The sequence below is a fragment of the Nelumbo lutea genome, chromosome 2 (genome assembly GCF_056320005.1).
Source record: "Nelumbo lutea isolate HS-2025 chromosome 2, American lotus-T2T, whole genome shotgun sequence".
In the NCBI taxonomy this organism is placed as follows: domain Eukaryota; kingdom Viridiplantae; phylum Streptophyta; class Magnoliopsida; order Proteales; family Nelumbonaceae; genus Nelumbo; species Nelumbo lutea.
Genome location: NC_142685.1, coordinates 94,694,199 through 94,838,377, shown reverse-complemented (window position 1 = coordinate 94,838,377; position 144,179 = coordinate 94,694,199). Strand labels below are relative to the sequence as shown.

At 39.2% G+C, this 144,179-nt stretch overlaps 1 protein-coding gene, 1 long non-coding RNA gene and 1 other non-coding gene across 3 annotated transcripts; 1 reads left to right on the top strand and 2 right to left on the bottom strand.

Moving 5' to 3' along the window:
- Positions 1 to 41,704: 41,704 nt before the first annotated feature.
- On the bottom strand, positions 41,705 to 93,745 carry LOC148872140 (uncharacterized). Its single transcript, XM_088970080.1, is given in 10 exon segments — positions 41,705 to 42,906; positions 49,046 to 49,231; positions 49,362 to 49,430; positions 49,433 to 50,324; positions 75,666 to 75,681; positions 76,219 to 77,156; positions 77,158 to 77,333; positions 77,336 to 77,419; positions 92,466 to 92,660; positions 92,770 to 93,745. Coding segments are annotated over 10 exon segments (4,734 nt in total).
- A 29,295-nt stretch (positions 93,746 to 123,040) lies between these two features.
- On the top strand, positions 123,041 to 123,113 carry TRNAR-CCU (transfer RNA arginine (anticodon CCU)). Its single transcript has one exon. It is a non-coding gene; the product is annotated as a tRNA-Arg (tRNA).
- A 10,083-nt stretch (positions 123,114 to 133,196) lies between these two features.
- LOC148872138 (uncharacterized) lies at positions 133,197 to 135,201 on the bottom strand. Its single transcript, XR_016108066.1, has 4 exons — positions 134,732 to 135,201; positions 134,535 to 134,636; positions 134,365 to 134,430; positions 133,197 to 134,237 (listed from the first exon to the last, which is right to left on the bottom strand). It is a non-coding gene; the product is annotated as an uncharacterized LOC148872138 (long non-coding RNA).
- Positions 135,202 to 144,179: the final 8,978 nt, after the last annotated feature.

Below are 144,179 nucleotides of genomic sequence, written 5' to 3'. Positions count from 1 at the left end.
GATTAATGCTAAGCCAGCGGCTCGGTGTGTCCGCTGCTTCAGAGCAATTTAAACCACCTTTTACCAGCCCTCTAAGGCGGTGGTCCTAATCTAGGGCAGCAGTTGATAAGGGAACGGATGGTTGATTGCCACCTTAGACCTAAGGCGGCGATCGTAAGGCCTAAGCTGATGGTTCTAGGACCGCCGGCTTTGACCGTTTTTCTTGTAGTGCCACAATGATCCATTACTAGAAAACAACTACAACAAAACTTACAGCAATCCAGTTTTTTTCCTTTTGTTTCATTGGGATACACAACAGGAGTAGCCCATCCCTCCACAACCCTCTAGTGGCACCAGGATCCCAAGTTTTTGCTAGAATAAGCCATGCAACCGCACCACCAACTGAGGCACCCATCAATTGGAACATGGTTTTTTCCTTTGTTCTTTTTTTATTGGTCCAATATTGAAAGAATGGTAGGATCCATCTAATGGACGCCATATTGGTTGCGGAATGGGTGGGCGAATTTCAAAATTTTTCCTACCTTCTCCCAACTGGGAATCATATTCCCTAAATTTAGAATACAATATTCAAGGATCCTACTTAAACCCTAATCAAACCAGATCTGTACCAAAAGACAAATGGGAGGAATATACCTGATCCGGAGAAGCACTATCTCCCAAAGTTGGTGTTCACGCCCAAAGAATGCTCCAAGATCCGTTCCTGCTGAAGATGACATAGCTGTGGATGGAACAGAACCAGTAGGGTGCGTCCTACACACTGGATCCTTCACAAGAATCCTCTGGAAGTACTAAACACTGAATCTTTTTCAGTCTTTCTTGCAAGACTGATGTCAAGAACAGATTTCTTGACTCTCTTTTCTGCAAAGATCTAATCTTGCAATGGGAGATGGCGGCGGCAGGAGGAGATCTCCAAAACCGAAAAAAGGCTGAACTGCTTTTTCCTTTTTCTGGAGAGTATGAGATCTGATCTCAATTCGCAGGAACCTTTCTTGTGATTTTTCTTGGTTCAAAATCTGCTGTAATTCTCTCTATCTTGGTTCGTTTTTCTCCTCCTTTTCTTTTTTTTTTTTAAGAAACCTCCCTATTAGGAGTTAGCCCAATCCAAATCAGTATTTGGATAGGGGATAATCTTAATCCTTTTTGCAGATAGAGTTAGCTCACTCCTGATCTTATCAGGAGGTTACCAGATTCAAATCTAATTTGAATTTGGTCTCTAAGAGTGGATAAGGCTAAAGGCCCAATCCTTTTACTAACTTTAATCTCAAATTCGCCCCATGGATGGGTGATCATATCAGCCCACCTCGAAATGGGCTTTTGGCCCATTAAGTGTTCAGTGTCTAATTACTTTCCAATCTATTGCCCAGTTGGGCTTCTTTGTATGGCGTGGGACCCAAGCATTGATCTACACACCAGCCACATGGGTTCGGCCCAGCCTTTAATACAAGGCCCAGCCGAATTCACTAAAAAGCTCAATGAACCCCTTGAGTCCATCATATGGACCCTATGGGCCCAACACTTACATTAAGTGGTCCCTGGGCCAAGCCATCTTATAAAAACCCAGGGACTGTGGGCAGGTGCAAGATTAGCCCATCAGGTATTATCCTAAATGGTCTTACACTTAACCTCTCAGCCCTTAATGATCAAGCACTGCCCGACAAGAGAGGACCTCTCCCTCGGCTGCAAGGAACAGTGCCGCACTCTCCTCTCACATGGATCCCGGGAATTAAAACCATTTGCAAACAATTTGAAACCGTACATATATATAAATATATTAATTTTGCAAAACAAAATTCCAACGATTGAAATTAACTGCCGGCAGTTTGGTTTCCATAAGAGAGAGTGCATTCCCGATCATTACCCTTTGTCCGACAAAGTGGCTGATCCTGTCACTATGATCACCCACTCAGATGAATTCTCAAACTGTCCCAACATACCCAGGTTTTGTTCCCCACTAAGGATCTCACTGATTGGTATATCAAAAACAACCTGATCTGACACCTAGTGAAGTGTCATAATCGAGTCTAGGGGTCAGGTGTAACTTTCCAGTTTTGCCCATCTATCTCCAAGGTCCAGGGCAAGACTAGAAATCTGGTCCGATTCAAGGATTCAAGTAATCCCATACTGCATGTGCCTCGGGTCTTACCCTGATGGCTGAGACAGGCCATCCCAACACTTGGTGGCACACCAGCATCAGCCTTGGCAGGATAAATCTCCCCAGACTTATCCAACGGCTGTGAACATTTAAAACTAACATGAATCTCTATAAATGTCCAGTTTTAGGGTTTTACATAGAATTAAACCAAACAACATGAATCAAACATGCACTTTATTTATTTCCACTAAATAACAAAAGTACATCAAATCAGATTGAAGCTAAGGGCATACATAAACTGTCTAACAGCTCCCACTTGCACTTAGGTCCAATCTGGTACAAGCCAGAGTCCCATACTTTCCACGTGTTTCTCAAACACCTTCTGTGTCAATGGCTTAGTCAATGGGTCTGCCACATTGTCCGCTGATGCTACTTTCTGAATTAGGATGTCCCCTCTTCCAATGATCTCCCGCAGTACATGGTACTTTCTCTCGATGTGCTTTGACTTCGAGTAAGCCCGAGGCTCTTTAGCCTGGGCGATCGCTCCATTGTTGTCACACAACAACAGGATGGGTGATGTGCTGGATGGAATCGCTCCCAATTCGTGTATGAACTTCTTCATCCACACGGCTTCCTTGGCAGCTTCACTTGCGGCAATATACTCGGCCTCGGTTGTGGAGTCTGCAGTGGACCCCTGTTTGCTGCTTTTCCAGCAAACAACACACGATCCTATCATGAAAACATACCCAGATGTAGACTTTCTATCATCTGGATCCGACTAGAAATTGGCATCGGTATACCCTAGAACTTGCAGTGAACTACCATCGAATACTAGACAAAACTCTTTTGTCCTTCGAAGGTATTTGAGTATGTTCTTCACAGCAGTCCAATGCTCCTGCCCTGGGTTTGCTTGGAATCTGCTTACCACACTCACCGCCTGAGCTATATCCAGGCGAGTGCACAGCATGGCATACATGATGCTCCCTACGGCTGAGGCATAGGGAACGTCTCTCATGCTCTCAATCTCCTTAGAAGTCTTGTGAGACATCTTCTTGGAGAGAGTGACTCCGTGCCTGAAAGGAACATTTCCTATCTTGGAGTTTTCCATGCTGTATCTTTTGACAATTTTGTCAATATAAGTAGCCTGGGATAATCCAATTATCCGCTTCGATCTATCTCTATAGAGTCGAAGACCCAGTATGTATGAAGCTTCTCCAAGATCTTTCATGGAGAACTGCTGTGATAGTCATACCTTGACCGAAGTCAACATTCCTACATCATTCCCAATGAGTAGGATATCGTCCACGTACAAGACCAAAAGGGTGATCTTATCCCCACTGGATTTCCTGTAAACACAGGGCTCATCCGGATTCTGCTCAAAGTCAAACGTTTTGACTGCAGAATCAAAACGGATGTTCCAACTCCTAGAAGCCTGCTTAAGTCCATATATGGATCTATTAAGTTTACATACCATGTGTTCCTGACCAGCAGTAATGAAGCCTTGTAGCTGCTGCATGTAGATATCTTCACTAAGATCTCCATTCAGGAATGCTGTTTTGACATCCATTTGCCCAATCTCGTAGTCATGGTACGCTGCTACAGCTAGCAGGATCCTAATGGATTTAAGCATGGCCACGGGCGAAAAAGTTTCCTCATAGTCGATGCCTTCTTTCTGAGTATACCCTTTCACCACCAAACGAGCTTTAAAGGTCTCAATCCTGCCATCGGGGCCCTTCTTCCTCTTGTAGATCCATTTGCAACCAATTGCTTTTACCCCAGAGGGCGGATCCACTAGAGTCCAAACTCCATTGGTCTCCATTGAGTCCATCTCAGCTCTCATGGCCTCCACCCACTTCTGGGAGTCTATGTCTAACATAGCTTCCGCGTAAGTCACGGGATCCTCTTCACTAGTCAAGGCTTCCACCAGGTAACTATCCTGTTCATAACCATATCGGACTGGTGGTCTGGATACCCGAGTGGTTCTTCTAGGTCGGTCATTACCTGGATTTTGTGGGACATCTCCCACTGCTCCTGAGCTCTCCTCATCAAGAACTATTTCCTGACGATGGGTGTCCAGGATGAAATCGGATTCTAAGAATCGGGCGTTTCGACTGCAGAACACTTTCTGCTCACTTGGGTCATAGAATAGATAACCCACCGAATCCTTTGGGTAGCCTATAAACAGGCAATGGCTGGTTTTAGATTCCAACTTGTCCGCACTTGTTCTTTTAACGTGTGCAGGACAACCCCAAATCTTCAAGTGTCTCACACTTGGCTTCCTTCCGGTCCAAAGTTCATATGGAGTTTTCGGAACTAATTTGGTTGGAACCCTATTCAGCACGTATGTAGCAGTCTCTAATGCGTATCCCCAAAAGGATGTGGGTAATTGTGAGCGTACGAGAAGCGACCGGACCATGTCCAACAAGGTCCTATTCCTCCTCTCTGAAACACCGTTGAGTTGAGGTGTAGCAGGAGGAGCTAGTTGTGACACTATCCCATTGGCCTTTAAATAGTCCCTGAATTCGTCAGAGAGATACTCGCCACCTCGATCTGATCGAAGGGCCTTAATTTCTCTCCCTAACTGTTTCTCGACTTCCTGTCTGAACTCTTTGAACTTTTCAAATGATTCAGACTTATGTCTCATTAGGTACACGTAACCATATCGTGAAAAATCATCTGTAAAGGTGATGAAGTACACGTGTTGATTCCATGTCCTAACACTCAGGGGACCACATACATCAGTATGTATCAGGTCAAGTGTGCCTTCAGATCTTTCAGGCTTACCGTCAAATGGCCACTTAGACATCTTACCTTGAAGGCAAGGTTCACAAGTGGGAAGATTTTCTACAGTTAGAAAATCCAAAGGACCATCCTTTACCAGCCTTGTGATTCGGTCAATACCGATATGGCCAAGTCGGTAATGCCAGAGGCACGTAGGACTTACTGTATCACGATTCCTTTTCTTGGGATTTTTGACTGATGTAGTTTCGGTTAAGTTAGTTTCCAGAGAAGGATGTAGAACATAGAGACCGTTCTCTAGTTCCCCGCATGCGATGAATTTATTATTCCGTTTAACAGTAATCATATTACTAAAATAAACAGTATATCCATCAGCACACAATTTTGAAACAGAAATTAAATTTCTTCTCAAGTTCTGTACATAAAGACAATCTTTAAGTACAAGTATTCATTCTTTAAAAACTAATTCTACGGTTCCTATTGCCGCAGCTGCAACACTTGCAGTTGTTCCCTAGAATAGTGTCAGTTCACCTTCACTCAACCTTCTGCTAACTTTGAACCCCTGCAGTGAGTTACACGCATGAGTTGAAGCCCCGGAGTCAACACACCAGGACACAGAAGTAACTAACATATTAGTTTCTATGACACAAGTTTCGATGTTACCTTTCTTAGATTCCTGGTAGGCAGGACAATTCCTCTTCCAGTGGCCGGTCTGCTTGCAGAAGTGACAGACATCAGATGCCTTGTTCTTCTTCTGCTTCTTAGGTTTGGCAACTTTCTTCTGAGGCTTCTTTGCCTTTCTCTTTTTCTTGCCCGATTTGTTAGCTTCAGCAAGCATAACCACAGGCTCATCCTTCTTAAGTAAATCCTCGGCTCTCTGCAACATATTGCTGAGTTCCTGGACGCTGACATTCAGCTTATTCATATTGTAGTTCATTGTGAACGCATTGAAGGAAGAGGGCAAAGAATTTAGGATGGCATCCACTTGCGTGCCAAGATCTAGCCCGGATCCAAGAGCTTCAAGTTCATTAATGTATTCCATCATGCGGAGACAATGGTCATGAACTTTCTGCCCTTTGGTCATCTGCGCGGTCATGAACAATTTCAGGACCTTCTGTCGAGTAGAACGGTTCTGCTCTTCATACATTGTTCTTAGACTGTCCAATATGTCCTTGGCTAGTTCGATCTGATCGAACTGCCTCTGTATTGAGTTGTCTAATGAGGCAATGACAAAGCAGCGGGCTAGGGAGTTCTTATCCTCCCAATCTTGGTAGTCCCTCCTACGGGCCTCAGAAGCCCTATCACCCGGACGTTCCGGGGCAGGATTTTTCACTACCTTGTCTAACTTTTCGGAAGTTAGGACCAGCATAAGATTTTTGTACCAGTCGGCATAGTTTGGGCCCTTAAGCTTGTTATCGTCTAGAAGCTTTGCAAATTGACCGTTTTCCATTTTCTGATAAAACAACAAAATCATTAGTCCACAACCTTAGTTTGATTCATGTTACCTACATAGATATGGCTTTTAATCTATGTTCCATTCCCATTTGTTCATCTCTGAGATTTCCCTCCTTTCTCAGTGACGGAGACGACGAAATGTCTCTGGAAATGTGGGAAATCACATGGGGTGCGTGAAGCCAACTGTTTCAGCTGCATAACCCCACCACCTTTCTGTGACGGATCATATCCACTCATCAAATGAGTTTCCCTTTGGCCTCTGTCAGACAAGGTTCAGAGCCATTTTCAGGTAAACCCTTCTGTCCAGTGAGTGCACACCCATCATATTCAGGTTACGCCAAGGTACCGTGAGAGAGTTCCCATTTTTTGGTGAAGCCCCTCCCACATCGGTCTATGACGCCCCTATCATCTTATGAAACACTCTAATAGATCCAACAGCAAATGGATAGCCCAATTTTATGGTGCGTTTCCTCATTACTGAAGGACCCATCATTGTGCTAATGACGGAAGGCCTTTAGAGAGTCCATCATATGGATCTCCCTATCACATGCATTCATATTTGCTGGAGGGAACAAAATTACGCCCTATTTTTAATTTAGGTCAAACCAGAGTGGCTCCCACTGACTTTCATAAAGTCAGATTTCTGGTGGGCCTTAATCGGCTAGGGGTTCCGTACGCATCCCTTTTCAGGGTTGTGGGGCCCACCAAGCAAGGAGGGGTCATCCAATGACCTTGAGGGACACCATGGCAATGATGTGCATTCAGCCATGGTGTGCGCAAGAGCCACTAACGAGTCTTCATGGGCCAAGTACTTATGGCCCATGGTCGCAGCACATCAAACATCCAAACATCATATGTAAAGGAGGAATTGATCCAATCAATTAACTGCTGTAAAGCCCATTGAATAGCCCATTTAAAATCTAAGTCATTAACAATTAATGTCTACTAGGTGTATGGGCTGAATCGCAGATAGCAGTTCGGCCCATACAACTCATCTCACAATAATGGACTTTTGCAGTTTTAACCCTTTAAAACTGGGCTTTACAGGTGGGCCGAATTAATCCCTGTAATTGAACATCAGATTTGGAACAATAAGTGTGAGGAATATGGACTGAAAAACAGTCCCTTTCGAACCCCAGATTCGGTCCAAACAGTTTTGGTCCAATCTAGTCCGAGAGGATCCAAAACTGATTTTCAATTCAAGAATTAATTCATGAAAGATCTGAAATTAATAATTTTGATTTCAAACAATCACAAATCAATCTATGGACTGTTCGCACCACCTGCAAAACAGAGGTTAATCACAAGGGTTGCAGTTTCACAAACTGCAAATCGCAGAATGCGATTTCTCCAACTGCAAATCTCCAGCGCCGCCATCTTCTTCCTTCTTCTTTAATCAAGAAAAATAACAGAAATCCTATTTCTATTAATTACATTCTTGATCAAATCCTATACATTCAGTCTAAAAATAAAAAAAAATTTATTTACAAATCGAATTAAATGAAATAAATAAATAGAAAGGAAAAAGGGTGCACAGACTATCTACGCCAAATCTGCACTGCGATCTCCAGGTTCGAACAGTCCATTAAATCAAAATAAATAAAGAACAATTCTAAATAAATTTTGGATTTAATAAAAATTAATTTCAGATCAATCGCCCTTAACAAGAAATAGTTTCTTGAAAAAGAAAATAATCTGCGCAAATCCTGAAAGAACACCTTCTATCCATCTACGCAGGGTCAGATCTGATTTTCTTTTGGTTCAAGATTAGGACCTGTGGCTCTAATACCACTGAAAGAATGGTAGGATCCATCTAATGGATGCCATATTGGTTGCGGAATGGGTGGGCGAATTTCAAAAATTTTCCTACCTTCTCCCAACTGGGAATCATATTCCCTAAATTTAGAATACAATATTCAAAGATCCTACTTGAACCCTAATCAAACCAGATCTATACCAAAAGACAAATGGGAGGAATATACCTGATCCGGAGAAGCACTATCTCCCAAAGTTGGTGTTCACACCCAAAGAATGCTCCAAGATCCGTTCCTACTGAAGATGACACAACTATGGATGGAACAGAACCAGCAGGGTGCATCCTACACACTGGATCCTTCACAAGAATCCTCTGGAAGTACTAAACACTGAATCTTTTTCAGTCTTTCTTGCAAGACTGATGTCAAGAACAGATTTCTTGACTCTCTTTTCTGCAAAGATCTAATCTTGCAATGGGAGATGGCGGCGGCAGGAGGAGATCTCCAAAACCGAAAAAAGGCTGAACTGCTTTTTCCTTTTTCTGGAGAGTATGAGATCTGATCTCAATTCGCAGGAACCTTTCTTGCGATTTTTCTTGGTTCGAAATCCGCTGTAATTCTCTCTATCTTGGTTCATTTTTCTCCTCCTTTTTTTTTTTTAAGAAACCTCCCTATTAGGAGTTATCCCAATCCAAATCAGTATTTGGATAGGGGATAATCTTAATCCTTTTTGCAGATAGAGTTAGCTCACTCCTGATCTTATCAGGAGGTTACCAGATTCAAATCTAATTTGAATTTGGTCTCTAAGAGTAGATAAGGCTAAAGGCCCAATCCTTTTACTAACTTTAATCTCAAATTCGTCCCATGGGTGGGTGATCATATCAGCCCACCTCGAAATGGGCTTTTGGCCCATTAAGTGTTCAGTGTCTAATTACTTTCCAATCTGCTGCCCAGTTGGGCTTCTTTGTATGGCGTGGGACCCAAGCATTGATCTACACACCAGCCACATGGGTTCGGCCCAGCCTTTAATACAAGGCCCAGCCGAATTCACTAAAAAGCTCAATGAACCCCTTGAGTCCATCATATGGACCCTATGGGCCCACCACTTACATTAAGTGGTCCCTGGGCCAAGCCATCTTATAAAAACCCAGGGACTGTGGGCAGGTGCAAGATTAGCCCATCAGGTATTATCCTAAATGGTCTTACACTTAACCTCTCAGCCCTTAATGATCAAGCACTGCCTGACAAGAGAGGACATCTCCCTCGGCTGCAAGGAACAGTGCCGCACTCTCCTCTCACATGGATCCCGGGAATTAAAACTATTTGCAAACAATTTGAAACCGTACATATATATATATAAATATATTAATTTTGCAAAACAAAATTCCAACGATTGAAATCAACTGCCAGGAGTTTGGTTTCCATAAGAGAGAGTGCATTCCCGATCATTACCCTTTGTCCAACAAAGTGGCTGATCCTGTCACTATGATCACCCACTCATATGAATTCTCAAACTGTCCCAACATACCCAGGTTTTGATCCCCGCTAAGGATCTCACTGATTGGTATATCAAAGACAACCTGATCCGACACCTAGTGAAGTGTCATAATCGAGTCTAGGTGTCAGGTGTAACTTTCCAGTTTTGCCCATCTATCTCCAAGGTCCAGGGCAAGACTGGAAATCTGGTCCGGTTCAAGGATTCAAGTAATCACATACTGCATGTGCCTCGGGTCTTACCCTGATGGCTGAGACAGGCCATCCCAACACTTGGTGGCACACCAGCATCAGCCTTGGCAGGATAAACCTCCCCAGACTTATCCAACGGCTGTGAACATTTAAAACTAACATGAATCTCTATAAATGTCCAGTTTTAGGGTTTTACACAGAATTAAACCAAACAACATGAATCAAACATGCACTTTATTTATTTCCACTAAATAACAAAAGTACATCAAATCAGATTGAAGCTAAGGGCATACATAAACTGTCTAACAAATATGTTGTAGTAGGAATTTATCGATCTCCCTATTGGAGGACAATTTGGATAGATGGGTTGATGAGGTTTGTCCACTAAACTGTAAGACAAGAATGATCAAAGTACCCAAGTGCTGATCCCGGGTGGGGCACTCCGATGTTTAAGTTAGCGACAAGAAAATTGAGAGCAAAGAGCTTGAAAGCAAGAAGTGGGTGATTTGCACAGTATGCGTGTACCTTGTGAAGGAGTACTGAGGTCCTTTTATAAGCGTAGGGGTCCGTGTTCCACGTCTAAGATACTCAAGAATGGCCAACCATATCGGTCTGTTATCCGCAAAGTGCGTCTTTACTTTCATGTTGGTGGTGATCCATATTTGAACTCCCCGAATAGTGCAGGAACCGGGAATACATGCATTGGGTGGGCAACGTGCCACCGCCCAACTTAGAACTGATAGGCGTGCCATTGATCCAGGTAAGATTGAAGTACCCCAAAAGTCCAGCTCACATATGGATCATCAGCTCGAGGCCCGAGGTGTGGGCTCAAGAAGAGACCCCTCGGTTCCCTACGGTAGCCAACACCGAACACGAGGCAAAGAAGAGGCAGTGAGGAAAATCCCTAAACCACCTCACCTTACCATTTGGAGTAAGATTGAAGTACCTGACAATATTGAGGCTGGTAGTATGAATGATGCACCACCAAACAAGCAGCTGCGACAACGATGCAATACTCGTCGTTCATCTATAAGGAATGATCCACCAACAAAGCTCAACCATCCAGCGGATCAAGGTTGAGAAAGAGAGGAGGTGAGCTCAGTGGCCACAAGAACAGTGCCTGCTCTCTTGAGTCAGCCATCCCCTGTTACCTGAGCTCCTAGCGGCCCCAATGCTGAAAGATTTCAAGATACTGTCGCTAGACAAGTATGATGGGTCCTTTGATCCTAACGATCATGTAGACGCATTCTAGTCCCAGATGCATCTCGCTGGGGATGACGAGGCTTATATGTGCGTGGCTTTCTCCACTACATTCAGAAGAGTAGTTCGAACCTAGTATAGAAACCTTGCACCAGGTTCCATCAGAAGCTAGAAGTAGTTCGCAGACATGTTCACGACCCACTTCATCACCAATAAAAAGTGGCCGAAGTCATAGGAGAGCCTTTTGAACGTGGTGCAGAGGGAAGGAGAGTCAATTCGAAGCTACATCAAGCACTCTAATGAGACATGCCTATAGATACCGGACCTTGACCCGATAGTACATCTCACCGCAGCGCGAAAAGGAATACTCACAAAGAGTTCAAATGGCACGTCATGGCCAACAAGCCAAAGAACATCACCGAGTTCCTCAAGTTGGCCAATCAGTTTATTAGTATAGAAGAATAGATAAACTAGAAAACCGACAACCAGCCAGGAGAAAAGAGGAAGAGAGAAGAAGGAACGAGCAACAAAATAAAAAAAAAAAGAGCAAGTCCCCTAAGCAAAGAAGCAAGTCCTTGAGCTCGAGGGATAAGTCCCCCTCACGAAACTACAGGACGGGTCGGCGTTCCAGGACCCTGCCTGTGGAGAGAACCAACTATACTCCCCTGAACGCAAAGAGGGAAGATATCCTAATGGCCATCAAAGACTCCTCTATCGTTAGATGGCCACCCAGGCTACGGGGGGACCCGATGACCAGGAATCCGAATGTCTATTGTCACTTTCATAAGGACCACGATCACAGCATGGAAAACTGTAGAAACCTCCGCGATGAGATCGAGGAACTAATCCACCATGGGTACTTGAAGAAGTACATTTTGCATGAGGAAAAAGGATAGGGGGACCGACAGTGTGGTCGGAAAAAAGATGTCGTAGAAAGCAGCAGACAGAACGAGTAGCCACCTTGGCAATTACCAGAGGTGAGGCCAGTCCGTGGTGTGATCAATATGATCACTGGCGGGTCCATCGTTGCAGGCTGCACATCGGCAGCAAGAAGGACATTGGTCCATGAATTGGAGAACGAAGGTACAAACCCGCCAAAGCGACCTCGGCTCAAAGAGCCTATCTACTCCGCCGAAGACAACGCGCGCGGGATTTAGTATCCGCATGATGATGCCTTAGTCGTGAAACACAGAATCAACGATTACGAAGTAAAGCGGATCCTAGTGGACTCGGGCAGCTCAGCAGATATCCTCTTCAAGGAGACCTTCGATAAGCTGCAGTTACAACGGAGTGACCTAAAGTCAACAGACACACCCTTGGTAGGGTTTAACGGAGAAGAGGTCAAGCCCCTTGGTTGGGTTACAGTACCAGTGGAAGCAGACACATGGCCGAACGTCGTACGATTCGAGCACACTTTCCTGATAGTCAAGACTCCATCCCCTACAATGCAATCATAGGTCGTCCTATCACATATTCTACGTGCGATAGTGTCCACCTATTACTTAGCGATGAAGTTCCCAACTGATTACGGTGTGGGGTTCGTGCGAGGTTACCAGACCGAATCCCATAAATGTTATGTGGTCGTCCTAAAAGGAAAGACAAAACTGGCGGAGGATATTGAGCTCGAACAACCAGCGGAACATATAGAGGAGTGAGCTGCCCCGACAGAAGAAACGATCCACATACCAGCTTCTGAGACCGAGCCAACCAAAACTCTTCAGATCGGTGCCTTGATCAGCGAACCGCTCCAAACTCAACTAGTAAGTTTTTTACTTAAAAATTTAGATATTTTTACTTGGTCTGTGGAAAAGATGCTTGGAATTGATCTTAAAATAATAATTTACAAGCTTAATGTCGACCCTTTAGTCAGGATAATAAGACAAAAGAAACGCAACCTCACATCGGAACGATGAAGGGTAGTCAATGAGGAGGTCGGGAAGATCATCGCGGCAGACTTCATTAGGGAAGTCCATTACCCGAGCTGGGTTGCCAACCCGGTTCTGTTGAAGGCCAATGGCAAGTGGCGCATGTGTGTCGACTACACCAACCTAAATAGAGCCTGCCCGAAAGACTGCTTCCCACTGCCCAAGATTGACCGCCTAGTAGACGTGACCTTGGGCCACGAGTTGTTGAGTTTTCTAGACATCTAGTCCGGTTACAACCAGATTAGAATGGACCCTGCTAAATAGGACAAGATTGCATTTGTAATTGAGCTTGGGCTATACTGTTATAAGGTTATGCCCTTTGGACTGAAAAACATTGGGGCAACATTCCAATTCCTTGTAAATAAGGTTTTTGAACAATTAATTGGCAATAAAATTGAGTGTTACATTGATGACATGGTCGTGAAGACCCAATTTTTGAACTCTTTATTAAATGATTTAAATGATGTCTTTCAAGTCTTAAGGAAGTATAATATGAAATTAAACCCGAACAAGTGTATCTTCGGGGTCACGTCGGGTAAATTTCTAGGTTATATAGTGATCCGACGCGGCATCGAAGCCAACCCCAAAAATATTAAGGCTAATCTAGATATGAAACCACCTTAAAAAATAAAGGAAATCCAGAGATTGACTGGTCGAGTAGCATCCCTGAGCCAGTTCATGTCTAAATTGGTGGGTCGATGCCTGCCCTTTTTTAAGGCAATAAAAAAGAACGAGCACTTTGAATGGACTGAGGAGTGTCAACTTGCGTTTGACAAACTGAAAAAATATTTAAGTACTGCTCCAGTTCTAACCCGACCTGAAGAAGGAGATGAGTTAAAGTTGTACCTCGCTATGAGCGATGAGGCAGTCAGCTCGGTACTGATCAGAGAAGTAGACCAGGTCCAATGACCCATTTACTATGTTAGTAATCTTTTGTAAGATGCCGAAACCAGGTAACCTGAGATCGAGAAACTACCGTACGCATTGATCATAGTAGCCTAGAAACTACTCCCGTACTTCCAGGCCCACACTATTGTCGTTCTCACCAACAGACCTCTGAGGTAGATTTTGCTCAAGCCTGAGGTGTTTGGAAGATTAACAAAATGGTCCATCGAACTGAGCAAATACGACATCCGGTTTGAGCCCCGCCCAGTGATCAAAGCCCAAGTCTTGGTGGGTTTCATCACAGAATGCATGTTTAGCATGCCGACCCCAGAATTAACTGAGCCTGCCAATATGTCGGAGGAATTGACCAGTGCGGCACCGGTCCCTGCCAGGGTTGGGCCAACATGGGACGATGAGCCCTGGATCCTCCATGTAGATGGCTCATTGAATCTGCGAGGAAGTGGTGCCAAACTGATACTGTACGGGCCAAGCAAGGTGAAGTTGGAGTACGCCCTCCGGTTCAGATGAGAAGCGTCGAACAACGAGGCACTAATCACTGGACTCAACCTAGCAAAGGAGATGGGAGCCAAACACCTCATCATATGCAGCGATTCCCAGTTGGTGGTTAACCAAGTTAACGGTGCTTATGAGGCTCGAGGCTAGACCATGGCAGCATACCTATCCAAAGTCGGAGCGATTCTGTCGAACTTCCACTCTTGCTTCCACAGGTAGATATCGAGATCCAAGAATGCTGAGGCCGATGCATTATCTCGATTGGCCAGTACCAGCGAAACCATGAAGCAAACAGTATATATCGAAGACCTACCTCACACTAGCATTCTTGGGGGGGTAGAAGAGGTCGCTCCCGTGTAAGTAGCAGAATTGAGTTGGATCGACCCGCTCATCAATTATCTACTCCACGAGACCCTACCAGTAGAATGCAATGCAGCTCGGAGGGTAGAGCGACAGTCAACCCGATACGTTTTGATCGATGAGCGACTATATAGGAGATCCTTAATGCTCCCCTACCTACGTTGCTTGTAGCCTTCAGAAGAGGATCAAGTACTGCGCGACATCTACGAGGAACTCTGCGCAGGACACCTGGGGGCAGGGCACTTTCCTAGAAGGCACTGAGGCAAGGATATTACTGGCCTACCATGAAGGCAGATGCCCTTGAGCTCATCAAGAAGTGCAACAACTACCAAAGTCATGCCAACATCCCCCGACTACCTACTACCGATCTAAAATACCTCACCAGCCCGTGGTCTTTTGCTTAATGGAGGATAGACATCCTCGGACCTTTCCCCCCAGCAACCGGGCAGAGGAGGTTCCTGGTCGTGGCAGTAGATTACTTCACGAAGTGGGTGAAGGTCGAGCCCTTGGTAACCATCATAGCCCGCAATGTACATAACTTCTTCTGGAAAAACATAGTGTGCCGTTTTGGACTACCTCGTGTGTTGATATCCGATAACGAGAAGAAGTTCGAAGATATTAAATTCTAGAACTGGTGTGCCAAGATGGGAATCTAGCAAAGTTTCACCTCAGTAGCACACCCGCAAGCGAACGGACAAGCTGAAGTAACAAACAGTGCGATCCTCCGCGGACTGAAAGCTCGCCTGACCCGAGCTAAGAGATTATGGATGGATGAGTTGCCCATGTCCTTTGGGCATACCGAACCACCATCAAGACCGCCATGGGCGAAACACCCTTCAACCTCATGTTTGGTAAAGAGGCAGTAATCCCAGCAGAGATCGGAGTGCCAATGTTGCGACTCGAGGCTTACAACAGGGAAGCAAATGATGACGAGCCCGGTTCAGGAAGTGACTTTTTTGAGTCGGCAACCTGGTCCTTCGCAAGGTAATGGTACCTGAGCTCGGCGTGTGAAAGCTCGGTCCAAATTGGGAAGGTCCTTAGTGGGTGAGATGGGTGTTCGGAGAAGGAACTCATGAGCTCGAGACCGTGGAAGGAAAACAGGTACCTCGAGCTTGGAATAGTGATAACCAAAGAAGATAGTACTTGTAAATCTCAATACAAACAAAAAATGGCAAAGTCCTTAGATCACCGAGCTGGTCCTATGGACAACGAACTGGAGAGAGGACCTTAAGTCACTCCCAGAAGCCTAAGGGCTATAGTGCCGAGCTGATAAAAGACCTCAGCACCATGTGAAACCCAATTGCCTCTTTAGCATGGGCAAGATCAATGATAAGGAGAGTGGACCGCGAGACTCTCCAAGAGCCTAAGGTCTAAGGTGCTGAGCTGATAAATGACCTCGGCACCACATAAGGGCTAAGGTACAGGCAGGTTGGGCATGTATACCCTACAGTGTCTGCCCACCCCGGCATACAATAATGATTGTTCCTATTTGAGTTCGAGAATAACCTTGAGTTCGGGAGTGATCTATCCTTAGAAAAATTTTGATCCTATATGGTCTAGCTCACGAGTTCGGGTGAAATCTACACTTAAAAAAATTTTGTACATAAGGAGCTTTGCAAAATACTTGTATTCCATTGATAAAACGCTTCAAGTACATAGTATAAAAAAAGAGAAAAGAGAGAGAGAACAAGATTACAGCTACTTAGCCAAGCTCGGGGGCTCAGACATCAAATATTTACAAAGGGGGGGTCCAAGAAAAGAGGCATCAATCACTTCCGGGCTCCTCATCCCCAACAGAGGCTTCAACAGGCAGATCTATCTCCATGCAGTCCTCGACAGCATCGACCTCCTCTCCCTCTCCCACCGTCTCGTCAACGAGTAGGTCATTGTCGCTCTCCGCCTCGGAGTCCGGTTCCTTGGTGGCTTCAACGACCATCTCCTTGGTAATCTTGGACGTGGTGATGGCACTGAGGTCGAGATGGGGAAATTCACGTCGGGTCAACCACCAACTGAGCTTAAACCCCTTGCGATAGCCTGCTTTCCCAACCTCGACCAACCTCTCTCGGAGCTCCACCAAAGACTTATACTCCTCAACCGTCATGACCTTGGCCTCTTCTATCACCTGAAGCAGGAATTCAGTCTGCTCCTTCACATGAGCCTCGAGATTCTCATTCTCTCTCTTCAGTGTCGCCTTGCACTCCTCGAGCTGCTTTTTCTCCACCTCAAACTCCTTTTTCTTCATTATCAACAGAGTTAGTAGCTCCTTCTTAGCCTACATGTCTTTTTTCAACTAGTTGATCTCGTTGCGAGCTAAGTTGAGCACGGAGTGAGCACTCTAGGAGGATTCTTCAGCTTCGAGAGCTCGCTTTAAATTCACCTCGGACTAGTAGGCCAAGGTGTGGATAGAGGAGTTCACCTACCAAAAGAAGAAAACAAGCATAAGTATGGATAAAATTCTAAGTACGTAGCAATCTGAAAGTTAAATGCGTACCTCCATATAGTGCGTAGCCACTCGGGCCCCGAGCTAAGCAACCGACAAGTTAGCCCAGTGAGCGACCTCCTCTGTAAACACCACTTCCTTGCTCTTGAGAAGGCCATACTTTGGAGTCGTAATACTCCGGACTGAGGTGTCGCTGCCTGAAGTAGTAGCGACCATTGGTACGAGTTGAGGCTCTGTAGACGTGGTCTCCTCGGGCACGCGGGTGGAGTGGCCTTGCTTGGGCCCTCCTCAACTAAGTGGATCATAGGAGGATGTTTGGCGGCAGGTGAGTGCTTGGGGGCAAAGGTGGCGATGTCAAAAGTGGTGGTCTCAGTGTGGAGACGAGCTTTCTTGGAGGCCCTCTTATTTTTTACCTTCTTCATACTTCTGAAGAGCTCATCGGCGGGAATGTCGTCCATGACAGCTGTAACAAGTGATGAGCCAAGTTAGATATGACATCGAAGTAAAACAAACAGGAAAAGGTACAACAGTTAGTGACCTACCAGGAGGGCTTAGACCAACTTGTATGAGCTTCTCCTCGGTCATGAAGTTTACGAACTTCAGGTCGAGCTTTGCCCAAGATTGGACCTCCTCCCTTGTCTTTGGGTACAGTCTGACACCGGGGTCTTGGATGGCAGCCCTCTAGTGAGTTGGGAGAAGCCATCCCTTGGTGTTACGGACCACGAAGTAGCATATCTTCCAAGTCGGGACCTTGTTGGGGAGCTCATGCAACAACTTGTACCCGGGACGAGGAGACATATAGTAACTTCGCCTGTGCTTCCTTGTCTTTGGGTATAGTCTGACACCGGGGTCTTGGATGGCAGCCCTCTAGTGAGTTGGGAGAAGCCACCCCTTGGTGTTACGGACCACGAAGTAGCATATCTTCCAAGTCGGGACCTTGTTGGGGAGCTCATGCAACAACTTGTACCCGGGACGAGGAGACATATAGTAACTTCGCCTGTGCTCAGGTAAAACACAGGACTAGTTCTTTTTTATGGAAATGATCGAAGAGAAGATGTCAGTTGTAATCGTGGAAAAGGGCAATGGTACCTATGATGTTACGGATGGAGTTCGGGTGTAGTTGGTCTATGGCGATGTCAAAGAACTTGATGATTTCGATTATGAGAGGATGGAATGGAAGACGCAGCCCGGCTACGAGCTGCTCCTCAAAGATCACGATCTCGTCATGACCGTGGTCCCAAGGGAAAGTTATTTACTCACATTTGAGATGGGTATCATTTACCCGGATAAGTGGTATCTAGGAAAATAAACTTTCCTTGGTCCCCATATAAATCTAAACAAAGAACATGAGATTCTTGGTCAATGGAAACCAAAATTCCATTGGCCAACATTCCCCCTCTCAAAATCCATAAAAAGAACGCCCTCCAAATGCATTACATTGGTGGGAGACACAATTCCAAAATCTCCTTAGAAGATAAAAGACGTGCATTCATATTTGATCAAATTATAAATTAATCGGATTCAGATCACTTTTTAATAGGATTAAATTAGAATTCAAATTAAGACAATCAAATACTAAAAGGCTAAAACACTAGCAAATCTGACAATGTTTTCTTTGCGGCCCAGTAAACTTGAGGCCTAGGTTTTTCTATCCTTCTTCCTTCTTAATATTATATTGTACACATGAATGGGGAATTAGGGGTTTACATGTAGCCCGCTGGCCATACTACAAATAGGCTGCAGTTCCATGGTTTTTGATCCAAAGTCTCTGTATTTGGAGTGATGCAAAATGATCAGAGAGAGATCTACTTCCTCCTTTCTCTTTTCACATATAACCCCCCTAATTCATCTTATTCCTTCTCTGACCCCCCTAATGTTTATTTGTCAAATTACACATACCAAGTCAATAATATATTAGAAAAAGAATGCTAATAGTCAGCTTTAACCAACTAGGAATCCATGTGTGAATTAATAGCTAAAAGATTATTCTTTTAAGAAATTATTCATATCTTAAATATATCAAAACTAAAATATGGATCATACGACTAAATGGTATAAAACACACCTATGGTGAAACAATAATGTGGGTATAGATAAGTAGAGAGAGGACATACAACACAAATGCAATACTTTTTGAATACAACAAATGAAGTTGAATATTTTTAATATCTATATCCTAGTAAAGATGACTACACGGACGGATTATGTAGTAGTGGTTGTTCATCAACTTGTGTTTTGAAACTGTTTTCCATACTTTTGCATCCTGTTGAAGTTGAACCTATATCCCAAAGGCCCACTGGTTTATCTATGATGCACTCCACCTCTTGATTGTTTCGTTCAACATGAGAATATCCTTCGGACCTCTTCAATCCCTCGAGCTCTAATGCAACTTCTTTCATTATTGGCCTTTCCTTTCCATTTAAATTCAAGCATCTCTTTGCAATGTTGGCAACCTTTTGGAGTTCATACTCTCTCTACCATCTTTTAAGACTTGAGCATCAAGAATTTCACAAAGATGGTTCTCCTTTATTGCGGAAATAAAATAAGTCATATTGTTTTTCCCTTCTAATGGTCTACTAAAAGAATTTGGCTTCTCCCCTATTAGGAGCTCAACAAGAACAACCCCAAAGCTATAAACATCACTTTTGTCCGTGAGTTGACTTGACTGAAAATATTCAGGGTCCAAATATCCAAAGGTCCCTTGTACCATAGTGGTTAAGTGAGTCTTGTCAATTGCAATGGATCTTGAAGTCCCAAAATCAGATACCTTAGCCCCACCTTTGTCATCTAAAAGGATGTTTGAAGACTTTATGTTTGTGGTAAATTGGTATGGAAGTTACTGAATGTAAGTAAGCAATTGCTCCTGCAACTTCTGTGAAAATTCTTAAACGATTGCCCCATGTTAATAAGAAATCCTCATTTTAATAATGAATGTTGTAGAAAAGAGTTCCACCAGAGATGAATTCATAAGCTAGTAGAGGAATTTCTGTCTCTAAACAACAACCCAACAATTTAACTACATTCCTATGGTTGATTTGAGAAAGTATGACAACCTCATTGATGAATTGCTCAAGTTGACTTTCATCCACTATCTTGAATTTCTTGATTGCCACAATTCTTCCATCTGATAGAATACCTTTATAAACTGTACCTTGTTCTAATAACAAGCCACCACTTCTTTTATAGAAATTTTCTTTGCGTTTCTTTATTTGTCTTTTCTTTAAAACATGGTACAACCAATAACTAGCTAGAAGTAACACCATACCTAAACATACACCTGCATGATTCATGGAAGTTAATTACTTACGAATAACATAATAAATTAGAGGAAACCAACAAATAGAAGATTTTAATGCAACAAATCCCATGTGTTAACTATGTTTAAAAGTCTTTGATCACACGTGCCTCATGTATGTGTGCAACTGTGCAGAACTAAGAATCTTGTTTATTAAAGCTTAAGTGGTTCTATAATGTATAAAGGTAATATCAAGAGGTGACTTTTCTTGAAGACCCTTACTACATAACAAAACAAGTTTCAATTTGTGGAAGCCTAATAAGCAAATTTTATTCATAAATGCTCATATTACAATTAGATCATGGAAAATAAATGGTAAGAAAAGTGTAAATACAACATCATAGATTAGACTAATCATGCTAAGCAAAAGAGGTAATCAAGAATCCCGGAGAAAACAACTTAAGAATCCTTTGTAAGTGGTGAAAAAGTCATAAGATGCCAAAAGGAAGGCTGCCACCAATAAAAAGCAAATTGACAAGTGCAACTCCCTCACTACACATCAACAGTTTAGATAGGGTATTATTCACTAGATTGATCATAGCATATTTGTTATTTATATTTCTAATGCATGTAGGTAGTTTATATATTTGCTTCTTGTTTCTTAATAAAGGCATGTTAAAACAATTAATTTTCTAGTTACTAAGTCTTTTTCCTGATTTTTTGTTGAATGAGATGAAATAAACTCAAAATAACTTTATTTACCATGATGTTTGGAAGGTGGAAGGATTAACTGAATGCGATGGTTGTTCAATGAGCTATGGAACTGATGATAATTTCCATGCCAATAATAAAATACATGAGTCCTGCACCTCTCACAGTGGGGCCTATGAATTTATTATTAGCATGGAATATTATCATTTGTTCCATAACCAATGGAACAACCATTGCAATTCAACTAGTCGGAGTTAGTTTGGAAGGATGCCTATGTCATTTACAGTCACTTATTGAGATGGTTTACTTAAACACACCCTATAGCTACATTGTGACAGAGAGAATTAGGTCCTCGTAAAGGAGGTTTATATCAACTTTAGGCACTGAATCTTTCTTTCACTATGGTTAGAAAATGTTGGCATTACTATTTGGCATAAATGAATAGGCCATCCTAGCCATTATATGACATCTCTTGTGCTTTCTAAGTCTTAGCTACTAGTTTCAAATAAGTTATTTAGTTCACTATTGGAAAATTCATCTATAGATGTGGCCATAACTGCCTTTAAAAGCTTAGAAAATGCCTTTAAAGGTTATACGTGGCGACCAAGTAAGTGCCTCTAAAAGCCCTATCGCTAAATGTTTTAGAGGTGCTTGGTTGAGCATCTAAATTGGACTTTTAGAGGCACATACAATTGCCTCTATTGCACTAACGCTAAAAGTCTTGTATAGGGGCAGTTAGAAGTGTTCTAAAAATTCAATTTAGAAGGTGCATTTGAAAGCCTCTAAAGGATTTTGCGGAAATTTTATGTGCCTCTAAAAGAAATCTAAGAAAAGTAAAAATCTGTATGCTTTAATATTTAAAGGCACTTTTGGCCGCCTCTAAAAAGGTTCCAAATTTTTTTAAAAAGTGCAATGACATCACTCAAACCCGATAACCAGACATCACTCATAATGTTATGTTTTATGAGAATGGATTTCCTCTGCAACAATGTTTTAAGACTTGGACTACATCAGACACTGGGACCATTAAACCCAGGAACCAGACATCACTCCAACTTTTTAGAACCCTTGGGTTTTAAATTTTTGAAAAACTGGTAAAACTAATGTCGGGTTTTGATGATTCAACCAGTTTTAAAAATCCATCCAGGTTGGTTAATGTTTTGAAACTTAAAGTGTAAGTCCCAATGTTCAAACTCGTAACTCGTCATTTAGTTATGTTAGCTTATTATTACCATCCCACCCATGCATAAGACATGTTATGTTTTACAAAAAGTTTTAAATATATTAAATATGTGAGTTATGGTCAAACCGTTTAACCCACAATTAATCTGAGAAGCATTCCGGTTTTGTGTCAAGTCCGAGCCTTAAAACATTACTTTGCAATGCCTATTGAGCCCAAGGAAAAGTCTTCAATGCAATTACAACATATTTGTGCACCTTCTATTGTATTTCCTTACTCTTAAACTCAAATTAATGGTGATACTTGCACCTTTCAACCAGCAACTATTGGATCATTTTCTCCTGATATTACTTCTACATATGATATTACCAGTCCTGCTTCATCATCTTCAAATGGGCCAACTCATTGTGCTCTTTCATTCCCTTCTTATCTTATTGAGAAATGGTCCAAGCATGGGATGTTTAGACCCAACCCTTGCTATGCTATGACGCATTTAATATGGATTTGATGTTGAACCCACAAGCTACACTTGAGCTCAAAAGGATCGTCATTGGGTGCTAGCTATGGCCAGGAATACAAAACCTTCCTTCTCAATGACACTAGGACTTTTTTTCCACCATCCCAAACAAAAGTATAGTCAGAAGCTGATGGGTCTACAAAGCATGCTTGGTGGCAAAGGGGTACACTCAGGTAGCTAGTCTAGATTTTGAGGAAACCTTTGGTCATGTTGTAAAGCTTACAACAACAGTGAGAATTGTTCTTTTTTTGGTTGTCTATTTTCAATGTCTTATTAATCAACTAAATGTTAGCAATGCTTTCTTACACAGGGTTTCGAATGAAGAAGATACCCATCATCTTGATTATATTTGCCATCTAAACAAATCTCCCTATGGCCTTAAGAGTTAAGCAGAAACCCAGGGTCTGGTTGTCTCAAAGATTATTTATTATTTATGGGTTTTCAATAATTGAGAGATGACTCTAGTCTATTTGTTTTACAATCTAGATCCAACACTGCTATTTTCCTTGTTTATGTTGATGATATCTTTTTCATTGGCTCTAGTGTTTGTTCCATCATATCGCAGCACTGAATTTGTTCTTTGTGGCATGGGACCGGCCCATTACTTTATGGGTGTTGAACTACATCATGATCAATCTAGGCTCTTTTCGTCTCAACAAAGGTATAACAAAAGTCTTCTTGTGAGGGTCAGTGTGCAAGATGCCAAGCCCATGCTCGCTTGGTGGTCATTTTGGTAAAACCATTTTCCTAACCTCTCTCTCTCTCTATATATATATAAAAGCTTCAATATGTTACTATGACTAAACCTAACCTCTCCTTAATCTTCAGTCTCCTTCCCCTTCTCTCTCCTTAGAGGCATCCTCAAATGCTGATTGGTCTAGCTGCTGCCCTATTGATTAGAAGTCACAAGATGGCTACTACATTTTTCTTAGATCTAATTAACCTGATCTCCTAGAGATCACATAAACAAAGAATTGAATCCGAGTCAACTATCGAGTTCGAATACCGAACTCTCGTTGTTGCCTCCAGTGACTTGATATGGGTTGAAATGTTGCTCAAGGAACTTGGTTATCGTCCCTCAAGGTCAAGCACACCAATCCTATTGTGTACAATTGAAGTACTACGACCTTATTGTGGTCCCCATCCAACATGCACGTACCAAATACTTTACGGCAATACATGTATCCAGAATCATGTCCAAGGTTTACAATAATTTTGGTTGTTCTATTTTATATTTTAAGTTTAAATATGTATGTTAGGCCATGTTTGGGAGTGCTTATATAAGTGTTTACTGAATAGGTGCTTAAAAACAAGTATTTATTCAAATGAGTATTTATTTGTATTTGGCATTCAATTTTTTTTAAGTGTTTATAAGCATTTATTTCGTATTGTGCATTTGGTAGTCTTTTTCTCCAATAAGCACTTAAATAAGCACTTGTGGCTATTTTGTCCTTAATTTTGAAATAATTTTATGAAAATAAGCACTTAATTTTATGAAAAGTACTTTTTACATGAAAGCACTTTTATGAAAAGTACTTTTACACAAAAGAACTTTTATAAAAGCATTTCTATGGAAGTGCCTTTATAAAAGCACATTTACGGAAGTACTTTTATAAAATTCAACTATGGATAATTTTATAAATAGTATTTAAAATTCCACTAGGGAAATTGAATAAGTATTTATTGTATAAGCACTCAAAAAAACTGGAAATTTGGGCTTAAAACATAAGCCCTTATTTTTAAATTAAGCAATTCTTTCGAGCTTATTTCCAAAACACCAATAAATGCTTGATGGTAAAGTCTCGGCCCAAATAAACACTCCCAAGAGTGGCCTTAAATTCATTCAAAAATGTGAGGCCTTTGAATTCCAAAAATGCATTGGACAATCATGACGAGGTGCTTTGTATTCTAAAATTGCCCCTCACAAGTTCTTGTATCACTTGCACTCTATGCTTTTCTAGAACAAGTTATATTGAGGGGGATGTTTGGAACCGTGGCCATTTTTCAAAAAAACGGTGTTACATTGGATCCACATAGGCGTTTCAACAAACGCCCATGTATCTCATTGTTTGGTCCAGCCGATTACTAAAAAATCGGGCATGCTTCAAAAATCGGAATCCCACATGCATCTGTGAACCGTTTCCCCCAACGGTTGACTGATGTGTATCCTATGTGGTGCTTACCTTTCAGCACATACATGAAAAACAATACTTACCAAACAGCATAGTGTTGCTCACTGCCTATGTGGCAAAAGCGCTTTTTGTGAAGAACAGGTCTTGGAAGCATGAGCGTTTTTTCTTGAAAATCGGTCCCAAAAACTCTCACGCTTACAAACACCATGGATATCATTCCTACGTGAAAACATAAAAGGGTTCGAGAGAAAAAAGTTATTATAAATGGGCTTATTGCCGATAAAGGCAACTTTTCATCCCTGAATATCAATAAAAGTAATAATTTTTATATAATAATTAGAATAGGATAACTTTTCTAATAAAATATCAAATAAGGGCATTGTCAGAGATAAGGTTGTTCATAAGAAGATCCAACCCGACCAAACCGACCAACCCGGACTAACCCAACCCAAGTCGGCTAGGTTTTCTTCAGCACCGGTCGGTTTCGGGTTGTAAAAAATCATAAACCGATGGTTTGGCTCGGTTTCGGTTTTCATATGTGAAAACCGAAACCGACCCGAACCGAACTGACTTAGTAGTTAGTAGTTACAACCTACTTAGTTCCTACTTAACTAAGTTGTCTCTATCCTAGTTACAACCTAATTTAATTTCTAGTCTTGTAGTTAGGAATGACATTAATGGCAAGTATTGTAAGACAATTTGACAAGAAATTTTTTTGGAAAAGTTTAAAGAAAAGAATCAAAGGATCCTAGTTTTTATGGTCTTTTACACCAAATAGGCAACCAATTACAATTAGAATTAGGTGTCATTTTTTATTTAGATTAGAAGGTTTTTTGAAATATACAAATTTCAGTCTTCTTTCTCTAATACAGTTTGACTTTCTATTTTCTTGATAACTTTTATTCTAACTTGGTCCGCCCCCCTATTAGTTTCAGTCTTCTTTCTCTAATAGAATTAGGTGTCCTTTTTTACATCAAATTTCAGTCTTCTTTCTCCAATCTACCAATTTATTACCATGTTGAACTTAGAGCCGAAATTGACCCAAACCGACCCAATCTGACTCAAACCGACCAGGTGGGTTTTGCTTAACACAGGGTCGATTTCGATTTCAATTTCAAGTAACCCGACCAGGTCGGGTCGATTGGAAAAATCTCAGTAAACCGACCCAACCCGACCCGTGAACAGCCCTAGTCAGAGATGAAACCCTTTGTATATCTCTAGGCTGTTTACTGCTGCTTGTTATATTTGTTTTTTTTTTTTTTAATTTAAGCAAAGTTGCATCGTCTTCTTTTGTTTTTTCTCTCCCCAAACCTCTCTGTATCTCTCCATTGAAGCCCTCACTTTATCCTTCTCCTTCCAACGATCTTCACTAAATTCTCAATTTCTTTTCTCCGCAAAAAGTCAAATATCAAATAAACCAAGGTCACAATCCTGTGGGAATCAATCTACTCAATCCATATCAGAAATAAAAATCTCCCAAAGCCATTTTCCACGTTGTCATCCTGCCATTTCTTGTGTTAGGCTCTCAGCTTAGTATTGTTTCGATCGATGGAAAGGGGGTCTTTCTCAGACGATTCTCGCCTCAGGTTGCTAGTCCTCCAACAGGGATGGCCCTCGTGGAATATATCAAGAGATCAATCGGAGTAGTGTGAGCCTTCCGATGTAATATTGAAAATATAGGTCACTCTGCTCAAGCCTTCCAATGTAGGAGTAGTGAAATATGATTAGGACGGTCTTCATCTTTTTCATGCGATTTCCACTGCTGCAGTCAACTCTACTCGACCGGTGAACGAAATAGGGGACAGGGGAGATCGGTAAATGGTTGGAGAGGTCAACAACATAGAGGAACAATGGAATGAGGATGGAAAAATAAATAAATAAATAAAAGATGATGAAAACAGAGATATTCGCTGGTGATGAGAATGAAGAAAGTGGATAAAATATTCGCCACTAAGGAGTTGATGTTCTCGTCGAGAAGACGATGAACAGTGATCAAAATGGGGAGGGGAAAAGATAGGGAATGAGAGAGGGTAAGAGAGAAGAAGAAGGAGAAAATGAATGGGAGAAATGGAATCGTGGCAGAAAGTTCTCGTTGGGATTCCACCCCTGCGTCGAGTCGAGAGAAGGTAGAGGGTAGACGATGAACAAGGGATGACCAGGTGGTTTGGTTCGGCAAGAGAGAGAAAGGAGATCGTAGGAATGAAGAAGAAAAAAGAAAGAGAGAAAATGGGGAAGAGAGCTCAGGGGTGATAGTCGTCTCTATTCAGTGCCGTGATTGGGAAGAAAATGAACAGTGCATATTCAGTCTGATTTACAGAAAAAAAAAAGAGAAAAATGGTGTATATTTAGCCATGATCGCGAATGGATACATACATTGCCCTTATTTGATATATTTTTAAGAAAGACTATTCTGGTTATTATATAAATGTCTTACTTTTATCGATACTAGGGATGAAAAGTTAACTTTAGCTGTCGACTCCGTTTGTATCACCGGCTACCTTACCAATCACGAATAAATACGTTTTCTAGAAAGTTATATAACCAGCCACGCATAACGTGGCGAGCAGCAGACCTAAGTCGTTGGATTCAACGACAACAATTTGGTAGTCAAATCCATGATTTTTTTTGCCCCTTCCAAATCTCCATGGCTGCCACAGTTCAGCAGCTTCTGCTGTTGTTACTTCACAATCTGCCTAGATCTTAATTTTCTTCTTCGGTCACCCTCTGTGCCAAGTGGGCAAGAGCAGTTATAACCTCCAGGCATGTTTGTGCAAATCGCAGATGATGAACAGTCATTCATGGTTGAATTCAAGCATTCATTTATATCTGCGAACCATTTATTAGAAATTATTTGACTAGAATCAAAATTTTGTAAAGACTCTGTTTTTTAGGTAGAATTTGGAAAGACGCAAATTTGGTGAAGAATAATGAAATTAAATTATCGATATAATTATGTACCTTGACATCCGTGTTGAAGATAAAGGTTTTCTCGGTAGCCTTTCAAACATTTGCAGAGATATCCGAGACCGTTGGACGACTTGTAACAGTGGGTGTTTTCGCTATATGCATAAGTAGGGGAGTTTCTCATGGTAATGTTTTCGCAGCAGTCGTTCTCTATTGCCCAGTCGAGCATGGTTGGAACCATTCCTCCGTTTCTTCTATAGAAATCAAAGCCCGAGAGATCAGCTATGGAGAAGTTGTACCACTCCTTGTCAGCGATGAAAGAGTATGCGCATGGATTGAAATCCGATGATGAGTTGTCTAGAATCTCCAACGACCTTTCAACATTTTTTAGTTCCCTGGGGATGGTGGTTTGGGTCATTTGAAGGAGAAGTTCTGAGGTGCGTGTGAAGACACTATCTTTATAATGTTATTTGCCCCCGCTTAGTTTCATTGAATTTGTTGTTAACTTTGAATTGTGCCTCTTGATCACACCCGATCGAATCATGACTATTGATCTCATCAACGGTGATCAATACACCAAAACCAAAGCCACCCTTCGCGAATCATGCGAAGTGCAAGCAAAGTGCGTTTCTAAAGCGCCTCATTGCGTCGCATACACGCATGAGCATACATTGTGTAGTATTAAACCCCCATACTCTCCTCTACTATTTCTAAAGAGTGTAATTCAGCTCCTATTAAAATACTGAAAGAAAAATTTATAATTTTCCAATGTGGGATAAAGTTTAAAACTGGATTTTGTAAGAGAAAAACTAATTTTTCAATCAAGTGTATAGGTGCAATTTCTCATGTAATTGACCAATCAAACCCATTAAATTTAATCTCTTATGAGATTAAAATCCAACATGATCCAACCACGTTAAGATTGAGAACGTATTAGGCCTAACAAATAAGGAATGGTTGTAGCAATTGTAGTCCATGAATGAATAGACGTGCAGTTGGCCTTCTAATAATGATATTTCTTTTATTTCCATCATTCTATCAGCAGCCTCCTCATACAACCCGTCTTGGTCTGTCGCTTCCAAAATGTTCATATCAGCAGGGGCAAACAATAATTTGGGAGGGGTGAAAGTGTGGTTGCAGTTGCTGTAACAATTAGGGCCGTGTCCAAAGCCAAAGGGGTAGGGAACGGTGATGTTCCCACATTTTTCCGGGCAGTTAGCTTTTGCCTGCACCGACTTGGCTGATGATAATGATGCCGCAGTTGCTGGTTTCGCAAAAGAGGGTTGTCCCGCTTATAGTTAGAGGCTCCCTTGCGTGACAGAAGATGCAGGCATGCAGCTCCGTGTATAGACAGAGCTTGCTTTATTATGGAATCTTTATAGGACTTTATAGCAGGGGTGAACATTTCTTGCCTGCCCCGGCCCATAAATTTCTGGGCCAGGCTTGATCCCAACACTTCGGGCCTGGACTATATGATAAATGTGTTAATTATCTGAGATTTGAAGAAATTACTTACACATACTCTATAATTTTAAAACCTACTAACAAATACCTTGTAAGATGGCCCCATATAACACAAATGGGTCATCCATTAAGAAAATGTTAGAGCTGTTTCACATGTGCTTTAATTTTTTATAATCCCATTTTTACCACTCCTTTTGTCACCTCCCTCTCCTCTCTTCACCGTCATCTATTTCCTCCCAACAAACTGAGCCAAAGTGGCAATTCCCCTGCTCTTTTTCTCTCTCTTATTCTCCTTCTTCATTCTCCTCTCTCTCTCAACTTAACATTCAAAACAATGTTTATTGTGAAAGTATGGGACTATGGGTGCAAATCAACTTTCACTAATTTTTACAATGGAATCCTTTTTTTTTTATTTTATAAAAATTTTCATTAGCACACATTTCAAACTCAAATTTTGAAAGGAAGACTCCCCTCAATGACCTTAGTGGCAGTAGGGAGGAAAATAAGAAGAAAAGGGAGAAGAAGATGAGAAGGAGGAAGGAAGAGCCGCTGCTCTAGTTTGGTGGTGCTTGTAGTGGTGAAGAGAGGAAGGGAGAAACTATAGGGTATGTTTAAGTAGCTTTGTAATTTTATTTTATTTTCATAATATGGGTAAATTACAGATTACTACCCTGTACTTTGGGGTAGTGGCAGTTACTCCCAAATTGCAAAAAGATTTCCATAAACTTTTAGATTCTAAAAAGAGACTGTCTCTCTCTGTTAAATTAGACCATGGAAGAAATTAATTTATCAAAATACCCACTTAAAAAATTTCTATAGAATGGAAGTTGCAATAAAAAGAAAAAATAAAACAATAAACTTTTATGAAAACCTAGAATTGCAATTGTAGACATGTGAATTTTTAAGCCAAATAAATGGGCTTAATTTACATAACCTCTAAATACTATGGGCCTCCATGGGCCCAAGGCCCAAGACTACATAAATATGTCTTGATGGCCTAAGGATCCAAGTGTATCAAGTCCAATCTGGTCAATCTCCTATTGTAATAGGGTGGTCCCATTGGCAAAACCACTAACTCCTTCATAATGGTGCATGTATGGGAGTTAGCTCTAACCCAACACCCCACTCACATGGGATTGGTTAGCTAAGTGGGTTGAGGTGGCAGCCTTAACCCTTGGCTATAAATAGCGTTGCCTAGGAAGAAAGAGAGTTCGTTTTCCTTTTGAGAGAATTACACTGCAAGAAGCTCTCAGACACTAACACTGAAGATTGCAAACAACCACAAGCTCTTGCAACCTCCAACAATTATAAGATCCAAAGAGAAGAAAGAAGGGAAAAGCTTCTTCATTCTCTACAAACACTTGGATTCAAGCTCTCCAAAGAAGATCAGGCCACCACAAAATGGCCCTTCTTAGAGAAGCATCCTTCACAGCTGATCAAGTGCGAAGCTCGGAGTGAAGAAATCTACATCAAATCTCTCAAAGCACCAAAATCAAGGACATCTACATCAACACTTCAAGAAGCACAAGAAACACGCCAACGGCTATCGTCTTCACCAAATTCGACTGTTAATTAGAGGTTACCCACATCATCGAGCAAAAATTAAAGAGAGTTCATTTCCTTGCTTGTTTTCTTTATTACAAATTTATTTTTGTAATTTGTCTCCATATTTTGTGCTAATCAAATACACAAAATTTGTGTCAACAAATTTTTGGCACGCCCGGTAGGACGCTCTCTTCCTCTCATCTTTCGAGTCAACAACTGCAACAGTCATCCAATGGCTATCAAGAAGGCTACGACTTCCTTCCACAAGTCCTCTAATTCTTTCGGTTCTTCCTACAACCGTCCTGTCATACGTGCTATAGCGAAATCAAACAAAGCATAACTACCATCTCCAATGGAGCTTCCTACATGGAAAATCACCAAGGCAACTACTCTGTAGAAGGAAAGCCTCTTCAACTCTCCACACATTGATGTGAAAGGAAAGAAACACTTTCTCCCCAATGACCAATCTAGCACTGCATTGAGGACGGAGTCTCACTCCTCTCCGTCACACAACTCCTACTCTGCTTCTAGTGGCGTCATACCAATGATGATGACAGAAGCCGCGACGATGGAAGAACGACTCCAAAAGATGGCTGAAGCCATTGACAACCTCAAGAGCTCTAACATTGAGAAGGATCTCCAGATTGCCTTCCTAATGAACAAACTAGAGATACAAAACCGCCAAGCAGAGTCCAATCAAAGACCTTAGCAGCAACAAGAGGAGCATGATAGAGTCACAGTGTAGAACATGATGCAAGACACCACCCAAGTCTCTGCTGCTTCTCTAACGGGGCAACAACTCCAATACATGATCGCTGACACCATAAGGGCTCACTATGGACAGGATGCGCATGCTATTCGGCTACCAACCTCCTAATTTCCAGCAGTTCGATGGGAAGGGCAATCTGAAGCAACACATAGCCTACTTCATTGAGACTTGCAACAATGTGGGAACCTATGACGACCAAATGGTGAAGCAGTTTGTTCGGTCCCTCAATTCTACAGCATTTGATTGGTACATCGACCTCCAGCTAGCTCCATCGACAGTTGGGACCAGATTGAGAGAGAATTCCTCACTCGCTTCTACTATAGACGACGAACTGTTGGACTTCCATAACTCTCTACTACAAGGCAAAGAAAGGATGAGTCTGTCATTGACTACATCGAGCGGTGGAGGAACCTCGCCCTTTAATGCAAGGAACAAATCAGCCAATCCTTTGCATAGACACATGCGTCCAAGGGATGCATTGGGGACTACTCTACAGCCTCAAAGGGAACATGCCTACTACCTTCAAAGAGTTAGCTACTCGAGCTCATGACTTGAAAATCCAAATAGCCAAGCATGGGAACCCCAACTAAGTAATCCTCGTGAAAAGAATGATGGAAGGAAAGAAGTCAAGAAGGACCTTAGGACCTCTTCTAAAGGAAAGGAAGTTATGAACACTACCACTGCACTAGTTAATATCTCCAGCAAGAAGAAGAAGATGGAGATCAAAGTGAAATCTTTTGCAAATCAAGGACAAGAGAAGTCTAGGCCTAATCTAAAGGAACTAGAAGAGAAGGGGGGTATCCATTCCCTGACTTCAACGCTCCAGAAATGCTCAGCCAGCTACTCCAATCAAAGTTGATTGAGCTTCCACCGCCCAAGCAACCTGAAGAGCAAAGACGTGTGACTGACCCCAAGTATTGCTAGTATCATCGGATGATAAGTCATCCAACTGAAAAATGTTCTGTCTTGAAAGACAAAATACTTCATCTCGTAGAACAAGGAAAGATCGAGTTAGATCTTGGAGACAATTTTGTTTCTACTAATGTCACCATGGTGACCTTTGGGTCCTTTGACCAAGTACCATTGCAACCTTCCACAGGTTCTTTCTCCTCTGCTCAAGCTACAATGAATGTCCAGACCCCAAGGAAACCTGCACCCACAAAAGGGAAGTCAACACCACAGTACAACTCAAGGGATTCTCCTCAAATTATGGAGACTAGGGGCAAGGTAGCTGGACCCCCAATGACGTCTTTTCCTATGATATCCCTCCCACAGGGGGCAGTTCCTGTATAGTTTATTGTTGATCAAGAGGTGACCACGGTTTATGCCTATCTTGACATGCCAAGGTTTGGGTATCCTAACATCCCAACTCTCTATGAGCTAATGACTGATGACTTGGACTATTAGGTGAAGGGATGAGAGATCCATCGTATGGACGCCCAAATCTTGCGGAATAAGGTGGGCAAATTTAAAAAAAAAATTCTCTCCCTTTCAACTAGGAATCGCATTCCCTATTTAGAAAATCACATTTTCAATGATCAATCTTGAACCATAAACTGAACCAGATCTGAATAAGAACAGTAGGAGAGGATTATACCTGATACGGAGAAATAATATCTCCCAATGGAGGTGTTCACGCCCAAGGAAGGATCCAAAGACTGCTCCCACTGAAGATGGCGCAGTGCAGGATGGAGCAGAATTAGCAGTGTTCTTCTCCAAGAACCTAGTCCTTCGCAAGAATTAGCAGGATGGCGCGTGAGCACAGTTTCCTATCAGTCCTTTCACAAAGAACTGATATCAAGATCAAATCTTGACTTCTCCCACTCAGTTGGAGATTGAACAGGCGATGAAGGCGGCAAGAAGAAGGAGGCGGCAAGAAAGAATTCTGTAGGGTTGCTTAATTCTTCCTTCTGTGTTTTCAGCTCTCTAGAGGATGTGATAATATCTATGTAAAAGGCTGCCACCCCTCTCTTCTTTGTAACCCTAAAAGATCAGCTCCTAATCTCATTAGGAGTTGTTGATCCAAGTCATAATTGGATCAGCCAATCCTTTAGGTGATAAGGATAAATCCTTATCTTATCTGCAGATTGGATCAGCCTTCTCCTAATCTCATTAGGAGGTTCCTAGATCTGAATCACATCTAGATCTGGACTCTCTGAGTGGAAAGGGTTAAGACCCTATCCTATCTGCTGATCCATTCCCAGAATTCGCCCCATATTTAACTGCTTAAATTAGCCAAGTTCGAAATGGGCTTTAGGCCCAATAAGGTTATGTGCTCACTTAGCCTTCCTAACTGCTGCTCAGTTGGGCTTCCTTGTATGGCGTGGGACCCAAGAATTGATCTAGACATCAGCCACATGGGTTCAGCCCTGCCTTTGTTACAAGGCCTGGCCGAATACACTGTTATGGACAGTGCATCCCCTGAAACCCATCAGATGGGCAAGGGTGATCACTAATCGAATATGCAAATGATGGAATCGCTAGGACTTTTGGTCCACCTAACCAATGCAATGAATATTGATGGGTCCAATTATCCAAGACTAATTGTTATTCCCATAAGCTGAGATTTTTATAAATTTATTTAATATTCTCTCTCGAGATATACTAAACCTACGCCCATCAGGTAACCCTTCGATCTCTCGAGTAGAGCTCTCAAGATGGAAGTGCATTAAGTCCAAGAAAACCATTAAATTCAAATGAATCATGTATATATATCTCTATATACCATTCAATTCACACTATGAATTATTCTGTCAATTATGTGAATTTCTCTCTCAATTCATTCACATAACCCAAATCAATTAAGAGGTGGCCAAGCTCTTAATTGCATTAAGCACAATAATTCATAGACTATATAAAAATCACAATCTTGGATGAATCGAGAAGATAAAAATATATTCATTAACATGGTTAGGCTTTCCATAGCCCTAGCAAGAAACAAATCAGTTCATGATGGAAGAATTAAAACAAACAAAGGGGAAGAAAGAACTCTTGAATTCGCCCATGGTGCTGAGATTTCCTCTTCTTGAAGTTTCTTGAATTCTTGAACCTTTCTTGAACCCTTCTTGACTGATTGCTCCTTTCTTCTTGATTCAAATTAGAAGTTGAATGATTGAATGATTCAGTGATCAAGTGATACCTCAAGCTGGTCCACCCCCTCCTTCTTATAGATTAAAGGGGAGAGGGTGGTCTCCTACTTTCTCTTGAAGTTGATCTTTACAAGAAATAGAAAGTCCTATCCTAATTCTAATCCTATCTCTTTATCTCTTGAACTCAATCCCTTTTTTACTCTAAGATTACATCAAGAATTTAGATCTAGAAGGATTTTTCTTAGTTTCTTGTTCTTGGATTTGTAATAGACCTCCTCTGCGAATTGGGCTTCAGCCAGGCTTTTCTGCGAGTTGGGCTTCAGTTGCGAATTGGGCATTCCTACGAGATTGCCCCGACTTTAGGCCCGGATTTAACTTCGATGCAGGCCGAATCTGCGAAAGCCCAAAACATGAAAGTTGTGGCTTTTTCTCTTATCTTTTTAGTGGATCTTGAATCAGCCCATTCGGAGTTCGGAGACGCGAGTTAGGCCCAGATCACTGAACGATGTCGAAACTGTGAAAAATCATCCGATTTGTCTTTCTTTGCTCTTGATGCCTTCTTTCATACCCTGGACCAAAATACAAGAGATATGAGTCCAATTAGATGCTAATTTAGTATAAAAGAAGGAATAATTGGGGATAAAAATATGATAAATTCTACTCTCATCAACCATCCAGGCAATCGGTTCCATTTTATCCTAATCTCGGTCCCTGGCAAAAAATCGTTGAATTGGTCAATGACCCATTGACCCAGGCGGTCAAACCGTTGACCCGTTCAATGGCATTTGGTCATTTTTTTATTTTTTTATTTTTGTTGTTAGAATGGGCCATCTGTTTGAACCGAACATTTGAACCATCGACCCGAAAATTGGTGACCAAAATGGTTTCTGTTTTCAGGTTGAATGAGTCACATGCTCGAATGACATAACACATATGGTATTGCTTAATGGACCTCACACATTCAATTTTTTGCCTGTATTTTTTTTTGTTATAACGGGTCATCCATTTTTTTTTATTTTTTTAATTGGGAACCGTCCAGGCAACCAGTTCCGTTTTACCCCAATTTCGATCTTTGGCCAAAAACCATTGAATTAGTCAACGACCCATTGACCTGAGTGGTCAAATCATTAACTTGTTGACCTGTTCAATGGTTTTTGGCCTTTTTTTTATTTTATCAATTTTTGTTGTTAGAACGGGTCGTCTGTTCAAACCAAATGGTCGAACTATCAACCTGAAAACTAGTGGCCAGAACGATTCCATTTTTGGGTCGTATGAGTCACACGCTCGAATGACATAACACGTATAATACTGCTTAATGGGCCTCACACAATTTTTTGCCTATAATGTTTGTTGTCAGAATGGGTCATCCATTCGAACTGAACGATTGAACCATTGACCCGAAAACTAGAGGCCAGAGCGGTTTCGTAATTTTTTGTTGTTAGAACGAGCCATCCATTTGAACCAAATGGTCGAACCGTCAATCCAAAAACTAGTGGCCAAAATGGTTCCATTTTTGGGTCGTATGAATCACACGCTTGAATGACATATATAACACCTATGATAGTACTTAATGGACCTCACAAACTCAATTTTTTGCCTATAATTTTTATTGTCAAAACGGACTATCCATTCGAACCAGATGATCAAACCGTCGACCCAAAAACTGGTGGCCAGAACGGTTCCATAATTTTTTGCTTATAATTTTTGTTGTCAGAACGGGCCATCTGTTTGAACCGGATGATCGAACCATCGGTTGTCAGAACATTATTAACAACATTTATCAATAATAGTAAGTAACTATACTATTTAATTAAATAATCATTAATGATAGTTTTAATAATATTATTTAGTTATTTTTAATATAATAGTAAATATTAAATTTATGAATAGGATTTATTAATAATATTCATGAAATTAATAATTACCAAAATTAAATTAAATTAACAATATTTATCAGTAATAGTCAGTAATTATAATATTTTCTTAAATAGTCAATAAAAATACTTTTAATAACATTTTTAATTATTTTTAATATAACAATAATTACTAAATTTATTAATAGTATTTATTAATAACAATATTTGTAATTTTACATTAAAGTAAAATTAAAATAAATATCTATTTATTATCAATATTTATAATAACAGTAATTATTAATTATAATAACTAATTATATATTTATCAAATTACTGTAATAATCAGTAATTTATTAACTGTAATTTTTTAATGACAGTATTTATAATTTGAAAGTTAATATCTAGTTATTAACAATATTTATAATGACAGTAATTATTAACTATAATCACTAATTATATATTTATTAAATTACTGTAATAATCAGTAGATTCCATTAATTACTGTAATTACTGTAATAATCATTATTAACAATATTCCATTAATTACTAGGTTGTTCTCACGTAGGAATCTACTTGCAGGAGTAGATTTCATTTCCTGCACGGAGCACCCCTATCCTTTTAATAGATATATTAATATATCTTCCAAGTTCTAAGTGGCTGTCTAAGCATATGAACCAATTATTCAGTTTTGCTGGGCTTCTTCCGTTGACTTCACTCAACGACTTAGACTTCAATTTGACTCCTTGTCCATGCTAGAATTAATTTTAAATCTAATGTCTTATGGTTCTTAGGGTCTGAATTAGTTTTGACTTATGATGCTTTGAAATAGGATTATGTAGTTCGGGTCTACCTTGACCCGGCTTGGACGTAACGGAAGCTTCTCTAGCTACCATATGCCTCTAGTCAAGAGAAAACAGGAAGACAATTATGAAACAGCTAGCAAAGCTTGTCTTTATTCTTTCACCGACATGAATATCATGTGGGGAAAAACTTGTGAGTGAAGTTGGTTCATTTGAATGGGGAAAAACAGGGAGACAATTATTCACTTCATTTTTTTTCATCAAACTTGTGAGTGAAGTTGAGGAGATCAAGACAGTATACAATTCTAGGTCAATTCATGGAAACTGCATCATCAGTCATGACGTCTGAGTACCATGTTTCCACTATGATATAGAAAATATCAAAATGACTACCACTTGGCCAAGGAAAAGGATCGGAGCCATTCAATATCAAAATGACTACGTGTATCAGAGGCAAATAAGATGCTATTTATCAAAATTCATGGATGGATGGATTTTAATTTATCAAAACTCTTTTTATATCATATCTTTCTAATCATAGATTTTTCCAAAAACATATATAAAATTCTCAAATCTCAATGAAGCTATCAGTGGCTTTTCAAAGTCAAAATATGCAATGTAAATTAACTAGAGTCATCTTAGAAGTTTCCTTTTCTGCATCAACATTTAAAGTGGTGGAATTCAATTTGGTTCATATAAATGTTCACGTCAAAGGTTCGTCCATGTCACATTAAAATCTCACCGTAAATTAAAAACAGTGTGCTCCGTTTTAACTTGGAGACTGGCTCCAACTTGGTGAGATTCTATTTCTTCTTCATCTTAAATATGATTGTGGCTAATAAGATGGAATAAAATAGGAACTTAGGGAGTAAGAAAAAAGAAAAGGCACACCGGTGGTGACAAATGAGCTTACAAAAGAGAGGTGGCGTTTGGTAAGTTTTTGTGTATAGTTTTTTGGGCTTGGGCAAGTTCAGAAGACGGAAAATCAGTAAGATTAGAAGATGCGTGCATAGAAAGATCTGAAAAGATTAAAAACGTTAAATTTTGGGAATTTGGGTTGATTTGTGGATAAGGTTATAATTTGGGTGGGATCAGGTTAAACTCATGTTATAGGTGGGAGACACAACAGATACTAAGGAGGTGCATCCATATTTGATCAAATTATAAATTGATCGGATTCGGATCACTTTTAATAGGATTAAATTACAATTCAAATTAAGACAATCAGATACCTAAAAGGACAAAACACTAGCAAATCTGACAATGTTTTCTTTGGGGCCCAGTAAACTTGAGGCCTAGGTTTTTCTATCCTTCTTCCGACCCATGCGATATATAGAAAAATCTGAAAATTTTAATAATTTTATTTTTTATTTAATGTTGATTTATAAAACATAATTATTGTTAATTGAATATGAACAATGTTTTTAATAAATATAGTTTTATTAATAATTTATAGTAATTTTAATAATTTTTATTCTTTTTATTATTTTTAAATAATATTTTGATTAATTTTAGATAAACAAAAATAATTACAAAAGCTAACATTTTAATTAATTCCACTAATAATTAACAATTACATAGGAATGACAACGGGGTGAGTTCAAAGCAGGGCACTCCATCCCTTTCCCTACCCCATAGTCAAGACATTCTACCCCATCCCCACCCCGTCCCCAGGTAACCACTCCTCAATGTTTGGTGAGTTCAGGGGCAAGGCACACCACTCCTCATCAAGGATGGAGAATCCTCGAACTTCCATGCCCCGTCCCTAGTATTGGGTGGGTTCAAGTAGATGTGTAAATTGGGTCGTGCTGGGTCGGCATGATAGGACCCACATGTGGCCCGTAAAAAGTGCAAGTCGTATCGTGCTGACCCACGAGGCGTCTTGGCCCATGCCTCCCTCCTCTAGAATAATTTGGGGGGTCGGTTCGGCACAGCCCACGTCTCAAGCCCACACGGGCCCGTGTCGTGCCATGGGTCGGGCTGGTCCATGGGCTGGACCTTGGGCTAGGCCATGCCACACACCAAGCCAAGCTCAAGGTAAGGCACCCACTCCCCGTCCAAGGTTTTTAAAATTGGACCGGATAGGGAACCGCTATGGGGTCGAACAATCTATCTGTTCGATCCGAACGAATGACCCGCTCTAACAAAAAAATAAAAAATTAGAAAAATAAAAAAAAAGCCAAAAATTATTGCCCGGATTAACAGTTTGACCGTGCAAGTCAGCGGTTTGCTAACCAAATAAACGGTTTTTGGACAAAAGGCTATTTTGAGGTGAAACGGTGTCTAGTTCCCAATTTTTCCGATCTAACCATCTAGTTTGATCCAGTTTTGAAAACATTGTCCCCGTCAACCCAATATTCAATTTCATGATAGAAGTGATCAAAAGGATATATTGAGTATCAACCACATGGTAAATTTCTAAAAGTACACTAAATTGTCTTTAATATTCAAAAATGTAATTTTATGAAAATTTTGAAAAATTTATTGTACTTGTGTAATTTTGAAATTTATTTAAATTTCTATTAAATAATTTATTTTCTTTTTATATGGTTTACTTATAGAATTATACTAATTTATCTTATAATTTCTAATATAAACTAACCAATAATTTCCTTTTTCCAATATTATACTAATTTATCTTAATAATTTGTGTAATTATTTGTTCAAATTATAGTTTTCCATGTCACATAGTCATTTATCTTTAATACTTTTCAATAATTTGTAATGAAAATTACATAATTTTTCAAGGGTTTTCCAAAATCTATCAAATGTAATAAATTTTCCTAAAATTTCCAAAATATTCTAATAATTTTCAATAATTATTTAACGCATTTAAGTTAAACTTTCAAATAATTTATATCTTTTAATTTCAAATATGTTATTTTACGAAAATGTAGTTTTATGAAAATTTTTGAAAACTTTATTACATTTGTGTAGCTATGGGGATTTATTGAATTTTTTAAAATTGTTATTAAGTATATTTTTTATTTGGTAGTTTACTAACAAAATTACACTAATTTATCTTTTATTTTTCAATATAAATTAATGAATAATTTCATTTTCTAACATTATAATATTTTGATCCCCCATTTCTATTTGGTTATTAATTATAATAATAACAATAACTAAAATTTTGTCATGTTAAATATTTTGTTATTTAAATAATTAAATAATATGTAAAATATTTAAAAATTTTCATTATCTGAATTTTATTTATTTTAATGTTATTATGTAATATTAAATATTTTGTTATATTATTTAGCCATTTTTTAATATTTTTTATTTAAGAGTTTTAGGTATTAAAATATTTAAATAATGTTTTATTTTTAATGTTAAATTGTTATTATTTGAATAACATTTAAATTGAATAATTCATAAAACTATAATTTATATTGTTACTACATAATTTCATGATGAATTTTGTAAACATATAGAATTATCAATAATATGAATATTATTAAATCAATGAATTTTTTTGTATTTTGAATAAATATTTTAAATTTAGTATATAATTTTGTTATAACATTTAACTAGTTCTGAAATTTTTTAATTGAAACTTTCTTTACATAGATATAGATAAAAAGTGGGGGAGAGGATAAATCGGAATTAGAGATAGTTTAGGAGAGAATCTCGCTACTAAATTAGAGATAATTTATGAGATAAATAAGAGTTAGAGATAATTTAGGAGATAAATAGGAATTAGAGACAATTTAGGGGGAAGTGGTGCCAACATTAGAAATGCAAATCCCTCTTTCTTTATGGTTATTAGAAATAGTTAAGCATATGTGGTTTCCTTATTTGGTTTAATGGATAATTATGTGGAACTAAAAAAATAAAATATTCAAAAAAAACATAAAACTAGGAAGGGGGGTTTGAAGCAATGAGAGGGTTATTGACATGGCAGGACCAATTTATATATATAGATTGTACACATGAATGGGGAATCGGGGGTTTACATGTGGTTCGCTGGCCATACCATAAATAGGTTGTTGTTCCATGGTTTGGATCCAAAGTCTCTGTATTTGGAGTGGTGCAAAATGATCAGAGAGAGATCTACTTCCTCCTTTTTCTTTTCACATATAACCCCCTAATTCATCTTATTTCTTCTATGACCCCCCCTAAAGTTTATTTGTCAAATTACACATACCAAGTGAATAATACATTAGGAAAAGAATGCTAATAGTCACCTTTAACCAACTAGAAATCCATTAGCTTGGATGTGCAAATTAATTGCTAAAAGATTATTCTTTTAAGAAACTATTCATATCTCAAATATATCAAGAGTAAAATATGGATCATACAACTAAATGGTATAAAACACACCTATGGTGAAAGAATAAGGACATATGGGTATAGATAAGTAGAGAGAGGACATAAAACACAAATGCAATACTCTTTAGAATACAACAACTGAAGTCGAATATCTTTAATATCTATATCTTAGTAAAGATGACTATAGGGATGGATTATGCAATAGTGGTTGCTCATCAACTTGTATTTTGAAACTGATTTCCATACTTTTGCATCCTGTTGAAGTTGAACCTGTATCCCAAAGGCCCATAGGTTTATCTATGATGCATTCCACCTCTTGAATGTTTCGTTCAACATGAGAGTATCCTTCGGACCTCCTCAATCCCTCGAGCTCCAATGCAACTTCTTTCATTGTTGGCCTTTCCTTTCCATTTAAACTCAAGCATCTCTTTGCAATGTTGGCAACCTTTTGGAGTTCATACTCTCTACCATCTTTTAAGACTTGAGTATCAAGAATTTCAAAAATATGGTTCTCCATTATTGCAGAAATAAAATAAGTCACGATGTTTCTCCCTTCTAATGGTCTAGTAAAAGAAATTGGCTTCTCCCTTGTTAGGAGCTCCACAAGAACAACCCCAAAGCTATAAACATCACTTTTGTCCGTGAGTTGACTTGATTGAAAATATTCAGGATCCAAATATCCAAAGGTCCCTTGTACCATAGTGGTTAAGTGAGTCTTATCAATTGCAATTGATCTTGAAGTCCCAAAATCAGACACCTTAGCCCTACCTTTGTCATCTAAGAGGATGTTTGAAGATTTTATGTCTCTGTGGTAAATTGGTATTGAAGCTGCTGAATGTAAGTAAGCAATTGCTCCTACAACTTCTGTGGCAATTCTTAAGCGATTATCCCATGTTAATAAGAAATCCTCATTTTGATAATGAATATTGTAGAAAAGAGTTCCACCAGAGATGAATTCATAAACTAATAGAGGAATTTCTGTCTCTAAACAACAACCCAACAATTTAACCACATTCCTATGGTTGATTTGAGAAAGTATGACAACCTCATTGATGAATTGTTCAAGTTGACTTTCATCCTCTATCTTGGATTTCTTGATTGCCACAATTCTTCCATCTGATAACATACCTTTATAAACTGTACCTTGTCCCCCTTGACCAAGAATTCGATTTTCATTATATTGATCAGTTGCCTTTGCTAATTCATCTGCTGTAAAGACTTTTATTTTCTCGACATTGCCTTCTTTTGATGAAATTTGTTGTTCTAATAGCAAACCACCATTTCTTTTATAGAAAATTTCTTTTCGTTTCTGTATTTGTCTTTTCTTCAAAACATGGTACAACCAATAACTGAATGGAAGTAACACCATACCTAAACATACACCTGCATGATCCATGGAAGATAATTGGTTAAGAATAACATAATAAATAAGAGGAAACCAACAAATAGAAGATTTTTATGCAGCAATTCCCATGTGTTAACTTTGTTTAAAAGTCTTTGATCATGCACGCGTCATGTATGTGTGCAGATATAGAGTGGTGAGCTAAGAATCTTGTTTATTAAAGCTTAAGTGGTTCTATAACGTATAAAGTTAATATCAAGAGGCAACTTTTTCTTGAAGACCCTTGCTACATAAAGCCTAAAAAGCAAATTTCATTCATAAATGCTCATATTACAATTAGATCATTAAAAAGAAATAGTAAGAAAAGTGCTGATACAACATCATAAATTAGAGTAGTCTTGCTAAGAAAAAGAGGTAATCAAGAGCACTGAAAGAAAACAACTTAAGAATCCTTTGTAAATGATACAAAAGTCATAAGATTCCAAAAGGAAGGCATCTACCTCCAACAAAAAGCAATTTGACAAGTGCAACACCCTCACTATACATCAACTATTTAGATAGGGATATTATTCACTAGATCAATCATAGAATATTTGTTGTTTATATTTCTAATGCATGTGGGTAGTTTATATTTACTTCTTGTTTCATAAGAAAGGCATGTGAAAACAATTAATTGTATTCTCTACCTCCTAACACTCCTTCACATTTAAAATAATAACAGGGTGTTTGGAATGAGGAAGGATTAGCTGAATGTGATGGTTGTTCAATGAACTACTGATGATAATTTTCCATGCCAATAATAAAATACATGAATCCTACACCTCTCATAGTAGGGCCTATGAATTTATTTATTAGCATGGAATATCCCTATGTCATTCACATTCACTTATTAGATGGTCATTTACTTCACACCCTATAGTTACAATGTGATAGAGAATTAGGTCCTCGTTAAGGAGGTTTGTATCAATTGTAGGCCATTGAATCTTGCTTCCACTATGGTTAGAAAATGTGTTGGCATTACTATTTGGCAGAAATGGCTAGGCCATCCTATCCATCATATGACATCTCTTGTGCTTTCTAAGTCTTAGCTACTAGTTACAAATAAGTTCTCTATTTGTAGTTCATGCCCTCTTAGCATGAGTCATAACTTTCCATTCTCTTTTACTTGTTCACTTGAGTTACTGCACTTCAATGCTTAGGGACCTCTCTTCTTTATGTCATTATTGAAGGTTAGAGATATTACATTATTTTTGTGGATTTTTTACTAAGGATCAGTTTGCAAGGAGTACAAATGCAAATGTGTAGGGTGAAAAACCATATATTTTGTATTATTTTATATGTATTTGCATGGTATATATTTGTATTTCCTAAGTTCATTTGGATTTTTCCCAATGAAAAGCAAATCTTAATTGCCTAATCTTTTATTCAATTTAAAAAATCAAGTTGAAAATTTGTTAAACTAATGGTGGTACAAAGCATCAACCTTTACTTGGGCTCTTTCATTCAACTAATGATGTTGCTCAATCCGAGGTGATGCATGAACTAAGGAGAGCAACCAGATAGTCCTTGCCAACAGGGCAGTATCGAGCTACAAGGATGAGGTTGCGCTTCAAGACCTAGGATCAAGAAAGTAGAAGTCAGAGGCCCGAGGAGCTATCCTCGGGTAGATACTCCGATGCACAAGTCAGTAGGAGGTGGTAGATGGTCGGGCCGAGAAATAAGGGTGCTGGTCTAAGCTAAGTAGTAGTATGGGTGTCAGAAGTTGGGCCCCTTACCTTGAGCACGACTACCTTCTTATAGCTGCAGACCCATGTCCTGGTTGGATTGCACTCTTGGGGTTGTCAGGATGAGGTAAGCTGCCAAGGTATTCGAGATAGAGTCCTAATCCCCGGTGAGTTGTCTTCCTTACTCCTCTTTATTCGTAGTTATGCTTATCTGTGCCATGGGTAGATGACGTGGCTGGGGATAAGATGGGGGGCCTCAGTAATAGCATAGCTCGACCTAGACCGCGAAATGAGTGTGTGTTGCAGAGCTGACCGAGCTATGATAATGTGGCTGGGCTGACTGGGCGATGACTGGGAGGCCACGTGTCTATCTAGACCAACTCAGCTATGACCCAAACACCAGTCCCCCATTTCTGAAGTCGAGGCATGAGGTGTTCTTCCAAGGTTTAGCGCGGCAGGACTCCTTGTTCCTCAGCTGAGGAACTCCAAGTCGAAGTCTAGTTGAAGTCTAGTTGAGCGTCTGATCCACTTGATGTTCCTCGGTGTTTGCCATAATGTGAGGTCCATGCAATGTGGGCTGTGGCCGGGGAGTCCTTCAATCGTTGGTTGCAAAACTCCAAGAATTTTAACTTCGGAATCCGAACACCACTTCCTCAGTTCTGGAGCCGAGGAGGGGGAGTGCTCGACCGAAGTGTTGTGCGGTCGTGTAGCTCGGTAGGGCGCCGAGGTATCAAGATGTGCTTCAAGGTCTGTCTTCTTGGTGGAGCCGAGGAAGGGCTCTTCGTTCCTCAGCTGAAATGTCGCGTAGTCGCTTAGCTCATCCGGGTGTCGAGGAAGGACTTTCTGATTCCTGGTGGAAGTCGAGCTTCGGTGTGGAGGCCACTATGATGCTCGGCCATGGTGTGCTGAACTCCGATGTCGGGGGCTTAGCTCGATCGGGTGTCAAGGAAGGGCTTTCTGAAGCCGGTGGAGGCCGAGCTTCAGTGTTGAGGCCACTGTGATGCTCAGCTATGGTGTGTCAAGATCCGAAATCAGGGGCTTAGCTCGGCCCGTGAAAGAATGGTAGGGTCCATCTAATGGACGCCATAAAGGTTGCGGAATGGGTGGGCGAATTTCAAAAATTTTTCTACCTTCTCCCAACTGGGAATCATATTCCCTAAATTTAGAATACAATATTCAAGGATCCTACTTGAACCCTAATCAAACCAGATCTGTACCAAAAGACAAATGGGAGGAATATACTTGATCCGGAGAAGCACTATCTCCCAAAGTTGGTGTTCATGCCCAAAGAATGCTCCAAGATCCGTTCCTGCTGAAGATGACACAGCTGTGAATGGAACAGAACCAGCAGGGTGCGTCCTACACACTGGATCCTTCACAAGAATCCTCTGGAAGTACTAAACACTGAATCTTTTTCAGTCTTTCTTGCAAGACTGATGTCAAGAACAGATTTCTTGACTTTCTTTTCTGCAAAGATCTAATCTTGCAATGGCAGATGGCGGTGGCAGGAGGGGATCTCCAAAATGAAAAAGGCTGAACTGCTTTTTCTCTTTTTCTGGAGAGTATGAGATCTGATCTTAATTCGCAGGAACCTTTTTTGCGATTTTTCTTGGTTCGAAATCTGCTGTAATTCTCTCTATCTTGGTTCGTTTTTCTCCTCCTTTCTTCTTGATTAAGAAACCTCCTTATTAGGAGTTATCCCAATCCAAATCAGTATTTGGATAAGGGATAATCTTAATCCTTTCTGCAGATAGAGTTAGCTTACTCCTGATCTTATCAAGAGGTTACCAGATTCAAATCTAATTTGAATTTGGTCTCTAAGAGTGGATAAGGCTAAAGGCCCAATCCTTTTACTAACTTTAATCTCAAATTCGCCCCATGGATGGGTGATCATATCAGCCCACCTCGAAATGGGCTTTTGGCCCATTAAGTGTTCAGTGTCTAATTACTTTCCAATCTGCTGCCCAGTTGGGCTTCTTTGTATGGCGTGGGACCCAAGCATTGATCTACACACCAGCCACAAGGGTTCGGCCCAGCCTTTAATACAAGGCCCAGCCGAATTCACTGAAAAACTCAATGAACCCCTTGAGTCCATCATATGGACCCTATGGGCCCAACACTTACATTAAGTGGTCCCTGGGCCAAGCCATCTTATAAAAACCCAGGGACTGTGGGCAGGTGCAAGATTATCCCATCAGGTATTATCCTAAATGGTCTTACACTTAACCTCTCAGCCCTTAATGATCAAGCACTGCCCGACAAGAGAGGACCTCTCCCTCGGCTGCAAGGAACAGTGCCGCACTCTCCTCTCACATGGATCCCAGGAATTAAAACCATTTGCAAACAATTTGAAACCGTACATATATAAATATATTAATTTTGCAAAAACAAAATTCCAACGATTGAAATCAACTGCCGGCAGTTTGGTTTCCATAAGAGAGAGTGCATTCCCGATCATTACCCTTTGTCCGACAAAGTGGCTGATCCTGTCACTATGATCACCCACTCAGATGAATTCTCAAACTGTCCCAACATACCCAGGTTTTGATCCCCGCTAAGGATCTCACTGATTGGTATATCAAAGACAGCTTGATCCGACACCTAGTGAAGTGTCATAATCGAGTCTAGGGGTCAGGTGTAAGTTTCCAGTTTTGCCCATCTATCTCCAAGGTCCAGGGCAAGACTGGAAATCTGGTCCAGTTCAAGGATTCAAGTAATCCCATACTGCATGTGCCCCGGGTCTTACCCTGATGGCTGAGACAGGCCATCCCAACACTTGGTGGCACACCAACATCAGCCTTGGCAGGATAAATCTCCCCAGACTTATCCAACGGCTGTGAACATTTAAAACTAACATGAATCTCTATAAATGTCCAGTTTTAGGGTTTTACACAGAATTAAACCAAACAACATGAATCAAACATGCACTTTATTTATTTCCACTAAATAACAAAAGTACATCAAATCAGATTGAAGCTAAGGGCATACATAAACTGTCTAACAGCCCGGTGCCAAGGAAGGGCATTCTGATGCTAGTGGGAGGCCGAGCTTCAATTTTAAGGCCATTGTGATGCTTGGCCATGGTGTGCCGAGCTTCGAAGTTAGGGGCTTCACTCAATAAAAACTTTAGAAGATAATCATTAGAGGAGGTTTTGCCAAGTTAAAATAGGGTTATTTCAGTAACTTTGTATGTAAAATAATTTATAAAGGGTATAATGGGTATTTGGAAAAATTGGTGCATCAATCCAATGTTTTGTGTCTGGGAAGGTGATGGAAGGGAGGTTATTATCGAATTACTCAAAAATTCAAGGGAGGTATTCATTAAAATGAAACTATATGGGAGGTTTTTATGATTGTTAGAAACTTTAGGGGAGGTTTTTGTATTTTATCCTTGTTTGTTATACAAATTGTGTTCATATGGGCTATATGTAGCATATAATGTTATTTTTTATGAAAATTAATGTTTTTCCCTCTGCAACAATGTTTTAAGACCAAGACTAGATCAGACACTAGGACTATTAAACCCGAGAGTTAGACATCACTCCAACTTTTTAGAACCGCATGTCAAATTTTTGAAAACACCTTTATAAAGTCACCTTTACAAAAGCACTTTTATAAAATTCAACTAGGGATAATTTTATAAGTGGTATTTTAAAATTCAACTAGGAATAATTTTAGAAGAAAAAAATTGAATAAGTGGTTATTGTATAAACACCTAAAAAAGTGGAAATTTGGGCTTAAAACATAAACCCTTATTTTTAAATTAAACACTTATTTCCAATTTATTTCCCAAACACCAATAAATGCTTGATGGAAATCCCGACCCAAATAAACACTTAAATACTCCCAAACATGTCTTAAATTTATTCAAAAAATGTGACGCTTTTGAATTCAAAAAATGCAGCCGACAATCATGACCATGACCAGGTGCTTTGTATTCTAAAAATACCCGTCACAAATTCTTGTATCACTTGCGGTCTATGCTTTTCTAGAACAAGTTATAATGAGATCATTCCTACATGAAAATATAAAAAGGTTCGGGAGGAAAAGGTCAATTATAAATTGTTTGCAAATGATAAAAGTTATTTTAATAAAATGCAAAATTGAGTGTAGATTTTAATAAATATGTAAAGCTATAGGGGTGTGTTAAGTATTTTGATTATTTACTTTGCTACTAATTCATCAGAGCTCATCCCGATCATAGATCATCGGGTCCGGCCGTTTGTATCGCCGGCTACCTCATTAGAGCTCTTCCAAATCTCCATGGCTGCCACAGTTCAACAGCTTCTGCTGTTGTTACTTCACAATCTGCCTACATCTTAATTTTCTCTTGTCAATCCATATCGCTTGGGTTTTGACAAATAATGGAACTGACTACTGAGTTTGGGGAGAAATCCTGATGCTGATGAATGAATAAATAGCAATTATATGTTGTCGTGGATTTAAATTATATTACCTATGGAGAGTTGAATCACCAAATGTTTTGTCTTTGGAGGTGGAAGAGGGATGCAACCACGCCTATTTCTTCTTCCGTCACCCTCTGTGCCAAGTGGGCAAGAGCAGTTATAACCTCCAGGCATGTTTGTGCAAATCGCCGATGATAAACAGTCATTCATGGTTGAATACAAGCATTCATTTATATCTGCGAACCATATATTAGAAATTATTGGACTAGAATCAAAATTTTGTAAAGACTGTTTTTTAGGTAGAATTTGGAAAGAGGCAGATTTGGTAAAGAAGAATGAAATTAAATTATCGATATTATTATGTACCTTGACATCCGTGTTGAAGATAAGGGTTGCCTCGGTAGCCTTCCGAACATTTGCAGAGATATCCGAGACGTTGGACGACTTGTAACAGTGGGTGTTGTTGCCACATGCATAAGTAGTGGAGTTTCTCAACGTAATGTTTTCGCAGGAGTCGTTCTCTATTGCCCAGTCGAGCACGGTTGGAACCATTCCTCTGTTTCTTCTATAGAAATCAAAGCCCGAGAGATCAGCTATGGAGAAGTTGTACCACTCCTTGTCTGCGATAAAAGAGTATGCGCATGGGTTGAAACCTGATGATGAATTGTCAAAGTATTCCAGAGTTCCCCAAATATGCTTCAGTCCCTTGGGGATGGTGGTCTGGCAATAACCCATCCCTGGGTAACTCCCATTGAGCGTCTCTTCTATTCCTTCGCACTCGTTGGAGCATCCGTATTGAAACCGAAAGTTCCGATACCATAAGGTGCTATAATTTCTGGAATCAATGTAGGCTCGAGTATTGCAACCGATAGCTGTGAATATGTTGCGGGTGTCGGAATAAGTATAGGGCGTATTCCTCAAATACATTAGGATTGAGGACATATTAGGGCTAACAACTAACGAATGATTGTAGCAATTGTAGCCCATAAATGAATAGACGTGCAAGTGGCCTTTTAATAATGATATTTCTTTAACTTCCATCACTCTATCTTCCTCATCGTAGAACCTGTCTTGGTCTGTGTTTACGAGGATTAAAATATCTGGGGCAAATAATTTGGGAGGGGTGTAAGTGTGGCTGCAGGATAGTCGGAAGCCTTCTCTGTAACAGTTTGTGTTGTCTCCGAAGCCAAAAGGGTAGGGAACGGTGATGTTCCCACATTTATCTGGGCAGTTAGGCTTTGCCTCCACCGACTTGGCTGATGCTGACGATGAAAATGTCGCAGTTGCTGGGCAAAAAGAAGTCAACAGGAACAGGAGGAGTAGCACAACCTGCAGAACCATTGTTAAACAATTATGAGTAGCACAACCTGCAGTTGCTGGGCAAAAAGAAGACAACAGGCACCACATTTATCTTGGCTTCCTTGCTTGACAGAAGAGGATCAAATTGTGATTAAAAATTTTCTCATTCTTGTTTTCTTATGGAATCTTTATAAGACTTTATGGCAGGGATAATAATTTCTTGCTTGTCCCAGCCCATAAATTTCTGGGTCAGGCTTTGGGTGCATTTGGCATTCCTTATTTTAAGTACAGAAAAGGAGATGAACCCTTAAAATAAGAAATGTCAAATGCAGCCTTCATCCCAAAACTTCAGGCCTGGCTTATATGATATATGTGCTAATTACTTGTATATATACTCTATAATTTTAAAACCTACTAACAAATACCTTGTAAAATGGCCCCACATAATACAAATATGCCATCCATTAAGAAAACGTTAGAGCTGTTTCAAATGTCCTTTAATTTTTTCATAGTCCCATTTTTATCACTCATTTAGTCATTTTCTTGCCTTCCTCTTCTTTTTCATTGACCGAACCAAAGTGGTAACTACCATATTCTTTTCTTTCTCTCTCTTCATCTTCTCTTTATTCTTCTTGAGCTAGCCCCTCTCTCTCTCTCTCCCAACCTCTTCATATTCAAACAATGCTTATTACGAAACAAATGGGATTTATGGGTGCAAATCAACTTTGACTAATTTTTACAAGGGGCACACACTTAAACTAAGGTGGCATTTGATAAATTTGAAAATTCAGTTCTTAAAAGTTAAAAAGATATTAAATGTGTCTGAAATCTAAAAAGAGGCATAGTTGCTTTTCTACTTTTTAGAGGATCTGAATCCATAAGTTTGCTTGTATTGGATCAACCCTTTACCATCTGAAATTTACTGATTTTACTATTTACCCCTAAAACATACAATTTGGAAATGTTGAATTCAATTTACATTATCTCATAAAAAATAATTTTCAACCTCAAAATGATATTGAAACAATACAAATAAAAAATAATAAATTAATAATTACTAATTAATAAATGTAATAATTAAAATTAAAAAAAATAAATAATGATTATAAAAATATTAAAATAATTACTAATTTACACAAATAAAAATTAATAGTTGATAAAAATAATAAATAATTAATAAATAACACAAGTAAATTTAATAAAAAATATTAAAATAATTTATAATTATTAATTAATAAAAGCATTATTATTATTCACCGAACCACCACTGTTGCTTGTTGCAGCGGTGGTGGCGTTGGTGGGAAGACAGGGGAGGGAGAGAGACAGAGAGAGAAGACAGGGGGAGAGAGAGAAAACAAGAGCGAGAGAGAAGACAAGGGGAGAGAGAGAAGACATCGGCGGTGGCGGTGGTGGGAAGACAGGGGAGAGAGAGAGAGAGAGAGAGAGAAAGAGAGAGGCAGAGAGAAAGAGAGGTCGAATGTTTAGGTTTTTTGGGTTTGGTAGTATCAGGGGTAACTCGGGTCATTTACAAAAAATTGTAAGGATATTTTGGACATTGGACTGGCTCTGAAACTCATTTGAGAGTGTTAAGAGCTGGGCCAAGGTCTATGATTTTCAGATCTGAAAATCAGTTTTAGACCCACTTTAAGAGGTACAACCAAACAAGGGGTGAGGTTTGAGAAGTAGCATTTTCAGATTCAGACCTCTAAAAAGTGCAATCAAATGGCACCTAAGAGGGGAAATCCTTTTTTTTTGTGGAGGGGGGTTTATAAAAGTGAAAGTAGAACACCATTTCAAACACAAATTTTGAAAGGGTGACTCTGCTCAATGACCTTAGAAATGATTGGGGCAAAGGGATGAATAAAATAGAGAAGAAGAAGAGGAGGAGGAAGAGGAAGGGAAAGCCCCTGCTCTAGTTTGGTGGTGCTTGTGGCAATGGAGATGAGAAAAAGGGAGAAATAGTGCTACTCTCATTCAGTGGAGTATGGAGCAGTAGAGAAGATAGGATGGGAGAAAGAAAAAGAAAGAGAGAAGAAGAAAAAGAAGAAGAAGAAGAGACGATAGAACTCAACATTTTGAACAGGGCATATTTTGAAAATTTAATGAACAGTTAAGGGTAGTTATATCATTTACTTTTTATCTATTAAACATTTGGAAGATCAAGAAGTTATCTATCTATCTATCTATCTATCTATTTATACATATATATATATATATATATAAAATGGTTTCTGAAACTATAGATTATATTTAAGTACTTTTCTAATTTTATTTTATTTTTATGATAATATTAGATTTCAAATTACTACCTTGTACTTTGGGGGTAGTGACAGTTACCCCCATGAACTTTTAGATTCCAACAAAACCCTCCTCTCCATTAAGTTGAATCAAAGTTAACTTACCAAAATACCCACTTAAGAAACTTCTATTAAAATGGAAATTGCAGAAAAAAAAAAACAAGAAACTCCTATTGAAATCTAGAATTGCAACAAATGCAACAAACAATTAAATCAATTTAACCCGTAAGAAGTGGAAATTGAAAAGAATGTTAAAAGAATAATAGGAAAAGGGTAATTTGGTGATTTGGAAAAATCTAAAGTCACATGAGATTCTTTTTTTCAACCTTAACTGATGGAATTCTAATTACAGAGGGGGTCTTTGTTGGTAATTGCTCCATTGTGACTTAGATAACGAGGGTTCGAATCTTGAAACAACCTATATGGTTAGGCTGCATGCATCTGCCCCCTCCCCAAACCCTGCATTGTTGGGAGCCTCTTGCATTAGGCTGTCCTTATTATAATATAGGGAGAATGACAGTTCAGCCCAGGGTGAGAATTTTTAGGCCCAAAGTACAGTTGGGGTAGGTGACAGCTCGGAATTGATGCCAATTCACAGGCTGCATTAGTATATAGAGTGGGAATTTTTGACATTTTGAATGTTTATAACTCTGCAGTGGAATTTAGAAACCTGCATTAAGCATGTTCATACTTTTTCGTAATATTATATGTATAATTATTATGAAATGATATATATATTATATATTACAATTTTATATTTATACACATTATACATATTAAATATATTTAAAGGATTTTTGGACTGTAATTGATCCCCTTAGAAATCTAATTTGCAGCCCCCTCCTAGTCCATTAATAGACCCCCTATAAACCGCATCCTGCCTGTGAATTTGGCATCAATCCACAGGCAGGATTCAGTCCACCCCTAATCTACTAATAACTCCACCTAGGAGTGGACTGAATGGTAAAAACCCCTATATTTAAAGGCATAGGCCCAATTTTCTGCCCAGCCCATGATCACCCCTACTTTGGATTTTTCCAGTTGATGTGTCACTAACCGATGCCGATGAGTCTGGAGAACCCTAGCTCGACGAAATAGAACCTTGTGTCCAATTTGCATGGACCTTAACCGGGGGTTATATATTGAAGAGGAAAAATTAAAAACCTTGCGTAGAGTTCACTTTGAAACTGAGTTGTATATTTGAAAATAAAAAACTTGCATGGCCAAAGTTTGCTAATGGCAATCATCTCCCCAGAATTTTCTAGACATAGTTGCAACTAAACCCACTCTCCTAGAATTCTCTAGAAAGAGGCATCAAAATGACAAAAATGATCAAAAGATCCATGAAATTTCATTTGACCCACATATTTATTTTTTTAATTTTTCTCTTCTTATCAATTACTACTCCAAATCCATCCACTCTCTTTTCCAAAATTTTCTTTCCGCTCAGTTTGGAAAGAGTATAAATGTAAAGAAGTACAGTACAAATATATACAAAATAATACAAAATATAAAGTTGTACACTCTACATGTTTGTATTTGTACTCCTTCCAAATAAAGCCTTCATATCAATGGCTTAAATGTAAAATTGCAACTTTAAATTTTTATCTTTATAAAGTTTGATTTGTTTTCTTTTTTTCTTTCTATACAAGCCAACCTCAATAGTAATTGCATGAATATCTTGAATATTTTAGTGTCTCTTGTTAAAAGATTCCAATAGAAGAAATTTAATTACAACTGTAGCAAAAAATTCACAAGAAATTTCAGCAATGGTCCAAAACTTATGCGAAGGTTTCAACAAATTACCCAAAAAAATAACTGAATTGTAACTTGCAAGCAGTAAGAGATATCACCCAGCAATACTTTATTTTTGTCTATGTGAACTAATCTTAGTGTGAGACGTTAGATCACCCAGCAATACATCCAGCATTGGCAATGCTACAACGAGTCTGTGTGAAGTAGCTATTATGTGGAGAGAGCCTTGTGGGCTATACATTTTAGATCGGCTAATATGAAAAACGGAGGTGGAGTTTCATAAATTCTTGCTGAATAGATGTTATGAGAAATATGGACCCACATTAACTCTCCTTCATTAACAAGAGTATATTACAGTGTCTAGAATTTTCATTTTTTTTCTTTTTTTTTTTTTTTGCTGGAAATAGTGTCTAGAATTCTCATTTCCTTTTTCTTTCCCATCAAACTTGTGAGTGGGGTTGACGAGGTCAAGGCAGGATACAATCCCAGGTCCATGGAAGCTTTAGTCAATGCAAACCCTACTTACACCATGTGAACAGCTTGCAAATTTACATTGGAAATGTCTTCACATGAAATAAATTACATAAGTATGAAGATATTCCTAATATAAGGCTGTAAAAGATGTTCAAGGCCCTTGACGGAAGCCAAATTCCCTAAGTCCTACCAACAAATTTTTCCCACATCTCCACTCACGGGATTACAGCAGCACATTGGATAAATGATCCCTTACTAGGAAAACAACTACAACAAAACTTCACAGCGATACAGTATTTATTTGCATGGATATTTTCCTTTTGTTTCATAGGACTACACAACCAGAGTAGCTCATCCCTCCACAACTCTCTGGTGGCACCAGGATTCGATCCCAAGTTTTTGCTGGAATATGCCATCCAACGGACAATAACTGATCCACCAAACATGGTTCTTTCCTTAGTTCTTTTTCTATTGGTCAAATATTTTTAATATTTAAAATTCAAAGTTTCAAGTCAAGCCAACTCTAGACCCTATCATAAGTTCAGGACCTAGGCACCAATTTGGTCCAGACTCAAGCGCAACCAAAGCTAAATCCAATACAACTCAAGCTGGGCTCAGGCATTATACCCAAGGATTAGATCCGAGTCCAGTTCGAAAAATGAAAAATCCTAATTTTTTAGTCCAGGCCCAGCCAAGGGGAAAAAGTCCAAGTCCGTACAAAATTGCAGATTGGATTGGTTCAGGTTTAGATTGGACCCACCCAAATTTCACACCTAATACGCCAAGTGTTGGGGGCAGGAAGGGGGCTACAACCAGAGCAACACCCCCATTGAAAGTTCAGCTCACAAGCCCATAAGAGTGCGAGGTGACAAACATGGGGCATGGGCCTCAGGCTTCACTGGACAACTTTATACAATCTGAATGAGTTCCGCGGCCTTGTCGAAGAAAAGTAGAAATAACATTTCTAGCTAAGGCTCATTTTGGAAAGAACATATGTTAGAGATTGGAGCAAGGTTTGGACGTGGGTTGATTTGCAGATAGGGTTGCAATTTGGGTGGGATTAGGTTAAACATATGTTATAAATTTTAGGGTATCAAGAGTAAAATATGGATCATACAACTAAATGGTATAAAAGACACACCTATGGTAAAACAATAAGGAGATGAGGGTATAGATAAGCAAGAGAGGACATAGGAAATAAATGCAAAACTCTTTAGAATAGAACAACTGAAGTTGAATATTTTTAACATCTATATCTTAGTAAAGATGGCTAGAGGAATGGATTATAAAGTAGTGGTTGTTCATCAACTTGTTTTTTGAAATTGTTTTCCATACTTTTGCATCCTGTTGAAGTTGAACCTATATCTCAAAGGCCCATTGGTTTATCTATGATGCACTCCACCTCTTGAATGTTTGGTTCAACATGAGAATATCCTTCGGACCTCCTCAATCTATCGAGCTCCAACACAACTTCTTTCATTGTTGCCCTTTCCTTTCCATTTAAATTCAAGCATCTCTTTGCAATGTTGGTAACCTTTTGGAGTTCATACTCTCTACCATCTTTTAAGACCCGAGCATCAAGAATTTCTAAAAGATGGTTCTCCATTATTGCAAAAATAAAATTAAGTCACAATATTTTATTGAGATGGTCCTACTAAGCAAAACATAACAAAACATGTTTCAATTTTGTAGAAGCCTAATAAGCAAATTTTATTCACAAATGCTCATATTACAATTAGATCATGGAAAACAAATGGTAAGAAAAGTGTAAATACAACATCATAGATTAGACTAGTCCTACTAAACAAAAGAGGTAATCAAGAGCCTCAAAAGAAAACAACTTAAGAATCCTTTGTAAGTGGTGCAAAAGTCATAATTAAGATGCCAAAAGGAAGGCATCTGCCTCCAACAAAAAGAAGTTTGATAATTACAACTCCCTCACTACACATCAACAATTTAGAAAGGGGTATTATTCACTAGATTGATCATAGAATATTTGTTGTTTATATTTCTAATGCACATGGGTAGTTTATATATTTGCTTCTTGTTTCTTAAGAAAGGCATGTGAAAACAATTAATATATCTTCTACCTCCTAGCACTCCTTCACAATTGAAGTAATAATGGAAAAATATAGTGTTACCTACCTAGAGCTTTTCTAGTTCAATGACTAAGTTTTTTCCTGATTTTTTGTTGAATCAGATGAAATAAACTCAAAATAACTTTATTTACCAAGATGTTTGGAAGGTGGAAGGATTATCTGAATGCAATGGTTGTTCAATGAGCTGTGGAACTGATGATAATTTTCTATGCCAATAATAAAATACATAAGTCCTGCACCTCTCACATTGGGGCCTATGAATTTATTATTAGCATGGAATACTAGCATTGGTTCCACAGGCAACGGAACAACCATTGTGATTCATCTAATCCGAGTTAGTTTGGAAGGATGCCTATGTCATTCACATTCACTTAAACACACCCTATGGTTACAATGTGACTGAGAGAATTAGGTCCTCGTAAAGGAGGTTTATATCAAATGTAGGCCACTGAATCTTGCTTCCACTATGGTTAGAAAAATGTGTTGACATTACTATTTGGCAGAAATGGCTAGGCCGTCCTAACCATCATATGACATCTTTTGTGCTTTTTAAGTCTTAGGTGGCATTTGATAAATATGAAATTTCAGATCTGAAAAGTTAAAAAGATAATTTTTGTGTCTGAAATCTGAAAAGAAGTATATGTGCTTTTCTACTTTTTAGAAGTTCTAAATTCATATGTTTATTTGTATTGGATCAATCCTTTACCATCTGAATCCATAGGTGACATCTTTTTCATCATGTTCAAAAATCACTAGGGGTCTCAGGCTCAAGAGGGGTGGGGCCTGATTATATAGGGAAAATGGCCCATCCCTACTTAAAAGGTAAGGGGTGCAACTTGGGTGAGCTCAGTTTGGGTTCTTATCAAAATTTGAATGAATGCAACTTGAAGGCTCGAGCCCAAAGCTGTAAAATGCTAAGGACCCATTTGGTTTCTTGAAATAAGTGCCAAGAATCGGAATTAGAATGGCCCATTTCTATTTCAATTATTTATTTGGAAGGCAAGAGATTCCCATTCTAGAGTATGCCAACAAGTAAAGAACTCATTAAAAAAACCCAAACCCTAATTTTAATAAAATAATAAAATATTATTAAATTAATAATTAGATAATAATAATATAATAAAAATAAAATAGTAAAATAATAATAAACTATGAATAATATATTCATATAGTAGGAAAACTATTAGTACTATATATAATACAATATTACTAAATTAATAATAACAAACAAATATATTAATTATTAAATACAATAGTATCATAAAAAAGAATAAATAAAGTATTTATACAATATAATTAAAGTAATAATAAAATAAGAATATATTAATAATTAAAATAATACTAATCATATATTAGTAGAATATTAATAAAATAATATTAGTATAATACAATATTATTTAATAAATAATAAGCATAATAATAATTTTGTACAAATATTATATTAATATAATATAATTAAAGTAATAATCAAATACTAACATATTAATTATTAAATAATAGTGAATAAAATTTCAAATAATAAATTATTAATAAACTATAATAATAAAAATATTATTAAAGTCATAATAAAATAATAATATATTAATAAAATACTCATAAATTAATGATAAATTATAATATATTAATTATTAAATACTAATGAAGTAATAATAACAAAGTAATAATCAAATAATAATTATATATTCATAAAATATTAATAAAGTAATAATAAAATAATAAATAGATTAATATAAAATCCAAATTTTTTAATTGATTCCAATTCCAACTCCAAATGAAACAAACAACAACAATCGGTATATGATTCTAATTCCTGACCGAACCAAAGAAGCGTCTAGAATAAGTGATTTCAATTATGATCCCTAAGGATTCTTATTCTAATTTCAATTCTAATCTTGTCTACAAACCAAACGGACCTTACGTTGGGTCAACCCAAATACGTCCCTACTTAAAAGTAGCTCACTACTTAGACAAAGGGGTTACTATTTCTTCTTTACGCCCCAATACTTGTTTATTGCTGAATTTTATAATAGTGCGCCAGATGTGATAACCTTCATTGAAAATCAATGAGAACTAATGGCGAGGGAGAGGGAGATGGATACGAAGAGAGAGATGGAGAAGGAGATGGAGGAGATTGGTTAGTGGTGGTGTAGATGATGTTATCGAAGCTGTTGTTGTTGTTGTTGTTGTTGTTGTTGTCAGTGGTCTCTAAGTAAGTAGAAATTGCAGAGTTGAGATCCTAATTGTGGCTCTCCAGGAAGAAGACCGCCTTAACCCTCAAACCCGAAGTGATCTCAATAAACGTTTGCACCAATTATTTGTCCTCTCCTTCCTTCTCCATATTAGAGTTTTAGGCTTCTCTCTCTCCCCCCGTCTTTGTGTGTGGAAGATCTCTAACTCCTATTGGATCTACAACTCAATCACTATTCCACCGACTTCACCCTTGAAGAATTGCCCTATAAAACCCCGAGAACGAACCAAAGGAAGATCCATTATTCTGTTAAAAACTTTTATGTCTCCTCTGTTTGGAAAATGGGTCAATCATCAATTGGGCTTTATTTTAAAAATTTGTGAAATAATGAAGGGTAAATTTGATATTTTAGTTTTTAAAACTTGGGAGTACTTTAAGACAATAGTTTAACAGTAAAGGTGCAATTTTTTAATTAGCTAAACAATAAGGGTAATTTAAGAAAATTTCCCTTGTAAGAATTCCTAGAGGCTTGGTTATTTTTCAAGATGCAAAAGACATTACTAAAAACATTTGCCCAATGAAGTGATGAACTAGTAATACATCTGAGAGAGGTATGAATAGAAGTATTCACAATGTAGCAAAACTAGGACTTTATATTGAAAGATTGTCATTCATGGTAAGATTGATCAAGTGGGAAAATGTTGAAAATATGGTTTACAATATTTTAATCAAATTCAACTTTCAATTAAATAAATTCATTCTTTTGAAAATGGTAAGGTATAAGATTTATTAAGAAGAAAATGGACTATACCCTCTAAAAGACCAAAACTAGACTCTAAAGTTGACGCCCAATCCAAAACAAAAATAAATAGAGCAAGGCTCCATGCCCATGTAAATATCTAAGACTAGGCTGCACAATTAGGCCAATCACTCTGAACAAAATACCACATCCAAACAAACAATTCAGCTATCACTTTGAAACAAATTCATGCCTCAGTACTGGCATAGCTAGGATTTTTGTTCTAGTGGGCCATAATAACTTAAAGCATTGTAAATGTTAGAAAGGCTTTTTCTTTTTTACATTTTCAACCACCTAAGTTGTAGCTCATAGAGGCCTTTGTTCCCATTTTCAACCACCTAAGTTATATAAGTCATGAAATCATATCCAATAAAAATCTAGAAAGCCAAAAATAGTCTTACATTAGTAGGGACTAATGCAATGTACGAGCTTTGTGAAGTGAAAGCTAAAAAGTAGAAACACATAAGAGTAGACAGTTGTTTTATATTTTAACTTTTTAAATAATTAATAATTATTTATATTTCATATACTATTTTTAATAATTTTTTTGTAATGCAAAAATAACAATAATTAATTACAACTAGGGTTGTTCGTCAAACGATGAAAGTAACCAAATTGACCAACCCAACCCAACTTGGTCGGTTTTCTAGTATTTCTAGTTGACTTCGGCTTAGCAATTTCCCAACCCGACTACGTCATGTTAGTTTCGTTTTGGTCATTTGTGTATATATATATATAATTTGTTAGGAGCAAATTTTTTAAACTACCCCTACTATTTAGCTAATTAACAAACTATACCCTTACTATTTAACTATTGTCTTAAACCACCCCTAGTGTTTGTAACAATTGTCATTGTCATTAAATTGTAATGGAAATGATGAAATGTCCCTTTTTCCCTTGAACTCTTCCTCATTTAACTCAAAAAACCTATTTTTCATTCTCCCCCTCCTGCTCAAAGCACAACGGCAAACTAATAGAGATAGGCGGTAATGTGAATAACCCCCTCCACCTTCAGTCTCTCTCTCTCTCTCTCTCTCTCTCTCTCTCTCTCTCCCCTTCATAACCTTTGTTCTATCTCATTCCCTTCCCTTCCTTGTTTCATCATCGTCACTGCAACAAGTTGCAACAGTGGATTTAAACCCTGCAACAGCTCCTCCCCGTTTTGTTTTTTTATTATTCTTCCTTTCCCTCTCTTTCCCTCGATCACAATTTTCCTCTCCCTTTCATTCTTTCTCTATCCCTTCTCTTGTATCGTTAACACAATGAATTTGGATCTGGCAGTACTCCAATGCTACCTTCCACCCCGCAACTAACTCTGACATTGGTTTCACTTATATGAAAGTTGACGCTCTACTCTGTAATCTTTGCACATTAATTTACACCTCTATATTAGTTTGAATTGGTTATTATTCAAAAAATCTCGTACCCACTTGATTATTATTTGAAGTGTTAAGAATCATTTGTCGTTTGCCTCCTGTTCCACTACTTCATCAATGGAGAAGTCATCAAAGAGCCCCACTGCATCAGATATGGTAGCTTCCATGTACCAAGTGTTCAGTTTTATGGATTTGATTCCACTTAGCATATGTTGGGATTGTGTCTTATTTTACAACCACTAGATTAATTTTAATCTAACGATAGGTGAGGTCTCTCTTTAAATTAAAGAGGTTTTACATATAAAAACTTTCTTTTGTATGTAGGGTTAGGGCTTTTTTGGAGAGAATGTGTGAGAGAAAAACACAGACTGCTTTTGGTGTGAAAGTGAGTTTTTTCTCTTGTTTTTGTTTCTTGGGTTGACAGGAAAGGGAGAACGGGTGTACAAGGGTTAAGGGTTGGTTTGAGTTTCAAGCCACAAGATATTTGTAATGCTTCTCAGATTTATTTCATAGTGAATAACAGGTTTCATCTCTCCTGTGGACGTGGGCAGTATGGATGAACCACATAAATCTTTGTGTTCTTTATGGTGGTTGTTTTTACTTGTCTTTTCTTGGATTTTATCATTTTTTTTCTATTACATTTCTTGTGGTTGTTATTTCAAATACCTTGTGATTTTATATTGTGGGTGGTTGTTATGAGGCCTCAACAAAGTGGTATTAGAGCGCCTAAGTTAGTGTTTACAAGGTGTTTGCGAAATTTCTTGAGAGATAATGGCAGCAAAAGTTACAGGTCCTTAGTTTTAGATTGAGAGGTTTGATGGCAAAGGCAGTTTTACCCTATGTCAATTAAGGGTAAAGGATGTCCTTGTTCAATAACGCTTGGCTAGAGCATTGAAGGGAAAGGATGAGAAGCTATAAGACATGAAGGTTGCTGATTGGGAGGACATCAAGTCAAGGTGTGTTAATACAATTCTATTGTTATTGGGTCTTGGTTGATAACGTTATGTTTAATATTATGGAGGAAGATTCTGCACCGAAATTGTGGGATAAGCTGAAGAAGCTTTATTTGGGAAAAAACTTAACTACGAAGCTATATCTAAAGCAACAGTTGTACGGGTTAAAGATGGAAGAAGGTGGGAATCTCATGGAACACCTAAATGTGTTCAATAGTATCTTGGATCAACTAGGGAAAGTTAATGTCAAGGTGGAGGAAGAAAACATGGCCCTTTTGCTTCTTATCTCACTTTATGATTCATATGAAAACTTGGTGACAACATTGTTGTATGGGAAAGATACAATAAAAATAGAAGAAGTTACTACATCTCTTTTATCCAATGAGGTTAGGAGGAAGTCCAAGTATGAAAGCGGGCAAGACTTTGTGTTGGTTACGCTGGGAATAGATTGAAAATAAAGGTCGTTTGACAGGGGATCTCAAAAAAGCAGGTATAGATCCAGGACTAAGGAAAAGGACAAGATACAATGCTATAGATGCATGAAATTTGGTCACATGAAGAGAGATTTTCGTGCATGAAAAAGGAGTGGGGGTGAATCCGGAAGCATGGTAGTTGCATCTGATGATGATGGAAACGTTCTCATAGTCTCCGAAGGTATGTGCTATTTTTCTCCAAATGAGTGGGTTTTAGATTTTGGATGTTCTATGCATATTTTCTTTAGGAAGAAATATTTTGACACGTTCCAAGAGAGGAAGACATGTGTTGTCTCCTTAGGTGATGAATCTACGTGTAACATCATGAGTGTTGGGACAGTGAAAATCAAAATGTTCGATAGAGTGGTTCATACTTTGGGTGGTGTAACATATGTCTCAAAAATGTGTAGGAATCTAATATCACTTAGCCAGTTAGACTCTAAGGAATGCAAGGTTTTTGCTGCAGGTGGAGCTATAAAAATCACACATGGCGATATGGTCCTGATGAAAGAAGAAAAATGTAAGAGTTTGTATCATCTGGTTAAGAGTACAATAGTTCCCAAGACCTTGATGGGATGTTGGAAACGGAATGTGCAAGGTAGTGTAGCCACACGGAGGGTCTCTTTTGCAGATAAAGTGGAGACAAGTGCTGCAAGTTTCCAAGGTATAGATGATGGTGAGAGGAAGATTCCTATTGGAAGAGAGGAAGGATCGAGGTCATTCTTTGAAGTTAATTAGGATTGTTAGTGGTATTTTACAAAGCCAATTGAGGTTTGTAGTATTTGCAAATATGTGTTGGCACAAACAGTATATCTCTAATGTGGTTGAAAAATAAGCCAATGTGGAGATTGTTGGGATTGTGTCTTATTTTACAACTGTTGGATTAATTTTAATCTAACGGTTGTTGTGGTTCCTCTTTAAGTTAAAAAGGTTTTACATATAAAAGCTTTGTTTTGTATGTAGGGTTAGGGATTTCTTGAGGAGGTGTGAGAGAAAAATATAGAGTGCTCTTGGTGTGAGTGTTTTTTCTCTTATTTTTTGTTTCTCGGGTTGAGAGGAAAGGAGGAACAGGTGTACAAGGGTTAAGGGTTGTTTGAGTTGCAAGCCACAAGATATTTGTAATGCTTCTCAATTTTCTTTCATAGTGAATAATAGTAGGTTTCATCTCTCCCGTGGACGAAGACAGTAAGGCCGATCACCAAACCACGTAGATCATTGTGTTCTTTGTTGTACTTGTTTTTATTTGTCTTTGCTTGGATTTCATCATTTTTGTTGCTATTAGATTTCTCATGGTTGCTATTTCAAATACTTTGTGATTTTATACAGTGGATGGTTGTTGTGAGGCCCCAACAACATAATCGCCCAAATTTAGGTTGGATTTAGGCTCACTATCTCCAATTCAGTCAAGATCCCCCTTGATAGTTTCTAGTATTCATCTCAATGGCTAAACCTTTTGTTGTAGATGCAAGATTTATCCTATCCCTACGTTTAAAATTTGGAATGGCAGTTTTCGATGGTATGCTAGATGTAATAGAAACAATAAGGGATAAACTCGTTTTACTCAACCAGACAGCCCTCATTTCTTAGGGAAGAACTTGTCTTCATCCCTGTGTTGTTGGTGATGACTACTGTGAAGAAGAAGGTGTTAAGAGCTCGGTTCGCCGCTGTTGAAAGGAAGAAAGACAATGAAGAAGAAGAAGAAGAAGAAGGGAGTGGGATAGGGACGAAGGGTAAATTTGGGTTTAAAAAAAAAATTTGTCACATTTGTACGGTTTTGATGGAACACTAACAGATGCTAATGATAAGGGTAGAGCTAGTCAATTGTTAGAAATAGTAGTGATGGTTTATGACAACAATTAAATAGTAAGGGTACAATTTGTCAATTATCTAAACAATAGGGGTAGTTTAAGAATTTTGCCCTTTTTAATGTGGGAAAGTGGAAAAATTCTCATATTTCTTAGTCTAAAATATTTTATATTATAAATTAAAATTTTTTAATTTATTTTTTAATAATAGTATTATAATTTTAAATTTAAGTTTATTTTTTAAGTTTAAATCTTTTAAACCGACCTAAAGCAATACAAGTGTTCTCTACTTGTTGTTGACCCTCCTAGTTGAACTATCCAAATCGTAGCATGGCCCTAATTCCGCATTCGATTCAGTTGAAACCCGCCTTGTGTCAAAAACCAATTGACCTAGACAGTTCAACCATTGACCTATTCGACTCAGTCATCGGGTTGCAGGCAAGGAGTAAAATATCGACATGATATACACCGATACGGAAGCGTTTCAACCCTGGTTTCACAAGAAACAAATGACTCGACACTCACTATAAAAAAGAGGGGTGGCATTATTTGAACCTAGGTTGGTCAATGCCCAAGCACCAATTGTCTTTAACCACAAAGCCACTTCGTACTTCATGCCAAAAAGTGTAATAAATTAACTTTTATTCAAGTAATTGTCTACATGCAAACCGAAAAAACAACATATATTTATTATCAACAACTCCAACTACAAATTAAAAAGAACAATATTCAGAATTAGTATTTTGTAAATCAACGAATAAATAATTTATAAAATCCAAATATATATCAAAAAATGAATTTCAATTTCAAAAATTTATACAAATAAAGTTTTAATAATAGAATAATTATTTTTTAAAGTAATAATAGAATTATTATTTTAATACTTAAAAGTCTTAATTAATATTTTATAAATTCTTAATTCATATTTTAATTTTCTTAATTAATATTTTATAAATTCTTAATTAATATTTTAATTTTCATTAAATGATAATGCATTTATTATTTATAAATATTGTTTACAAAATATTTCAAAATATAATATAAATTAAATCTATCAAATCCATTATTCTAAATTTTTTTAAAAATATAATTTTTTAATTTTGAAACATTATAAAAATTAAATTTTAATAATGAAATAATTATTTTAGTAATTAAAATTTATGAATTTTCATAGATATGCTTCTACAAAATTTTCATAGATTTGGTATATTTTACATTAAGATTATATATTTTTATAAATTATAAATTTATATTTTAATTTAGATTTTATAATACCATATTTATTGTTTACAAAAGAAATATATTTTTTACCAAACATTTGAGAATTAATTATTTAGTTGAATTTTTTGTTAATGCTAAAAATAAAAATAGTAAAATAGAAAAAAATGATATAATAATTCAAATATAATAGTTGCATATGCTTTATGCCTTGCACTTTAGTAGATAATAAAATAATATTAGTTTTTTGCATGTATTAATTTGTAAAAGCCTATATAATTTGTGCCTTGGACTCTTGGTTGATGCATTATTAATAGAAATATATAATATCTATGTGTCCCACTATATTAATTATAATATATTTCTTCATATATATCATTTAAATATACAATTCTTATGTAATTATACATTATTTTCAGTTATTTTGACATTAAACTTAATGTTATTAATATACTTATGGAATTTGTATGCATTTCCTTAGCGTATCCATGCATTTTCATATTTTTTCTCCGTATCCTTGCGTTTCCCAAGCGTATCTATATTCATATATGTATCCAAGTTGTCTAATACAATACTCGATACCGATACTTTAATCCTTGGTTACAGTTTACACGTATTGTATGTGCAAACTTTCAGAGGCCATAAATTTGCACTTTAATCTACAATTGAGGTGATTTTCTTTTTTTTTATTTTAGGTAACTTCTTGAGATCTATGCATCCCAAGATGCCATGGGTGCATTATCCTATTATTTCACAAAAAAAAGCTCCCTTTTGGCTCAAATTGTAATTTTTAATATTTTTATAAATAAAAAATTATAAAATAAATAATAAAAATATAAATTAAATATAAAATAATACATATATTATATGTAAAATATAATTATACACTATTTATTGATAAATTTATGTTATTTTCACACACATATATACATATATACACATTTATATACATATATAAATATATAGTTATTTAAATATATAGAGTGTTAACATTGGACAATTTGACCCATTTGATGTGGACGATCGAACTGGTGACCCGTGACCCAAAGGAAAAAGTGGATCGCTTTTGTGTCTTAGCCTTTGGCCTCATCACCCTACCTCCCATTTCACTATGGCAACAAAGGTGGAAACTTCCCAAACATTAAATGTATAGGATAATTAAATTTATTAAATATCAATTTATTATGAAATTTTTATTAATTAATTATTTATAAATACATATATTTTTAAAAACTAATCTATATAGATAAATTAATAATTCTATCAAATAACTTTCAGAAAAATTAATATTTATTAATAATGATTTTAAAATCTTCATCTATATTTATTATATATTTCTATATAATATTAATGTTTGTTGTATTTCCAATAATTATTTATTGTATTTTTATGCATAATTTAAGTTATGATATTCTGTTAAGTTTATGATTGTTTAAATTTTTTAATAAAGTTAGATCGTTTTATTACGAATTAAGTATAATATTAATGGAATTAAATTTAAAAATTATTATTTTTTAAATTAAAAACAATAACTTATTTTGAAGTTTCTATTATGTTAATTGTTTTTAAATTGAAATTAAATTTTATCACTTAATAATTATAAATTTATTATAATTAATTATTAAATTTTATAATGACAACATGAAAGTATTATTTATAATTATAATAATATTTTTAAATAATTATTAAATTTTATTACTTTAGTTTTATTATAGATTAGGAGATGTTTTAGGAGGAAGTTTTAGGTGGGGAGGTAGTTTAAGGGAAATTTTAGGAGAGGAGATTATTTAGGTTATTGGTAAAGCATGAGAGAGTGAGAGATTTTAGGTAGTTTTTATGGGGAAAGGAGAATCTCTCATTGGTTGTTTCAAAAATGATATGGAATAAAAAAATACAAAATTCAAAACAAGAGAAAATTCCTAGATTGCTTTGTTTTAGTATGTGTGTGTGTGTAGAGAGAGAGAGAGAGAGTCTCTAAACCAGTTCAATCATTACAGAAATCCTCCTAAACAAGCTCTTTATATGCATAATCCAAAAGTCAATTAGTCAAAAGTCCAAATAAAATGCCTAAATTAATATTGAGGCCAATATGGGAAAGTTGACTAAAAAGTCTAAAATAATACATGAACTTTATGCCTTTTTTTCTTTTTTGAACTTCAGTAGGGTCAATTAACCCCACTCAAATACATGTAGCTTCACCCTACACCTCGTCCTATCCTAGAAAACAATCAGCTCATTCTAAACTAGAACTGAGCTCAAATAACAACATTCCTACCCCCCTGGTCCATTGGTATTAGCCTCTAGCACCATGCCTTCAACTCTTCATAAAGGTCCACCAACTTTCCTAATGCCTTTTAGGATGTATTTGGTTTAAAAGAAAAGGTAGAGAAAAGGTAAAGAAACCCCTCTATTGGTTTCCCTACCCTTTTCATTCAAACCAAACACAGCCTTAGTGTTTTAGTGACATGGAAACCCATAGGTATCATACTCTTAGAAGTTGTTGCAACCTTGCAATACTATCAAACAATAGACAACAATATGTGGTGATGAGTTTTATTATATTTTTTAAATAAAAGGATTCATTGTGCATCCCACCTAGATTATTCAACTTAATATAACCCTACATTAGGAATTTGAGAGAGAAAGAGAGATTTTTCTAATGAGACGGATTTTATTCTTTTAAAAATGAAAGAAAAAATTGTTATGTATCTTGTTTAGTAATGGCTCAAAGGGCTAAGATTTGGTTATTTTTGAAGTTTGGTGGGATAGATAACTTAAGTGGCTAGCTTGAATTTAATGTAAATATCAAACAGTGTATGCCCTTACCTCCAATTAGAATGTTGTATACTGAAATATATGAATGAACAAAATCAGTTCATCATTGTTTCATGATTGTGATTGGTATATTCCTATTTATTATCCTTAAACTAGACATTTATGACAAATGTTACTTTAGAATGTTTTTGCAATTGGATAAACTTAGGGAATTTACCTTGACAAAGTTGACATTGATGTACTACTGAAATGGTGGAGCAACTTATTTCAGTTGCTAGGGTTATACCCTATGTATAGTTAAGTGGGTGTTTATAAGAAATGCTAAATATTAACCAATTTTTTGTTCTGCATTTGACCTTGGAGATAAATGAGCAAAATTGAAAAGTTGCATTTAATCTCAAACTTGATAATGATATTACACTAGGTCTTTAATCAGGTTGTTTTTGATATGTTAACTAGTAAGATCTTTTTAAGGTTAAATACCTAGGCATATTGGAACAATTCAGAATACTTTCCGAGTGGGTGATCATTATGATGGGATCAATCCATTTGTTATACAAAAATAATGTCAGGGTTAACACTCTCTCTAATGAAAACCTAAAACTAGTAATTGTGGAATTCGATTGTTTTTTAAATCACTTTGCAAAATGTATTTATATTTATCATATATTGTTTTATGAAAAATGCTTTACAAAAGATTTTAATCCTAAGATCCATCTGAATAGAGAGTATGACATTGCATTTAATTGTCAGGAAAGAGGTCCTTCCTTGTAAGCAATGTTTGATCATTTATGATTGAGAGATTAAGAAAAAAAGAACATTGAAGGGATGAAAATTTATGGGTTTTTTATTATATTAATCCATTATCATTAGGCTTCATTGGGTGGCTGAAACCACGGATAACTTAGACATAAGTGTTGTTGGATCTATATTGGGCCCAATTATGTTGGCTTAAGGGTTCATTAAGTTTACTTAGTGAATTTGACTCATGCATATTCTAGCATGGGCCGAACCCATATGGACTGATATAGGACTTTTGTAGGTCCCATTCCATACATTATTCAAGCATAATAAGGCTTACAACAGTAATAATATTGAACCACTTATGTAAGGGACCTTAGACCATTAGCTAGTTTGTAGTGAGTCTGAGTATCGGATAGTCTTCATTACATTAGAATTGGAATATCTATAAAGGTTACAAGAAATAGAGATCAAATTAGACTAATGCACCTCTTCCTTGTACCTTTCTCTTTACTCCCTTGCTACCCAAAGACCCTAGTTCAACCTAGCCTTAAGAAGCTTGTTTTCTCTTGTGTTTTTCCTATAAAACATCATAAAATTAAAGTTGTTAAGAATTACATATATCCAAGCAAGTTGGAAAATGAATCAAATGAAACTAGTTACAAGATCTTTACATCAACTCTGCCATTTTCAGTTGGAAGGACAATTTGAACTTGCATTACTCTAGGAAATGTGTTTTGTGGTATCTCCATGTCAGCTATACCATTGGTTTAGTTTGAATTTAGATCAAGTTTGATTCAATGTAAGATTGATCCAATGATAATTTGATTTTCAAAATCTAGAGAATCCGACTCTTGAATTTTGGACTGAAAATAAAAAATTGAAATTCAGGCAACAAACCCTAGCTGGTTTGACCTACATATTGACGCAACAGTCTTCCAACAATAAATTCTATTTTGATTAGTCCTATATTAGGAATTAGATCAGTTCAGCTGGCCTTAGATGTCCCTTTGATAGTATATTAATATATGTTTGGCATCGATGTTGCAGTTGTTGATGTGTGGCTTGAAGCACCGTTTTCTGAGAAAATGGTGCCTTTTTTTTGTTTGGAACCATTGCTGCCAAGTAAGACATTTCCTGGAGCAACAGCCACTTTTTCTGTTTGGTACCAATGCTCTAGGAAATGTTTTCTGCACTGGTACCAATTATTCAGTGCCATATTAGTGCCACCTCACTGCCCTGTTGGCAGCAACGAGCTGTAGCTCCAGGAAAGCCCGGTTCCTGGAGTACCATTTTTCTGATGTGGCACTGATGTGGCACCGTTGACCCAGGAAACGACAACGATGCCAAACTGTCTTTTAGTAGTCCCCCCTCATCATCACTAAATTATGTCCATGCCCCAAACAATGTATCTTACCCGAGTAAAACGTGCAAAATTTAAAAATGCAAATGAATTTATGAATTTCTACCAAAATAAAAGCTATAAAATCCAAGAATACTATTGCAATTTTGATTTCCACCCAAACTTGGCAAACACTAGTTTAACGTCAAAACTCAAAACACTTGGAAGATTTATGGATTACGACATTGAATATTTCCAAACTATTATTTCAAATTTATTTAAAATTAGATATGTTATTTTAAATAGAAATTCATCCTTTGTATTAAAGGAAAAGAAAGCTTTTTCACAGATCTTGTACAAACAAGAATGCAAAATTTGCCATTTTGAAGAGCATAGATCTACCACAAACGCTTCCCACATCCTCACCTAGTGGACACTACAGCTCGAATTGGGTATATCTCCCTTCTCATTTGGATTACACAACTTCACAATGATCCCTTGCTGAAAAAAAAAAAAAAAAAAAATTACTACAACAAAACTTCACAGCGATCTAGTATTTATTTACACGGTTCTTTTCCTTTTGTTCCATTGGTCAACACAACGAGGGTCGCCTATCGCCCACCTCCATAATAATCTCCACAAGATTCGATCCCAAGTTTTCACTGGAATGAGCCAGCAACCACGAAACCAATAGGGATGACCATGGGCTGGGCTAAGCTGGGCCAGGGCCAGATTTTGCTTTGGTGATAAGGGCTTTATCCAAACCCTGGGCCCAGCCTGTTCTGCACCTTGGGCCTAGATTGCAATCCCAAGAGCAGCCTATCGCCCACCCCCATAATAATCTCCACAAGATTCGATCCCAAGTTTTCGATGGAATGAGCCAGCAACCACGAAACCACTAGGGATGATCATGGGCTGGGCTGAGCTGGGCCAGGGCCAGTTTTCGCATTGATAAGGGCTTTATCCAAACCCTGGGCCCAGTTTTGCACTTTGGGCCTAGATTGCAATCCCATGAGCAGCCTTAAATGGGCCCGGGCCAGGTTCACAGGCTTTCTAGGCCTAATGACTTTGGATCCAATGAATCTAATAACAGTTTAGTTAGCTGGAAATTTCCAAGTAATTTTGCTCACAAGATGAATGTGGATGGGGCTTGTCGTGGCAATCCTGATGAAGGAGGAGGTGGGGGTTTACTTAAAAACTCTTTTGGAACTCTCATATTTGCTTTTCACTGTTACTATTGTCAATCTACCTTTATTCAAGCAGAATTTTTAGCTCTGTATGATGGTCTAAGCCTTTGTTTGCAAAGAGGCTATAAAGAGATTAAGGTTGAAAGTGATAACAGGATAATTTTTAGCATTCTAATGGGTAAATTAGATTATCCTTGGAATTCTGTTTACATCTTGTGCAAGATTAAGAATTTAGTGCAGAGAATGAATATTAGGTGGACCCATATCTTAAGAGAGGGAATTTGGGTGGACCTGAGATGGTGAGGGAGAGCTATGTATGCTTGGGTTATGGGGCAAGGCGGGCTAAGTCCTCCCTTGTTATTACAAATTTTCCTTTTGAAAATGCTTAATAAAATTTAAGGTGATCGCCCCTCCACCTAGAGTAAAGTTTGGGGTTAAAAAAAAAAAAACAGTTTAGTTATTTAAAATTTTTAAATTAATTAACATATAATACATGAAAAGTATTGCACAAGTTTAAGTTTGGTTGGAATTAGCTAGAATTTGGGCCTATAGTGCAAAAAATAAGGCATTGACTACTCCCCATAGCCGGGATGGGCCCAAACTGGGCTTGAAGTGTTGTGTCCAAGCCAAGCCAAAAAATTTCTGGGCCCAAACCGGATTTGCACACAAAAACCTAGGCTTGGGTCTGGAAATTTGCAGGCTGGGCCAGGCCAAGAATGATCACTCGGCCATGATTCTTTCCTTGTTCTGTTTTTCATCGGTCAAATATATATTTAAAATTTAAAGTTTCAAGTCAAGCCAGCTCTAGGCCCAATCATAAGATCAGGACCTTAGGCTCCAATTTGGTCCAACCCTAGCTCAAAGCCAACTTTTCCAACTCAAGCCCAGTCTAAGCTAAATCCAAGACAGCTCAAGCTGGGCTTGGGCTTCATAGTCTAATATAAATCAACACAAAAAAATCGTTTACACACATATGTAATCGGGTCAGGCTTGAATTGGAAAAAAGTCGGGCCAGGTTTGAATTGACTAAGGGTTAGACTTGAATTAAGCCCAAAAAATTAAAAACCCAAACTTTTAGACCCAGATCCAGTCCAATGGTAAAAATCCAAGCCCGTGTACAATTATATACTGGATCGGTCCGGGCTTGGGTTGGGCCCAGCCAAACTGCACATCTAATATGCCAAAGAGTTGTAGCAGAAGGGTCCAATAATAATTTGACTACATCCAGATAATCACATTCATTGAAGATGCATTGAAAAGTTCAGCCTCGACATGTTTACATAATCTGAATAAGTTTGGCGGCCTTGGAATAAAATGTCTAAAAAATGTAGATATAATTAGGCTGTGTTTGGTTGCAATTCAAATAAATTTACACCGATACAAAATTATGGCAGTACAGATGATTTGAGTGTAAATTCCGACTTATTTTTGTTTCAAATTTTAGCTTATGTTGTTTGATTGTAGCATAAGCGAAGTAAATTAAGACATGAAACAGAATAAAATAAAACCCAAAATAAAATTAAATGAGAATTTGCATTTTTTTATTTGTACTCCCATTTATTTCTACTAGTGCAAATAAAAATGCACTGCAACCAAATACAGCCTAAGACTCAGTTTGGGAATAGTGTTAGGTATTTATAGACCTTGTATATATTTACACTGTACATTTTGTATATGCACTCTCTTTTGAATTGTCTAATGCTCATTTTGGTAAGAGTATAAATATAAATATGTATAGTATAAATACATATAAAATAATACAAAATACAAGGATTTGCACTCTACATATTTGTATTTATACTCCTTCCAAACTGAGACTAAGGCTCCGGTTGGAAAGAGTGTAAATACAAAAATGTACAATGCAAAGCCTTATATTTTGTACTTCTATATCTGTATTTGCACTGTACATGTTTGTCTTTGTATTCTTTCCAACCTTAATATAAAGCACAGTTTGGAAGAGGTACAAATTAATACAAATATGCAGAGTGCATAACCTTGTATTTTTGTATTATTTTCTATGTATTTGCATTGCATATATTTGTATTTATACTCCTTTCAAACTGAACCTAAGGCTGTGGTTGTTGCAGTGCAAATTTATTTACACTAGTATAAATACATGAGAGTGCAAATTAAAAATATGCAAATTCTCATTTTTATTTTGGGTTTTACTTTATTCTGCTTCATGTCTTGATTTACTTCATTTGTACTGTAATCAAATAAAATAAACTAAAATTTGAAATAAAAATACATTAAAAGTTACACTCAAATCATTTGCACTGTCATAGTTTTGCAGCAGTGTAAATTTATTTGCATTGCAACCAAACACAGCCTAAGTCTCAGTTTGAAAGGAGTATAAATACAAATATGTAGATTAAAAACATTGTATTTTATATTATTTTGTATGTATTTACAGGGTACATAATTTATATTTGTATTCTTTCCAAACAGAGACTAAAATGCAGTCTTAGCTTATCATAAAAGAGATTAAAATCTGGGTAAAGGCATTCAAATAAAAGTACTCTCGGTACTTGGATACAAATGTGAAGTCAGTGTCATCGATGAAAAGGTTTTTGTTAAAGGAGGGAGGTTCACGCATAGCGATTAGGGTTGCAATTTGGATACAAATGGGAGCCTGGTACTCTACCCAACTTGTACTCCTATTGAAGGGTTCCATATCTACAAAATTTCAAAATGCAAGGCCAGAAGTAAGTAACACCAAATGCATTACATTGGTTGGAGAAAACTCCAAAAGCTCCTAAGAAGGCACTATGTAGGTAGTATGCGATTTACACTAGGGCGACTTGTTCAACCAAATTATCATTATTATAAAGTGCTGATCACACGTTTTGTCTATACAGATAAGGTGCACATGATTATTTATCACAGTATTCAATCCACAGGTTGAGATATAGATTTGACCAATGATCTAAATTTCTAAATAAAAGAACACTTGGTCTAAGCTGGTGCAAAGAAAAGGGTGAGTATGGGTCGATTCGGTTCAGTTTCATGGCAGAGCTTATACAGGGTTGATTTCATATTTTTGGAACTAGAACCTATCATGTAAAAGTCGGTTTCAATGCCAGTTTTGATCTTGGTTGTTTTGGAGACGGTTCTAAGATCTACCCGTGGAACTTATTCTTTCTTTACTCCACCCCCGTTAATAAACACATGTTCATTAAAAACTTGACTGTCAATAAATATAATATGTAGTTTAAAACTTATATTATACACATTCAAATAGTAAAATGAAAACAAATGATTAAATAACTTAAGTAATTCAATGGCCTTTCTAAACATGACTGCTTGGGTTTAAATCTTTTTATCTTAGAAGTATTTTGTGGCTTATTTCAAGGCAAGTTTATTTCCAAGGCAATTTAATTACACCAAGATCAATTGATCGGGATGGTTTGGGTAGAGTAAACCCCTACACCTTGGAACCAGCCTAGATGGAGGCTAGTTCCAAAAATTTAGAACCAAACCCTACCCTGTAACAAATTGGGTATAGAGTTGATTCAAGGCCAATTTGAAGTTGATTCCATTCAATTCCAAATAGAATCTACCCATTTACTCACCCCGAAAAATCATGACGTTTTAGGTCAAAATTAATTTAGTTAATTGACCTAAAAAGATAATTATGTTTTGTCAATTATCATTAGGCAATATACAAAATGATACATCACTTTGCCCTCTCTGCACCAAAACATAGGGCTATAAAAAGATCTAGTAGAATCGAATATGGGTAGATTACACATTAGATTCGCCTGTATTTGAATATAAGTTGGATCTTATCTTTATTGATATATCAGATTTTAATCAAAATTTGGATTGTGTTTCGATGATGAATAGTATAAATAAGTCAAGTATATGGGGTGAATCCATAGTGAATCACTTTCAATAAGATTAAACTAGAATTCAAGTTAAGAAAAACAGATACCTAAAACACTAGCAAATCTGACAACGTTTTCCTTTTTAGTATTACATAGTACAAAATGAATGGAGAATCAACAGGGGTTGAAATAGATCAGAGCAGAGCAAGGTTTACATGTGGTCTTGTGGCCATACTACAAATAGCCCGCATTTCCATGGTTTGGATCCAAAGTCTCTGTATTTGGATTGATGCAGAATGATCAGAGAGGGATCTACTTTCTCCTTTTTTATTTTTCACATAAAACCTTCATAATTCATCTTATTCCTTCATGCCCCCTAAACTTTATTTGTCAACTTAATTATGCTAATAGTCAACTTTTTTTATTTTCCTTCAACCAAGTAGAAATCCATTAGCTATTTAGCAGGATTTGTGAATTAATAACTAAAATGTATAAAACACACTTATGGTGAAACAGTAAGGACATAAGCATGAGAGAGGACACACAACACAAATGCAATACTCGTTAGAATGCAACAACTAAAGTTTCTAATATCTATATCTTAGTAAATATGACTAGAGGGATGGATTCTGCAGTAATGGTTGTTCATCAACTTGTGTTTTGAAACTATTTTCTATACTTTTGCATCCTGTTGAAGTTGAACATGTATCCCAAAGGCCCATTGGTTTATCTATGATGCATTCTACCTCTTGAATGTTTCGTTCAACATGAGAATATCCTTCGGACCTCCTCAATCTCTCGATCTCCAATGCAACTTCTTTCATTGTTGGCCTTTCTTTTCCATTTAAACTCAAGCATATCTTTGCAATGTTGGCAACCTTTTGGAGTTCATGTTTTCTACCATCTTTCAAGACTTGAGCATCAAGAATTTCAAAAAGACGATTCTCCATTATTGCAGAAATGAAATATGTGACTATGCTTCTCCCTTCTAATGGTCTAGTGAAAGAAATTGGTTCCTCCCCGGTTAGGAGCTCCACAAGAACAACCCCAAAGCTATAAACATCACTCTTTTCTGTGAGTTGACTTGACTGAAAATACTCAGGATCCAAATATCCAAAGGTCCCTTGTACCATGGTGGTTAAGTGGGTTTTATCAATTGCAATTGATCTTGAAGTCCCAAAATCAGACACCTTAGCCCTACCTTTGTCATCCAAGAGGATGTTTGAAGACTTTATGTCTCTGTGGTAAATTGGTATGGAAGTTGCTGAGTGTAAGTAAGCAATTGCTCCTGCAACTTCTGTGGCAATTCTTAAGCGATTGTCCCATGTTAACAAGAAATCTTCACTTTGATAATGGATATTGTAGAAAAGTGTTCCACCAGAGATGAATTCATAAACCAGTAGAGGAACTTCTGTCTCTAAACAACAACCCAACAATTTAACCACATTCTTATGATTGATTTGAGAAAGTATGACAACCTCATTGATGAATTGCTCAAGTTGACTCTCGTCTACTATCTTGGATTTCTTGATAGCTACAATTCTTCCATCTGATTAGCATACCTTTATAAACTGTACCCTGTCCCCCTTGACCAAGAATTCGATTTTCATTATATTGATCAGTTGCCTTTGCTAATTCATCTACCGTAAAAACTTTTATTTTCTCAACATTGCCTTCTTTTGATGAAATTTGTTGTTCTAATAGCATGCCACCATTTCTTTTATAGAAAATTCTTTGCGTTTCTTTATTTGTCTTTTCTTCAAAACATGGTACAACCAATAACTAGCTAGAAGTAGCACCATACCTAAACCTATACCTGCATGATCCATGGAAATTAAGTAGTTATGGATAACATAAGTAAGAGGAAGCTAACAAATAGAAGATTTTAATGCAACAGAGCCTATGTATGAACTTTGTTTAAAAATCTCTGATCACACATACATCTTTGAACAAAAAATGTGCATAATGGCATGGCATGCATGCCATAAAAGTTTAGAGTGGTTGTATGATGTATAAAAGAAATATCAAGAAGCAACCTAAGCAATCAAACCATGTATAAAGGCCCTAGTTAGAGTCATTCATAAATGCTCATATTACAATCAAGTCATGAAAAATAAATAGTAAGAAACATGAAAAAAACAACACCATAAAATCAGACCTAAGCAAAAGGGGTAATCAAGAACACTTAGAGACAATGACTTGAGCATCCTCTATAGATCTATATCTATCTATATCTATACTACTATAAAAAGCACGAATGAGGCTTGAGATTTCTGAAATTTTTCTTGACTAAAATATCCCTCATTTTGAATTTGAACACCTTTTATTTTGGGGACAAAAATGCAACTTTAATACCATTATTCAGTTCATTCAATTCACTCTCATTAAATCTAATATTTATGGTAACAACTCCTATTTATTTTTAGAATTATCTAGACTAAAATAACCCTCATTTTGGATTTGGACATTCTTTATTTTGGGGGCAAAAAATATATTTTCAATACTACTACTCAGTTCATTCAATTCTCTCTCATTAAACTCTATATTTAAGGTATTAACTCCTATTCTCTGAATCATATATTTAAGGTATTTTTTATCATTACATTCTGTTACTTAAGTACATAAACAATTATTTTCATGTTATAAAAACCTATATTTTTAAAATCACCATAGAAATTAAATCCCTTTTTCCATCTAGGTGGCGGGTAAGTAGTTCAACCATCTAGGTCAAATGGGTCAACCCATGATGCCATAATTAAATAATAAAATTTAAAAATAAATAAATATACAAACAACATAAAAAAATAAAGAAAATCTGTACAAAATTTTGGGACACCACTATTATTATATATCATCATATTAAACATAAATATGATACATTTTTATAAATTAAAACTTTATTAAAATAGAAGAAAGGAAGTATTTTTAACAGAAATGCCCAAATCGAGTAGGCAAAAACCCAGGTCATACAATGGCAACCCAAAAAATAAATATGATAAATATGAAATTTAAAATCAATTTGTTAAAATAAATATGGAAATAGAATATAAAATTTAAAATCAATAAAAAATGAAACATTTTCTATTTAGGTGGTAGGTTTGTGGTTCAACCATTTGGATCAAATTGGTTAACCCATGGTGTCATAATTAAAAAATAAAATTTTTAAAATAAAGAAATACAAAAAGTTATAAAACATACAAAAAAAAATAATAGAACAATTTTGGGCACATGTCTACCATTATATATATGGCATATTAAAAATGAAGTGTAACAAATACGAATTGTTTTTATTAATGATAGAAGTGGAATACAAAAATTAGAACATTTGATGTCTAATTGGTTATCCCACTAACTACGTCAAATGGTTCAATTAAGTCACCATGTTGCTAGTCAAATAAAGGTCTTTTGCAAGGAAGTAAGTAGTTTGATGGTAAATGGAACCGGAATCATTGTCAAGTGATGGGTTAACCAAATTAAATAGTTGATTTGACCATGGGATAAAACCAATATTATAAAATTCAATTGCAATTGCATTTCCCTCCCCATTAAACAAGTTTAACTTCTGATGCCATAAAATAAATAATGAATACAAAATATAAAAAATTATAAAATTTGTAAAGAAAATTGAATATGTTCTTCATATCTATGAAAGGTATGATACCAAAAGAGTTTTAACCGATCATACTCCCAATGAATTTTAATGAATACCACTTGATTGATAGCATATGAAGGAACCTAAGATTAGCTCCAAAAGGGGAAAATGATAGAAAGTAGATTAAGATGGTTTAATTAGGTATGAGCAAATGGGTAGGTTCTACCTAGAACCGAATGAAAGCGATCTTGAACCAGTCTTAAATTGGCCCTACCCATTTTGTTATAGGGTAGGATCTGGTATCAAATTCTTGGAACCGGCCCCCACTTAGGTTAGTTCCAGGGTATAGGGGTTTATCCTACCTGAACTGACCTGATAAACTAGCCTTGGTTGAACTGACCTTGGAACTGAACTTGCCTTGAAATAAACCCCAAAATATTTTTAAGAATGTGAATATTTGAATCCATGCACTCATGGTTACAAAATCCATGGTCTCACTTGACCATCAAGTTACTTAAGTGATTTGATCATTTGTTTTCATTTTAATATTTGAATGCATATAATAAATAATGTAAAAGGTAATATTTACAAAATTTAAATTATAATGAAAATTTTTGAACCATTTATTAATACATTATGGTAATTTACATATTAAATTACTCAATTTGATCAATAAAGATAATATAAATTTTAAATTATATATTATGATTATTAAAAACCAAGTTTTTAAAGGACATGTTTATTTTTTTTTTAATGGGGAGAGTAAAGAAAGAATAGGTTCCATGGGTAAACCTTGGCACTAACCTCGGAACAGCCAAGGCTAGAGCCGACCCTAGAACCGACCTTCACAGGGTGGGTTCCAGTTTCAAAAACCTAGAATTGACCTCTATAGAGTAGGTTCAAGGTTCTTCCATGGAACTAAATTGAGTCACCCATGCTTACCCCTAAAGTTTGATCATTTACATGCAATACCATATATAACATCTATTTAAGAAAGTGATGAATTTAATGTTAAGGGGGCTAGAAGAGTCGAGGGAATTGAGAATGACCTATTTGGAAGTCCTAAAAAATTATATAAGTTCCCATACATTTAACAATGGGTATAGCATTTAAGAGAATTGAATGGTGAAAGAGGATTCATGTATCTAATCCCATATAGTTTGGACAAGGCTCTTAGATGATGATGATAACGACCTAATTCGTATCACTTTTATGATAAGAATTACACTATGCTTCGACTAATTATTTATTTTTTTTACATGAGCTCTAATAAGAAAATTTAAATTTTATCATATTTCCACATTCAACTTGTGTGCACATTTACTAGTGGTGCAAAAGGCAAAAGTCATAAGATGCCAAAAATGGGCATCTACCTCCAGTAAAGAGCAATTGAGCAAGTGCAACTCCCTCATTTCACATTCATTAGATTGACCATATAATATTGTCCATCCTATAATTTCATGTATTTATTAAAACCTACTTTCTAGTTTGCATATTACTAAGGCACCCTTATAATATGCAATTATACTTAATTGACATATCAGTAGGAATTGTTTGTATTTTGTATGTGGATATGGGCATGTGACCTCTTCAAATGAGTAGAAAATGTGAAACGGTATGGATCTAGGTTTTTTATTCCAAAAATACATCTAACAAACTCTCATACCACACACACTCAAATATTAAATTGAAGAAAAATGATCAAATCACTTAGTTGACTCAATGGTCAAGTGAGACCATGGTCTTTGTAACCATGAGTGGTTGCGTTCAAATCATCAAATTCTTAAAATATTTTTGGAATTTATTTCAAGGTAATTCCAATTTCAATATTGATTCTTCAGGTTGGTTTGGGTAGGATAAACCCCTAGACCTGAGTGGGGGTAGGTTCTAAGAATTTGGGTCCAAACCTTACCCGATAAGAGATTAGGTAGGGTTGGTTCAAGTAGGGGTGTACAAATTCAGATGGTAAACCAAAAACCGAACTAAACCAAACGAATAAGTTTGTTTGTTCGGTTAATTTGAGTATTGGTTCTGTTCGATTTTTATATTTTTAAAAAATTGGCTATTGGTTTTTGCTTGGTTTTGCTGAGATTTTCAACCAAACCGAACTAGTGCTTTTATTTGATAAAGTATACTAAATATTTAATGTTCCATTAAATGTTTAATGCTTATTAATTATTATCTTTCCCAATGACCAATTTGGCAATTCCCAATTGGGCTTTAGGCCCATTCTAACGTTTAATTAATAATAGTTAATTAAAACCTGGAGTAATTATTAATTGTTTGTTAGTAACAACCAATTTGGAAATTCCGCTTTGGGCCTATTCTAACTTTTAATTAATAATAGTTAATTAATTACAACTATTAGACTTTGAGGTCATTTTGACTTTTAATTAATAACACTTGTTAATTATTAAATATTCATTAATTGTTGAATGTTTACATTAATGTGGAATCAGGGTCCAAACGAGCCAAAACAAACTGGATTCAGTTATGGTCATTGCAATTCTATTGGAGAAAATGGTCAAACCAAATAGTCGGTTAGGTCCTTGGTTTTAATTGAACCGACCAATTGTACACCCCTAGGTTCAAGGGTGATTCGAGGTTGGTTCCATTCAATTCCGGATAGAACTTTTTCATTCACTCACCCCTAAGTAGGAGTGCTTTTCTTTTTTAAATATTCATGTGATCATTCCTAGACAAAAACATAAATAGTTCCTAACAGAAGTTCAATTAACTAAGTTAGTTGCATATTGTAAGGGTGTTTTAATGATATAGAAATTAGAGGGTAGGTTTTAAGAATACTATATGAAAAATATGGGGATGTTAAAAAAGTACAGGACATTTCTTTTATTGTTTGCTACTACTTCATCTCGAAGATGATTGACCTCCAACTCCCAAATGAAATTTTGGGGGTAGGCGACTTCACCCAGATCATAGGGTCATAATCCTCCAACCGGCCTAGGTTAGGCTGATTGCGATTGGTCCGGTTTTTCGTACATCAATGATCAATCAAATAAAAGAATTGTCTGAACTTCTGATTGGATATACGTTGTTCCTGGTCATGGGTAGTAGCCAGAGTGAATACAAGTATACAACGTGTGCTAGCGTGCTAGCTAGAGACTAAAGAAATACTCATGATGTAGGTGTGCCTCATGGCATCAACCAGATGGGATCCTGGCCTCACATCTCTAACTACCTCCAGCCACTCCATGGCAAGGTCAGCTATAAAAGGGGGTGCTCATCTCAAGGCAAAAGGATTTTGTTCTCACTTGCCCTCTTGCATTCAGAATCTCAAGAGAACTTTCCTTAGCTATTAAGGACTAAGCTCCGATCCCTTGTCTCAAGCCTGGTCCAACCTCTCTTTGTCACTTGGATAACTTGATTGTTGGAGTCTTAACCCCTAGGATAACACCCGTGGCCTCTGACGTTTATTCTTCTCTTGCTCACAAATCAGACCCATCAGTCTCGGGCACCAATAAAATCCCCTTGTTGCCCTTGGCAGCAACAATTGGTGTCGTTTGTGGAAAACGTTTTTTAAGACTTCCCTCTATAGAAAGAGTTTAATTTAATTAACTAAGCATCCGATATGGCCGATAAACGAGACCACACACACAATGCTCAAAACTTGGTCACTATGGACCAATTCAAGTTGGTCCTCGACAAACTAGACAACCTAGCCCAAAGACTTGATGAGATGGGGCATCTAAGAAGAGGCCACCCTGTTGGGAGCCAAGGGCAGTACAGTGGATGCTCCACTCATGCGCCACTGGTCCAGTACTTGATCGGCCTCGAAAAGGTTGACCCCTCAATGTCTAACAACAGTAGCCGACGGGCCAGCAAGCCCCCGCCGAAGACCTCTTGGCTCCCTATTCGAAGGGGTAATCTAGTAAGGTTCCACGACAATTGCCAAGACAACAACTGCCACCACCACCATGTAGAGAGCAATCGGAACGATGAAGGGCACTCTAGCCACTACAGTCCTCTCCTAAGGGCTAGAGGCCAATGCTATGCCTCTCCACCACTAGTGTCATATCTTCGCAATCTCCTCAACGATCATTGAGCTCGTAAGGCTCGGGATGTGCCGGCATCCAAGCACTCCAAAAATAGGGCCAACCCATTCTACGTGAGAAAGAACATGAACGAGGTCCAGGCGTCTATCGACCGATGCCTCGATAACCTCTAGGTGTAGATAGGCACCATCCAAGATCAAATCCGGTGGGTGAAGGAGGGTCAAGGTGATGTCTCTACCAGTCAGACCCCTCATCCACTCGGATGGACACCTTCACCGACTTCATTACCTTAAACTAGCTCCCGCCTCACTTCAAGGCTCCCACTTTGGAGACTTATGATGGGAGCACTGATCTAGACGACCACTTGGAGAGCTTCAGGGCACTCATGCTCTTCTATGGGTATTCTGATGCCCTGATGTGCCGAGCCTTCCAAACCACCTTCAAGGGAGTTGCGCACAGATGGTTCTCCACGCTCCCCCCTCAGTCCATCAACTTCTGGGACCAATTCGCCGTTCTCTTCCTCTCCCACTTTCTCAGCAACTAATGGTGCCAAAAGACCGTCATATCTCTTATGTCAATCAAGCAAAAGCGCGAAGCAAGTCTTCGGGCATACATTGACCGGTTCAAGCAGGAAGAGCTCGAAGTAAGGGATCTAGACCCCTCAGTCTCCATGCATGCGGCCATCAACAGCCTTCGGCCCGGACCCCTCAAATGGTCCATTTCCAAGACTCCATCCAAGAACAAGGCTGAGTTCTTAAAAAAAGCACAAAAGTACACGGCCGCCACGAAGGCCAAAGCCAGTGAGCGCCTCTAAAACCAGAGGCCAAGTCTGACCGAGGAGCCACGGACAAGAAAAGGAAAGACAGGGGAGGCCACGACCACGATCGCACCAACAAAGGTAGTGAAGTGGCCAGCAAACACATATACTAATGCAAGTTGGGAATGAGGAGTACATGAAGTGGCCAGCCAAGATTAAAAGTAATCCCAAAAGAAAAAACCCTAAGAAGTACTGCAAGTACCACTGTGGCATTGGCTACAATACTGAGGACTGCTATGAAATCCAGGATGAGATCGAGTCCCTCATTCGTCGCAGGCACCTAAAAGAGTATGTCAAAGACGACGCCAGCACCTCGTCCTCGCAACGCTAGCAGTGGGCTGGGCCCCAGGCCCATCACCCCTTGGCTGGAGTTGTTGATGTCATCGCTAGGGGATCAACCTAAGGCAGAGCATTGGCCTCGCCCCAAAAGTCAAATGCTCGGCAACTTAACATCCAAAGCCTAGAGCCTAAAAGATTGAGGCTGAAAGACGCCATCTCCTTCACCGACAATGATCTGCAAGGGATCTCACTGCCCCACGACGACGTGTTGGTAGTATCTATCACCATCGCCAACTATGTGGTGAGGAGAGTCCTCTTAGATAGCAGGTCCTTGGCTGATATCTTGTTCTACAACATGTATGATAAGATGCACCTGATGCCAGACCGGGTGCAGCATATGGACATGCCACTAGTTAGGTTCTCTGGAGAAGTCATCAAACCCAAGGGGGAGATAACCTTGCTAGTCACAATAAGGACCGAGCCTCGGTAGGTCACCCGAATAACTGAGCTCTTGGTCATGAAGATAGGCTCCCCATATAATGCCATAATAGGGAGGCGGCCGTCTCATCCTATCACCTAGCCATGAAGTTCCCTACTGAGCATGGCGTGGGAGTAGTCAAGGGGACCAACAAGTGGCTAGATAGTGCTATGCTACAGCGCTAAAAGGCGAGAATTGAGGAGCCTTACCGCTAGAAGGGGATCGACCTCAGGGATGAACCAACAAGTTAAGGTCGAGCCTAAGAAGACAACATGAGCTAGGCCGAGCCCACCATGAAAGCACCAATGTCAGCAAACTCCTTGGTCGAAGGCACCTTCATCCAAGCCTTCAGTCAAGCCACCAAAGGAGATGAGAAGCCTCGGCTCGCCTACACTCTGCACTCGAGTGGAAGACTAGTACTTCGCACCTAGAACGCTGAGGACATCTGAATGTATTGTCAATAAAGTAAATATGACTAGTGGAAACTTTGTGAATAAAGTATGCAAGTTCCTCTCACCTTGGCTTGAGTCACTTTAGTGTTAACGTTCTCGTCTCTTCCAATCACCAGGACCCCTCGGCCATAGCACACAACCTTAACCAAGGTTATACGCTTAGACTAGATGTCGGCCCTAGGCACACGACTCTTAGAGGGTCACATGCCTAGTCACCTTCTTTAGCTAAGGCGAAAGCTTGCGGGACCTCGGCTAAAGTTAATGAGCGGGCTTTGACAACAGCCTCAGCCACAGAGACCCTCCAAAGGAGTGAGTCTTTGTGTAAGCCAAAGAACTAACATCGACCCTCCACTTAACACAAAACATGATGCACAAACACACTAAATGAACAATGCTACCTCACCAAGGCAAAGGCACTCTACGACCTCGACTAAACACCATTCGTTGGGCCTCCACCACACATGAGTCCAGACTCTAAACCCTTAAGGAAGAATACACCAGGTAGGCTAAGGCAACCACCTCCCTTATTTCTCGCGAAGGAAGTGGGAACCGAGACCTCGACTATGAGAGTCGGCCTCGGCTTGACAACCTTGAGGAGGAATGCCTTCGTAAGTAGCTAAGCCAGGAGTTATGATTTCTTTTTCTTTTTTTCAAATTATGCCTCTTTGGGGGAGGCATTGACCCCTTGCATAAAAAGAAAGAAAAGGCACAAATTTGATGAAAACTCAAAGTATATTCATTGATCATTCCACTCTTTACAAAAAGAGGCCTCTAATCGGGGAGGTTGATTCCCTTACAAAAGGAATGACAAAAAAGATGCAAAAGGATGTCCAGTGGAAGCCTCACCCCTACGTGAATGCCTTCATTCAGCTTTGACATCAACGCACTCGTCATCGGCCGCCTCTTCCTGAGTAGGTTGCTCATCACCTTCCTAGCCCTCGGCTGGCCCCGTCACCTTGGCCGCTTGTTGGCTTGAAGGCTGCCCTAGCTGGTCAACGTCAAAGTCTAGGAGAAGCGCCAACACCTGAGCCTTGGAGTCCTCGATGCCCTCTACGTATGAAGCAACACCGAACCAGGCCATCTCATCCTTATAGGCCTCAGAGGCCTTATACTCCTCCACAGCTTGAACTGAGGCCACTTGTAGCTTCTGCTCCGCCTCCTAAAGCTTTTGCCCCACCTCGTCCAAGGAAATCCTTTCAGCCCTCAACTGCTCTCTCTTTGTTGTCACCTGGGCCTTGAGCTTCTTTCAATGATCGTGCTCCCTAGAGCCACCTCGAAAAAGGACTCTCGATTGGCCCGCTCCTCGGCTAGCTGACGCTTCAGCTATTTGTTCTCCTCTTGCGAGGTCCGGAGCTACTACAGTAGAACCTCTACTTTGTCACAAAGGCCAACAGTGTAGGAAGATGTTTGTAGAAACACAGAAAAAATCTCCATCAGCTAAAAAACAAAGTAAAAAGGAGCAAGCACTAAGTGTTAGACAGTGTATAGCTCCAATCAACTTGATGTCCATTATGACAATTATTGTGAATGAATAAAGTACATACTTGATTCATGTTATTGTGGTAATACCCTTAAACTGGACACATATGGGACTCGTGTTAGTTTACAATCTTCACAGTCATTGAATAGATCTGGGGAGATTTATCCTACCAAGGCTGACACTGATGTACTGCCAAGTTGGTTAGGGTGGCTTGTCTCAGCTGCTAGGGTGAAACCTGAGGCGCATGCAGTATGAGTTTTCTTGAAACCCTAAACCGGACTAAATTCCAGTATTGCCCTGTACCTTGGAAATACACAGGCAAAACTGGAATGTTACACCTCACCCCTAGACTCGATTATGGTACTGCACTAGGTACTGGATTGGGCTATCTTTGATATGCCAATCAGTGAGACCCTTAGCGGGGGTCAAAACCTGGGTATGTTGGGACAGTCTGAGAATTCACCTAAGTGGGTGATCATAGTGACAGGATCAGCCCCTTTGTCGGACAAAGTGAATGATCAGGGTAATGCACTCTCTCTGATGGAAACCTAAACTGTCGGCAGTGGATTTCAAATGTGTTTGAAATCTGGTTTTGCGAAATATATTTATATAGAGATATACTTATATATTATGGTTTCAAATTGTTTGCAAAAATGTTTTAATTCCTGGGATCCATATGAGTAGAGAGTGCAGCACTGTACCTTGCAACCAAAGGAGAGGTCCTCTTTTTTCGGGTAATGTTTGATCATTAAGGGCCGAGAGGTTAAGTGTAAGACCATTAAGGGTTATACCTGATGGGCTAATCTTGCATCTGCTCATAGTCCTTGGGCCTTCATAAGATGGCTGGACCCAAGGACCATTTAGTGTAAATATTGGGCCCATTAAGAGCCCATGGTGATGGACTTAGGGGGTCACTGTATTCAGTAGTGAATTTGGCCAAGCCTTGTAACAGAGGCTAAGCTGAACCCATGTGGCTGATGTGTAGGTCAATGATAGGGTCCCACGCCATACAAAGAGAGCCAAGCTAGATAGCATTAAAAGGAAGTGAGCCTAAAAGCTTAATGAGCCTATAGCCCATTTCGAATTGGGCTAATTTGATTAATTAAATAGGAGCAAATTTGGGTATGGATCAGCAGATAAGGATAAGAGGATAACTCTTATTCACTTAAAGAGTCAATATCCAAATAGAGATTTGGATCAAGAAACTTCTAATTTGATTAGGAATTGCTAATCTTGATCTGTAGATACGATAAGGGATTATCCTTATCACTTAAAGAGTTCAGATCCAAATAAAGATCTGGATCAAGAAACTCCTAATCAGATTAGGAGATCATCTCTTTAAGGCTATATATAAAGAGCAAGGTGGACCTGAAAATAGATATCATAGAAAACACAGTTTGACTACTTCTATCTTCAGTTCTTTCTCTCCCTGCTCTTGCCGCCCTACCCTATTCGATCTCCATTTTCATGGAACTAATGAAGATTAGATCTTGATATTGTTTCTTGTTAGAAGAAACAATTCTGAAGCTGTGCTCACTACCCCACTCGATTCTTGCTGAAGAATCAGAAGTTCTTGGTGAAGAATTACCTGTTGATCCTACCTCATCCTAAGCTGTGTCATCTTCATTGAAAAGAGGATTTGGTACACTCTTTGGGCATGAACACCTGCATTTGGAGGAGCATTTTTGCGTGGATTTCGTATCAGGTATACCTCTCTCTAATTTTGGTTTCAAATTTAGTCCGGTTTGGTTACAAGAACGAACCTTAAAAATGTAGCTTTCTAAACTAGGAATGCGATTCCCGGATGGGAGAAAATGAATTTTTAAAATTTCGCCCAACCTTCCCACAAGGTTCGGCCATCCATATGATGGATCTCCCACCCCTCCAGTGGTATCAGAGCCAGGTGCTTATCTTGAACCAAATTAGATCAGATCTAGATCTGCGCAAAAGGGCGGAAGGCATTCTATCGGATTTGCGCAATTAGTGTTTTTTCTGGGAATTGGTTCCCAAATTATGGGTGAATGATCTGGAAAATAAATCTTTATTGCTCTGTTATATTTATGGAATTGTTCTGTGAATGTTTCTGGAATATTTGGGCTACACGTGTGATGGAGATCGAAACATTCAGGTGCCAACATTTGCGCGCCCTACTATTTCTTTTCTATTCAATTTGGTCTGTAAATAATTTTTTTAATTTTTTAGACAAATTGTATAGGAATTCGATGTGATGTAATAATAGAAATATTTATTTTCATCTAGAGATTGTTGGAGTGCGCGGCAGAGGAGAAGAAGATTTCGTAGAAGGAAGTTCTAGGATTTGCAATTTTGAAGATTTCAATTCTGCAATCTATGATTAATTTTCTTTATAGGTTTGCAGGATGTCCAAGAAAATCACAGTGCAGCCCTCTGATTTCATTTTCTTGATAATTTTGATTATCTAAATTTAATTTATTTTTAAACCGTTATTCTTGAATTAAATCTTGAACTAGACACCAAAACTTGGGCCGATTTGTACCAGATTTGGTCCAAAGTGGTTGGACCAAATTGTTGGTTCGATGGGGTTGGTGTTTCTGACCCAAATTCGATTTCGGCCAGAGGGTTGATGGCCCACTTCAAGTTTTAATTCGCCCCCTGTAAAACACAATTTTAATATGTTAAAACTGCATTAGCCCTGATTCAGCTATATGAGTCGAATTGCTTTTTGCAGTACAACCCATGTACCTAGATAATGTTATGGGCTCTGTTGGGTTGATACTAATTTAACCTAATTAATTTAGGGTTTTACAGATATTTTAATTGATTGGATTAATTTGTTTCATGCATGTGATGTGTTGAATGCACATCATTGCCATGGTGTCCATGATATCATTGGATCATCTCCCTAATTGATGGGCCCCACATCAACTTTCTCCCCAAGAGGAACCGTGCGGAACCCTAGCTGTTTAGGGTCCGTTTAAATCTGACTTTGAGAAAGTCAGTGGAAGCCACTTTGATTTGACCTAAATCAGAACTAGGGCATAATATTTTGTTCCCTCCTATGAAATATAAGTGCATGTGATAGGGAGATTCATATGATGACTCTCTAAAGGCCTTCCATCATTAGCATGAAAATGTGTCATTTAATAATGAGGAGATGCACCATAAAATTGGGTTATCCATTTGCTGTTGGATCTGTTGGATTATTTCATTAGATGATAAGAGCGTCATAGACCGATGTGGGAGGTGCCTATCCTAAAATGGAAGACTCTCTCACGATACATTGACGTTCACGAATATGATGGGTAAGAACTTACTGGACAAAACGGTTTAACCTAAAATGGCAATGAACCTTGTTTGATAGAGGCAAAAGGGAAATCTCATAAGATGAGTGGATATGATCCTTCACAGAAGGTGGTGGGGCTATAAAGTTGAAACAATTGGCTCCATGCACTGTATGTGATTTCCCACATTACCAGAGACATAGTTCGTAGTCTCCGTCACTGAGATAGGAGGGAAATCTTAGAGATGAACAAATGGAAATAGAATATTGATTAAAAGCTATTTCTATGCAAATAACATGAATCAAATCAGGTTGTGGACTAATATTTGCTTTGCCTATTATCAGAAATGGCAAACGAACAATTCGCCAAACTGTAGGATGATAATAAGCTTCAAGGCCCAAATTACGCTAACTAGTTCCGTAACCTTATGCTACTTTTGACGTCCGAGAAATTGGACAAAGTTGCTAAGAACCCTGCTTTGGATCGTCCGGGTGATAGGGCTTCTAAGGCCCGTAGGAGGGAACATCAAGAATGGGAGGAGAAAAACTCTCTTGCCCAGTACTACATCATAGCCTCCTTAGACAACCAGAGACAGTGACAGTTCGATCAGATCGAAGTGTCCAAGGATATCTTGGATAGTCTAAGGACCATGTAAGAAGAGTAGAATCGTTCTACTTGTCGAAAGGTCCTAAAGCAGTTTATGACCGCACAAATGTCCAAGAACTAACTGGTTCATGACTATTATCTTAAGATGATGAGATATATTAATGAACTGGAGGCTCTTAGATATGGGATAGATCATGTCACCAAAGTTGATGCCATCCTGAATTCTTTGCTCCTTGCTTCAATCAGTTCATTATGAATTATAATATGAATAAACTAAATGTTAGCCTTCAGGAACTCAGCAATATGTTGTAGAGGGCTGAAGAACTGATAAAGAATGATGAGCCCATAGCCATTGTTGAAGGTGGCAAATCGGACAAGAAGAAGAGGAAGACAAAGAAAAAACCTCAGAAGAAAGTTAGCAAGGCAAAAAGGCAGAAGAAGGACAAAGCATCAGATGCTTGTCACCTTTGCAAGCAGACCGGCCACCGGAAGAGGAATTGTCCTCAATGCCTGGAGACCAAAAAACAAGGTAATTTCGAATCCTTTGTCATAGAGACCAATATGTTGGTCACTTCTGGTTGGTGGCCGAGGTCTCTAGGATCAAAAGCGAGAACTCAAGGATCGAGCGAATAGTGAGGACTCGCTCAACCAACGCCCCTATTTAAAGGAAAACGCACGACTCAGATTGCTTTGATCCAACGACCATGGAATTTCCGAACTGATAGCCTGAACCAATGTGTCACATGTGGTGTCAACCTCGGGGAGACGAAACAATGCCGAAGGAACAAGTCGGTCCGCCCATTGACTCCAGGTCAGGAGCAACCCAAACTAGATGACCCTTCGCGTCGTCTTGCACATGGCCACAATCGTTTGACACTGACACCCGTCCCGCACATGGATCTGCTCCAGATGACGACGGCACCAGTATGGGGCATGGCTGGCGAACGTGGACCCTTCACACCCGTGCCGGCCATGGTCCTACACTCTCGACCCATCGTGATCCTCTAATTAGGCGAGAAGCAAACAAGAAAGTAGTCGCCACATAGTCGCCAAGAAGAGTCCTCAATAGCCAAGGCCGACACCTCCACACAATTGCATGATACTCTCTTCGACTGAAGCCGAGGTCTTTGCTCAACATGCCATCCGATGCCTCAATGCAGCTACGTAGTACTCTCTTCGGCCAAGGTTGAGGTCTCTGCTTAATGCACTGCCCGACCTCGAGAGTGGGAGGCAAGTGATGTAGGTGCACTTGGTAGGCCCCGGATCACACCAGGTGGCATCAGCCAGATGGAATCGTAGCTGCACATCTCTAATTGCCTCCAACCACTCCATGGCAAGGTCAGCTATAAAGGGGGTGCTCATCTCAAGGTAAAAGGATCTTACTCTCACTTGCTCTTTTGCATTCAGAATTCCATGAAAAATTTCCTTAACTATTAAGAATTAAGCTCACAACCCTCGTCTCAAACCTAGTCCGAACCGTCTTTCTCACTTGGCTAACTTGACCGTTCGAATCTCCGCCCTGACATAAAACATAGGGCTTGTGACGCTTATTTTTCTCTGCCTCGGACACCAGCGAAATCCCCTCGGCCCCATCCTTCGCAGCAACAACACAGATTGTTGTTGTAGAAAAAAGTAAAAGAAAAGGGGAGGGCGTTAGATTCAACGACCACAATTGGCCTTCAACAGTCAACACCATGATTTTGTCGTGTTTTCCAAATCTCCATGGCTGCCTGAGTTGGTTCTGCCCTTGCTACTTATCAATCTCCGTGGATGATTTTGTTTTCAAAACCATTTTATCGCTTGGGTTTTTGTGGAAATTCTGTTTTCTAATGGATGCGGTATTGAAATAACACTTTCATGTTATCGGGAATGAAAATTTTATTACCTATGCAGACTTGAATCACTCGAAATTTTGTCTGTGAAGGTGGTGGAGGAGGAATAGGGATGCAACCACTCCCATTTCGTCTTCCGTCGCCCTCTGTACCAGATGGGCAAGAACAATTGTAACTCCCAGCCGTATTTGTGCAAATCGTTGATGGTAAGCAGTCATTCAAGGTAAGATCCGAGCATTCATTTATATCTGCAAACAATTTATGAAAAATTGGACTATTGGAGATCAAAATTTTAGAGAGACTCTGGTTTTCTGTCAGAGTTCAGGAAGGTGAAATTAAATATTAAGAATCAAGTACCTTGGCATCCATGTTGGAGATAAGGGTTGCCTTGGTAGCCATCCAAACATTTGCATAGATATCCAAGATCGTTAGGAGACTTATGACATCCGCTGTTGTTGCCACACGCGTAAGTAGTCGCGTTTCTCATTGTAACATTTTCGCAAGATTCATTTTCTATTGACCAGTCCATTACTGTTGGAACCCTTCCTCTGTTCTTGGTATAGAAATCAAAGCCAAAAAGATCAGCTACCGAAAAGTTGTACCACTCCTTGTCAGCCATGAAAGAGAATAAGCATGGATTGAAATCGGAGGAAGAGAAATTCTTGTTTACGGCCTCCAGAGTACAAGCAAAATACTTTAGTCCCCTGGTATTGGGGATGGTGGTCTGGCAATAACCCATCCCTGGATTGGTCCCTTCCAGAGTCTTGTTTTTTCCTTCACAAAAGCTGAAGCATCCGTGTTGAAACCGGAGGCCTCGATACCAGATGGTACTAGCAATGCCGGAAACAATGTAGGCTCGAGCGTCGCAACCGATGGCTGTGAATATATTATGGGTGTCGGAATAAGTGTAGGGCGTATCGCTCATATTCATGAGGAATGAGGTCGTGTTAGGGCTAACGATCGAGGAATTGTTGTAGCAACTGTAGCCCATAAATGAATAGACGCGCAGTTGGCCTTGCAATGATACTTCTTCAACTTCCACTATTTTATCAGTAGACCAATAATCGATTTCCTCCCCTTTTCTGTCTTCACGAATGGAAATACCTGGTGCAAACAATTTAGGAGGGGTGAAAGTGTGGTTGCAGATTAGTTGGAAGCCAAATTCTTCTCTGTAACAGCGCGGGTCGTCTCCCATGCCGAATGGGTAGGGAACGGTGATGTTCCCACATTTATCTGGGCAGCCGGGCTTTGCCAGCTCTGACATGACTGACGATGATGATGTTGTCGCAGTTGTTAGGCACAGGAGAAGGAGAAGCACAGCCTGCAAAGCCATTGTTAAGTTACTTTGAGAATGAGTTTCCATATGTGTATTGTTTATGTTATGTTAATTACTATATATGAGTAGAATATGAGCCGGCCGGGCTTCTTCCGTTGATTTCAACTCAACGACCTGCACTCCAATTTGAATCCTTCATGGAAGGGTCGTCCTTCACATATTTAATTATAGTTTAAAGTTTAAACCTAATGTCGTTGATGACTTTGACGGGCCGGAGGCGATCACGTAGTTACAGTGTGAATGAGGTTTGCCTTTTTCTTTTGGTATTTTGAAATTTTTTGGTCTTGACCAGCCTTAGAAGCTCAAGCTAAAGCGACAACAAGAAGATAATTATCAAACCGTAAAGCTTGTCGTTTGTTTTTTGAGCCTTGTATTGGGTTGGGATGAGAGGGTAAGGTTGTGTTTTGTTGTTGGGTAAGCTAAATGCTGCTCTATAGGTATGGTTTCAAGTGCCCAAAGCTATAAAGCTAAAAATCTGAATCTACAGCTACAATTTACGTTGACTGTAGTTAAAATTAAAAACTATAACTATGGACTTGGCTTGTCTATAGCTAAAATAAGAACCTATAGCCATGGAAAAAAAACATGAATCATAGCTACGGTTTTTAATATTTGTAGCTAAAATTATTGATATATGGTTAATGGCATTTTTTCCTATATCAAATACAAGCACAACATATTCCATTAATAATAAAAGATGAAACTTGAATGCAAAATTCCAATACAAGATTTTATAATGAAAAAATGAACTACATCTCAAGGTGTTTCAATACATCCATGTGTTTAAAATTTATTAGAAATTCAAGGTTCTTGAATACATGAAACTCAATCCCCCTCAAAAAAAAAAAAAAAAAAAACATAAACATAAACAAAAACTTGACGTGTAAAATTTGATCAAATTGGTGTTCAGCCGCACATGTGAAGTATCATCCCCTTTACCATGTTTAACTTATAAGAATATAATAGAAAATAAGTTAAAAATCACATTTTTAGAGATATAAAGTCATGTATGAAAATCTAATTATTAACTAAGCAATTAATATAAACTTACCAACTTCATTCCAAGCCTAATGTTTAAAAAAATTACAAGTACAAGGATTGAATATCAACCACAAATTATGCATTGAGCAATATAATGGTGTGGCAAGGTGTATTAATTTCTATTTTTCCAACAAATACTTAAAATCAAGTAGAGGACTTAAAAGCAAAGATCAATAATCTACAACTGGAGGTGGACTCTTTAAGTGCACAAATGAGTGAAATGCAAAAAGAAAATAAACAGTTGAGAGAGGAACTTCAAGAAGGAAATGATAAAGCATCTACAAAGATAAAGTGCTTAATGGATCAGGTCAATGATCTGAAACTAGAACTAGACTCTTTTCGATAAGCCCAGAAAATGAGTTAGACAATAAAAGTAGTCTATTCTGACGTGGGGCTTATTGTTCAGTGGTGAATTCATATCATCTGTAAAGTGTAAACGCATGAGCTCACTGATAACCAATACATGAAATAAAAAGAACCCTTGTGACTCATTGGTCCATAGAGGTAATGCAGAAACCATGCTCAACGATTTCTCAACACAACTGAAATTCTTTACAGACTCTCTATGGTTTCAAACTAAGAATAAAAACAACTTTAGGGAAAAAAACAGAAATTAACCCAATTTAAAGGTTGGCTATATTTATGAAAATGCCAGTAGATTCAATTACAGATAAGGAGAAATCAGTTCTCTCAACCCAATAATCCCATAAAATGGGTTAGGTATATATTGCCTACATCTAGCTCTAACCTAGAGTGCAGCTGGACTCATGGACACATTGAAGCTTTTAAGGCCCCGAAGATAATTTCTCCATTTCCTCTCAGGCTTCTGTTGTAGTCAAGACTGTTTAGGGTAAAAGTCCAAAATTGATTTTCCAGCTTATTTCTTCTTCAAGTACATCCATTGGCTTACTCTAGGGACTTCCCAAGTGAATCAAATTAATTTACCGTGCCAAGGTAGTAGGTCAGAAAATCCATGCTTAACAATGTCCTTGTTATGATCTATAATCCAACTCAAAAGCCTATTTGATGGAACTTGATTTGAATGTCACTGAGTAACAGGGGAAGACCCCAGATTACTTAATTACAAGGATAGAATGAAGAAGAAGCAGAGGAAGGAAAGAGAGAAGAAGAGCAATGAGGGGATAACCTAGATCTGATTCAATTATTCTTCAGCTAGTTATTAATACTCTCCCTTACAATACATGTCTCAAGATTTGGGCTTCTAACTAATTGAGGTGACATGGCTTCCAGGAATATACGAATCTGATTGGTGGGCTGAGGTGCCTGATTCATCCTTGGGATGCGGTTAAGTCCTTGGTAGCATGGGCTTGGGCTGAGTTCTTTGGGCCTGGATCAAACTGAGAGCTTTGGTTCCTATCACTATTCCAGTATATTTTTTTGCCTAACTGACTGGACCACATGTTTTAAGAAAGGGAAATAGAAGAGTAGCAGTTCTAAACTTAATTAGTATCTCTTACAATTAGTCACAATACCCTCTTGGTGAAAAGTACTGCATTGATGTAAAGAAAAAATATAGCAAAATATACAATTTTAGATGGTTGTCCTATCAGTCTTCATCATTGTTTTGATTCTATTTGCATTTTCCGAAAAGCAATGTTTTCTCTGTTTTAGTTGTTTATCTTTCTCAGATGCTTTAGTTTTTAATTCTGTGATGTCTATCTTTTGGTTTATAAGCATGCTAAGCAATAAGCACTTCTTTCTGTCCATTGAAGTCTTTTCTTTTATGAATTTTTCTTACTCATTGTGGACTATCTTTTGGTTTTAAGGAGCTGGAGAGTCAGGGAAGTCCACAATTTTTAAGCAGGTTTGGCATTACGTGCTTCCTTACCTATTCCTATTAGCTTCAATTTCTGTCTTGCATATATCAATATATTCTAACATTTGCTAATACTTGGTAATGACAGATAAAACTTTCATTTCAATCTGGCTTTGGGGGAGTTAAAGAGCTACATATCAGTCATCAATGCTAATGTGTATTAGACTATTAAAGTATGCATTATGTAATACTGAAAAGGGTGTGTTGGTTGTGTCCCTTTTGCAAAATATGAAAAATTCTTAGCATCATTTGTTGGAATAGATTGTAAAGCTTTTGCAATGAGATGAATGATGATCCTTAGTGTTGAATCTTATTGAAAATTTTTGGAAATTCCAACAGACATTGTATGGTGGGGCAAAAGAATTGCATTTATCTCAGTTCATACATCACACAATACTGGTTTAGAGTCTTTAAAAAGGAAATAAGAAATAATCAGTGGCAATTAGGTTCATATATATCTTGTGCTTTTCCTAGAACTTATTAGGTGAACTAACCAAATCATTCATAAATGGGTCCAACAAAATTGGTTTGGTTTGGTCTACAATAAATAAAAGGAAAAAACCAACAAAAGAAATCATGCAAAAAAAAGAGAATATGATCAACCAAGGCAATCAACTAGGACTCTAGCGGTCTTAAAGAAGACCGTAAGGCTTGCTAAGAATGTACCATGTGGGATGTGGCCAAATAATAACACGTCAATTATTTCACTCCAATATGGCTTGTGGTCTAGGGAATTGATCTAGAGTTGAAAATATAAGAAATGTGGGCCAATCTTGCTCAACATAGACCAAAGCCCAGCGTACTTTAAGTTGGGCTTGAGTTGCCACAAAAAGAGGAGAGACAGCTTTTTTTGGGTAAATTGCTGAACTCTCTCTTGAATTTGTGGTTGTGGGTGAAATTGCCTTCTAAGTTTAGTAATTGCAATTACTTCTCCTAAATTTTCTGACATAGTTGTGAGTAGACCCTTATGGTGGAATTTTCTAAAAAATGTATGAAAATGTTCAAAATATTCATGCAATTACTTTTAGCAAAAGTGTTTGTCTTCTAAATTTTTTCTTCATATTAACCACTATTCCAAACCTTTCCAATCTCTTTTTTGAAATTGACCTAGTTTCCAAAGTTTCCCTTCATATCAATCAATTCAATGGTAAAGCTGCAACTTTAAATTCTCTTTTTTTTTGTTGTTCATAAAGTTGAATTGTTTTTTCCATAGAAACCAGCCTTAATATTAACTGAATGGATATTTTGGACATTTTCATGCCTTTTTTTAAGAAGATTTTACTAGAAGGGGTCTACTTACAACTGTATTAAAAAGTTTGAGGTTTTAACAATTTATCCTTTAATTTCAGTTTAGAAGGAGTACAAATACAAATATGTACAGTGTAAATACATACAAAATAATACAAAATATGGCAAGGTTTTTAAAACCGACCCGGACAATGAACTGGTTAGGGGTTCGGTTCCTGGGTTGAATGATCCAACCATTCTCGCAAAAAAATAAAAAAAAAATAAAAAAGGTCAAAACCATTGAACGATTCAAATGGTTCAACTGCCCGGGTCAGCGGTTTGCTAACCAAATCAACAATTTTTTGCCACAATCCGGTTTTGGGGAAAAATGGAACCAGTCACTAGACCGGTTCCCAGTTTTTCCGGTCCAATCCGTACTGTACATGAGCCTGAATGGGTGTATTTAGAGTTTGAACTTTATGCCTTTTTATTCTTTTTTTAGAAATTTGGATTTAGAATTATTTTTACATGATTTAATTAGTAAAAAGGTTTCTTCAAAACACCTTTTAAATAGATTTACTATACCTAAGAAAGACACGATAGTATACAAGATCTATTGTATCGAAATTTTTAAATACTAGAACAAGATCAACATATGGAAATCATTTGTTCTCGAGTTTATGATTGCTTCGTATTGACTATTGATCATTTACAATATAAAGCTATGAGTTGATACTTGATACATATGACCATGTGATCCTCCCAAAGAGGCACACCCGCAAGGCCACAACACTTGAACACAAATATTGTATTCTACAAATAAAGGTATAAATATAAAGAAGGGGAAAAAATCTATATAATACCGATTCGACTCAGTGGGAACTTTTCAATGTTTCAGACTTCAGATACCCATTCAAGAATATGAAGTCATCAAAAGCCTCTAGTAAAACTGATACAAAATGGACCCATCTCGTATTTTTAAAATCTTGGGACCATGGACATAGGGTGATGAGGCAGGTAGAGCTTCACAGACGAGTCTATGACCATCCATGTTGTCATGAACTCGAGCTCGCAGCTGTCCTACTCTGATCTCGTTTCCATCTCTTCTGAAGTTTATTTCTTGTGGAAAACCTTGTATCTGTTGTGGAGCCTTGTCTCCGTTGTTCCGCATTTGAACGGAAGGAAGTAAGTCAGTTGGGAAAAAGTTGTACTGTAGGTTGGCCATCGATGCTCAGCTATATATGAAGAAGGCGAAAGCTGTAGACAATGTGAGAGAGAGAGAGAGGGAGAAGGAAGGATTTTTGATCTAGCTATGCTGTGATCTTAAGTGGGTGTGTACGTTCCGAGACTCTTTATATGAGCTGAGAGCAGAAAAAGACTGAAAAAGAAATTTTCATGTCTTGGGCTGCAAGCTGTTCCAATTTGACCACGTTTTGGGAGGATTAAAGAATGTATAGAAGCTTCAGAGAATATACCATATATATTCCCTTCATTGATTTTGATTGTGATTTGTGGGCTATCAGAAAATAGCTTATTTTCCACGTTTATACTTGGAAGTTGTGTTATGGAATGGAATAACTCCTGGTCCAGTTGTCCTTTTACCTCCCTGTTCATCAGCTACTAAACTTCCGCAGATTTGGAGCTCAATTTAGGAGCCGATAGATACATTAGAGGCGATGATTGATGGGAGTAATAGGTTCGGCAAGCAAATGCCAAGCTCAAATAACATGGTTTGACAATAGGATAGGCAGTTTTTCCTTCTTTCTTTTATTTTCTTTTGTCTTTTTCCTTCGGTTGGTCCGGCTTGACCGGTTGGTGGATGTGGGTCAAGAATGGCCGCCCACCATACAACCATACAAGTTATTGATGGACTCACACTCACCCCAATATCTTTGATTAATTTAATTAAAAAATAAGATAAATTATAGGGAGAATGACTGATCAATCTAAATCAGAACTTTGCAACATCACCGTACAGGGATGAATCCTGACCTTGAATTGAATTGATGTCAAAATCACTGGCGGTTTATAGGGAAGGGGGCTATTATTATTAGACTATGGGGTGTCATCCAGAATTCTGTGTAGAGTACTTAATTCTAAACACCGCTTTATTATGGGTCACTGACTTTTACAAAAGGAATTCGGATCTCTTGACCACAAGAATGCTACCCACGTCACTCACAACACATTATCCCCCTGAATTGGGAACATCTCTTTTAGTTTGAACTTTACTTTGCGAGAGAAGACCCTTGAACTTTCATCTTGCCACAAGTACCCCCTAGCTGTTAAGTGAGATCTTAGATGAGAGGGCATTAAATTACCAAAAATACCTATTTGAACTTTATTTTAATTTTTCTTAACCCCTAACTGAACCAAAAATATTTCCATTGTATTTGTGCCTCTATTGCTTCTTGCCAGAAAAATACTTCTACCGTCTCACCCATTACATATGCCTTTGCATATCGGTACTTAGATTAACATGGAAACAAGTTTTTTTTTTCAAATTTTGGCTTTTTTACTAAATTAAGTCAGGGTCCTAAAACACTTGTAAATAGGTGTATCGAGACCAAAAGATACGATACGATATGCCTGATACGGGGCATATCGTATCGATACTTTGAACCTTGATCAAAGAAGGAAAAAACTTCCAAAAGAATTGCTAGAGAAGAAAAGAATTTCAGTAGCATATTGCATTATAGTGAAAAACAAAAAAAGATTTCTCGCTTTTATGAATATAAGGAAGACACCACAATTGTCAAATTGCTATGAAGGTGCACTTCAATATTACTAATAATTAAGCACATGTGTTGCGTGCATTAATTTTTTCATATTAATTACTTGAATTTTAGAAATATCATAGTTAAGATAGAAATTAAAAATTAATAAAAGGAATAATATGATTAAAAATAAACTTAAATTCTTGTATCAAATATACAATTGTTTTTATTTCATATGATGAGACTATATAACATTAGAAATGTTCTAAAATGTCTTTGACAAAACTCTGTACTTTTTTCTTTTTTGTGTTCTATCCTTTTTTAAATATTTTTTATTCAATTATGACATCATGAATTTCTTTCAAAAGTTGGCTCATTGACCCACCATTTAGATAACAAAATAACTTTACTTTCATATCAATTTTAAATTATATATTTCATCAACATTATATAAATAATTTTTACTTATCACACTTAATTTTTGTTTGGCATAATTAATATATAATTCTTTATATATTCTTTTGATTATATTATATCTTATGTATAATATTTATTATCATTTCTAGGTTGATTTTTATTTTTGCATTCATCATTTATAAATACTTCTTACATTTCATACTTATTTTTGTTTAGTATAATGAATATACAATATTAGTGGCGTGCCCAATTCTTTTTATTATTTTGTATTATATATTTTATTTATTTTAATTTTTTATTATTTAATTATGACATTATTTATTAACACATTTGACCCTAAATTGTTGAATTGCTTATCCACCACCGAGAGGGAAGAAAATGGTTTTGTTTTCAAATTATTTTTCAAAATATTTATTTTTATATTATAAAAATTAATGTTGTGGATTTAATTAGTAGAATTTCATGATGAGAAAAATATATCTTAAATATAGGATTTAATAAAAGAATATACCTTAGATATGAGATTTAATGAGAGATAATAGGAAAATAGTTTTACTTTCAAATTCCAATTGGTTTTAAATTTTACATTCCATTTCCATCATTAATAAAAATATTTCTTATTTATCAATGTTTTCAACCTGTTGTTGACTTGGTTGATTGAACCGTTCAAACCGTCATTCTACCTTGATTCTGAGTTTGGTTTCATTAAAATTCCCGCTTTCGGTTAAAAGTTGTCTAACCCGGGTGGTTCAACCATTGACCCGTTCGACCTAGTACGCAGGTCTTAGGTTGCGCACTTTAATTATGTGCAAACTTTTGAAAGCCATAACTTTGTATCTCGATATTTGATTGGGGTTATCTTTTTTTTTTTAATAACTTTTCAAGATCTATAAGCCCCAAGGGCCTTAGGCAGCTTGCCTTGCTATTTTTGTGAAAAAAAACCATTTTTTGCCCCAAATTATATTTTTTAATATTTTTATAAATAAAAAATTAAAACTCAATTAAAAACATAAATAAATGTAGCATAATACATATATTATATGTAATTAATATGTGTAAAAGATAATTATACTATTTATTGATAAAATATGTATTTTTACACACTGAGCAGTTTGACTCGTTTGACCTTGATAGTCGAAACGATAACCTCCAGGTTGATTTTTAAAACATTGTTTATCATAATTATTATTGTTTAATATGTCAAATATATGATTTTAAAAACGTACCCAATTTTCTTTTGGTTTCTATATTTTTTCATTTTATTATTTAATTGTGTCAACATGAACTGGCTCATTTGATCCAAATAGTTTAATTTCTTACCACCACCTAGATGAAAACACTATTTTTTTTTCAGGTAGATTTTAAAAGTATTAGTTTTTATGTTATTGAAATTATTAATTTATTATGTATGGATTTAATTATAGAATTTAATGATGAGAAGAAACAAAAAAAAACATTAAATATATGATTCAATGAAGGTGAGTGCAAATTAATACTTTAAACATTGGATTTAATGTGAGAGAATTGAATGCATTGAATATCCTAAAATTACCTCTTTTCAACTCATTTAATATCAATAACCAATAACCATATTTGCCCTCATTTTGTATCAATAAATTTAAATATAAAGGGGTAAATTTTGTCCTCAAAAAATTCCAGAATTATTCTTGAGGCTATTCGTACTTTTTAAAGTAGTATAGATATTTATGAAACTTTAAAACATAAATCGATCAAATAAATAAGAAAAATGGTAGTTTGGAGTTTTAGAAAATTTTAAACAAACCAGTGTGAAACCTAATGGAATGAGGTATTTGTTGTAGGTGAATGTTGAAGGGGTCTTTCTCGCAAATAAAAGTTCAAAGGATAATTGTCACTGGCCCCATAGTACAAGGGGTCTTTCTAATTTACCCTGGAAAGAAACATTAAAAATTTCCCCTAAACTTTATCTTCCTCTCATATATTTTGCCAAAGCAAACACGACCTAATGGGTCTAAAAGGTAACCCACCAAGAGTTAAGAAACATAACCAAGTATGATTTTATTTATTTATTTTTAAAAAGCATACAGTTTTTAAAATGATAGGTCTAGTTTCATTTGCACTGATGCTAAAGTATGGGATGGTGCGAATTCTGGTTTGTTTATGTTTCAACTTCACCTCATTTCATTCGTTGTGAGGCATCAATGAAATTAAAATTAAAAGGTAAATTGTAGATTACTACCCTATACTTTGGGAGTGGTGGCAATTACCCCCTTGAACTTTTAGATTTGACAAAGACCCTATGATGGCATTCTATCAATTAACTTTGTGAAAAAAGATCATGTGATTGTTTAAACTTTTCTAAATTCCCATACCACCCTTTTTTCTAATGATTTTTTATAACATTTTTTCCATATCCACTTGTTATTTTTTCGGGTGATATTAATTACATGTTGTATATGTTGCAATTCCAAGTTTTTAGAGAAATTCCAATGTTTTCATTTTATATAAAATGACCCAGATATTCACTTGTTACAATTTCCATTTTATATAAAATTTCAATGTTTTCGAACCTTCACTGACCCGGATAGTCAAACTGTTCAGCCTGGGAATCATCTGAGCAATCAGTTCCATTTTACTCCAAACCCGATCCTTAGCCAAAAACCATTGAATTGGTCAATGACCCATTGATTCGGGCAGTTGAACCGTTGATCCATTTGACCTATTCAACGGTTTTTGGCTATTTTTCATTTTAATTATTTTTTAACCTTTTCATCAGAATAAGCCATCCAATCGAACCATACAATCGAACTGTCAACCCAAAAACTGGTGGTCAGGATGGTTCCAGTTCTGGGTCAATTTTAAAACATTGGAAATTTCTCAAATGGGTATTTTGGTAAATTAACTTCTTTTGACACTCAACTTAACAAAGAAGGGTCTTTGTCAGAATTTGAAAGTTCAGGGAGGGCTTTATCTCAAATGAAAGTCCAGGAGGGTAATTTCCATGACAAGATAGAAGGTAGTAATCTGCAATTTAACCTAACAAAACTTATAGAGAGGGATCTTTTCATTTGCATCCTCGTGCATTTATATTAGTGCAAATGAAATTGCACTACAGAAAACTAGAAAACTATAGACATTACTTTTTTTTTTTTTGAATTCAAAGCATACAGTCTTAAAATGATAGGTCTAGTTTCATTAGCACTGATGCCATAAATTCCGGTTCGTTTATGTTTTCAGCTCTGCCTCATTTTATTCGTTGTGATGCATTTCCAAAGAAGTTAAGATAAAATGGTAAGTTTCATATTGCTTTCTTATTCTTTAGGAGTGGTGGCAATTACCCCCTGAACTTTAAATTTCAACAATGACCCCTTCGTTGGCATTTCATGAATTAACTTTGAAAAAGATTCGCATGCCATTGCTTAAACTATTCCAAATTCCCAAACTACCTTTTTTCCAATGATCTTTTAACAATTATTTTCTTCAATTTCCATTTGTTATTAGTTTAGGTGATATTAATTCTATGTTGTGTTTGTTGCAATTCCAAGCTTTCAGAGAAATTTCTTGGTTTTCTTTTGTTGCAATTTTCATTTTATAGAAATTTCTTGGGTGGGTATTTTGGTAAATTAATTTCTTTCGTCACTACTTAAGTGAAGAGGGGTCTTTGTCAGAGTCTGAAAGTTCAGGGGGGTCTTTGTCTCAATTGAAAGTTCAAGATAATTGCCATTACCCCTAAGGCTGCATATGGAAATGATGCAAATAAGTAGGAATGCAAATATGTAGAGTGTATTCATATAATTTGCAAAATTGGGTTAGTTTTGCACTGACAAATTTACCTTCTTATCAAACAGATTTTTAGTTGTAATGGATGTAAACATGAAGTCCAATAAAGCATATGCTTTTTTTTTTATCAAAAGCCCACTTGAATGCAAATATACTTCTTTTTTATTGATGTACTTTTACATCTTATTATCAATGTAAATATGCAGCGGTCTGTTATTTGTCAATGCATAAATGTAATGCTGCCAAACATAGGCAAAAGTGAAACAGAGTACAAATTTACCCTGTACCGGGATTTACACTCTATTTGCATTGTTTCCAAATGCAGCCTAAAGTACATCATAGTAATCTATAATTTACCTTAACAAACCTAAAACAAAAATTAGGTAAACCAAAAGCAAAAGTAATTTTCAATTTACCCCAAAAAAGCTTAACGGAGAGGGATCTTTCCATTTGCATCCTCATGCATATATTATTGCAAATGAAATTGCACTACAAACAACTGGAACCATAGGAACATGGTTACTATAGTTTTTTTTTTTTTTTCTTTCTTTTGGAAATCCAATCTCTTAGGCTGATTCATTGCATCAAATCCTTCAACACTCTAGGAAAGAAAAAAGGATGATATAGTATGTGTTCCCATGAGGTTACAAGAAAAGTTAGCTAAACAATAGCCTCTCTACCGCTTGTATGGAGACAAGACAGTGAAGGAGATAATAAGATTCCCAAATCCATTCAGAACCCTCATGCAATCTGCTATAGCCATTAAACCGTAGAAGTTATTGATCGACACTCCAATATGTTTGGTTTGATTAAAAAATAGGATAAATTATAATCACCCCGCTTTATTATGGGTCATTGACAATTACAAAAGACCCCCTGAAATGAATTTAATTTTGTGACAAATATTATAAATATCCCCTAGCTTGAACTTTACTTTGCGACAGAAGCCCCCTGAACTTTCATCTTGCGACAGAAGACCCCCTAGCTGTTAAGTTAGATGAGAAGGCATTAAATTACCAAAAATACCTATTTGAACTTTATTTTCTTTTCTTCACCTATTTTTTCTTAAACCCTAACTGACCCAAAAATATTTCCATTGTTGTGCCTCTATTGTTTCTTTCCAGAAAAATACTTCTACCATCTCATCGATGAATTGTTAGACAATGTATGCCTTTAGATCCAAACAGATTGATGTACAAATACATTTATTGTAAATGAATAAAAGTGCATTATTGTTTTATGTTGATATTGGTATGTTTATGTGAAATTACCCCTTAAATTAGATACTTATGAGACTCATGTTACCTTAGAATGTTCTCAGTCGTTGGATAGACTTGGAGAATTTATCCAGCCAAGGCTGACATTGATGTACTAACAAAGAAGTTATGACAGTTTGTCTTAGAGGATTAGACCCAAAGCACATGTAGTGTGTTTTTGGATTAAACACTGAACCCAAACCATTTTCTAGTTATGCCCTAGACCTTGAAAATTGAATGGCAAAACTAGAAAGTTACACATAACCCTTAGACTTGATTATGGTATTACATTAGATATTGGATTGGGTTATCTTTGATATGTCAATCGGTGAGGTCATTAAGGATCAAAACATGGGTATGTGGTGGCAGCTTGAGAATTCATCTAAGTGGGCGATCATAGTGATAGGATTGACCCATTTGTCAGACAATGTGAATGATAGGGCTTACACTCTCTCTGATAGAAACCTAAACTGGCGATGGTGGATTTCAATTGTGTTTGAGATTTGGTTTTGCAAAATAAATATATACATATATATATTGTTTTATGAAAAATGTTTGCAAAATTTTTTAATTCTCGGGATCCATCTGAGCAGAGAGTGTGACACTATACCTTGCAGCTAGGGGAGAGGTATTTCCTTGTCTAGTAGTGTTGTGATCATTATGGGCCGAGAGGTTAAGTGTAAGAGACCATTAAGGGTTGATTACTATAGGCTTTATTTTACTTAAGCCCATTATCCTTGGGTCTTCATAGGATGGCTGAATTCAATGATCATTTAAGTATAAATCTTGGACACATATTGAACTCATATTATGTGCTCAGGGGTTCATTGCATTTAGTAGTGAATTTGGCCAAACCTTTTCACAGAGGCTGGGCTGAACCCATGTAGACTTATGTGAAGTCATTGTGGGGTCCCACACCATACAAATCAGGCTTAAGTTGGCCATGCAACACCTTTGGGTCGTGAGCCTTATAGATGATGGGCTTAAGGCCCATAATTAATATCATTAATTAAGGGCCCGTTTGGCACATCTTTTTGGGAAGATCTTCTAGTAGCTCTGATAGTCAAAAGGCACATTAAGCTTTTGCATGAAGATATGAGCAGCCCAAAGCTAGTTTTGTAGATGCACGTCTTTCCATGTGTCTTTCTGTGTCTTTTTGGCTGAGAATAAAATGCAAAAGATGCAAAAAGCTTCATTTGAAGCTTCCCAAAATCAGCCCAAAATGGGCTTCTTGCGTCTTTTTGACGCTTTGGATTTTGGCAGATAGATCTTCCGTGAACCAAATAGAAATAGATCGAAAACCAGTATGCCCGACTTGTAAACAGCCGAAAGACCTCACAAAAAGATGTACCAAATGAGCCCTAAGCTGTCACATGACAACTTAATTAGATTAGGAGATATGGGGCGAATCTATGTTTGGATCTGGTTATGGAGCACCTAATCTTATAAGAAGATAAGGTATATCTCTAATTAGAGTCAATATCTGATTTATATCTGGATTATCTCCTAATTAGGTTAGGAGATAACTCCATAAAAAATTATAAAAGAGGAGGGGGTGGACCAGTCCAAGACAACTTCATATTTTTGTAGTTTTTGGTTCTTTCTACACCCTTTTGTCTCCTAATTTTTTTCCAGTTTGACATAAACAATCTATGACTAATTTAGATTAGTTTTCCTCTAACTTTTGCAAGAACAATTCAAGGAATATCAAGCTCATCATCCTTAGTTTGATCTAAGTAGTTGGATCTCAGTTTTGCTAAAAACTGTGTTGCTGAATCAGCTTCACCTATACACTGCACCATCTTCAATGGGGGTTAGTTTTAGGACTGATTTGGGCATGAACTTCCACCATGGGATTTATATTTGTGGTATCTGTATTAGGTACAAATTTCCCTCTTTGTCTAGTTTCAAATCTGGTCTGGTTCAATTCAAGGCCGATCTTGAAAAATATAGTTTTTTAAAATATATGGAATTTGATTCCTAGAAGGATTAGGAAATGTTTGAAAATTTTCCCAACCATCTAGCATGGTTCAGCCATTCATATAATGGATCATAACTCTTCCAATAGAATAATTCCCCATTACGTTGTCATTGGAGAAGGAAAAAACTTCCAAAAAAATCACTAGAGAAGAAAAAAATTCTGGTAGCATATTAAATTACAGTGAGAAACAAAAAAAGATTTCTCGCTTGTATGAAAATAAGGAAGACACCACAATTGTCAAATTGCTATGAAAGGACACTTCAATATTATATTTAGGAAACTTCGAAAATAAAATCAGTCAAATAAATAAGAAAAAGGGTAGTTTGGAGTTTTAGAAAATTTTAAACAGCCTAGTCAGAATCTTTTTTGAAGCTAAGTAATGAAATCCTAATGGAGTGGGATATTTGTTGTAAGGTGAATGTTCAAAGGGTCTTTCTCTGAAATGAAAGTTCAAGGGGTAATTGTCGTTGGCTCCATAGTACAAGGAGGTCTTTCTAATTTACCCTAGAAAGAAACATTAAAAATTTCCCCAAAACTTTCTCTTCCTCTCATATTTTTTGCCAAACATTTTTGTCAGAACAAGACATCCATTTGAACCAGACAATCAAACCGTCAACCCAAAAACTAGTGGCCAGAACAGTTCCGATTCTGAGTTAGTTTTTTAAATATTGGAAATTTCTCATGTGGGTATTTTGGTAAATTAACTTCTTTCGACACTCAACTTAACAAATAAAGTCTTTATCACAACTTGAAATTTTAGGGGGCCCTTATCTCAAATGAAAGTCGAGAGGATAATTTCCATTACCCGTAAGGTACAGTGTAGTAATCTGCAATTTACCCTAACAAAACTTATGGAGAGGGATCTTTTCATTTGCATCCTCATGCATTTATATTAGTGCAAATGAAATTGAAGTACAAACAACTATAGACATTCCTTCACAAATTAATGAAGTATGCTTTTATTTTTGAATTTAAAGCATACAGTTTTAAAATGATAGGCCAAGTTTCATTTGCATTGATGCCTTGTAGGGTGTTTTGCATATTCTGGTTAATTTATGTTTCAGATCTGCCTCATTTTATTCATTGTTATGCATTTCCAATGAAGGTAAAATTAAAAAGGTAAATTCCATATTACTATCTTATATTTTTGGAATGGTGGCAATTACCCCCAGCCTAAAACTTTTAGTTGGCATTTCGTTAATTAACTTTGAAAAGGATTCTCATGTAATTGCTTAAATTATTCCAAATTCTCAAACCACCTTTTTCCCAATGATCTTTTAACAAATTTTTTATTCAATTTCCATTTGTTATTAGTTTAGGTGTTATTAATTCTATGTTGTGTTTGTTGCAATTCTAAGCTTTTAAAGAAATTTCTTGGTTTTTCTCTGTTGCAATTTCCATTTTATAGAAATTTCTTGAGTGGGTATTTTGATAAATTAATTTCTTCCAATAATTTCCATTTGTTATTAGTTTAGGTGATATTAATTCCATGTTGTGTTTGTTGCAATTCCAATCTTCTAGAGAAATTTCTTGGTTTTTTCTGTTGCAATTTCCATTTTATAGAAATTTCTTAAGTGGGCATTTTGGTAAATTAATTTCTTCCATCACTACTTAAGGGAGAGGGATCTTTGTCAGAGTCTGAAAATTTAAGTGGGGGGGGGGGGGTTCTTTGTCTCAATTTACGTAAACCAAAAGCAAAAGTAATTTGCAATTTACCCGAACAAAGCTTAATGCAGAGGGATCTTTCCACTTGCATCCTCATGCATTTATATTATTGCAAATGAAATTGCACTACTATAGTTTTTTTTTCTTTTGGAAATCCAATCTCTTAGGCTGATTCATTTCCTCAAATCCTTCAACACTCTAGAAAAGAAAAAGCGATGATATAGTATGTGTTTCCGTGTGGTTACTAGCAAAGTTAGCCAAACAATGAGCCTCTTTACCACTTGTATGGAGACGAGGCAGTGAAGGAGATTATAGGATTCCCAAATCCATTCAGAACCCTAATGCAATCTGCTATAGTCATTGAAAACAAGTGTTTTTGAGCAAATTTTTCTTCCATACAATTTAAAATTTTTTATGTATAAGGAGATGCTACACAACAAGAAGGGGGGTGGTATGGCTCAAAAAATCAGGAGCATGAATAAAACTAAGAGACCAAGGAATACAATTTAGGTTAACCTGCCCACCCATGACAACTTTACGTGCCAACCAAGCAATAATAGCTTGATTTTCCCCTCTGAATGCATGGAGATAATGAACTCTATAGACTAGTTGCAAGCTAATACCTGAACAATCTTCAATGATGTTGAATAACATTCATGGCATAGCGACAGATCTCTTAGGATAGTCGATGACAATCTCCTTTAATGATGATCAAGGCCTCTTTAAAAATGAGAGTCATATTGTGAGCTTCCTATGCTGCCAAAGCTTCGTTAGTGTTGATAGTCGTAAAACCCAATAACACACTACCCATCAGCATTACAAGGCGCATCAAAATTAGCCTTAGTGAACCCCAAATTTGGGCCCATCCAGACAATTGAATTCCAACATTTGCAAGTATCAACACTTTCACCCATCATGATACCATTCACAATCTCTGAGAAATTATTGAAAGCTCCCTCAAGCAAAATGGAATAAAGGATAGTTTTATTATTAGATGTAATTCCATTTCTATTTTTTCATAAAAACCATAAAATAATAATACACTTTTCGAGATAGAAGCTCCCTTTGGCCAAAGAATAGTCATTTGAAATGCAAGCCCACCAATCCATCAAAGACACATTCTCATCCTTAGGCCTAACAATATTAGATTCAATTGCCATCCATATTTGCTTTGCATATGAGCAGTTCTTGAAGTTATGATCAATATCTTCAAGATCCCCATAAAAGCCACAAGCCCCATCAATGTTGGAGCCTCTGTGAATAAGCATAAACTTTGTAGGAAAAGAAAAGTCTTCAATTTAGGAGGGCCCCAAATTTTCTGGAATCAAAATAGACTTAATTTGATACCAAGAACTATCCTGGTCCATAACTGCATAGACAAGAAGTCCTTATTATCTATATGATCAGGGCTAACTTCATCTAGAATCAGAGTATTTCCTGCCGATCCATTACTCTAGAATTTCACCTTCCTACTAATGCCAATATTCCATCCTGCTCCAACCCTAACCCTAATAAGATGTCAAGCAAATAGAATATCTCTCCAAACCCATCAAATACTACCTTTAGGCTTCACCTCCCAAAAGTTATACTTATTAAGGTACTTACTAGAAAATACTCTAACCCAAAGGTTATCGTGATCGGTAAGAAGATGGACCGACTTCCTATTATTTGATTTTGACCAGATGAAATCTCTTTGGATTTTATCTATCTCATCAATCACATTATTCATAATTTTGAAAGATTGAGAATTTTTTTTTTTCCATTCATCCAATTTATTGGTTAACCGATCTCTACTAAATTTAAACATATCCTTATTTACTCTACCCTCAATAGAAGGAGCACCCAAATAAGTCTTGCATTTTCTTTCTAAAGGAATGTTTAGAATTTTAGCCACGACCCTTTTAAGCCTGATATCTTTGAAAAATGTGTAATTGATTTAGTAAAGTTTGGGCATTGTCTAGAAGCCTTGGCAAATTGATCCAAAATGTTTTTAATCTCAAGGCAAGCATTAATTGAAGTTTTTATAATACAATGCAATTATCCATGAATTAAAGAATTGGAATTGAAGGGTCCTTTCTCAAAAGTTCACACCCAAACAGTTCTGGGTAAATTTTTTAAATTTTTTAACTAATTGACCAACTCTATCCTTACCATTTAAGTATTATCTAAGTTTTTTGATAATTGACTAAAACTTGCCCTAGAGTTGACTTTCTCTCACACACACTCACATATTACATTCCATGACCAATATTTTTTTTCAAAAATTCTGAAAATGCCCTGTTCTCCAAAATCCCTGGCCACCACCGATAAACCCCACTGTTATCCAAAAACCCCCACCCACCACTGTTGTCCAAGAGCGAACAGTCAAACATGCCCTGTTCTCCTTCCTGCAAAGGGCGAACAGACAATTCATTGCTTTTTTGCTTTTTTGGTTTTTCCTTCTAACTTCTATCATCTCTCTCCATCCATCGAACGCAATGGATCAACAAACATTCAACGAACTGATCTTCTGTGACCCAATTCACCTGTCGGAGCTAAAGTTGGAGGAGTTCCTAAGGTGGATAATGGTGCCAAAGATCGGCGAGAACGAGAACAGGAGCAACAGAGAAGAGAGCTGGAGAAGACAACATCCAGAAAGTGAGAAACTCTAGCGAAACCGACGAGTTCTCCAAAGCCATGCTCTCCGTTCTAGAAACGATAGAGACATGATCATTATGCCGGAAGTGACAGAAACAGGGCTGTGCGGGCTGAGCCCCTCAAATTTTTCAATCGGCAAAGCTGCTTCCCCATCGGCGATGGAGAATAGAGGGATATAGGAGAGTAAGACGAGAATGAAAGGGAAGTTCTTCGAAATTCATAGTCGACGATAATAAAATAGGGGAGAGAGGGAGAGAGAACGAAGGGGAAGAAAAAGAAAGAGAGAGAGAGAGGACCTGGTGCGAAACCGACTCACACCACCGCTATCAGTTGGATGCATCCAATGAGGCTTCATCTCTGGTCTCTGTACATTATACAGAAATGAAGAAGATAATATTCAGGGCTTCGCCTTTGGTCTCTGGTTTTTATTGGGTGGTGTTGTTGACTGGCGAGTTTAGGACTTGGATGCATTAAAAGAGCACTCAAAGTTCGCGTGCGAGATGGACCTGCCACTCAAAGAGCACTCATAGCAGTAATGGGAGATGGGTTAAATGGCAACGAAGGTATTAGCTCGAACAAATTCTTCAGTAGTAGTCGTGATGGTGACAAGGACGGCGATGACGACGACGGCAGATCGAGAAATGCCCTTTCTTCTTCTTTTGTAGAAATGGAGATTGCGGCAACATGCTCACTAAAAACACCGGCAACAATAGCAACCACCGACGGAGAATAGCGGCGGATCTGCCCTTCTCTTTTTTTTTTCCTGTGCGTTTTGGCCAAATCAAGCTGCAGATCGAGCAGTAGCAGATCTCCCCTGTTCATCTTGCTGAACCTCTCCAAAAGCCGACAGATCCGCCACTGCTCTTCGTCGCTTGGTCCGACCAAAACACACAGCAAAGCAGCAACGGATTTCCTGTGTATTCTGTTACTCTATTTGTGAACGCAACAAACGATGGGAAAAAGGGGAGAGGCCGAGAGGCTGATGGGAAAAAGAGAGAGAAATAAGGGTTGAGAGAGAAACAGATATAAAGGGTAAAATAGTCTTTTACCTTTTTGTTAACGGGAAATTAAGGGAGTGTTAACGGTAAAGGAAATATTAATCAATTGTCAGAAACAATAGGAATAGCATTAATCAATTTTTAAATAATAAGGTACACTTAATCAATTCACTAAACTGTAAGGGTAATTTAAAAATTTACCCAAAAGTTTTTTAGTACTCTTGGACATTCTTTCCAACTTCCTTGACAAAGCTTCATCACTTAAAATGAAAATACAGGAAGGGAGGGGATCTCCTTGCTTGATACCTCTAGACCTTGCAATTTCCCGAGTTAGTGTTCCATTAATAAGGATTTGAAAGGAAACTGTTGTAATGCATTTCATAACCCATTTGACCCATTGTCTATAAAACCCAAATTTAAACAAGACTTGATGAATATAATTCCATTCAAGGTATTCATAAGCTTTTCCATGTCAATCTTGCAAGCCATAAAACCAGATTTCCCCTTCTTTCTCCTCATTGAATGCAACATCTTATAGGCAATAAAAATATTATCATTAGGTTGTTTATTAGGATTGAAGGCACATTAATAAGGAAAAACAATATCATCCAAGAATGGCTTGATTCTACTAACTAAAATTTTCAAGATGATTTTATAAATTGCATTGCATAGATTAATGGGCTTAAAGCTATTAATTGTTTTAGGATTGTTTGATTTGGGAATAAGAATGATAAAAATTCTATTAGGGGTTTTATTTAATTTACTTTTTGAAACAATGTTTTAAAAAATTGATCCAGAAACAGAACAACTTTTTCTTCTAATTTTGAGGTCAGCGATTCAATTGTATAGGTCGAACGAATCAACCCATGAGGTCAAATGTTAAGTAACACAACCCTCGTCCCCATATTGCATGTGTTCCAATTTATATACAATGGGTTACAATGAGTTAAAGCTTATATTTTTTAGATAAAAGAGCCAAACGTTATTAGGTTAACGCCTCTCATGTGTCTTCAAAAAAATAAGTAGAAGTTTGTGTAAACCATAGAACTGCTATTCAAATGTTTTAACGGTCCAACGTCTGTTCAAGCCAGTGGATCACTTACCAAATTGACCTTTTCTTTTTTTCTTGATATTGGGCTGAATGATAACAAAAGTAGGTCAAATGGTTCAACCATTCGGGTTAATGACATTTCTAAAATCTTGCTTTAGAACAACAAGAACTATTCCCAATCAATTATTAATTAGGACAAAACCGTAGAACTAAGACCAAAATAATCAATCCAGCTAGAAGGTTCAATTCTGATGAGGGATGATCTACGCTTTCAATCATGAGCTGCCATGTGATATCTCAAAACCATTCTATGACACCTCAGCAGAATATGTGGTCGGACCCCTCTTGAATGCTCCTCAATCGATTGGTTCAAGAGCCCAAACGAATTCTGAGTTGCCAATGCCAATAGGGACTCAATGCATTCTGATATAATCAATTGGTGTTGTCTGTGCAAAACACCATACAAAATAAGCATTCCCGCTCTCTTTCTTACACTTTCCACAATGTCTCCTCTAGGGAACAGCCCTAAAACTTCAAACCCTCCGTGACAACAATGGGAGTAACCAGCAAACAGTTCGAGGACTTGGTACGCCTAGTTAGGAGTATTGACATCCATCTACGAACTTGGGAAGATTGTGGAGCCACAACTAGATATCAGACGCCCCAAGAGCAACCCAAGGCGGTTAAGGGAGCAACATCCACTATAGAACCAAGACAACCGACAGCTTGTGCCACCAGAAGTTCCTATACTGCCACCAGTACCGTGCAATAGCCATGATGATATCGCCTGGACATGCACATCAAAGCAATGGAACCACACTTATATCCCTGAGAGAGAGAGAAGCAAAGCAACTTCTTCCTACAGGAGACAACCCCGACGCGAACCAGTGAAGAGCCGACTTGGCCCAGGGAAGATCATCTCACTAGTTCATCCAAAGGTCATGAATCTAGTCGGCCAGACACCTCAAGTGCCTCAAAGCTCACAAGGACGTTGCCTTTTGTACCCAATATACTCTCAGAACCATGCCCTAAAGATTTCAATACACTGACCTTGGAAGCTTATGACTAGACCAACAACCCTTTGGGCCACGTTGAAAGCTTTCAAGCACTAATGCTGCTACACAGGGCCTCAAAGGTAAGTCTATGCCTGGCCTTCCCATCCACATTTTGGCAAACAACTTGGATGTGATACTTAAGACTTGCAACGGGCTTCATTAGAGCAGTTCTCTGAGCAGTTCATGATGCACTTTGCGACCAGCCACCAACATCCAAAGACCGTTGCTAGCCTAATGAACATCTAGCAACGACCTAAAGAGACTTTCCAGTAGTACGTCTAAACGTTAAACTCGAAGGCCCTTCAGGTCCGTGACCTCAATCCAATGGTAGCCATAGCAACAACCATACACGAAGTTAAAGACAACCACCTATAGTTCTCCCTAGCTAAGCCCGCGCCGCCCCCCCCGCCCCCAAAAATGAGAAATACATGAACGCCAAAGAGGCAATCCGTGTGTGAGGAAACCAAGGGATAAGATAGAAGAGAAAGGACAAGGATGAGGAAAGAGGTGCAAGTAGTGGAAAGCAAAGCTTAAGTGAAGGAGGATCATCGAGACGATCTTGGTCACCAGCCAAGTGCTACCGGAATCCCCCATGAGGTATCGGACTTACACACTACTGAATGTCAAGAGGGGGAGATAATGATGCCGGTCAAACAAGCAAACTACCAGAAGTGGCCCCCAAGAATGAGGTAACCCAACAAGAAGGAACCAGGATCAGCACTATAACTTTCACCGGGCCAACAAGCATGATACAAAGTACCACTAGGAGTTGGAGAAGGAGATTGAGGAGCTGATTCAATGTGGCTATTAAAAGCAATTCATCAAAAAAGATACTTGACTTGCCAAACAACGAAAGGAGTAGGAGAAGGAGATTAAGTAGGAAGTACTTGCCGATGTGAATACAATGATCATTGGTGGATCCATAGTGGTTGGGTGCACCTAGGCCACCCGAAAAACATTAATTTGGGAGTTGCATTCTGTTTTTTGTTGATAAGCTCCTAAGATTAAGGGGCAGTAGTTCCTATTTCTACTCCCAGTTTGTAGCACAATAAGGCTATAAATATAGCGTGAATGAATGGAATTGGCATTGGTTTTTCTACAAACAAACTCTCTCTCTCTTTCTCTCTTTCTCTCTCTCTCTCTCTCTCTCTCTCTCTCTCTTCTCCTTATTCTAGATCCTTCTCCCTCTTGTTAGATAACTTGAGCGTATCATTGGTATCAGAGCCGATTCGGCCATGGACACCCGTGGAAAGACTAACACTGAGTTCCGCAATGAAGTCAATGAAACCTTAGCACAACATGAGTCGAGCTTCGACCAAGTGAACACTGTCTTACAAGCACTGTTAACTGAACTCCAAGCCCTTCGAGCCTCACGAACCACTCCCAATACCACTCCCGAGACCAACCCCTTCGCCCATGAAGAATCCTCACACCCCCATACTTCCCGTTCAAGCTCCACCCATGACCACCCTAATCAACACGTCAAGCTGTCATTCCCAAAATTTAATGGGGATGATTCGAGCGGTTGGATTTACAAGGCGGAGCAGTATTTTGAATTTCACAATATTATTCCGGACCAACAAGTGTAGCTAGCTTCCTTCCATTTGGAAGGCATCGCCTTACAGTGGCACAGGTGGTTGACCAAGCATCGTGGACCGTTCACATGGGAAGAACTCTCCAAAGCGGTGTTACAATGGTTCGGCCCCACCGACTACGAGGACCCATTGGAAGCGTTAACCCGCCTGAAGCAAACCACCACTATGACGGCTTATCAAGAAGCCTTCGAGAGGCTCTCTCACCTAGTTGACGGCTTACCTGAGAGCTTTCTCATTGGCTGTCTCATTGTAGGACTTCATGATGATGTCCGTTTAGATGTGAAGATCAAGCAGCCTCGAACCTTGACAGAGGCGATTGGAGTGGCCTGGTTAATTGAGGAACGAAATCACTTACAGCTAAGAGCTAGCCAGCCGGTTCGATCCCCATCAGCCATGACAACCCAGAAGGGCTCACCCAACCCCATGGCCGGTGTACTTGGGCCTCCACCAAGCTCGCGCTCGAACCAGGTTTCCTATGCTCCTTCCCCAACATTCCGGCGACTCACCAACCAGGAGGCGTGAGAACATCGTGAGAAGGGGTTGTGTTACTACTGTGATGAGAAGTTCACCCCCGGCCACCGTTGTGCACATCCACAACTGTTCATGATTGAGGATCCAGAACCGGCGGATGTGGAGACTGCCGAATCAAAGGAAGAAAACCAAGAAGCCATCCCTGAAATCTCCTTCCATGCTATTGCAGGAGCTAAGCACCCGCAAACCATACATGTTCTTGGGAAACTGAAAAACAAGAACGTGACAGTATTAACTAACGGCGGCAGCACCCACAACTTCATTGACCAAGCCATCGTCTCCAAGTTTGGGTTGCTAGTGAACCGAGACAAGAAATTTCAAGTTATGGTGGCCAACCGTGAAAAGATCGAGTGCATGGAGTAGTGCCAAGCTCTCAACCTCGCCATTCAAGGACACCCCGTTACCGCTGACTATTATGTTCTTCCTGTCGCAGCATGCCAGTTGGTGTTGGGAGTACAATGGCTAGAGACGCTTGGACCCGTCGAGATGGGTTACAAACAATTAACCTTGACGTTCAAAAAGGAGGGACTTTCTCTTGCACCTTCCAAGGATTGGGACGAGCCAACATCGAAGCCTTAACCAACAAGGAATGCAATGGGTTACAAGGTACGGGATTTTTTTTTTCAAATAGTTCCTTCACATAGCAGTTGCCAACCAGGTTTTCTTTCACCCAAGATGGACCAACTTCTCACCGAATTTTCCCATGTGTTTGAGCCGCCCGCAAGCCTACCTCCTAAACGACCACATGACCACCGGATTGCACTGCTTCCCGACAGAGGACCGGTTAGTGTGAGGCCATATCGATACCCATATTACCAAAAGACCGAAATAGAGAAGATGGTGAAGGAGCTTTTGTAGACAGGGCTGATAAGACCAAGCAATAACCCATTCTCATCGCCGGTTTTGCTAGTGAAGAAGGCTGATGTCGCTTGGCGGTTTTGTGTGGATTACCGAGCACTAAACGAAATCACTATTAAAAACAAGTATCCCATCCCCGTGATTGATGAATTATTAGATGAGCTCTACAGCACCAAATTTTACTCCAAACTAGATCTACGGTCAGGATATCATCAGATTCGAGTGTAAGAAGAAGATGTCCCTAAAACGGCTTTTTGAATACATGAAGGGCATTACGAGTTCTTAGTGATGCCGTTCGGCTTGACGAATGCACCTGCAACTTTTCAAAGCCTCATGAACGACCTCTTCCGACCATACCTCCGGAAATTTATTTTGGTCTTCTTCGACGACATTCTGGTTTATTCTAAATCATGGGAAAACCACCTATCTCATTTGAGAGTTGTTCTAACTATATTATCCTCTAACAAATTATTTGTAAAAATGTCAAAATGTCAATTTGGTGTTTCGCAGGTCGAGTACTTGGGCCATGTGATTTCAGAACAAGGCATGTCCGTTGATCCAACCAAAATACAAGCTGTTCTCGCATGGCCTACATTGACATCAGCAAAGGGGGTCCGTGGCTTCCTTGGGTTAGCAGGATACTACTAGAAGTTCATCCACGACTTTGGAAGCATTGCAGCTCCCTTAACCCAACTGTTGACCAAAGGGGGATTCCAATGGAATGAGGCAGCAGAGCTGGCTTTTCAGCAGTTGAAGAAGGCACTCACTTCACCGCCAATCCTACGTCTGCCAGATTTCTCCCAATGGTTTGTGATTGGATGCGATGCGAGTGGAACCGGGATTGGCGCCATCCTCATCCAGTAAAACCGACCGATGGCCTACTTCAGTGAAGCATTGAAAGGTTCAGCCTTGGCATTATCCACTTATGAGAAGGAGATGTTAGCTATTGTTAAAGCTGTTAAGAAATGACACCCATATCTTCTTGGGAAACCATTCACAGTCCGCACCGACCAAAAAATGTGTTAAATATTTACTCGAGCAGAGGATAACCACACCAGCACAAACGCGGTGGCTGCCAAAGATACTGGGCTACGACTATGAGATCGAGTATAAAAAAGGGGCTGAGAACCAAGGTGTGGATTCCTTGTCACATATGGCTGAATTTCAGTTTCTTTCCATCTCTATACCACACGCAGACTGGTGGCTGACGCTACAGGAAGAGGTCAAACAAGACACCTTTTATGGGGAGTTGATGAAGAAGCGATCCTCGCACAAGTTGCTTCAACGGGATGGGGTATGGTTCAAGGGGGACAAGATTTATTTGAGCCCCGCCTCCACCTTGATTTCAAAGGTGGTGGCGGACTGCCACTCATCCCCTGTAGGGGGACACTTTGGGTTTCATAAGACCCTCTCTCGCATCAAGCACAACTTCTTTTGGCCCCACATGCATCGGACGGTGAAGGAGTTCTTGCAGCAATGTGACATATGTCAGCGCTTCAAAACAAATTGCATGAGACCGACGGGATTGCTTCAGTCATTACCAATTCCTACTCAAATGTAGATAGGCATCTCCATGGACTTTATCGAAGGATTGCCTCCCTCCAATGGGTACACGGTTATCATGGTAATTGTGGATTGGTTGACAAAATATGTCCACTTCATTCCATTAAAACACCCATTCACTGCCACCACAGTCGCGAAGGCATTTGTTGCCAACGTTGTCCGCCTACACGGAGTACCAACATCCATTGTTAGCGATTGTGACAAGGTATTCATCAACTCATTCTGACAAACACTTTTTCAAATGCATGGGACGAAATTGTGTACGAGCTCAAGTTACCACCCCCAAATCGACGAGCAAACCGAAGTTGTTAACCAGACGTTGGAGCAATATCTACGGTGCTTTGCAGGTGACCAACCGTGAAAATGGTTAGAGTGGGTTCCTTGGGTAGAATACAACAACAACACCTCCACTCACTCTTCCACCAAAATGACACCCTTCGAAGCAGTATACGGGATCCCACCCCCTAGTCTCCTGACCTATGTACTGGGTACTGCTCAAGTAGGGACAGTTGATGAATACTTGCGTGACCGGGACATCATCCTACGTGAGCTACAACATATCCTCCAGGTAGCTCGGAACCGGATGAAATGTCAAGCGGACCAGCACTGACGAGAAGTCTTGTTCGTAGCAGGTAACTTCATGTATGTGAAGCTACAGCCTTACAGGCAGACATCGGTGGCATTTCAGCGTTCCATGAAGCTCGCCCCACGTTATTTTGGGCCATACCCAATCATTGAGAAGATTGGTCCAGTAGCCTATCGCTTAGCCTTGCCCCCGACTCTCAAATCCACAATGTGTTTCATGTCACTTTGCTGCGGAAGCACTTGGGACCCATCACCCCTACTTCCACTCAGCTTCCTCCAATCTCGGATACTTCAACCATCCTACCCCAACTGGAAGCAATCCTGGATCATCGTATTATTCACAAGGGCAAATACCGCCCAAAATCCGAAGTCTTGGTCAAATGGATTGGGGCGTCGGCCGAGGATGCAACCTGGGAGAATGAATGGCACTTTAGAAAATCTTATCCCGACTTCCTTGCGGACAAGGATCCTTCAGGAGGGGAGGAAATGATACGTGCATGTGCATCATGTGCATGCATGCACTAGACGCACAGCAGCTGAATACCTAGTCAAAGTGGATAGTAGCAGAAGACCCGGTCATGTTAGCTCTTAGTTGTGGATAAGCCCTTAGCCATTTAGTTTTAATTCTGTTAGAATAGATAAGTCTTCAATTCTGTTCCTAGATAAGTGCATTATGTTTTTTGTTGATAAGCTCCTAAGATTAAGGGGTAGTAGCTCCTATTTCTACTCCTAGTTTGTAGCACAATAAGGCTATATTAATGAATGCAATTGGCATTGGCTTTTCTACAAACAAACTCTCTCTCTCTCTCTCTCTCTCTTCTCCTTATTCTAGATCTTTCTCCCTCTTGTTAAGTAACTTGCGCGTATCAAGCTGACCTATGGTTATGTCATAGTAGCTGAGGACGTCGGGGATAAATGGGTGCAAGGGAAACTAAGGCCGGCTACCAAGACTTGCTCAAAGACAGAGACCTCATTCTCATCATGCTCCCAAGGACGCTGGTTGAAGCCTGACAAGATAACATCAAGCACCTTGAAGATTCAATACCATTGATTATCCCATGGAGATCGGTGGGAGTTAGCCGACTTGAAGCCCCTTTGTAGGAACATCAACGCTCTTAGACTGGGGAACTCTCCCCAATTTGGGCATCAGCCTGCTCCTTTCCCTCGGAACTAAAACTAGAATCAGATATAACGAAGAAATGAAGACGACTCACCAAAGAAAGCTAAGGGGCCGAACCAACTTGACTGGACTCTCCTATCGCGTTCTAAGCTCTCTGACCACCCTCTACAGTATAGCTCTCATAAATGACAAGTGAAGTGGACCCCCTGGCTCCTTTATTTATAGGAAAAAGGCTCGGATTATCAACAAGTTTTCCCAAACTAACGAGCTGAACTGTCTTGAATTCATGACCTGACGAAAACTCGACTCTAGAGCATTTGACAAATCTGCCTAAAACCAAATTACTTCCTTCCTTCGTTCAAGTTGTTTACCTCGAGCTTAGAAGTGGGGACAACTAATGAAAGAAGATCTACACCTTCAATCACGAGTTGCTACGTAGTACCCTGAAATCGTTCTATTAACACCTCAATAGCATATGTGGCCATACCTCGCTCGACAGATCAGTTCATGTGGGCCAAACAATCTCCAACCTTGCTTAGCAGCACATCGTCAACTTGGCTTACAAGCTTGGAGCACGCGATCGGCTTGACAACTTCGCACTCTCAACCTAAATGTCTGACCTTAGCATGTATAATACATTATATATTTAATTATAATTATCTATTCATAATATATAGTATATAATATATTATATTTATAATTATCTATTCATAATATATAGTATATTATATATTATATATATTTATTGTCTCTATAATATAATACATTATATATTTATTTATAATACATGTTATAAATATAAAAAATCAAAATATTGAAGAACTGAACTGGTCAGTGGTATCGATTTGGAGATATGAAAAAACCGGTTGAACTGGTTAATTTAAAAAAAAAAAAAAAAAACCCTCATGATCCAATTAATTGAATCGTAAGCACCCCTAGCCCGACACGCAACAACCCGAACATGCCAGGCATGCTACAACCAAGCCTCGAGGTACGCTCACAATTTGGTTTACATTCTATAGCTTTGATCCTCTGCTTGACTATTCTCTTTTATATCGTACCTCGCTACTCATTTAACCGTTGGACTATTGAAGTCCCTTGTCTGGGTCATCCCTCAAGGCTATTTGACGTTGTTTGTCTTGTAGATTCAGCTGCTGACCTCACATCTACAGCTCTGAGCTGCCATTGCTACCCACAGTAACTCAGATATGCTTCTATTCACCCAAGATGTTTTCTTGGTGAAGCTAGTTTTATTAACTTCTTCGAAACGGTGTGAAACAAAAGCAACTCAATCAAATCTAAGGCCTTCCCAAACACGTTCTAGAGTTGTAATGTCCATTAGCATCAACCAATATGATACATGAAGGACTTAGACTTTATACATCTTTTAAATGACAAAGCGCCTGTAGCTCAGTGGATAGAGCGTCTGTTTCCTAAGCAGAAAGTCGTAGGTTCGATCCCTATCTGGCGCGTAAAAATGTTTTAATGGTTTCCATCTTACTACTACTGAGACGTTTTACCATTATGACAGGTATCTCGGTGATGAAACTCGTTTCCATCTTTGCCTGAATATTCTTTATGGATTGAGATAATAAACGAACGACGCAAAATATAGAAACTCAATATCTTTTTTTTTATGTATGGCTATATGATTTCGGACAACTCTTAAATGGGTAGTTTTGGCATGCTAATACATCTTTAGTCTGCAATTTGTGTGGATTTATCTCTGTTTCATTTCTCACTTTACAAAAGCATCTTCAAATGGTACAGGTGAATGGTATAACTGGATTTCTCCAAGCACAAGGGTGAAGCCTATTATTCTGTGATGAATTCAGTCATTGGACTTTTGCAGCTTGGAAAAGATCTCTCCACCTTCACTTCCTGGTCCCCCCCCCCCTAAACCAAATTCTATTTAGCAAGTTCAGGCCAAAGGAGTGATTTACGTAAAAGAGTACTCTAAGTAGAAAACATCAGAAAAATTAAGCCATGCTATACAGAACATGAGTAATTGCAGCCCCTTAGCTTACAAATACTGAGCAACAGAAACAAATATTGCAGAGCTTACTACAAGTCATTATCATTCATAAACTCTTCTGCTACAGTGGAAGTGGAACAAGAAAAGTGCATGTCAGACAGAAAAAACAGGAAATGATCAAATTTGATGAGTTTGATATTATCTTCTCTATTAGTAAGGATTGCCAGTGCAGTGAGTGTAACTTAGAATTATAAATTAATAGTTTAATCATGGCAAGAACAAGTTCCCTAAAATCATTCTGTAACTAGGTGCAACTGCAGATATAATACAATTTTATTGTAGCTGTTGAGATCAATATGACCATGTTTATGATAATTCAAAGGGTCCTTCCAATTCATGGTCCTCCAATGGTTTCTTAATAAATAGATTCTCAGATTTAAATGGTCGCACTGGAGTGGATTTTTGGGTGTTGTGCAAGTTCCTGCACTCTCTATGGTTCTAGGGCTTTTTTTTTATCATCTTGCTTTTGCAGATAGCACTACTATTTTCCTTAAAGACAGAAAATCTTCAATTGCTTCAATTGAATTCATGAAAAGCAGAAGCATTGAGGCACAATGTAAAAGTTCTTCAATTACTTTTAATGCATGTACTTGACACTTTCTTCATCAATTAATGGTTAAGTGCCTTCTGCAAGGTGATTGTCATTACAGACAAAGTAGAGAGTCTATTAAAGGCGAAGAAAGACAGCAGCTTTAAGTGTCACTGTTTTGTTTCAGAGCAGGTGAACACCTGCTAAAGAAGGTCTTGGGATAAGATTGCTTGAGGTTATAGACGGGCCTCATGACTAAAATAATTTACAGTACGTAATATGTGGTATTAGTTTTCGCTGAATAACTGAAAATGCATGTTTTGTCTGATTATGAAATATTGACTTTCTCTAATATTTTTTAATGATTCAGGAAGCATTGTACATGTTTCTTAGATGTGGGTTGATGGAAGGGGACAACTGTAATGTTGTATGTGAGCCAAAAACTCATTAGCGTTTTTTGGTTAATAGTACTATACTTTTGAATGAATATTTAATAGAAACCATAGTACTTACAAAAAAAATTATGGCTAAATAATGTGAAGGCAAAAATAAGGGGTGGATTCGAGCCGAGCTGAGCTAAATAGTATGAGGCTCGAGCTCAGCTTAAGACTGTTCAATAAGGCTCGAGTTCGGTTCGAGCCATGCAGTGAGTGTAACTCAAAGTTATAAATTAATAGTTTAATCATGGAAAGAACATGTTCCCTAAAATTATTATAATTATTAATTTTTTCATATCAAATAAAAATTAATTTTTTTACTTTTATAAAGCATTTGACTCACAGTCAAGCTCAAGTCGAGCCGAGTTCTAGCTTATGAGCTTTTGAGTCGAGCTGATCTTAAGCTCAAGTCTCTAGCTCGAACTAAGCTCTAGCTCAAGCCTCATACTATCTTTGCAAGCCAACCTCAAATAGCTAACTATTCAGCTCGGCTCAAATCCACCCCTACTGGTAGGGAAAGTGGCGTTTGAGAATAAACCCATAAACATTGCGAAATCACTAAATATATGTAGGAAAATTGGGTTTGCGCTTCTGCTGGATCTTTCATTCTCATTGAGGAAGATGATGAACAACACTATTCCCCACCCCTAATACTCTCATCCAAAAGAGCCAACCTCCCTATTCACCGACCTCTCTTTGTCTTTTAGAGAGAACGCTCCCATCCAAGCCTTACCCTACCTACAATAGAATCTCTGGCTCGACCTTTGATCAAAGAGAATGTCCTCAAGAAGAATCAACCTTCCCACCATCCCCGAAGAGCAGAGCAACGCCCCGGAGAACACCAATCTTAGGGTGGAAAACTAGCCTGAAATGAAAATGCCTATCCAAACTGACATCAAGATACTTTCAAACAAGGTGTACGAGTTCGAAACACTCTTTGAAAACAAATTCAGAAGGCTCAAACAGATGCAGGAGGAAACGGGGAGCGCCCTACAGATCTTAATCAATCATTCAACCCAAGCCGAACAAACCCCCACCACCACTCTTGCAAACGTACCCAACCCCAATTGCCATGCTACTAGCCAAACCTCCGCTATCCCCGAGCAGCCGAACAGGGCCAACCCAACCCTCGACCCAAACAGGCCACCAACCCGCCCACCAATCTCTTGCCTTTCCCTACACTGACCCGATAACAGAGGCCCCTCTGAGCCGAGACGAGCCGAGGGAGTACGTCTAGGGGTTGGTAGTTGAAAGCCACAATCGAGCCTAGGTTTTGGCCATCTTGCAAAAGCCTTATTCTGACCGTATCCTGTACAAACCCTACCCTTTTGGATACACCCCTCCTCAACAATAGCCACAATATGACAGATAGAGAGGCAGCCCGCAAGAGTACATCAGCAAGTTTTAGGACACCCTTGGTTCCTTCGCTCTTGACGGGGACCTCAAAGTACACGAGTTCTCAAAGCCATTGACTGACCCGATGTACACATGGCTTGTGAGTGTCACCCCTGGGAGCATCGGTTCATGGGGTGTCTAGCCAAGAAGTTCCTATCAAAATGGTTCACCCTGGAAAGAAAACTAACAATGGCCGATTTGCGGAACGTAGAGCAAGGACTAGGGGAGGACCTTCTGGCTTACGTCATGAGGTTCCAGAAACAAACACACTCTGTCTTCGAAGAATACACCATGAAAAGAAGTTTTGATGAGTAGTGTATGCAAGGCATGTGCCCCACTTGCAAGATCAGCATCGAGAACATTGAAGTCGAGACCTTTAGCCAACCTCTGGAGGTACGCAAATAGGACGGCGTGAACTGTCAAGGACACCTCACCATTCAATAGAAATGAGGCATATGCAGTCAACAAGAAGCCCAGAAATAGTGGAGGAGTTAAACAAGGGTCTTACCAGTGGGACAATGCCTCAAGAAAAAGGACGTCCCTCCTCCCTTCCCTTGCACAAGGGAGGTGGTGATAATGATATTGAACAAGTTAGTTGAAGACAGGGCCATCAAACTACTGCCACCAGTAGTAGGAGTGGACCCAAAAAAAGACAAGCACGGTGGGAGATGGTGCAACTTCCATCAGTTGCTGCATCATGACCTAATGGATTGTTTTACCTTGAGAAGGATATTTGTACAGAAGGTAAATCTAGACCAGTTTGTCAAAAAGGACCCGACATGTGTAGAAACTAACTCCCTCCCAACCCATACCCAAGGAGGCGGCATCAATGTAGTAGGAGCAACCGGTTTAGTACTAGTCCAATGCTCTAATAGAAAAGCTAGAGCACAGTCAAGAGCTACAACAATTCTTCACCAAGCAAGGGGCCAACATAATAACACAGAAACTGGCTATCAGAGCACTGACGGAAGTCTTCAGGCACCCGCTACAACCTTACAACTGTAACCACAATAGTGTGGAATTCATAGTAGAAGACATGGTGGCCGCTGACCCCCACCACAACAGACCTCTATACATCATAGGTGAAAATAGGGGGCTTTGAAATGAGAAGATCGATGGTTGACCCAGGAAGCTCTGTCAACCTTATTTCCATCCACACGCTAGAATTGATAAAGGTCCAAAAAGAAAACATCAAAGGACTGCCACTAGAATTCAATGGGAACGCGGCCATCACGGAAGGATCTATTGAGTTGCAGGTAGCATTAGGCCCATTTAGCATCATGTAGGAGTTTCAGGTATTCCCAGGGAGGACTTCTTTCCATGCTCTCTTGGAATGCCCACTGATACATGACTGGGTCCTCGTCCCATCGACATATCACCAATGCATCAAAGCCAGACATTGGGGACAATCAACCAAGATCCTAGCCATTAGGGCCCCCTTCGACAAGTCAGAGATGCACCTACAGGACACCATGTACTTCACAGATCTGGTAGACGTAGGGGAGATGAGGATAGCCAATATTAAGGGGATAAAGCTGCCCCATCCCATAGAAAGCAAACCTGCGGATACCGCCGAATGAAAGAAAAGAAGCAGATGCATCCAAGTGACGGGGAATGACGAAAAAGACTATTACACCATCGTCGAGGATCATGAGAACAACAAACTACCCGCAACCAAGAAGGCCATTCCCAATGTATGATTTTGTAAATTATGATATATTTTGTTTGCTAAATATAGCCCTATCGCAACTTGTAACAATAGTAAAGGTCTTTTTCAAAAAGATCACACCTAATGTATGACCCATTACTGATGTGTTGGCAAATAGAATACATATTTATTTGCCAAAAAGTCACTATAATCATCTAATGGAAGACTATAAGTAACGTTTCAACCAACACCACTTCACTGCATTGCAAATCGATGTCACTATGGTAATACCATTAAACAATAATTCGGCCATTGAGAATGACACAAAGGTATGACATCTAACCACAACCCTATCAGACACAAAACCCCCAAAATTTGAGACAAATAATAATGTGAGCATAGTGCCTCCTAGGTGCATGATGGATTCCATTGACACAGAGAAGAACCATTAGATGAAATCAACTTAGCAGTTGATGGAAAAGAGAAAAAACGGTTATACATATCTGCCAAATTAGCAACCAAAGACAAAGAAAGTCTCATTGACTTCTAAAAGGTATGGAACTACATCCTTATCACAAAAACCTTAGAACTCGAAAAATAGTCTAACCTGTGTACTCTCATAGAGTTTCAGGATGTGTTCGTCTGGTCATACGACCAGATGCCGGGATTAGATCTAGACCTCGTTAGACACTCCCTGTGCATAGACCCCAAATTCCGGCCAATTAAAAAGATGCAAAGGATTTTCAAGCGGCAATAACCCTGAAGATAAAAGAGGAAGTAGAGTGGCTCCTAAAAGTGGGTTTTATCAAACCTATAGCACACCCTTAATGGCTAGCCAATATAGTCCCAATAAAGAAGAAGAACGGACAACTCATGTTAGTATTTCCCTACCTAGTCCCTTTAGCAATAGCACATCACCCAAATATAACCCCACCTTATCGTAGATGTTGTGTCAACTTTAGGGACCTAAACAAGGCTTTCCCAAAAGATGAGTTCCCTCTACCCAATATGGAGGTAGTGATAGACTCGACTGTGGAACACAAGCTCTTCTCCTTCCTAGACACCTATAGTGGGTACAACCAGATACTTATGGATTCTGCAGACGCACCCCACATAGCCTTTAGGACACTGATAGGGAATTTCTACTACAAGATGATGCCCTTCGACCTGAAGAATGTGAGATCAACATACCAGAGAATGATGACTAGCATCTTCCATGACATGATACACAAAGAAATCAAATGCTATGTGGATGACATAGTTGTTAAAGAAAAGAAGAAAGAGGGTCACTCCAAAGTATTAAGGAAAGTCTTCACCCGATTTAAGGAATTCAAGCTAAGGTTAAATCCGCTAAAATGTTCATTTGGGGTGCAGTCAGGCAAGTTACTAGGCTATAGAGTAGAGCAGAAAAGTATACACGTGGATGAGAGTAAGGTTAAAGCCATCCTAGATCTCCCACCTCCATCCGACGTGTCTCAACTAAAAACTTTCTTAGGAAAGGTTTCATACCTAAGGAGGTTCCTCCCTAGCTTTGCGCATGCAGCGTTGCCACTTATGAAGTTAGTCAAGAAGTGTGTCAAGTTTGAATGGACCTAGGAGTATCAACAGACATTTGAACAACTGAAAGAAACCCTCACTAGGGTCCCAACAATGTCATCACCCAAGGACGAGCGAGAATTTAGGATATATATTGCAACAGGGTCAGAGGCCATAGGATGCCTACTGGTGTAGGAGGATGGCGATAGAGTGGAACTCCCAATATACTATGCCAGTAAAACCCTCAAACCAACCGAGAAAATTTATTCCCACATGGAACAGTAGTGTCTAGTGCTAGTCTTTGCTATACAGAAATTTAGGCACTACATCCTAGGACAAAAAGTGAGGTTCATCGCACGGAGTGACCTAATCAAGTTCTTCATGGACAAACCTCCACTTTCCGGCAGACTCGTTAAGTGGATGATGCAGCTCAATGAATACACAATAGAATACATCCAACTGAGGTCCATTAGGTGCCAAGCAACAGTAGATCTATTGGCCACTTTCCCCTCAAGTAGTGATTTTCCCTTATCGGATGAAGTACTTGGAGACACACCTATGATTGTCGTGGCCGAAAGAAATGGGTGGGTCCTAACCTTGGGTCCTGACCTTCGACGGGAGTAGCATTGGCACCTCGACCGGTGTCGGGCTAACCCTAACCTCACTTGGTAAACAAATGTCAGCTTACTCCTTCAAACTCCAGTTCCCTTGTTCACACAACGTAGCCGAGTACGAGGCCTTGGTCCTCGGTCTAATCAAAGTAATAGAAGCCAGTGCAAAGAAGATAAAGGTGATCGATGATTTTAAAATAGTGATTGGGCAGCTTGACGGAAGTACATAAGCAAAGGAGGTGACCATCCTACCATATAGGGCCTTGATTCAAAGGTTAGTCCGCAACCTGGATGTAGATTTCAAACACCAAAATAGAGTAAAAAATAAGTTCACTGACGTGCTAGCTTCCTTGGGGTCCATGATACAAGCTAGCACGAAACCAATAGAGATCACCATCCAGTCAGTCGATAAACACTCAATTGTCACTCTGAGGGATTGGATAGAAGAGAAGCATGAAACAACAACGGACGATTGGAGGTATGAAATAATTCAAAAGTTGAAAAGTCAGACCATAGGAACACATGATATCAAGTTGATCGCAAACTTTCAGCTCATGAATGGTGCACTGTACCACAAATAATTAGACGGAGTACGAAAGAGATGCTTAGGGAAAAGTGGGACTCTACCAAGGTGCAGCGAAAATGCAACAAATGTATCCCACAAGCGGACGACAGAGTATAACTTATGGTTTGTGAGGAGGACTAAAGGAGGATTTATATAAAATTTCTGAAAGACCACACATCACCCATTGACACTACACTAAGGAGGAGGTTAGCATCCAAGGCTAGGCAGTTTTATCTCTAGGATGGAATGCTATATAGAAAGTAACACACATGAAAACCTTTGTGATGCTCGGCTGGTGATGAGATCAACAAGGTACTAGAGGCAGCCCAAAGCTTTGAACCTATGGCCCATCAAGCACAGTTAGTGTCACACAACCATATCCTAGACTTAGGTTTCTACAGGCCAACCATGATGGAGGATACGCAAAGACACGTACGCAGATGCCACAAGTGCTAAATCCATAGTGAAAGAATTAACAAACCTGCTAATATTCTCCACCCTATCTTCACACCTTGGCTATTCCACACTTGGGGGGTAGACCTCATAGGCAAAATACACCTACCTTCCAGAGGGTACTACTTCATTATAATGGCTATAGACTATTTCACCAAATGGGCAGAGGCCATACCCTTGCGACTAATCTACGTGGAAAACATATCCAATTTCCTAAGATAGAACATAGTCCATAGATTCAAAGTCCCAATGCAGATACTAACAGACAACGACCTATCCATCAAAAACCAAGAAGTCCACAACCTCCTAGGGCAATAAGGTGCAAGATTAGGAACATCAACAACATATTACCCACAAGGAAATGGACAAGCAGAAGACACAAACAAGACTTTACTGAGGATGTTAAGTAAAGAAGTGGATGACAACCAAAAGGATTGGGCAGAAAAGTTGTCAGAAAACCTTTGGGCTTATCGCACCTCTATCAAAAACAGTACACAAGGCGACGCCCTACTCATTGGTGTACAATCAGGAAGTAGTACTACCAGAGGACATGGATTAGTTACTTGAAAACAAGCTCGAGGTAATTAATGAGGTTAGAAACATAGCCTTGCAAAAACAAACCAAGTATAAACAGGCCCTAGCCACAAGCCTCAACAGACATCTGAGACCGAGAAGCTTCAAAGAAGGAGATAAGGTACTAAAGACAATGATCAACGTTAGATAGGTCAAGTCTACAGGAAGATTCGCCCTAACATGGGAGGGGTTGTATCTGATAAAAGAAAACCATACTTCGGGCTATTATGTATTAAAAACTATAGACACAGAAGAAGATGACAAAACAATCAATGGCTATTGGTTGAAATCTTACTTTGAGTAATTCTGTATTTTTGTAATTTCACTACTACATGTACCCATTCCATGAATAAATGTGCAATGTTTCATCATATCTGCTTCCTTATTGAACTCTATTACTAATGCATGTAATTCGCACATTTTGCGATAAAGTTTCTTTCCTTTCATATGGTTCTTATTAGGATAAAGTTTCTTTCATTTCTGATTGCAATAAAGTCTACATGCACTCACTCCCGACAACCCTGGGGAAGCCTTGATAGCCCCAGGCATTGCCATTCCCTGGCCAGTTCCAGGATGCCGTGGCCGATTCCATGATGCCGCATGCTCCATACGAAGTCCCTAGCAACCCTAGGTGCAGTCAAAACCCTGGCAGCCCCAGGCACTCCCATTCCCTAACTGGTTCCACGATGTCGCATTCTCCATGCGAAGGCCCTAACAACCCCAGGCACAGTCAAAGTCTTAGCATCCCTAGTCACTCTCATTCCCTAGCCGATTCTAGGGTGTTGTGGCCGGTTCCACGATGCTGCATGCTCCATGCAAAGGCCCTGGCAACCCAGGCGCAGTCAAAGCCCTGACAGCCCCAAGCACTCTCATTCCCTGGCTGGTTCTAGGACGTTGTGGCCGGTTCCACGATGCCGCATGCTCCATGAGAAGGCCATGGTAACCCTAGGCACAGTCAAAGCCTTGGCAGCCCTAGGCACTCACATTCCCTAGCTGATTCCACAATGTCGCATGTTCCATGCGAAGGCCCTGACAACCCAGTTACAATCAAAGCCCTGGCAGCCCAAAGTACTCTCATTCCCTAGCCAGTTCCAGGCAACCCCAGACTTGCACTCATATCACCTGGTAACCCCAGTCAACCCTTGGGGGTGGGGGGCTTTGACGACAAAGATATGACCCCTATCCAATCTACAACTATAGACACTTTCTCCAAATGCAATGATCTAAAGGGGGGTAAACCCCACCGCAGAAGTATTCATGCGATGGAGTAACAGTGCTTGCGCTGCAATAAAGTTTATTATGCCAGTTCTAATATTTGCAAAACATTTCCCAACGTTAGTAAGCGTTCGCAACTCTCAGCGACACAAACTAGGCCTCCTAGATAAAGTACACGTGCAGTATCGTTTTCATTTACGCGTAATTAGTGATTGATTACGGACATAACGATGCCCAACCACCTTTAATCTCTACAAAGTACTTATTTTGCAACAGAACGCGCAAAATGCATAACTTCGAACAATCTGACTAACATTTGGCATCCGCACTGAAATGGATTTTGACAAAGTCCTACAGATTACATGATTCTGAAAAGAAAACGGCACCACAAAAAGCCTAGACTATTTCTCACATGTGACAGAAATTTATTTTCGATAAAGTATCTCCCCGGCAAGTCATAAGAAAAGCTCCCCATAGGGAGCTCGAATACAAATAATCATAATAAGAATAGAGGCAAAGTAACTAAAACACACGACCACAAAAACATCGAAAGACAAATTCAGCAAAAAAAAATGGTTTTTTTCATTTCATAAAACACTTTTTTTTTTGCAACAAAAGTTCTACAATTAGGAGCGAGCCTAACATTGCCTTATCTCAACAATAGACTCCAAAATTTGGCTGCACCCCTCAAAGCTCTTTAGGCCTTCTAACTCCGCCTCGTAGTCAGTGAGTTTTAGTTTGAGTTCCTCTAGTTTACCCGCAACTTTGGCAATACTGGCCTCGACCACCTTTCGAGGGAGACGCACATCTTTCATTGACTAGAATAGTACTTGCTGCGGTACATTTACACCAACTTTCCAAAATGCATGCGCTAATACCACGACCCTGCGCTCGATGTCAAACATATCAAAGCCCATCACAGCAGAAGTCTTGCACACCCCTAGCCAACATGCAAAGATAGACCACGAGAGTTCTTTAGCAGGCGTGTTCATTATACGCTCCATCATTGTGACAACGGTGTTCAACGCAGGCCCGATGACCAATGGATGAAAATTTGCCTGAGGGAGCCACCCATGTCGTACAACCGTCGAGGCAAACCCAACCACTAAGCGGGAAATAGAGTACTTCTCACCCTGTCGGCAGCCCTGAAATTCCACAGGATCTTGTGTCTGATAACCTAGGGAAGGGATAGTATGATTGTCACAATACTCCCTCAACTCTCAAAAGATTTGGGCTAATTCCTCCTTGTAGGTCAGCTCTTCCGACAGAAAGATAATCCCAGGCTCCGCATAAGTATCCCCAGACTGACTGTCCATGCCTTCAGGGGCCCCAACTTCCACGACGGGAGACGTAGGTTTAACCGAGGACCTAAGTCCTGCATCTGCGGGGGCTTCAGGCACGACAATGGCATCAACAGAAGGTTCTTCACAATAAGCCATTGTGTCTGTGGCAGTAGTCGCCCGATCCGCCTAACCTGCCTCCTAAAGCACAATATCAGGGGCGACGTTGCTACCACCAACGTCCCCCACAACTCTTGAACCGGGACTGGGGGTCTGCATTGATCTTAATTCCTCAGCCAGGCATCTAAAGAAAGGTGAGCTTGGCACGCCGAAAGGACACGCAACAAAAGGTACCCACGATAAAGTCAGACACACGCGGTTAGTTACAACAACTCTGGATATGGGCAAGGTAGCAAAACGGTTAACAAAGAACAAATAACGCTTACCTCTTGACCCAACTTACTGACCCCCAAAACAACCACGCTGGGTTGAGCCTCCTCGGAGTCCACCCGCTTCAAAATAAAAGACTGTATAACCGTTAGTCATCACAATGTGAAACAAGCATAACAAATCAAAAAATGATGAAAATAATAAACATGGACGCTAAGTTACTCACCAAATTCACCTTATCAGGGGAGTTAACTGGGACCCCCGATGACCGCTCACAAGGAGCTACTAGAACCTCTGTGTCCAGCTGAACCCCATCATTCTCCATAGACTGCAAGAACGACAAAGCAAACAGTACCAGTTCAATTCCACTGCGATAACACAAACGCGAAAGGTAAACAGAAGGTAATGGCAAGAGTCACATACCGACGAATTATCTATAGGAGCTGGCTTTGGGCAAGGGGGGGCCTTCCTCTTCATCCACCCACTCGAAAATTGGACGATGGCACTCACGGGAGAGGGCACCACAACCGGTAAGTTCACTGGCTCTACGACTGGTGCAGTCTCCTTCATGGGGGGGAGGACGTTGTAGAATCCTGACCATTAGCAGCACGGGTTTCTCACACATGCGATGAAGTCACAGTCATGTCCATAGATGTTGTCGTAGTCGAAGGCGAGAAGGAGCGCGCCACCCTCACCGACCTTGCCCTCTTCGCAATAGGAGTACGACTGCTTTCCCCTAACTCCAAAACTAGGGACCTCCTCTGGCGTTTAGCCCCAATCTTCTCGGACGTCCCCAGCACCGTAGAGGATGGGATGTCACCCCGTTTCGTAGCATGACCCTCTAGAGGAGCCAAAGAGTAACGGAGTTGGGGGGTCCTCCTGACCAACTCCCGGAAACCCCCAAAAAATGCACAAAGATAAGAAGATTGGAGGGTCCTACAACCCTGCACCCTCGACAACCAAGCCACTGGTAAACGCGAACACCCCGGAAAAGCACGACCATAGCACCGAACCCAGAAGACGTCCTCTCCCCAAGATTGCAGAAACTGGCCACCCAGGTCATCATAACCAAATTGGCACATTACCCAGTCCAGGCGGTAGGCCGCCAATTACGCTTCACCCGTGCGATCAAGGTAAGCCACTACCCCAGGCCACGTAACCAGTCGCGTGATCCCCGCAGCAGGATTATCAATGTCTACTGCGCACTCTTGATCGTCGTCACTGGGAACAGGTATGCCGACGCAGAACAAAATTGCATTGCGAACAGGATGAGCATACGCCCTTCATACAAAGCCGTCTAGTGAAGCCAACTTCATGTTGATCTCGGTCATCTTAAAGCTCTTGCGACGAGCAGCCTGAAGCCAACGCTTCCCTCTCCAAACATCAAAAACCTTTTCTTCGACCTCTTTCCCTTGCAAAGTGGCAATGGGAACCCGGATGTGTGCAATGCGGCGTGGAGTGACACTGAGATCAAGATGCTCGCATAAGAACATTCAGAGAAATGACACATAGACATAACTAACACGCCTCTTACAGCTCGGGTCCACCAGCTGATGGACAGTGTCATCCAGCTGCTCGTAGAGATAACCCAAAAACATTGAGGCCAGAGGAAGTTGATGGTCAGTCGCGGCAAGCATGGCAAGAGGCACTAAGGAGGTGCACAACCCGTAATCGGGTGGACCAGGAAAAGGAAAACGAGAAGTAATGTACAAAATGAAGGCCATGAGATGGCACTGACTATCCATGCCCCTCACCATTGCACACTGTGAGACTCGAACCAGAATTCTAACCAGTGATCAAAAGACATCTTCCCCCGCGATGTTGTCCGATCCTCTTGCGCTTTGAACATTGCGATCTCGTGGAGGAGCTTGTCACACAACTCCCTATAGTCCACAAGAATAGACTTAATATGCTGAAGATGATGGGAAGATATGGCACCCCCAACCGGTAAGGCCAACGGAGCAGCTACATCCTCAACCATAACAGTAAACTCCCTAAAAGTGCCAAAGAATGTATGGGTACGACAACACCAATGCTCCAGCAAACGACCAACGTACTTCACACCCTCCCTCCTCCCAGAGAGACCCATATAACAGTCTACAAGCCTCAGCAAACTGGAATCCTACAATATCCGGTAGTACATAGGGTTTTCAAAAATATATTCCACCCAACTAATATAGCTATTGGGGGATTTTGCACTATCAGCCCTAGATTCTTGGCTTTTGTAGGACATGGACTGGTCTGATTGACCACACAAGCACAACAATTCATTTGCACGAATGGAATCGAATAATGCCCTCTACACCCCTTGACACTGGGGCCGGAGGCCAAAAACCCTATTCCCCCTCGACAGCTATAGCTGCCTCTCTCTCTCCTGTACTAACTTTGTCGGGTCCAATTTCCTAACAAAATCGTAGAAGGGACAACCAACACATGACAGAAGCAACGGCTCAGCACGGTAGTACGCTCAAGGCGTGAGCTCCGAGAGGAGGAACTAGCAGTCCGAGCTCCCCCAAAGGAGCCCGAACTCCCCCTTTGACCCCGAGCCTTACGAGAAGTGCAAAGGGCAACAACTCGAACTGACCCACCCCAAGGCAGTTCGGGCCACACCTCTATCCGAACTCAAGACTTCACCTCGCACACCACTCCAGCACTTCGTCTCCAGGCCACCGAACTGAACGACCATACCTGACACCAAAGGAGTCCATATCCTAAAGTGGCGCACCTGACTAATTTAGGATCTGACGCTTAACAGCCGCACTTCAACGGCCACCTGCCACTGCCACCTCCAGTCACAGAAACGGCTCCGACAAAGAGATCAGTGGTGGTTGCCTGCCCCAGCAGAGGTGATGACACCCAAACTGGCAGAAGTGCAGAGGTAATGATACCCGACCTGACAGGAGCTTAGGAGTGAGTGCACGAAGTGGTTATAAAAGGCCCTCTTCCCCCCAAGAATGAGGTACGTGATAACTTTGCGCTATCTGGTTTTGATCTTGCCTTTGAGAAAATACTAACTTGAGCTTCGGAGCAATCTCACCGGGTTCCTCCACGGAGATTCCTTGCCTTCTTCTCCGTTTCAGGCACCTGTTGCTCTAGTTAGAGGCAAGGTCGTTGACAGCTAGGACCGACCGGATTGTGCTAGATCATTTGGCGCCGTCTGTGGGAATACGCTTCTAAAAGCCTCCCTCTAAAACTTTCATAGCATCTTCTGACCAAGAAACCCCAACACCTATGGCTTTTTCCAGCAATGTCGGACATAGCACGGAGATGAACGCCACCGAGGAACAACTTCAAGTCCCCATGGTATGTATCGGACAGTTCACCATCCCCCTTTCGGTGGATGGGACCCCCAGCCTAAGTACGCCACGAACAGTGGCGCCTATGAATCTTCCCTCCATGAACGTCCCCCTTCCTCCTATTGGAACCACCTTTGCTGAACCTACCATTGTTCCCCCGACAACTAGCCAGAACCAATTCGATGACTTGATGCATGGCATGCGGGCCATCCAAGCCCAGGTGTAGCACCTTCAACAACAGCAAATCCACCAGCAGCAGATGCTGCACCATGTCTCCCAATACCACTTCCAGCAGCAGTTCCCCCAACTACTTCAAAGTCAGCTTCAAAGTCAGTCGCAACTCCCACCTCGGCACCCCACCGTTAGGCAAGCCAAGCCCTCCCCTCAAGGTGGGCACCCCCACTAGGAGGCTTCCCAAGCTCGGGCCTCCCAGCCTCGGAGCCCCTCCAAGAGCTAGGCCTCACCCCCTGGCAAGAGAGAGCGAGCTACGGCCCCCACCTCACCATGCGCCAACAGGTCAAGAACCCAATCTGTCAAAAAAGCATCACCTCATCACCCTTAGGATGGGCTCCTTCACACCGAGAACCGATTCAATGCCTTAGTCGCGGACTACCCCCAATAGTCCAGGCCCATCAAGCTTGGGAACACCGAGGCAAGCAGTACCAGCGCTGGGCCTTCCAAGCAGCAGAAGCACCGCCGGCGAAGTCGCCAAACTGCAACCCACGTCCTACTCGAGCTCCAAGGCAAAGAAGAAGCGAGCTCAGATGAGGTAAAAGCTCCCCCTATTCTCTTAGTCCTTTCCCCCTGTCATCAGGACTCCTTGCTGCCCCCATGCCCAAAGACTTCAAACTCCCCCCACTTGACCAGTATGACGGGTCCTTTGACCCCAGTGACCATGTCGATGCCTTCCAATCCCAGATGCACCTAGTGAGAGCCAGCGAGTCCTGTATGTGCATAGCCTTCACCACCACCTTTAGAGGAGTGGATAGCACCTGGTATAGGAACTTGGCCCCCGGGTCAATAAGGAGTTGGGCCCAGTTCGTACAAGTCTTCACCGCGCACTTCGTAACCAGCAAGCGGTGCCCCCGAACCGAGGAGAGCCACATCGGCGTGGTCCAGAAAGAAGGGGAGCCCATCTGCAGCTACATCAAGTGGTTTAACGACGCATGCCTACACATCCCACGCCTGGACCATGCAGTTCAGCTCGCGGCGGCCAAGATGGGAGTGACGCACAAGGAGTTCAAATGGCACATAGTGGCCAACCAGCCACGACCATCGTCGAATTCCTTGATCTCGTGGACAAGTTCATGCGAATGAAGGAGGAGATCTATCAAAGGACTAGGGGCGGGTTTGAAAAAAGAAAGAGAGAAGAACTCCCTAGCCAAGGAGACAGTCAAAAGGATTCAGCTCGGGCGCTGAAACCGAGCTAGCCGTTCCGAGCTCCCATGGTAGGTCGGACAGACTATACGCCCTTGAACACAGAGCAGACTGAGATCTTAATGACGATCAAGGATGCCTCGTACGCAATGTGGCCACCTCACCTAAAAGGGAACCCAAACGAGAGGAACAAAAACCTATACTAGAGTTTCCATAGAGATAGAGGAACTCATCCGCCGCGGTTACTTAAGAAATTTTGTACAACATAGTAGTAACAATAATAATAATAATAGCAAGACAAGTCGGCAAGGGGGGCACGGTAAGGATGCTCCTGAATCTAGCAGCAGGCCGGTCGAACAACCAGGGAAGCAGATTCCGAAAGAGAGGCCAGTTCGGGGGACCATCCGCGTTATAGTGGGAGGTTTGGTTGTAGCAGGGTGCACTTCGGCAGCGGCCCGGATGTCAGTTCGCAAAGCTGCCCGAGAAGACCAAAATCCTCCAAAGACGCCGAAGACGAAAGAGCCAACTCTTTTCACAGAAGACGATGTGTGAGGGGTCCACTACCCTCACGACGATGCACTTGTAATAAAGTTGAGGATCAATGACTTCGAAGTCAGGCGCGTGCTTATTGACTCAGGCAGCTCGGCAGACATTCTATTCAAATCGGAGTTTGACCAACTCCAACTGCAAGGAAGTGACTTGAAGCCCACGAACATTCCTTTGGTGGGCTTCAATGGGGAAGAAGTCAGGCCCCTTGGGAAATTAACAATACCCGTCGAGGTCGACACATGGCCCTATGCGGTCAGACTCAACCACAACTTCCTGGTGGTCGCGACCCCGTCCCCATACAATGCCATAGTAGGGCGGCCAATCACCCATGTCTTACGGGCGGTGGTCTCCACCTACTATTTGGTGATAAAGTTCCCATGGAATTCGGTGTGGGAGTAGTGCGTTTAGTGGGAAAAACCAAGGTGGCCGGCGAACTCGAACTGGAATGCTTTACAGAGCAAGGCGAAGAGCAAGCTGCACCCATGGAAGAAACAGTCACGGTCCCGACTTCAACGACAGACCCAAATCGGATGCTACAGGTTGGTGCTTCCATCCAAGAACCTCTACAATCCGAACTGATAAGTTTCTTACTTCAAAATTTAGATGTTTTTGCTTGGTCGGCGGCAAAAATGCCCAGCATAGACCCTGTGCTCATAACTCACAAGCTCAATACTGACCCTGTAGTCAGGCCCATTAGACAGGAGAAACGCAACCTAGCCCCAAAACGCTGGAGGGTGGTCGATGAGGAGGTCAAGAAGCTCCTCGAAGCAGACTTCATCAGGGAAGCTCATTACCCGAGCTGGGTAGCCAACCCAGTACTGGTAAAAAAGGCAAACGACAAATGGCGCATGTGCGTCGACTACACCGACCTGAACTAGGCTTGCCCGAAAGATTGCTTCCCCCTCCCCAGGATTGACCACCTAGTGGATGCGACCTCAGGACACAAGTTGCTAAGCTTCTTAGATGCACACTCGGGCTACAACCAAATAAGGATGGACCCATTCGACGAGGAAAAAACAACCTTCAAAACCGAGTTCAGCCTGTACTGTTACAAGGTCATGCCCTTCGGACTGAATAATGCTGGGGCGACCATCCAAAGACTTGTGAATAAGCTATTTCAGCCCTTAATTGGCACAAAAATAGAATGTTATGTAGACAACATGGTTGTCAAGACACAATTTTCGCACGAATTAGTACAAAACTTGCATTCTGTCTTCCAAATTCTTCGACAATTTAACATGAAACTAAACCCAAATAAGTGTGTCTTTGGTGTCATCTCGGGTAAGTTCCTAGGGTACATCGTCAACCTGTGCGGTGTTGAGGCCAACCCAAACAAAATAAAGGACATCTTAGATATGAGACCACCACGAAAAGTAAAAGAGGTTCAGAGGCTAAACGATAGGATAGCTACTTTGAGTCGTTTCATGTCTAAATCAGCAAACCGCTGCCTGCCCTTCTTGAAGGCAATAAAAGGCTAAGGGTTCGAGTGGAACCTGAACTGCCAGCTCGCATTTGACGAGCTCAAAAGATACATCACCAGCATCCCACTGTTGACCCGACCCAAAGAGGGTGACGTTTTAGTATTGTACCTCTCGGCAAGCGACGAAGTGGTCAGTTCGGTACTAATAAAGGAAGTAGATCGGGTCCAATGACCCATCTACTATGTTAGCAAGATTGTGTAGGGAGCAAAAACAAGATATCCAGAGAATGAAAAGCTAGCCTATGCACTGGTCATCGTGGCCCGCAAACTCCGCTCGTATTTCCAAGCCCATACCATCGTCATCCTCATCGACAAACCCCTAAGGCAAGTATTACTTAGACCCAAGGTCTCTGGACCATTGACGAAGTGGACCACCGAACCTAGTGAATACAACATCCAGTACAAGCCCCGAGCTGCCATCAAAGCCCAAGCCTTTGCAGACTTCGTTGCAGAATGCACATTCTGCTCCGAGACCCCTGGCCCAACCGGCACGAGGCTCCCAGTTCAGATGAGCTCGGTGCTTCCAGGAAATTCGAGTTCGAGCACTGTGAGGTCATACCCAGGAGGAGGAGCCCTAGATCCTTCACGTGGATGGCTCCTTGAATCAGTAGGGCAGCGGAGCCGATGTAGTTCTTCACGGCCCTAGTGGCATAAAACTGGAGTACGCGCTACGCTTTGAGTTTGCGACATCCAATAATGAGGCGGAATATGAAGCGCTAATAGCCGGGCTAGCCCTAGCACAAGAAGTAAGAGCGAAGCACATAGTCGTTTGTAGTGATTCCCAGCTCATGGTCAACCAGATCACCGGCGAATATGAAGCTCGCGAGTCAATTATGATCGCCTACTTAGCAAAGGTAAAGGATGCTCTCCTCAAATTTAAGTCACACTTCATCAGACAAATCCCGAGGTCAAAGAACACTGAGGCCGATGTCCTGTCCTAGTTAGCTAGCACTAGTGACAATACCATGAGAACGGTGTATATAGAGGACTTACCTCAGCCAAGTATTCTCAAGGGGGGCAGAGGAGGTCGCTCCCGTCCTTGAGGCAGAGTCGAGCTGGATTGACCCACTCGCGAGCTTCCTGCTACATGGAACCCTCCCTCCAGATCGCAATGCAGCCAGAAGGGTGCAGCGCCTGGCAGCCAAGTATGTCATAATAGATGGACGGTTGTACCGACGATCCTACATGCTCCTCTATCTGCGTTGCTTGCGACCTACCTAGGTCGAGCTCATACTACGTGACACCCATGAGGGTCCGTGCGGCAGACACTTGGGGGGCAGGGCTCTCGCCTAGAAGGCACTTCGACAAGGGTACTACTAGCCAACAATGAAGGCCGAGGCCACCGAGCTCATAAAAAAATGTGACAAGTGCTAGAGGCATGCCAACATCCACCATCAGCCTGTCGTCGACCTCAAGTACCTCACTAGTCCGTGGCCCTTTGCACGGTGGGGCATCAACCTACTAGGACCATTCCCGCCAACAACAGGTGGGAGGAAATTCCTAGTATTGGCAGTGGATTACTTCACGAAGTGGGTAAAAGTCGAACCTCTCGTAACAGTCACAACTTGAAACGTCCAGAATTTATTTCAGAAGAGCATAGTATGTCGCTTCGGGTTCCCAACTGATCTTCGACAATGGCAAGCAGTTCAAGGACATAAAATTTCAAAAATGGTGCCAAGATATGGGGATTCAATAGAACTTCACATCGGTTGCACACCTGCAAACAAACGGTCAAACAGAAGTTATGAACAGAGCTATCCTCCGCGGACTGAAAGCGCGACTAGACTGAGCTAAAGGGTTGTGGGCGGACGAGTTACCAAGTGTTCTATGGGCTCACCAAACTACCAAAAAAACTGCCACGAGAGAAACCCCCTTTAACCTCACCTATGGCACCAAAGCAGTAATACTAGTAGAGATCGAAGTACCCACACTGCGACTAGAAGCATACGATGAGCAGACGAACGGAGAAGAACTACGTACCAACCTCGATCTACTCAACGAGGTAAGAGATCTTGCGTACATCTGGAATGCAGCTTACCAGCAAAGAGTAGCTCGGTGCTACAATGCCAGAGTAAAAAAGCAAAACTTCCACGTTGGTGACTTAGTTCTCCGTAAGATCATGGCACCCGAGCCTGGTGTCGAAAAACTCAGACCGAATTGGGAAGGGCCCTACCGAGTAAAGAGAGTGCTCAGAGGAGCATATAAGCTCAAAAATTTAGAAGGCAAACAAGTACCCCGTGCATGGGACGTCGTTAACTTGAGACGATACTACCTATAGATCACCAAGCGAAGTAGACTAAATCGCTACCAGAGCCTAAGGGCTAGAATACCGAGCTAACAAGGACCTCAGCATGGGAAAACAAAGTGCTAGCAGTGAATTAGTAAGGACATCGGCCAAAAAATGGATTGGGCATATGGTCAGTTCGGAAGAAAGAGTGAACAATAGTTAACCAAAAGAACATTCCATTGCAAGATACATTCCAAAAAAAAAAAAAAAAACAGAAGCGAGCTCATAGGCCCGGAGTTACTTCTTCACCATCAGAAGGCACTTCAACGATACCTGAAGGTCTTGCCTCATCCTCAGATCCGATTCACTGTCGATAGCGTCGGCCATCTCCTGAGTAATGCACGAAGTGGTTATGGCGCTAATATCAAGCTCAGGGTATGTATTCCAGATCGTCCACCGGCTCAGTTTAAAACCCCTTCTGTACGAGCCCACCATCAGGTTGTCAAAACGTGGCGAGGCGATATAGTCTTCGACGGCCTTCCTCTTGGCATCCTCGATGCCCTGAGAAAAGATCTCGGTCCTCTCCCGAATGTCCTCTTGAAGGTATTCGACCTGATACTGCAAGTCCAGCCTCAGGTCCGCCATATGCTTCATCACCACTCCCATGGCCTCGGTGTTTCTTTGAGACCTCGCTAGCCTGGTCTGTGCAGTGAGAGAAGCCGCTTCGGCAGCCCGAGAAGCCGCTTCGGTAGCGCGGGAAGCCTCTTCGGCAGTTCGTGCCCGCCTCGAGCTCCTTTCCGCTTGGGCCGCTAAGGCATGGATGGAGGAGTTCACCTACCAAAATGAAAAATAACGGGGATGTTCAAAGAGTGATAACAAGAAAGGTAATGACAAGGAGCCCGACAAGAAGTCACTGACTTACCACCATGGCATAAGAGGCAG